Source organism: Emydura macquarii, unplaced genomic scaffold, assembly GCF_026122565.2.
Source record: "Emydura macquarii macquarii isolate MOO-44397 ecotype Brisbane River unplaced genomic scaffold, CSIRO-AGI_Emac_v2 contig_3692, whole genome shotgun sequence".
In the NCBI taxonomy this organism is placed as follows: Eukaryota; Metazoa; Chordata; order Testudines; family Chelidae; genus Emydura; species Emydura macquarii.
The window spans coordinates 9,432,058-9,554,818 of NW_027133829.1; the positions used below are offsets into that span (position 1 = coordinate 9,432,058).

Here is a 122,761-nt window from a genome sequence, read left to right on the forward strand (position 1 = left end):
CTTTTCAGCTTCACTAGCAGAGAATGGAGAAGGGCAGAGAGCAGGAAAAATCAGTGTTTGCAAAACAGAAGCACCAGTGACAAAGGGAATTTTACCCCAGCTTTTAAGAGGGTGCTGGAAAAAAGGAAAAAATACTTTAAGCCATTTAAAAAATAAAAAGGCATTTGACAGTGTCCTTTCACCATTCACCACACAGTATATTTCCATCATTGTGTAACATTGTTATCAGGGACCTCACATTTCAACTGTGAATAATGAGGCACGCATGATTATTTAACACTTTTACCACTCCCCATTATCTCATAGAGGGAAGGGAACAGGCACCTTGTGGCAGACTTGAAATGACATTTCTAAGCTAATATGCCACTTATTACGATTTTATGGTCTGTAAGCAATTTTAGAAGAAATAGAATTGTACTAGAAATGAATAAGTGGTGAAGTTTATTACATGACAGGTTAATTGCCTGAGAGATACAGGTCAGTATGGGGCTCAGTTTAAAACACACCACCAAGCTCAGGCTTATTTTCTGTTTGAAATTTTGGACTTGCACTGAATGAAAGCTTTAAAAAAAGAAAAGCAGCAGCATATATCATTATAATATGGAAGTGTTACACAAATAATAGGATGCTACAGACCTTGATGCAAATTGCAATAGTATCGGAGACCTAAATTACGGCCATGACGCCTCAGAGCAAAAATGTTCTGTGCAGATGCATTGCTGGTGAAACCTTTACTCCCCCACCTGTCCCCTCCTTCCCTTGCTTTTATTAATCAGGAAAGAGAGCTTTGCTGCTTAACAATTAATCTGCTCCTGTAGCGTCTTCCATTCATGCCTAGATGCCTTTCTACCAGACGCTTTAGACAAACCCAAGTTATTGGGCTCAGCACATGGTGCCTGGGTGGAATTCTCTGGGCCACATTAGACAGAAACTCAGACTAAATGATTTAATGGCCATGCTGACTTTAAAAATCTATGAAACTATTTCCCATCCCCTGATGTTACAGTCCCCACCTCATTTGTGACAGCAATCCTTGCTAGCAGCTAGTCACAAGGCCACAAAGTGGGAGTTATGACTTTGGATATGAACATGTGGGGAGGGAACAAACAGCAGGTGCAATAAGCAGCAGGTGCAAGATGAACTGTTAAGCAACAAAGATCCCTTTTCCATACAGGCCTTTCCTAGTAATAAAAAGGCCAGAGAAAGTAAAAGACATCCCTCCTGTCCACCATCTGAGAAAAACGTGAGCTGCAGCAACGTTTCTAAATGGAGTGTCTTAAAAGTTTTCCTTGGGAGGAGCTGTTGACCAGCTTGATGTGATAAATGTACATAGTACGTGAGTAATGATAATGAAGCTCATTCAATTAATGAGCCTGCAGAGTCACATGAGGGGATCAGGAGAAAAGCAGAAGTATCTTCTATAAACTGTTAATGATTAAAACAGAATAAGAAGCAGCCACATCATAATTGCACCTTCTATTTGCTAATGTGAGAACAATTGGTGGACAATGCATGGAAAATAAATACGACAACTTGCTCTGTATATCATCAATGACACTACTGGAGATTTTTTAAAATTCTTAATTTGCTTTTTATGGCAAGTGGTTGTTCTTTGCATTTCTCTGCATTCACAATCAACACAGGCTGACGGAGGACATGTAGCAGGACCCACATAAGCTGATCCGTATGCCTCACGAATGTCAGTGGGACTCAGCATTGGAATAAGGATTTGCTCATACGGATCCCTTTGCAGAAGTGGGTCCTTAGTCAGATTCACTTTGGTTTTAGTTAATTTCATTTCCAGGTTTGCTTGCAATAGCCCGATTTGCAACACTGTGGTCACAGACACTGTGAGGCAATGTTTTATCTGACAAACTATGCATCAATTAATTGCTATTTTTAAATTCCGTCCTGTAAGCGTTTCTACTGGTCTCAAGTTTTATAAACAAATGTTTATTTCCTCAAAGATGATCTTGTGACCTGAGTGTCGTTTTAAAAACCATTCAAGAACTACAGAATATTTAAAACGTTGGGCTTTAGAATGTGGTTTTAAATCATTCTTGGCAAACCTGCGTACAATAAAACCAATCTACCACCGTCCTCAAAGCCATTACACATAGCAGATATTCTATATCTAAGCCACAGAAAATATTGCTATAGGTCATGCCAACTGCAACACTAAGGGCTCTCTCTGGTCTGCTGAGAGCCGAGTTTCTTTAATACTGAAACTAATTCCGTTTTTTAAACCAAGCGTGTGAGGGGAAAGATGTTTACGGTTCTTGGGATTTCCTTTGTTTTAAGGTTGCTGTCCCCCAGGCTAGATTTTCAAGGCATTACAGACCTGCCATAAGGTTCTTACCTTTGGAAGTATTCCTATCTATCTGCATTGGAAGATTTCGCTCTTTTTTTAAAATGTTTTTGGGAGGGGATGGAGCGGGAAGAGAAATCTCTAACTCTTATTTTAAAATGCGATTTACATCCAGATCCCTGCTTGTAGCCAACACAAACTGCATGGCTTTTGTTTTTGGATAACGCCTGTTTCAAATCTCCGCCAGCCTGAACAAATCTAAAAGCAGCATGAGAAGAGCTGCCATTCTCAGCAAGGCTGACCTGGAAAACCACCTTGGAATTAACACTTATAGTATTTCCCTTTTCAAACCATTTACTCATTTAAAATATATATTTATAATGTCTCTTTCTCCATTTCACCAAGACAGGTAGCCTTTCCTCCCCATGCCCTCCCCCCACTGCCCAAGACAAAAACAACTAGAAAAATATCAAAACTCAAGATCTAGTTTAGTTGTCAATTGAATAGTCTTTGGCATGACTGCAAACTTCAACCGCACAAGAGGAAAATGTTATGGGTGACAAATTCTCCAACTATTGATTAATGTGCAACTTTCTTGTCTAAAATGATTGAGACAGGAGTGCGACATTAGAGTCAAATGGCTTCCTTTCACCAGAGAATCCCTTTGAGAGAGGCTGGCAGTAGGCTGCAGATTGCTATTTTAGCAATGATTTGTTTACCTTTTTTTTTTTTTTTGCTAAACTAATTAGGAAGACCCCATTTCCTTCCCTTGAAACAAAATGCAATCTGGCAGCCAGCTAGGCTTTAAGAATAAGGTTTGTGAGAAATAAAAGGTACCTATCTTGCCAACTGGTCATAACTCAGATACTGATGACTATATATAAATACATGATATATAAACAAAAATACATGTGTGGATATAGCTGGGATTTCCAATGCACTCAGGCCATGTCTACACTACAAAATTACATCAACCTAATTTATGCTGGCATACAGCCATTGCAATTATTAAATCGCTTGTGTGTTTGCACACTTGGCTTGTTGTGTTGGCAGTGCACGTCCTCATGAAGAGCACTGGTATAGAATGTACCGCCAGTGTGAGGCATTGTGGGACAGCTCCTGAAAGCCAGTAACAGTTGACATAAGCAATGCAGTGTCTATGCTAACAATGCCTCAACCTAATTACATCGACCGTGACTCGTTATGGTGACGGTGAGTCATCTGAACCATTCCCAGTCACCAGTGGAGTCAAACAGTGTGTTGGCCCCAACTCTATTCGGTATCATGTTTTCTGCCATGCTTACAGATACCTTTTGTGACTGTGACACCAGGATTGGCATCAAATACCAGACTGATGGCAAATTTTTCAATCTGTGGAGACTGCAGGCAAAGACGAAGGTTCAGGAAGTAGCTGTTCATGATCTTCTGTTTGCTGATGTCTGTTCCCTGAATGCCAAATCTGAGTCAGACATGCAGTGCAGTATGGATTATTTCTCTTCAGCTCATGATAATTTTGGTCTCACAATCAACATCAGGAAGACAGAAGTGATGTACCAGCCTGCACCAGGGAAGCCGTATGTAGAGCCTACTATCATAGTGAATGGCCAAACCCTCCAGGCAGTGGACAAGTTCATCTACCTCGGCGGTACACTGTCACGTGCAGTTCACATTGATGATCAAACCAATGCCAAATGTGTGGGAGCACAGAGGCATTTAGTCAATAAACAAAACTGAAGCCATTGTGTTGCCAACTTCGATGTATGCATGCGAAACCTGGACTGTGTACAGACGCCATGTTATGAAGCTGAATTACTTTCCCATGGACTGTCTGAAGAAACTGATGAGGATCAGATAGCAAGACAAGATTTCAGATACTGAGATTCTCAGACAGGCAGGTATTCCAAGCACCCATACTCTGTTGATGAAATCACAGATGAGATGGGCAGGCCATGTCACCAGAATGTCAGATGAACAACTGCCGAAGAAGATCTTTTATGGTGAACTAAAGGAGGGAAAGAGCTCTCAGAGAGGCCAGAAGAAACCTTTCAAAGACTCCCCCAAGTTATCCTTGAGGCGTTTCAACACTGACCCAGAGTTTTGGTAAGATCTTGTTCGGGATTATTCTACCTGGTGAAGTCTCATCCATACTGGAGCCACAGTCTATGAGCAAAGGAGAACTACTGAGGCAGAGCAGAAGCGCCAGCAGCGTAAATCTCATAGCAGCACATCTGCAGTTAATCAAGTAACCTATAGTGGCATCTCTTGTTCAGTGTGCTATAGAACAAAGTTCTAGTTCAGCATTCAAAGCTCAAACTGGCCTAATCAGCCACACATGTTCGTGTGGTCACAGAACCCAAACCAATCAGTGATGTCACGGTCATCTTTGAACTCGAAGGACGAACACCACAACTATGCCGCTTGGGGATGTAGTGTTACTAAATCGGCACAGAGAGGCACTTACATCAGTGGGAGCCAAATTTAAGTAAAGACACTTCCACAGCTAGGTCACCACAAGGCAGCGTACATTGAACTAACTGTGTAGTGTAGACCAGGTCTCAGTGTCGTTCCTTCTCAGCCCCTCTGAAGCCAACCAACATCCAACTCATAGTTGGAAACAGGAGTGACTACAGAATGGAAGAACAAACATACGGGAGAGGCAGATCTGGAGAAAAAGCCTGCAGAGATGAGGTGTTTTACATACAGTACGGCACTCACTCATTTGTCTTGTGGAAAGGTTTCAAAGAATCTCAGCTTGAGTTAGGGCACAGGGACAGAATTCAGAGATGGCTTCCTGGTCTCTGCCCCTTTGTGACTTCTGTGGGAACAGCAGCAATTGCTGACATGGACAAATAACAGTAGGAAAGTCCTGTTCTTTTAGTGTCTCTTAATGAGACTTAGCAGCTGGAAACAAGGAAGAGGAGCCAGCGCCATGGCAATCAGCCAGCTCTCCAGACACCGCTCACAAGTGTTTGCCATTCTACAATGGTTCATGGGCTGCAGTTTGAAATCTGTGGTTTTAGGGCAAAGTTCTCATTGCCCACTTTCCTCTTTTTCTGAGGGACATGTAAATGACCACTCACTTGTTCTCTATTTCTTCATGCTAAGGTGGGAAGGGAGTTGATTTTGTGCCTGTGTTGGTAGATCTGCATGCCAATTTTCAGTCTCTCTCTAGTCCATTGGCCCCTGCATATGCATCTCCAACTCCCACCAACGTTAAGGAACACAACAGACCTGCACTGTGTACACATTTAATACTAAATGGGACAGTGAAAGCCAGCCAAAGGTTCCCTTGGACAAATACAGTCTGCCACTACACAAAAATCACTCCAGCTGGCACAGAGATTTGAAACTCTGCTCGTTTAAAAGTATGATTTCAAGATGATCCTTTGAGTTCAGACAAAATTACAGACTCATTTACATCTAAATTGCTTTCATAGGTTTGTAAAAATGAAACTGTTAAGCAGCATAGGACCTGTATTTGGCTTGCCTTAAATAATAATAATAATAATAATAGTACTTGTACCTCCCTCTGAGAATCCTGCCGCACTTCACAGATGCTAATGAACTAGGCCTCCCAACCCCCCTGGGAATATTATCCCTGTTTGCACAGGAGGAAGTGAAGTGATTTGCCTACAGTCACACAGGAAATCCAGAGCAGAGCCAAATCTCTCCGCTCCTAGATACATGCCTCAATCACAGGACTATCCATCCAACATTAACCAGCCCCAAAATAGATTTTTTTAAATTTGACAAAATCCCACTTTGTTGGGAAGAAATTAAGACAACAAACAGCAACTAAGACAACGGAACAGCTTCTGTGAGGCTAGGGCCAGTTTTAGGCATTGCTGTTTGATCAAAGAGAGTCAGTGTTAAAAGCCGTGTTAAGACCACCAACAGGTACCGTGTACATCCATGGATGGCGAAACGGCCACATTAGCTTGTGAGTGGAAAAGGGTGGGGGAGAAATCTGCAGCCATGTAACAAGAAGTGACAGATTCGCATTGCCGTACAACACTAGAAAGCACTGGGGAATATGCTTTAGAGAACAACCCTGGATTGGCAGGGGGAGGACTAGAGCATGGGGTGGCCTAGAGCCCATTTGCAATGCACCCACAAATGATCCACTCTTCCATACCAGGATGCAACCTGCAGAGACAAAAGCTCTCAGCATGCATGCTTCATCTTGGTCTAAGGGAGGCCATTGGGATCAAGAGGCAGTTGCACATTGGAAGCAGAGCCTGAAGCTTACACTACAATGCAATCCGGGGGACCCAGTTACAACAAGGCCATCCCCCAATTGTTAAAGCAAGGTTCAAGCCTTAGCACATGGCTATGGTCCTATGTACACAAAGAAAATGGAGTGGGTTGTCGAGCACAGAGTCTGGTAAGATGGAAATGGGCCAAGGGATAACTGTGTTGTAAGAGGGTCCCCGGCAGGGTTTGTTCTGTACCGCCAGTCGGGCTTTCTTTTTGGACTCTGCTGGCGGCTACACTCTGTTGACGGGGAGAGTGGATACGATCTCCATTTTAAGCAATTTACAGCAGCCCTCTGGCTCCTGGAGAGAGGCTAAAGTGGCCCCTCTGAACAGATGGGCCCTTCCCAACTTCCAGGATTCTAAGGGATTCTGTACAATAGCAAGGAAAAAGGATTTGACAGTGTCCCTTTAAAGATAAACGTTCTGTAAACAGGAGATCGCCTCCTCTGCCCCGGTAGTCTCTCTTCCTCCTGCTTGTGCAAAAGCAGAGGTCACAACCTTCTCCAGGGCTCATTCATACGACAGGACAGGATGTGCGAGAAGAAAGTTGCCTCTGTTTGCAGTGATACCAGAGCTAATCAGACTGAGCTCAGTGCCCAGACCTTTCCTAATTCTAGTGCCAGGGAGGGTTTGGGTTTGCTTTTCGACTAAACTGGAGGGTTCAACTTTAAATCAAGCGTTCGAGCGTCTGGCCTTCGTTAACACCATTGTTTCCGAGAAGACAAAACAGCACATGGAGAAATAGTTCTGCAGTCAGTAAAAGTTTGGCTAACAAAAGGGATTCTAGAGTCACGTACAGAACATTTAATCCACGGCACCTGGCAGAAGTGCATGAGTAAATATAGGCATACAAGAGATCTCCACCCTGGGCTAAGACAGCAGGGAAATTTGTAGCCAACTGGAATAGGGAAAGAATTCTTACCACTACTTTTCATAGTTAAAAGTTTCTCACTTGCACTCAGACATATGCAGGCCGTTTCCAGAGAGTTCAGCCCAAGAAAGGATGGGGAAAGGGCTCCACATTGTCCAGTTCTGTCTGGATTGGTGTTGTGTAACTCCTCTTCTGTTTGCAGTGGTTGTGCAGCAATCTCTTTTATTCTTTCTGCATTAATTATCCTGTGTGTCACTGGGCAATGTACAGTAACTTGGCTCTCCCAGATGTCAGAAGGGTGTAATTCAGCTCTAAGGGAGCGGGTTGTCAAACACAGCGTCTGGTAAGATCGAGACTTTCAATTTCTTTTCAGGCCAGCTGTACTCTTTTGGAAGTTTAAACTACAAGGCAATAAAGGGAGTCAGTTAATGTATGTCACTGCAGCCTAACCCACATTAAAACAAAGCTATTCTGAAAGCAGGCCGCCCTCCATTTAAGAGCTAAGGTTTTTTTTGTTGTTTTTTTTAAAGCCAAGGACCACTAAGAAAACACCCCCTCGCTCCCATCAGTATGTTTTGGACAGCAGTGGACATTAGATGATGTGGTTTGTGTCTCCATTGCCAAAGTAAAGTTATGAGATTGCAGCCCAAGCGTTGTTCATTTCAGTAGGTGGATTCTGCCAGGGTTACTGTTCCCACCACCATTTTCCCTCCCCTCCCATGTCTCAGTGAAAGTTTGCAACATGCGGGAATCTCTCTCTACTTCACTGTGTTTCCTCCAGCTGCACACAGGCCCCATGAGCCCCCTTTGTTTGCTTTAAAGGAAGAATCAGACAGCGGCTTTAAGATTCTCTAGGTTGTATGATGTGTGTGAGGCTGTATTGTTCTGTAGGTAGCAAGCAGAAAGTGGCACGAGGATTCAGCTAGTCACGTTGTCCTGGTGGAAGAGAGCTAGTGTTTCTGAATACTGTCCTTGGGCCCACTTCATTCATGACAAAAAAGCTCTGCAACGAACCGCTTGACTCTGCAGTGCCTGTATGATACCCCATGTCCACTCACATTCAGCTGCCCTGATTATTTAGTAAGTGTTGGTTGCAACACCCGGCACAGGAACTTTAGCTCAAGTCTGGTTTGCACAACACTGCCTCCAACTGCTACTTCTTGGAGGGGAAGCCACCAATATTACAGCTGCACTGGTTCATCCAATCCTAGCTCCCTTCCACAACGCAGAGCCTGACGTTAGGAAGTTAGTCCAAAACCCCTGCTCCCAGAACTAGTGGTGGGCACTCTGGGATAGATGCCTGAAGAGTCCTTGCAATGTACTGGTCTGACCCTGGCTTTAACGTGCATTGCGTGTGGACGTGCCAGAACAGCACTGTCAAAAACAGTTTTGCCGTGGGATGCTCTGAAACAAGATGGCTGGCCATCCCAAGAAGTCTGTCCCTGCAACAGTTAGTTTGGGCAGGAAGCACATGGAAGGGTGTGTCTACACTAAGGGTAAGCCCAGGCAGAGCAGCTGTAAAGCCATGCTGTGGGGCAATCATGGGGTTAGTGAGTAAGTGTTTCAGAGGAGGAAAAAGACACCAACTCCATTTCATTTTTGCCTCCCACTGCTGATTGAGCAGAGAGAAACCAGAATGGAAAAATGCTGTCAAGGGGGGGGGTGGTGGAGAGGCAGGGTTGATTAGCACTGCAAATTCTTAAGTGGTACAATGCAGCCTATTTATTTACAGCTGCCTCTTGTGTTTTAGGGTTTGTCTAGGCTACACATTTGCTCCATCCATAAATGGGCAATGAACGGATCTTGAAAGCTGTTTCAGAGAACATGACTGTCCCAGTCACTGCCAGCCCGTGCGGACAAAGCATAGGAAAACTTCTGGAAAAGGGTTTTGGAAAACTGATCTAAGAATTATTTCATTTTTAAAATTTTGCTCCATCCACAGCCTCACCCTAGCTGATACAAGGATTTTACCTCATATTTGAACAGGGGCATCTAGCTGGGATCCTGCACTAGCTAGGGAGGATAGTCTAAACTAGAGGGTTAAATTCATAGCTAGTGCAATGTGTTCCTTTCCCATGACAGGTCGTGTGTCACCACTACATTTGGCCCATGTGAACACTGCAGCCAGGGGTGAGAATGGCATCTCATGAAGACATACCCACCATAGCTGCACTCTAGCTAGCTGGCTAATACTAGAAGCAAGGACGCCATGGAATGTGCTTCACCATTGACTGCACAAGCAGTCACTTATCTACGAAAACTCGAGCTGCTGTTCAGACCCCCTGGCAGTGTAGACTTACCTATGTTTGGTACAAGTGTGTTGGATAGTGGGCTTAAGTGGTAAAGGACCCATACATTAACCTTTCACTATTCCAGTAATTGCATCTCTTTTGGCTACATCTGCCCCCTCAGTTTCTAATCTGACTCTCAGTTTTACTCCTCTAGTGAATAAAAACTGTTGCAAGCTACTCTACTTTGCCAACTGTTTTATGAACTCAGTATAACCTGCACCCTTATTTTTGGTCACTGTCTGATTTAGCCTATGGGCCCTTTCCATCTCTAATGTCTCATGCATATAAAAGACTATCACTCTAATGTTAGTGAAGAGACACAATGAAGCCATAGCATAAGTTTTTGAGATGCTCAGCCAGACTTATGTGATGTTGTAGTTGGTATTTATTTCACCTTCCACGGTTAGCTCATTACACCACGAAGGAGGGGTTCTATTCCTGAAATCCAAAATTTGGTTTTCATTCTATGTAGCTGGATACTGGCAACAACCAAAGGAAGTCTCTGGGGAATATATAAAGTCGACCCAAAACTCTTTACAAACCAGGATCCTGTAACTTACGAAGTCCTGCAGGACTTGGCATGATGAAAGATCATAACCATGTAAAGTATCCCCCACCTGTTATTCTTTTAAACTGGTTTCAAAATGGTCACATCCGAGAAAAATATGTCAAGATTTTTTTTTTTTTAAACGAGTCATGTCAAAGCAATGAGGAAGCCAGTGCTTCATCCTTTGTCTGGCACTACAGAATTACCCCACTTACGGTACTTGCTTTCCAGTAAAGCTACGGAACACTAGCCTAAGTAAAGCCATGGCAAAAGGGGCTCCTAAATGGTTTCTTCTGTGCTAGCATGTCACTGGCTCAAATGATCTTTGGATTAGGTTTACACGGATAAGAGCTGGCCTGATATTCACGACATTGTCAGCAAGGTGCTTGATTCACGGCTGCGCTTGTTCACACAGCATATACAACCCTGGCATTAAGTCAGCTCAGGGTTAAACCGTAAGAGCACTGAGATTTTTCTGGGAGGCGAAGCAGGGAGGGACAGGGGAAGGAAAGTTTCTTTAGAGTCTGCAGGGAACTGTAAAAAATAGGATTAAAAATATTACATGTCATTGCTGCCACTGCTCTTTGAAGTCAGGCAGGATATTTACATGGAGTGCATGGGAGAGCTCATGTTAAATGCTCCTGGCGACGGGATCACACGATGGGGAAAATCTGTCACTGTGGTGCAAAGCTTCACAAAGCATCCACTGCTGCTGTGGCTCAACACTGCCAGGCTGGTCATGTGTGTCTGTGTGCCAGGCCTGAGTTTAATAGAGGTTGGGAGGGAAGGGAGATAACTAGGCACAAGCAGCAGCTATTAAATAACCCCTCTGGCCCCCCGGCTCACCTGAAAGAGATCCTAAAATGCAATATGAAGTGGCAGCAAATATGCTGTCTGTTCAGCAGTGCTCTGCAGGCCCCAGCACGAAGTGTACAGCTAGCACCACAGCTGAAGAGAGAACATACAAAGGCGCCATTCATCCATGCTGCTGCAGGGGGCACAAGCTGCTCCCCAATGCACCGCCAAGGGCTGCTGCACAGCTGCCCTCCACTGGGGCTTGGGTTGGCGGCATACGAATTACTGTCGGGAGCCCCGCCAGTGGAAGTGGCCTGAATCAGTGCATTCCACAGCAACACTCCAAGGCCTCCTCACGGCCAACACCCCCCCACTTTGGGGATTGTGCTGGATGAGCTGCAGGTCCCCAATTGCCTCTGCAATCCCTTCTCTTCCAGGTGGCCTGGTTTATGCCAGCAGGTTCGAAAGGTGGACGCGCCCTGAAACTGTGGGAAGGGCTGCAGGCTGCCAAACTCAGAAACTAACAAAACAACGAACTGTGCCGCTTCTCTCTCGGCCAGTAGATGCCAGATATGGGAGCAATGCAGCCTTACTTCCTCTGGAGAAGTCAGATCTTCTAAGTCTTCCAGCATTCGTTCGACAAACTCTTCAGTCAACAGGATCTGCAAGGGGGAGACAGTAATTTACTCTTTTACACGCCAAGCTTTATGTAATTGCCAAGCAACAGACTCCTTTCTTCTACACAGAAGGGAGACTGTACACACTTTTCTTTGGCGACACAAAGGTTTGAGGCCTCTAGTTCCTGGCTTTATTCCCCTCACAACCCCAACCACTGCAAAAAATGCTAAGATTACAAGGCAATCTTTTGCTACCATCAATTATCTTCCTAAGTCTAAAATTAGAGGCTCAGCTTCAGAGAGGAAGAGGGGGAGGGAGGCAGAGGAGGGCGAAAAGGGGTCAAGAGAACAACTGCAAAGGAAGGCAGTGGGAAACAGAGACACTTTAATTTGGCAAAGTGAAGTTAAGTCTGGAGTATAAGTGGGCTACAGCTGGTGCAGGGGGACAGGGCGGGACAGGCTGGAACCTGCACCGAGTTTGCGTTTTGGACACCTCCAGGTCTCTGACCTGGAGAACTGGCTTGTTGAATGGTGTATCGTTTAGAAGAACCAAAGAGTCAGTAGGGGACGCATTCAGAGAGGTGCCCAAGCCAGCAGTGGGAGGGCCTGGGATACAGAACATGGTTCTCAGACTCGGCTCAGGAAACCAGTCACTGGTCATTCCCAAATGTGCAATTCCCCTCACTCCCTGCACCCTGTCAGCCTTGTTAGTCAGGTGTGAGAGTTTTGAGGTGTGGTGGAAGGGGGAAGGCTCAGGTTTTTTTCAGGGTTGAACTAACAAACAGGAAGTCCCTGGGACAGTAACTTCTGACTACCCCTCAAAACAAACAAACCAGAAGGCCAGACCCCCAGCAGGCTAAGTCAACACAGCTCCGCTGAAGTCAAAGATATGCCCATTGACACCAGCTGGGGATCTGTCCTGAGTATTAAGGAAAGAACCAGTCCTTCACAGGATCCGCTCACCCCCCTTTTCTTAAAAATAAATATGTGATGTCAGAAGGTGCAGGCACCCAGTTTCTCTTCTGAATGGTTTTTAAAGGGCCAGAGAGAAGCACAAGCCCTGCTGAGGTGAGGTACACGATGGAAACAAGCAGAGGAAGCAGTCAGGGTTAAGGAAATCATTTACACACATGGATACAGTGAGGGGGCTTTGGGTGTAATGTCTGGGTATCCAGCAAGCTAGTAACTGCACATTTCAGCTTACAGCTCTGTTCTTTCTCTGCTTCTACTCTTGTTCCTTTTTCCTCCCTTCACTCCACTTTTTCCTCCTGCAGTCTGCCTCCAGCATCTCTCCATCCTGTAGTGACTGGCATGCCCGCTTCTCTGCCTGCATTGCATTCTCCCTCCTCCTCTGCTCACTCTTCACGCATCCTCTCCAAATCCATTGAATGTTCCCCCACTTCCTCCCCTCTGGCCCCCCAGCTCTGCATTCCCCAGCTGACAGCTCAGGCAACTTTCCTCAGCTCCCAATGCTGAAAGGATGCTAGGCCAATTCCCAGTTCCACCCCTTTTCTGGTCCCCTCCGGATCCAAACTGGAGCTCACCTCAGTGCTGCTTGTTGACAGCCTCCATGGCAGCATTGCTTTGAAGTGATCACTGCGAGAAGCACGTAACAGGATGGATGCTGCAGACTCCCTAGTAAGTTATATTGCTATACTGGGAACCCACAATCTGAGAACCCCTGAATCAGCGAGGTGGACAGAAAAGGCACTGGCCATTCAAGCTACTTTCATACGTGTCATCAAGTGATTTTGGCACTGTACAAAAAGGACGGCACCGAGCGGTCAGTCTAAATTAGAGTTTAGCTACACCACAAACTGGGCACTGAGACCATGGAGCAACCCCTGAAGCCCAGCGGAAGCAGTGGTAGTAGGGTGGGCCTTTCAGAGGCATCACATCACAGACTCACATGCTCCATGAGGCTTTTTAGCTACACTCAGATGATCGTGTGCCTGTTACTGTGTATGCTGGGCCTCAGGATTGTCATCTCTTTGGCTGGCACACTAACCCAAATATCTATGAGCACTATAGCATGACTAGTTTATACTAAGGTGGGCAAAATCCTTGAAGGAGATGGTAGCCCTCGTGCACATTGAACTGGAAATACTTGTTTGTTGATGGAAAGTTTGAAGAACCTAAAGGGTTGCTTTCTCAGAAATACAACCAAAGCCGTCCATATTCGAAAGCAGAACAGTCACCTGAATAGTTAGCTCAGAAGATGGTGCAGCTGGCAAAGGTTTTCTGGGCAGGGCACTGGGGCTCTGTATGTAGCAGATCAGCTTCTGTTCAGGTGCAGCCTGGCAGCGAGTGACTCAGCAATGGGTAGAGACAGAGAAGGATATGGCAGATGTAGCAAGCCACACAGCAGCAAATAAGAGGAAGGAACCAGCAACCAAAGCAATCAGATGGGTGGGCAATGAGGAAACACATATTCAGCAGTGAAACAGATGAGCAAAAACTGAAAAGGTCAGAGGGGGCAGGGATAGCAAGAATGATAAAAATGAGATGTGGCAATAGGAATAAAATCCATGCTTAAATAGGAAAGAGAGAAGGAGAAAATATATGCACAAATGAACAATCTGATTGCAGGCTAGAGAAGAACAAGGTGGGGTGTGAAAAAATGCAATGGGATGAACAAGGAAGAATGTTCACATTCTAAGGAGAGAATAAAGGGTGAAAGATGAAGCCCTAGGGTCAATCACCACCATTTGGATCCTGGAACAAATGTATGTGAAGTATCTAGACTAGCATTTACAATTGTGTTTGTTAACTTCAGTTAACTTGCCATCAACTAACGCCAGTTGAAACAAGTGCACAAGCCCTCTTAGCCAGCACAGTTCTGCTCCTGGGGATAACAGGGCCTCCTTTCCTGTGAAGGAAGCTTTGGAAATCTGGAGTAACCAAATGTATAGTGCCCTGTGTCTTGGGAATGCTTTTAAGACATTTTAAAAAAAATGGTTTGCTAGACCATGCAGGCAGGGAAAATCTTTGCCACTATACTCTCTGGAGGATGCTGGGGAAAGGTACCCATTACCATAATATTTGGGCACATCTAACTGCTGAAGAGATTTAGAGGTTAAAGACACAGCTATACTGGACACAAGCTGAAACCAGGTTCCTTCCAGTAGAATTAGCCCAGCCAAAATGTAACAAAGGCATTAAAGCAGGAGTGTACAGACCACGCTGATCCTACCCTTGTGATCAGCAGATAGATCTTCATATAGAAGAGAGTTCTTTTTATTCTGATACTTACAGAGTGCAAAAATAAATTAAAATCAGTACCAACTCCCCTCACATACTCAATACTTGCCAAAATTTTAGTCCTGTTAGCATGCCCAGTCCTGCAAAGTACACTACCACTTTACATTAACAGACACACACTCGATGCGCATGGTATTAATGGTGACATTCCAGCAAATAAACAGGACAGACTGTCATAGCTCTAGGCACATAATTTAATTTCCTTTGGGATGTAAACCTTAGAAGCTTGAATTGAACAAATAGGCCCTGTTCTTTGTGTATTTCAGACCTGAACCCAGAGTCTTCCTTTGAAAACATTAGCAGATCTTATCAACAGGATACTGCAGGGAGATCATAATGATGGAGCAGCTTATTCACTCTCCAAAGAATAACACAGACTCTCTGTTGTGATGCAACTATGGGAAAGTCTGTGCAATCTGGAGGCCAAATTAAATGGTTTTCTGCACACTCAAAGCTGGATGTGCCTCTCCTCTGAGCAGACCTTTCCTACTGTGAAATCTTTTGGCCATGACTGAGGAAGAAAACAAGCTCTGGGTACTTGTTAGAGGTTGTGTCCGAGAAGCCCCAGAGATTCACAACACAGCATTTTCATAGTTCAGCAGCTGTGCGCAAACATTTCACCTGCTGCAACCAGTTTCACACACTGGAGTGAAGTTCTGCCTTCGTAATGGTTGTTTGCAATATTCATAAGCAACAGCTTAAGAGTCCAGCTGGGGTATCCAAAACATTACCTTCAACACTGCACAGCCATGGACATGCCAGCATCTTTCTGGGTCAGATCCACAACTCCCAGCTAGGAGGGCCAGACTCCATTTTATACATGTTCTGTTGCTCTGTGAATCCCTTGCTACACTGGTACGCCTATTGCTTGAAAAAACATAGCAGAGAAAGTCCTCAATTTTATCACTAAACTAGAGAGTGTCTAAAGTGCAACTGAAGGTCCAAAGTTTGGCAACTCCTACTGAAACTTGTGTGTGACCACACGTTAAAAATGCTATACTATGCAACCCGATTAAAATCACTATGATTATGTAATACAGTGGCTTTGTGTGTGATGTCTCCCTCTAGTGGTTGGCTTCAGCAACTATAACAATCTACTACTACTTCTAAACTCTCAGAATTATTTCCATAGCTCCGGTGGGAGCGGGGTTGTACTTTTGATATGAAAGGTCCGAGGTTTGAGCCCCACTGATGACTGAGGCACCTACATGACTATCACAATTTTTTTTTTTTTTTAATACTTAAACAGTGATGGTGTGAATGAAACTCTGCAGGATCCAAAAATGCCTGAAAAACCACTGGGAGCTAGATGAGTGTGTTACTTATGCCCAATATCAAGATTCAGGCTATCACCACATCTGGCTTGTTGTAGATCAACCTACATACTATGATGACTGGCACTCAAAAAAAAACTTAAGACTAATTTAAGGGTATGACTAAGTCTACAGGTGCAACTGCATGACTAATCTCTCACTTCTGGGGTTCAAATCCATTGCAAGGGCTTGAAATTCTTAATTTGAAACAGGCTGGCTCTGACCCCTGGCTGCAATGGTACATTTCACACCACTGTTTATAGCCTGCCACAGTTGGTAAATCTCTGATCAGGGGAGACCCCCCCCCAAATTCAGCTGGTAAGCAGACCACAGCGCCTTTCATCTTCAGAATGCCTGGCTTGTAAAATGCTGTAATATACCCTAAAGTAAGTTATATAATAAGCTCCTAAGAAACCCTCCATCCATAAAACTGCAGCTTCGAGACTGGATGAGCCAGCCGGTCTAAAGTTTGTGGCTTACTTCCTTTCACCAGCAACATAACTAATTTCCTGCAACTCCTGGAAGCAGACAGCACTGAAAGTGTTTCTGTTTAATTCCTGCCACTAGTACTTTACAGAAGCAGGAGTTCCTTTAAGTCAAAATCCAACTAATCAAATTCCTTGTAAATAGTGCTCAGTGCCATAAGCAGCCCCTCTGCTCTCTCATCCAGCTCTGCCCCTTGCTTGTCTTTCATTGTGTGCTCTCTCATTTAGATTGCAAGCAGCTCAGGGCAGAAGCCTTGTCTTCTTATTTTCTGTAATGCAACCTGACCAACAAGGACACTGGGTCATCAGTTCTAAACAGACACCCTGCTGTACGATTTCCCTATAGTCTTCCCCACAGTCTCACACGTACCAGTATTGTGGACAAACAAGGGGGGTTCCTCTGTGAGGTGGAATCCCATTGCTAGACTCCCAGGAAACTAATGGATCTTCTCTGTAAAGGAAAAACTAATTACACATGCCCCAGGCACCATATTGCTCTATTCAGGGACCTTACAATTCTGGTGGAAGAAGTACATGAGGATTCTAAATGTTGTCTACCTGGAGGGTTTCTGGGTGCACTAAGGATCCTCAGGGACTCCTCAGCTCTGTTTCATCTGCTTTAAAACTCGACCTGGACTGGCCATAAAGGGTACACTTTGGAGCCGGTCAGCATTGTTCCATTGATCCCCTGGATAGTGAGTGACTATGCACAGCTTGGCTCAGCAAAGACAGGGGAACGAAGGAAGACAAAAGTGCATGCGTTTTAAGGGTGTGACTGCTAAGGAGAGAGAGCACTTCTCTAGGGTGCTACAAGTGGGGGAAAAGCTTCCTGACAGTGAGATGCATTATGTTGAGGGACAGTCAGTTTCCCTAGGAAGTGACGGAAGCATTTGAGTCATCCAAAATAAGAATGGATGAAGCATAGCAAAGGTACTGCAGGAACAATCCTGCATTGGCCTCTGGGGGAGAATCTAGATAACCTAATAAGGTCTTCCATCTTTAATGTATGATTTTCATAGGGTCTCCTTAAACAATGGGAGGTGATAATACAATGTGCTTCATGGTTTGCTTGTACAATTTTATCACTTCTACAGTACTAGCATGATGGATGATCTACACACGTTATATTACAGATAGAGCTGGTAGTCATGCCTAGAGTTAAGGCTTCCTAATATTTAAAAAGGCCATGTTTTTACCTGCTTATAACTTTTCCACTCTAACCATTCAAGCTGAAATTTCCCATGCCGGTATCTGTGTTTCTTTCGAAAGGTTCCAGCAAAAATAATGCAGTCATTTCAGAGAACAAGTTTAGGACAAATACTTTCTGACAATGTTAAAAATTCTTATCCTCATCATATTGACTTCAGACTTTAGAGGAAGGACTAGCAATTTGGCAGGAGGTCCCGTTGGGGTTGAGGAAGTGCCTTTGCTGACCCCGTGAAGATCTACCCAAATTTGGTGGAGTTATAAGCCTCTGACAATTGCCATTTGTATGTCTCAAAGAAGTTTATTAGAGGCTAGTAGCGAAATTCTCTGAAGATTCCATCTTCATTGATTATGCTCCAACCCCACAGAGCATACTCCAGCCCAAGGATGCAGGGACTGAGCAGTGCTTTTCTGCAATTATTCCTCCCTGCTGCTGGGGGCCTGACAGTGGCACCAGAGCTGCCCATACAATATTCATTCGGACCTCTTGTGTGTACACATTATGATACAATCTTCAATTACATGATCGCATACTATTTTTTCCACAGGACCCCTGCGTCATTCAGTGCACTGGATGGTCAGTGCTCAGTTAATGGATAGCTACTGAATATATCTTTGTAGCCTCATCCTTCAGTGTGTTGCCTGGCCCTTAATTTTTTACTGCACACCATTCTAAACCCCGCACTGAATCTCTCTCTTAGATTCTCAGATAGCCCCTAGCACCATAGCATGTGAGCATCTCACAATCTGATGTATTTATCCTGTGAAGTAGGGCAGTGTTGTTATCCCCATTTTACAGATGGGAAACTGAAGGAGAGAGAGATTAAGGCCAAAATTGTCAGAAGTGTCCACTAGTTTTGGGTGCCCAACTTGAGATTCTCTTAGGACCCAATTTTCCAAAGTACTTAGCATTATGTAGCCCTTTATATATTCAGAGCACAGTTCCCATGGACCTCAGATGCAGTTGAGGACGCTCAGTGCTTTTGCAAACCAGATCTTAAGATGTTTGAAGATGGATGGCCAGAATATGAGGAACATAAATTAAAACCTTCAAATGTGACCACTAATTGTAAGTGACTCGCCCAGCACCACACAGGACGTCTTTGGCAGAAGCAGCAATAGAATCTAATTCTCCAGGAGAGTATTCAACTGCTTTCACCATGAGACCATCCCCTCTCTCTACCTGTAATCCCCTGTTTCATTCACTACACACCTTCCAATTTCTGTAAACAAATGCCTACGTTCACTACACAGCCCTAATTAATTCCCGCAGCATGGTACACAGGGCCGGATTTAGGGGCATGAAACAGGCTACAAATGCAATAAAAAATAAGGAATTCAAAAGTTTAATAGATGGTGGGGGGAAGCGGGGGGGGGGGAAGAGAGGCGCCACTTGGCCTAGAGCCGGCCTGGATGGTCCACCGTGTGCAGTGAGTGGGCCAGGGATTCAGCAGAGAAAATCTGATCATGTAATTAGAGATTTATCATAATGCATATGCATAAGGGAGCCAAAGTAAGGTTGTACAGGCAGCTTTACCTCAGGCATTTCCTAACTTCTGAGTGCTTGACTGTGCAACCTAATGAACATTCTTTTGCCATAGTGGGTTTTTTTTTTTTTTTAAATGTGCTACGTAGATTGGCTTGTATGTTCGACAGTTACTGCAGCAAACTCTGATGTGTAACATTTACATTGCACATGATCAAAGGCTTCCACCTCTCCTTTCCTAGAACAATGACTGCCCAGGGCAGCAGGAGCAGAAATTCTCAGAAGGTAATGTTAAATAAACCTCCCTCCAAGTAAGCGAGGTCCGAGTGAGGAGGGGCACGCTTTGTGCTAGGCAGGCAAGAAACGCCACATAAAAGCTGAAATGTTTTGCATAAGCAAGTCCTGATTCCCATCATTTGAAAGTTAAAGATGGTGATTCCCAGGGGCTGATGCATGCATGTTGACAGGCTCTGACACAAGCTATCTCAGGATAAGAGAGGGTTACTCACCTTGGGCAGTAACTGAGGTTCTTCGAGATGTGTGTCCCTGTGGGTGCTCCACTCCAGGTGTTGGCACGTCCTCATGTCCTTGATTGGAGATTTTGCCAGCAGTGCCCGTCCAGGTTGGCATTGTGCCATCCCCGTCTCGCGGTGCTGTTGTCGCCCTTTTCAGCATGCATGATCCGGGTTCCTCTGTTCCTTCTCTATTGTAGAGCCATAACATTCAACTCCGAAGTAGAGGGGAGGAGGGGAGGTGGAGCACCCACAGTGACACACATCTTGAAGAACCTCAGTTACTGCACAAGGTGAATAACCTCCTCTTCTTCTTCTTCGAGTAGTGTCCCTGTCAGTGCTCTACTCCAGTTGACTCTCAAAGCAGTGCCCTCAGTTGGAGGACGGAACTTTGGAGTTGTTAGACTGAACGGAAGAGAGAACAGAGTCCAATTGCTGCATCATGTCGTGATGCCTGATCGATGGCATAATGTTTTGTGAAAGTGTGGGTGAAAGCCCAGGTAGCTGCTTTGCATATTTCAGTAATTGGTACATTATGCAAAAAGGCTGTGGATGTTGCAATTGATTTGGTTGAATGCGTCCTGACCATTTGGGGTGGTGATATCCCTGACTGTGTGTAGCATGTGTTGATTCAGCTGGAAATCCACTTTGAAAGTCTTTGGGTGGATAGAGCGTTGCCTTTGGAATGTTCTGTAATTGACACAAAAAGTTTGGGAGATTTCCTGAAAGGTTTTGTTCTTTCTAGGTAAAACGCGATGGTTCGTATGACGGCCAGCATATGGAGGGCTGCATTCTGTGCATTAGTATGTGATTTAGGATAAAATATAGGTAAGGAAATGTTTTGGTTAAGGTGGAATGTTGATACTACTTTGGGGAGAAATTTAGGATGAGGTCATAGCATCACCTTATCTTTATGAAATACTGTATTTGGTGGATGGACTATAAGCGCTCCAAGCTCACTCACGTGACATGCTGATGTGATTGCCACTAGAAATTATACTTTCATGGACATGTGCATTAATGAACAAGTCAGTAAAGGCTTGAATGGTAGCTTGATGATGGTCCTTAGGACTAATTTGAGGTCCCAAAGTATTGTGGGAGGACGTATGTCTGGGTACATGTTTCGTATGCCAGTCATGAAACATTTGACAGTTGGGTGCACAAAAATTGTGGTATCATCTATGAGATCATGGAAGGTGGTAAGAACTGCTAGGTGTACTTTAAGTGAGCTAATGGATAATCCTGCTTTTTTTATTTCCAGGAGATAGTCTATTATGGTGGGGATTGACGCTGCTAGTGCATTGATTCGCCTCTGTTGACACCATAAGGAGAATCTATGCCATTTCTGAAGTTAAGTTTTTCTTGTGGCAGATTTTCTGCTATTCAGTAAAATGTGTCTTACTGGTTCCGAACATTGTAGTTCAGTTTGTTGGAACCAGTTAGGAACCATGCTGTGAGATACAATTTTTTCAGGTGCGGGTGGAGTATGCGTCCGTTGTCCTGGGAGAGGAGATCCTCGACTAGTGGGAGAGCGATTGGTGCACGAATCGACATTTGTTTCAGCTAAGTAAACCATGGTTGCCTGGGCCATACTGATGCCATCATCACCTTCGCATTGTCTTTGCGTATTTTGTGTATGGTTTTGGTTATCATGGGGATAGATGGGAACGCATAGAGGTGACCTGTATTCCAGTTGATGAGGAATGCATCCCCCCTCGAGTCTCTGCCTAGACCTGCTCTTGAGCAGACGAAATGGCACTTGCGATTCCTTGCTGTCGCAAACAGATCAATTGTGGGATAATCCCACTGGCAAAATACATTCTCCAGGACTTTGTTGTGTAATTCTCACTCGTGATTGTTGCCGAATTTTCTGCTCAGGTTGTCTGCGGTGGTGTTCTGGGTACCAGGTAAGTAGGCTGCTGAAATGTGGATATGCACTAATTCCATAGTCTTATTGCCTCTGAACATAGGGAGTTGGATCTTGCCCCTCCTTGATGATTGATGTAAAACATACATGTGATGTTGTCCGTCATTATCTTTATAGTTTTCCCTGCTATCAGAGGCAGGAAATGTAGATAGGCATTGCAGACAGCACGCAACTCCAGTAGGTTTATGTGCAATTTCATTTCCTGTGGTGACCATTTCCCTTGAACAGTATGTTCTTGCCAGTGCACTCCCCATCCAATTAGGGATGCGTCCATTGTGATCATGATCGAGGGTGTTTTGCTTATGAATGGAGTTCCTGTTTGAAGGTTGTTGGGCTGTGTCCAGCATTTTAGTGATTGTTTGATTTTTTTAGCATTACCACAGTTTTGTATAAGATTGTGTGTGTGGTTGTAAACTGTCGTGAGCCACATTTGAAGGAGTCACATGTGTAATGGTGCATGTTGCACTATGAAGGTGGTAGCTGCCATATGACCGAACATTTGGAGGCATGTGTGTACATTCAGAGTTGGACTGTTTTGTATAAGAGATTCCAGATTCACAATTGTCTCAAATCTGGTCTTTGGTAGGAACGCCGTGACAGTGAGGGAATCCAGGTGTGGACCTATAAACTCCAGTTGTTGCACAGGCCATAGGGTGGATATTTTGTCATTTATCATAATGTATGAAATAATGTCCTTGTAGTGTGAATTGCTTGGACAATTTCCATGTAGGTGTGTGCCCTTATCAGGCAATCGTCCAGATATGGGAATATGGTGATCCCTAGTCTGTGAAGGGAAGCTGCTATGACAGCAAATATCTTGGAGAAGGCCCTTGGAGCAGTGCAAAGGCCGAAGGGTAGCGCCGTGTATTGATAGTGGTTGTTGCCCAGTGTGAATCTTAGGAATTTTCAGTGAGCTGGATGAATAGTAACGTGGAAATATGCATCCTGAAGGTCAAGGGCTGCAAACCAGTCCCCCTGTTCCAGCACAGGCAAGTAAGAGTAACCATCCTGAAGTTTTGTATCCTTATAAATGTATTAACTTTTCTTAAGCCTAAAATGGGTATCCAACCTCCTATCTTCTTTTGGGTGAGAAAGTAATGGGAATAGAAGCCTCTGCGCTGGGAGGGGATATGCTCTATGGCACCTATCTGGAGTAAATGCTGGACCTCCTGTTGTAATAGGTGTTCATGAGATGGGTCACTGAAGAGGGACGGAGAAGGAGTTTGGGTTGTAGGTATGGAGGTAAAGGGAATAGTATACTCCGATCGGATAATTTCTGGTACCCATTTGTCTGTTGTTATGTTTGCCCAGTGTTGGTAAAAGGGCCGTAGTTGATGTTTGAACAAAATGGACTCTGGCTGCGGAAGGTGGGGGAGGTCCTACAGACCCTCGACCAAGACCTCAAAATTGTTGCTTTAGAGGGGAAGCCTGGGACGTTCACAGCTGCTGGTCTGTCTGTCATCGTTGCTGTGGCCTTTGTCAGGAGTGTGATTGGTCATGTCGTCTGTTTTGTGAATTATGTTGATATCTGGAATTATACGGCTGATACCTGAAGGGTCTTCTTGTTGCCGGTATATAGATTCCAAGGGTGCGGAGCGTAGCCCTGGAATCTTTCATGGTATGCATGACTTCATCGTTTTTTCTGTGAAGAGCTTCGCTTTGTCAAAGGGAAGATCCTCGATCATTGCCTGTAGTTGTTTAAGAAAGGCTGCAGAGGGAAGCTATGATGACCTATGTATAACGACAGCAGTTGTCATGGTTCTAGCCACGGTGTCAGCCACGTCAAGGGAAGCCTGCAATGCTGTTCTTGTGACTAATTGCCCTTCTTTAATCAATGACTGAAATTGCTGTTTTCTGTCCTCTGGGACAAATTTAATAAATTCTGATATCTTTGATTAATTATCATGGTTGTAATTTGACAATAAGGTGGCATAATTTGCTACTCTTAATTGGAGAGTAGCTGACGTGTAAACTTTTCTGCCCAGTAAATCCAGCCTTTTGTCATCTTTATTGTGTGGTGTTGACCTATGATGATGCTGCTTGTTCCTTCAGTTAGCAGCTTCTATAACTAATGAGTTAGGAGCAGGATGGATGAAGAGGAACTCGGTATCTTTGGCAGGGACAATTTTTGTCAGCTCTTTTACAAGTGGGGAGAATGGTGGCGGGCGTCTGACAGATGTTATTTGCTGGCTCCATAAGGGCATCAACCATTGGAAGGGTGATTTTGGTAGAAGCTGAAGTCTGCAATATTTTTAGCAATGTATGTTGTGACCCTACCACTTCCTGGAGAAGGATGTCCAATCTGTCTGCCACCCTCTTAAACAGTTCCTGGAACTTCTTAAAATTGTCTGCAGTTGTCGGAGGTGGGGGAACTATGGTCTCCTCGGGTGAAGAGGACAAATTGTGTATGGAGGTATTTCTTGCTCCGCACGCTCACCCTTTTCCTCAGCAGGACCAGTTGTTTCGAGTCCTGTTAGAGTAGATCTAATAGGTGACCCTTCTCTGTATCTATAGGAGGTTGATGGTCTACTGTGCAATGTTGAATAAGTAGACCAGGTGTCCCATCCAGGCCAGTGCATGCAATATGGTGGAGCAAATCATAGAGGTCCAAACCATGGATATGTTGGCTGTCTGGGATGTGGTCGATGTCTAGATGGGTGGCTCCTAGGTGATGATTATTGGGGAGAAAAATAAGCCTGTTCACCATCATACTCCCCATCACTGGAGAAGGAGATGGGAGAGATGGGCTGCTCCTGAGCGAAGTGTACTGGAGAGGTGTAAATTCCATAGAGTGGTGATAGCAGGGAAGATGTTACAAATTCTTCTTCATTGTCAAGATGTTTGCACTTTTCAGTATGTTTTCATGGAGCCAGCACTATTGTTAATGATGGCGCCAAGGTCTGGTCCGTAGCATTTCTCCGTGCGGGCATATCCGTCAGTGCCTTTGGTACCGTGGATGCCCTCGAGGCTGTCAGGCCCTTGGTCATTATTGGTGCTGTTGGCACCAGGCATCATCGGTGCTGATGTAGTCTGCTCAGCATGTACCAGTGCCATGCCGGTTATCAGCACCGAGGTCCATGTAGGTGTTGTGGTGGTTACCGCTGTTTTGCGGACCATTACTTTTGATGGTGCCGTCTCAAAACGGGGTTGTTTCATTTTGTCTCTCAGCTCTTTAGAAGAGCGGTGAGAATCTCTCATTGTCATGGAGGTCAATGTACCAGAGGAACCCAGAGCCTCTTTAGTACCGGATCCTTTGCCCGTTTCTGGTGACCTCCTTTTCTTGGCATGCTCTGTTGTCGGTGGAGTACAGTGCCTTTTTCTGATCTTTTCGTGTGAGGAGCTGTTACCCTGCTCAGGGTCTGAGGCAGATCTCAGAAACCCCTCCATGAGTATTAGCTTCAGGTGGAGGTCCCTGTCATGCCCAGCTCTGGCTTTCAAGTTCTTGAAGTGAACGCATTACTGGGCAATATGCCCTTCACTGAGGCATCTGATGCACTCCGAATGTCTGTCCGAAGCCGCCCCTGCATGAGGTACAGCATTTGAAGCTGGGAGAACCCGGCATGATATTTCTATTAAGTATGAGGGGAAAAAGATTTTTTTTTTTAAATGTGGAAAGATTCAGGTAAACTAAACTACAAGTGAATTAAACTTAACTAAGTTTAAGTTAACTACAAATAAACTGACTAACTTTATAGGGAAAAAAGACTTATTGAAGATTTCTAGAACAGGCTGTCGAAGAAGTGCTGGGAGCTCCGTCTTGGACTGTGGATGGTTGAGAAGGGCCCAGCTTGCATATGCCGAAAAGGGTGCCAATGGCACCAGCACATGCGCAACCCGGACGGGCAATGCCGGCAAAATCTCCAATCAAGGATGCGAGGACACACCAACACCTGGAGTAGAGCATCCATAGGGACACTACTTGAGGAAGAACATTAGTATGTATTAAAGGGTTAGGAAAAGTTGATTGGGACAGATTAATTTCAACAGCGAATCTCCATATATACAGTCTAAACACACTCAAATAAAGAGAGGGGGAGCATGTGTCACCCTGACTCACCTTGAGCAGGTCTAAAGACAGACCAGCAAGATTTCCAATGAGAGGTTCAGCACATCCAGTCTGTCCGTCCCAAGAATCTTTAATACATATTAATGTCATCCCATATTAATTGCATTGAAGCCTGTCAGCGTGCATCAACCTTTGGGAATTACCACCCGTAACTCTAACACTGGGAGTCAGGATGGGCACCTCCTTCCTTACCTTTTCTTTACTCACCTGAAGCATTTACTCTCTAGGGGGAGGGGCGGAGAGGTGAGGGGAAGAGGTTTCGCTCAGCATTGTGGTCAGGGTGTTGTTGCTGTTGCCTTGGATGGCCATTGTCCTGGGGAAAGGGCAAGGGGTAAAAGCCTCATGGAAGTCTTTGATCATGTGCGGTGTTAGAGTGAGTGTTACACATCAGAACACAGTAGCTAACATATAGCAGAAATCTATAATGTTAACAAGTAGAACTTCATGAATACGTCTGTACCTTTGGGAACCAAAGTGACATTTTTATTCAATAATGCAAGAAAATGGAAGAAGCTAAGAAATAAACCAGACTGACACGATAGACCTTTACTAGAATTTAGCTTTTTTATAACTAATTAAAAATTACTTCCAGGAAAAATATTACAAGTACTTGGGAAAGATTCCAGTTTGACTGCTCCGGAGAATGGAATAATCTCATCATCCCCATAGCCTGGATAGCAGCAGGGCAAGCTTCCCTCGCACTTCTCTACTAATCTGCCTTAAATCTGAACTCAAATGACTGTTTATAGGAATGGGGTGTTCTGTCTCCATGGTCTATATTCAGTCTGTGGAGATTGCCAAAAACGATATTGAATGGTGCCAGCTGTGGTGGTGTTTTGATGGTATGGACACCTGTCCATTAGGAATGGAACTGGGACTAGACCTACAAAACTCCCATTATATAATCTAAGCAGCCATCAGATGCTAGTGACTTTCAGTCTGCTGTGGAGGTAGCCACGCCAGAGCTGAAAGGCTGTTCAGTATACTCCTTTGCCAATCCTACCTTTGACACATGAAGCCAGAGCACTCCACTCTGGCTCATATCTGTAAACCATGGATGTTGTGTTTAGTCTGCAGGTTTGGGTCTTCACTGCATCAATAGCAGCTAGTAGTCCATGGCTACTGCACAGACACACAACCATGGCTTCTCAGACCCTCTTCAATTGTTCTCTCCCCAAGTTATGGAAAAAGTCTACATCAGGAGAGGCTTGACATTTTCTTTCCTCTGTGCAGCCCCCCAGGCTTATATTCCTTCACAACAAGCCCTCACACCACAATGATCTGCTTTCAGCCACAGACTGACTCCCTCCGGAGTCCATCAATGCCTTTGTGTGTGAGAGTCTCAGCAGAGTGATGAGAGGCCTTACTTTGATGGCTTCAGTACTTTCGGGCCCTGCCACTCCAACAGCTAGGAGAAGAAACCAGACCTGGGATCAATGTAGTCTCTTGCGCATCACAACTTCTCTTGCCCCTTAGGCTGAAGCCAGTGGACCTGTATTTAGGACCTCGCACCTTACTCCCAGCACCGCAGCTACTGCTCATTCAAAAATTATTCCTCCTTCCCTACATTCAGTCAAGAGTCTCAGCACCCCATCAGCTCTACACAATGTCAGCGCACCTCCCAGTGTTCCATGCTGGGCCCTGCCTATCTGCAGTCTGACCTCCTTACCCCTGCTGGCACTAATCTAAGAGACAGGGCAGGGGCCCGCAGCAAGGAGAGCAGGCCTCATCAAAGAAGTTCCCCAGTGTAGGTGGCAGGTGGGGACTTGCTCCTGCCTCCCTGCAACCAGGAACCTTCCTTCCTTCCCAGTAAATCTTCCGTTTCCAGTAACAGACATTTGGGAATTAGCTAGTTCCATAAGGGTTAATATTAGTTATATGCCTGAATGATGGCCTAATTATTGCCGTTCTCCATCCTTTAGAAGCTACCTGACTGCTCCACACATTAATACATTTCAGGAGCGGGTGTAAACTCAAACAAACACTGTTATGTTTGGAGTGAACAATCACAAGATCTTGCGTGTCATGTGTTAGTGAGCACAAGAACCAAACAGTGAACGACCCACCCCTTAACCCGACCATTCACTGTTAATCATTGTAAGAGTGCTGGGCTCGCCAATCTACAAAACAAAGCAAGCCACTTCAGAGAGAACCCCAATCAGTTCCTTTTGGAGTTAAAGATTTGCATATCTGGTTTCCTGCAATTTGTGAACATATACATTGTAATGCTTTGACTACTAGCCATAGCCAGTTTAGTTGGGACACTGGAACAGTAGGATCCAAAACAGTGTTTAAACAGAAGTGCACCTCGGAGGGACAGTGTACAATAAAGGGAGAGAGAGAGCACCATGCATCCCGTTCTTTAGAAATGGGGCTTTTCTGAACAAAGATTCTCCCAGAGCTATTTTATTTTTGCAAAGTGTATATTTGCTTGGCTGTAAACAAGATTAGGAAATGGCTGTGACATCCCACCACTGATGGTCTCAAGCTAATCAGGGTTGTCCTTTGTTAATATGTGGATGGGGAACCTCCAAGGAAAACCCAGGGTGCTGGTGCAGGAAGCCGTGTGGTGTTTTGAGGCGGTGGTGTGCTTTTCACAGAGTTGGTATGAAAGCGAAGGGGCTACAGGATGATGTGCTGCCACAAGGGCCCTATTTTGGGGACAGTGTAAGGCAGAGTTCCTGAACACTTCCAATCATTAAAGAGCACATAACTTTTTCCAACGATGATTAAGCTGTTCGCCTTGATTGCCCTGGCTACATACTAGTTTAAGTAACTCCATTCTGCCTCCCTGAATTCCCCCGTTTTATTTCACCCCTCAGGTATTTGCACTGTAGTGGCAGGAAGGAGGAATTGGAATATATAGTATTTGTAAAGTGTTCTGGGGCTCTGAGAGATGAAAATCACTGTATTAATTTAAGATATTAGAAATTGCCAGCCACGGTTTTATATTTTAAATTCCATTCACATAACTAGGAATAGTTCTAACATTTTAATCACTTCTGGAGCTACTGAAAGTACCATATAATAATCAGGTGTATATCATCAGAGAAGCTGCAGCAGGATGTATAGCTTTGTTGTAAGATTTTTAGGCCAGAGAAACCTTTGCACAGGAATTATTTTTTGAAGGAACTGAAAAGGAAGGTGAAAGATGAAGAAAAAAAGAGAGGTTCTTACTTGTAACCAAGGCCCATGTGCTGCATAAGGATGCTCCTCTGTAGCAAAGGCTCCTTCTACTCCTGTTGATACAAACGTGATTGCTGTATCCCCTGTAATACTTTTATATGTAAAGTGCCGTCCATGTAACAGCCTGCCCCTGGAGAACAGAACACACACCCGTAAATGAAGGGTCATAAGCAGGTCAGTACAGACTCACCACAAGATATACACTGGAACCTCTGTGAAAGGAATACTTCATACCCCAGTAATCACTAATCTCAGTGAATGTATGAATGATTTTCACAGCCTTGTCCCTTAAGTGTAGGTCACAAGTCTCTTCTGGAGCTCTGGAAGTGCACATGTGCGCTCAAACCCATCAATCCCAAAGCCCCGCTTGCACACTACGATGCCTCTAGACAAAGGAAGACTGAATGGGACTTTATTAGCATCCCATTTGCACCAGTCCCCAACCACCACCATGGGCCACTGGTACATAAGGCACAGTACTCCCAACTTCTACCAGTACTCCGAGAACACCAGCAAGAGTGAGCCCAGAATTCACATCTCTTAGGTGGTAGTGCAAAGCAGTCCCGCTAGAATAATGAGCTGGCCTTAACTTCTCCACATGAATAACTTATGTTATATATTAATCCATTCCCTAGTAACTCATTACATTTAGTCTGTGTCAGTGGACTCATGTTAAACAAAAGGTTTAGAAGAAGAGATACATGGCTGTTCATTTATAATAAATAATACTTTATTGCAACAATGCTCTCCATGTGGGAATCTCAGGTCACACCAAAAGCATTAAAATTCACAGCCTCAGTGAGATGTGAATGTTATCCCCATTTTACAGATTGGGCTAATTAAGGCTCAGAGACGTTAAGTGACTTCCTGTGTGACCCTGTATAATAACCAGGGATAAAATCCAGATCCTATTCCCAGCCCTGTGCATTAGTCACAAGTCTATCTTTCCTCATTAATTTAGGTTTTGTCTACCTGGGACACCCAGGAAAAATAATCTGAATTAACTAAAGGTGTGAATTTGAAGTGGATTACTTAAACCAAATTAAATCCCTGTGTGGATACTATTAATCAGAATTAAAGTGGCCTTAATTCTGAATGAGGGTGTTCACACAGATTATTAATGCGATTTAACTAATCTACTGCACATTTACACCTTTTTAAATTTGGATTAACCAACCTGGATGTCCCCATGTAGACAAGCACTTATTTTATGATGTTGCACAATTCAAATAATAAATATCTAGTGATATCAGCCACACCAGTACATCTGAGGGGAAACAGTTTAGAGCAGTGGTTCTTAACCTTTCCAAACTACTGTACCCCTGAAGCCTGAGTCCCACCCCCACGGGGCTGAGGCATGTAACTTAGTTTCATGGCGCCCCTGTGGCTCCAGGCAATTGCCTTTCTTGCCACCCCCAATACCAGCTCTGCACTTGCGACCCCTCTAATACCCGAGGTTGAGAAACACTGGTTTAGAGGCTTGCTAGGCAAGTTGCTGCATCCTTTATTGCATTTTTTTATTTTAAATTAGTCAACAAAAGTGATTATTGTTAACTCAATAAAAATTAACACCTTTCAGTTTACTGTTACTTCGAAGACCAGAACTCTCCTACAATTTCTGTCAAAACATTTTAAAAAAATAATTAGCTGAATTTTCTGGAGATGTAGACAGGTCACTAGCTGGTCAAAACCCTTATCCCCTCTGCAGGTGCAACTTCTCGAGATACAACCTTTACAGCAGGGATAATCAATTATTTTCTGTTAAGGTCCAAATTTCTTGGTCAAAGTATAGTCTAGGTCCAGACTCCTGAGAAGATAATACAAAAATAATAACAATAATAATAAAAAGTAAATAAAAAGATGCCAGGGCGTGTTCAAAAGCATCTGGCGGTCTGGATTTGACCCACAATCTACCTATTGACTACCCCATGTGTGTGTGCAACATTTTGTGCACTCAGGTGTACAAGTGATGGTATCTGCATATAGAAAACAGTGTGCACAACTGATGGCAAACGTTAGCATACAACGGCACAAATTAAAGGTAATGCTTATGGGATTTCTATGACAGGACCTTAGGAACCATCCCTTAGTTTGACAAGATATTTAACAGCATTAGTCTCATAAAAAAACCTCTGCTGTTTCAATCCCCAACATAAAACATGGGAAACAAAAGGAGTAAGAAACAATTTTGGCACGATGAACATATGTGCACAGTAGAAAGACGAGATGGATGAAGTAATATCTTTTATTGGAACAATTTCTGTGGGTGAAAGAGAAAAGCTTTTGAGCTACACAGAGCTCTTCTTCAGAGGTCTATGGATAGTGTTATCTGTTTCTAATGTTTTTGGCAAAGTGTCTCAGCTCTGGTCTTTTAAAATCTATACAGGATCATTTGTCTGAAGAAACAACACCAGAAGGCAGAATTGCAGCCATTGAAGCAGAGCTAAGAAAGAAACCAGCCGCTCTTACCTTAGACAAAGTGGAATCAGTGCTCCAGACTCCTGGTTGAATTTCAGGTGTACGCTCTCAAGCTGTCTCGTGCGGATTAACTCATGAGGAATGATAGCTGCTGAGCTTTCACTCTCTAAACTATCCTTACGGCTTCTAAGAGAAAAAACAGAATGTACCTATTTAGAACCTGAGATCCACATTCCAATTATCAGCCTTGTGAAAAGACAGCAGAAAAATTCAATGATGATTTAGAGCAGTTACATGAAAGCTGTCTAATGGAAGGACACAATAACAGCTTGCCAAAAGGACATAACTACTTTGCTGTCGCCCTTGTTTCTATTTTGCGAGTCTTGCCCACAGACTACAGATCTTAGCATGCAATGCTTCATCTTGATCCAGTGACTTTAAAGGTTCGGGAAATAAAGTTTAATAAAGAATGGGAGTAAAATTATACTCTGAAGCCAGAAGCACCACAAAATGTTCTATAAGGTACAACCCTGCATGGGCAGAGGCCTGGTCTATGTGACCTGGCAGGTCACCCCAGTTCTAGGATTCTTTAAGAAAGAGGGCTGTCTGGAAAGCTCTGTGCTGTCCTGACTGATTTGCTATAGAAGCTTAGCCTTAGAGACCTATAGCATAGACGTAACCTGAATGAACCCAACTCTTTTCCGTCACCAGACCAACCAAAGGCTTTAGATGTTGCATACCAGTTCTTAAACATTCTAACTTCTGCTAGCATTAAGTACAATATTCAAAATACAAAATCTACACACAATTCACAGAATATTTGTAGACTGTTTTCCCTTTGAAGTAGAGCTGCTTTAAAACAATGCAGTCTTTATACTATATTTTACAAAGGCAGTGCATTACACGTGGTGATGTTGTTTAACTTAGGAGGTTACGTTCTGCAATTATGAACTTCACAAGACAGAATCCTCAGTATAATCAGGTAGGTATCTCAAAATACCGGACCATAAACTAAAATACTGTATACGTTCAAAGAGTGGCATTATAATTCTTTATCTGTTTGTAGAGAACACAGGAAAAGATGGTGCCTGACCCAAGGAGCTTACACTGAATAGGACTTCCCCCACCCTGAAAACATTTCAAACACAAAGCATTGGGTGATAAGGGGATGGAAGGTCTGGGATCAAGAACAGGGAGAAGTGGAGACAGTAAAAAAGCCATCAGGCTGGAAAGGGAGGGACATACAGAGTGCTAGCAACTTACGTGAAGTCAGAAGAGACAGGACTTATGTTTCTCTTATCTGTCAATCCTGATTTAATAGAGGCAACACATTGCTAAGGTCCCATCTATACTACAGAATCACTGTATTTGGTTAGGGAAGGGGAAGAGGAGGGAAGAGAAGAGAGGAAGGAGAGTAGCTGACAATCATTTGTGCCCTGACAGTTCAAACATGGTTCCATCCTGCAGGGCAGACTAAACAAACGTTACCAAGTTACCGCGCAGCTCAGGAACGTCATTAAAATATGGCTTGATCCTTTCTACGCTGCAAGATGTAGCCATGTTCCAGATGCAGAATGAGAGAATTGTGATGTAATAGCTTGTCTGCCAGTGATGTTGATTTTGGGTCTGTCTTCACTGCAGAGTTAACCAGGGCTCTTACTTGGATGTTGCCCCTAACTCCCCTCCCATCCACAGGTATAACCCTCTCACCTGAGTTTGGTGGCATTTTAGCTGGCTTGTCTAGGGCTATAGGCTAAAACCCCAGTGAGGCTTTCATTAGGGCTGGTCACCTGCCCCACTTTGCAGTGAGGAAATGGGCTAAACAATTTGGGTGCTGACTCCTCTAATGCCTTCCCAAAATTCCAACCCTGCCGCCCCCTCGAGCCTGAAAGGACAGACATGTTCTCTCAGTTTATTGGGAAAGAATTAGAGCAGCACAAAGGACCATTGTATGTGTTCCCTGAGTCCTAGTGACACACACGGCAAGCGCAGCACCAGAGAGGACACAGTAACTCGGGCACAGCTTTGCAGTGTGTCTGCTCACACCTGGGCTAGGCTAACCCAGGTTCTGATCACCTGAGTGCCAGTCACCGGATAAATTCTGCAGTGAAGACACATCCCTTTGTAGTCTAGCTGGCTTCTAAACCGGTGAGTTTAAACTGGTTCATCAAACACATTTTACAGCTCCATGTAGGTGGGGCCTTAAAAGAGTGGAATGGGCCAGACACTGAAGAAAACATTTTGCAGTTTGATTACTCAAGAAGTGCATGTTTGATTAATGATCAATTGACCTTAACCTAAGGTTTACCTGAACTTCCTTATCAGATCTTATATACACATTAAGCTGTGGGAAAGTTAGCCTGTCATCTAGAGTTTCCAATTATTCATTACCAATCCCCCAACAGGATGTCGGCCACCAGAAACGTGAGAGATTTTAGCGCCAACTTTACGCTTACCAACTTGTAAGTTCAATTACAGAATGTGTGCGCACTGGAACATATCCAGAGTTATTCAGCAATTTTGTCAGTAAAGATGAGAGCTGGGGTATTGGTATTTTTCTACCCAGACTGGTTAATGCTTTGAGCAGCTTTCTCTGGCAGTGGATTTAAGTTTAGAATGGATAAGCATTTACAGAATATAATTCCACAGAGTTTTCCACAAACCTAAAGTGTGTAAGCTCTCTGGGGTTGGGGTTGGGGCTGGATTTGTTTTGTTTTTAATTCACTAGTTTGTACAGTGCCTACCACAACGGAGCTCTGATTCCTGATTAGCCCCCAGAGACTCCAACGTAATCATGATAACACTGTGAAGGCAAGGGCTGGGCTTTGTAGGTCATATTAAAAACTCTTGTTTTTAAATGGCAAATGCTGCTTGTGTCTTATGTGCTCACTAGAGGGCATTGACTAATGTATAACTTTGAAATACAGCTAACAGGTTTTTTCAGACCCTAAATAACTAAGACTTTACATTAATCAGTAACCAGCCATTCTGTTAAAAAGGTGAAGGTGTGAAGCAATGTGGCGGTTAACACTTTAAGTAACATCAAATTATTAGCAATCCCTTAGCTAAAAGCCCTTCTAAAACAGTAACAATCACTGTGTTTCTTGTTTCTTTGAAACTGGGGTTGTTCCTATGACTGTGCTCTGGGATGGAATCTGCTTATGTTAACAGGAGTAATACTGGGGTAGTCGAATCCAGGCTTAGGCCCTGTCTACACTATAACTTTCTGAGCAGCATGAGTGACATGGGTCAAACTAGACACGTTGTGTGTCCACAAGTCAGTAGCCACAGTAGCTATGTGGTCTACATCAATGTATTCTTATAATCAGGTTGTAACAAGTCTTTTGCTGTATTGATATAAACTCACAACTATACACGTGTAGCAGAGCTGGCCAATCCTCCTCCTTGCACAAGAAGGCACCCCCGAGTGCATTGTCCCCCCATGTGAATGCTCCTGTTGCTCTGTGTGCACATCCCAGGGCACGTGCTCCTCTGATGAGGTAGCAGGGGATAGCTACCCAGATTTTCTCAAAATGCACTGATACAAACAAGGGTGCATGATAGGTGCAGACACGTTGTGGGGGCTGGGCAAGAAGACGCTATTCTGAGGACTCAACTCCACCACTGTTTAGTGTAGCTGGGTTAGATGAACGTTACAACCTGTTTACAACACATTGGGGCTATGTCTACACTGCAGTGCAGGATCGATTTTACGGGTTCGACTGAGCGGCAGTGAAGACTCGCTCAATCGAACCCGGAAGTCGGCTCTGTAAATCCACGCCGGCGATTAGTGTAGCGCTACGTTGACGGGAGGGCATTTCCCGTTGGCGCAGTGCAGTGGAGACACCGTGATGAGTAGATGTTAGGAAGTCGACGGGAGATATGCAAGTTACTGTACGTAGCTTGCTTATCTCCTGTCGATTGCCACCGAAATCCACAGCCTGGGTAGACCAGGCCTGGGTCTCTATACTAGGAATTCCATATGCATTATTACAATGGTGCAGCTGCACTATTACCAACGGCAAAAGTGCTAGCGTATGCATTCCAATACCTGAGGTTTGTTAACAACAACACTTGCACTGCTAGCAGAAATAGCGCAATGGCAATGTCGCAGAAAGGATAGCATTCCTAGGGTAAAGGACATCTTCATTATTTGTGGTTTAGCCAGTTCTAGAGACCAGTTGCTTAGAAGGATGTCCAATCAGATCTTTAGTGTACGATCCATGAGAAGAAAGAATCTAGTTGCTACAGCACAGGATTAGGCATTAGAACACTTGCATTCTACTCCCAGCTCTGCCAAGAACTGTGTCTTCCCTGCAAAAAAAAGCATTTTTTTTACATCAACTTTGTTATCTTAGTTTAAAAACCTAGTGGGCACACAGGTAGCTTTTACCTAGAGGTAGCTAATAGAGGCAAAAAAACTACCTCTGTCATCTCCGCTAGGATTTTACCTCAACATAGATAACAATGTACAAAACAAAACCTCACTTTTTTTTGCAGTGAAAACAAAGCCTTGGATTTTTCTTTTTTTAAATTCTGTCTTGGTTTTCCCATCTGTGAAATGGAGATATTTCCCTAGATTGCAATAATTAATAGAGTGGTGTTTGTAAAGTGCTTTGAGATGCTCAGATGGAAGGCGCTATAGAAAGGCCAAGAAATAGATCTGACTTTCAGATTATAGAGTGTGTAATAGGACACAGAACTCTGCAAGAGACATTAACATTCTTTCAGCAGAAATGGAAATCCTTGTTCTGGCCCTTAGAAAGGGTGACGGTCCAGATGAGGGGTGATGGAACTGCTGGGGTGTTATTAATGAGAAGCTCATGGTGTAGCTTTCCCTGCCATGCATAGCTTGTAGTTTCAAATTTTAAAGGAGAGTTTAGAAACACTTTGTTTTCTAGCACTAACATCTCCAATTTTATTATTGTTGGTTATCCATAACCTTTCACTTCCCCACCCCATCACCAAATAAATCAGGAGCAAAGGCTGGTGTAATTTTTATTGTTATGACTAAGATCAAGTTGACTACCACATATATTGTTGCAAACTTTGTCTATTCCAGATTTAATACTTCATCCAACCCACATAAATAATTCTTGTTTCTCTCTGTCCAGAAAAAACAAGTCAGCAAAAGCCAGGGCTGCAGCATTTGGAAAGTCAGTACATTTAAATGTACGCAGTACACCGGAAACGCCCCAGTTTGAAGACTGCACATCTAGCATTTTATGAAACTGGAGGGGAGTTGGAGGAGATTAAAGCACATTTCGAAGTGATTGAAGACTTGTGGGAGGTGTAAGTGTGGGCAGTTGTCAGATTAATTCTTTAGATGATTAAATTCTTTGTGTTTCTTTAAAGCTGTTTGTAGTTGGGTTTGATGTCTCCTCATTCCGCGCGAGTGTGTTGCAGCAGTTACCAAGGTGACTTTCGCTGACTTTTATCTATTTTTTTTTTCCAGCTTCAGTTTCTACCAATAGCCTGAATCTGTGGGGGTTTTTTTTGGGTTCTTTTTAAATCTTGTGAATGAAGATTAACAGCAATAGGTAGCCAAAGCCACATCAGATTTCTAAAGCTGGGCTCCTGTAGCACAGGGTGGCCAAACACAGACTGCAGCTTCCTCTAGCTTTAAGTAGGGAGAAGAGACCTAGGAGAGACTACAGGTTCCAACATGCGATACTCCATCCTGAGTGGCCACACGCTGGACATGTAGCCTCCCTAGGTCCTTCCTCTCTGCATATTAAAAGATGAGGGTGACTGCACTCTGCTTCCTTCATTTTATGCCAATTAGCAGCAGCCCTTGGGCTCTCGGAAAATTGCCAGTACAATCATTGGTTGCACAAGTTTGGACGTACCTGCCTTATGAGACAAGTCATGTTTATAGCAATCTCTTCACAAACTGTCCTGATGACAGTTATTTTATAGGTTTCAAGACTAACCGGCTTGGTTGGGGTAAGGACAAAACTCTGTAGTTTAAACCAGCTCTGAGACTAGTACAATGGGGCCCGGAGGACATCACCTGAATGCAGTGCAAAGCAGCAACAACCCACCCCCACTGCCAAATCCATTTTGAAAGTTGTGAGATAATTTTGCTAATACGTTGAGGGATACTGATTCTCCTGTCGCTAAAACTAGACTGGAAGCAGGAGATTAGAGTTGTATTTATTCCTGGTTCTGCCACTGACTCCCTAAAACAGTGATCTTCACTATTTTTCAAGCAGGAGCCACTCTGGCAAAAAACCTTCAATGTGAGAGCCACATCAACTACTAAATTAACACGTTGGTTGCTATGGTAGTATTACAGTTATCATAAAACGGATGTACTTATTGGTGCACATCGTACCATGTGGTCAATGTGACATGTAAAGAAGGCAGACTTTGATAGGTTCAGCACATATGCTAATGTTAAAAATAAAATAAACTGGAATATAAACAATTAGTCAGGGAGCTGCACTTGGGTCAACGGGAGCCGCCACTGGCTCCTGGGCCTTGCAATGAAGAACACTGCCCAAAGAGATCTTGAGCACATCACACAACTTCTTTATGCTTCCCATCTGTAAAACTGAGCCAGTTCTTCCTTCCCACACAGGAGTGTCCTAAGGATTAACCCATTCATGCCTATCAAGCACTTTTTAGTTCTCAGACGGCGTGAGCTGTAGAAGTACAAGCTATTATATCAGTGACTGCAATATACTGCAACAGGCATACTGCTACACGATGTTGCTCACTAGTCACTCAATCTTCAGGCCCATGCCTGATGATACCCCTGAAATGTATTAACATCCCAAAATGTACCTGCTTCTGCTCTGTGCTACATTTGTTACTCTGGCAAGACTCCTGCTGAAATTGATGGGAGTTGGCTTAAGTAAGAATAGTAGATTGAGAAAAAAAGCTGAGTGATCATGGGGGACTTCAATTTGAGTGACATGCTCGAGGACTCACGCTGCTAGTAGTAAAACATCCTTGGAGTTGCTAAATATTAGAGATGATCATTTCTTAACTCAAAACGTGTTGCAGCCAACCTGGGGGAATCCTGTATTGGACCTCATCTTGACAGCCAAAGAGGAACCGATCACAGCACTAACAATTAATGGTAGCTTAAGTACAAGCAATTATGACGATCACATTTATAATGTGCAAACAGAACAGAGTTCAGACCAGTAATATATATACTTGGGGCTGTAAAAAATTCACAAAGCTGAAAACAATTATGAGCCAAATCAGCTGGAAGAACAATTTAATCAGAAAATTGTGAATGATAATTGGGAATCATTTAAGAACACGTTACTAAAAGCCCAAAACAAGAAAAAAGGCCATAGTAGTAATAAAAAAAGTGCAGGTTACTTGCTGTAACTGGAGGTTCTTCAAGCTGTATGGTCCTGATCTATATTCCACACATGGGTATGCATGCACACCAGGCACCAAAGTCCAGAAATTCTTCATGGAAGTGTCTGTTGACCTGTACATGCATAGTAGCTCTCTTCATACCCTCGATTGGGAGCACAAGCAGCAGTGAGCGTCGAAACCTCTCCAGATCCTTCTCTTACCACAAATCCAACAGGATCTGAAGCAGAGGGGATAGAGGGCAGGTAGTGGAATACAGATAGGGACCACACATCTCAAAGAACCTCCAGTTATGCCAAATAACCACCACTTCTTTGAGTGCTGGTCCCTAGATGTATACCACACATGGGTGATTGGCAAGCAGTGTTTAGACTGGACAAGGGTATAAGAAAGCTGGCAGTAAAGATGTCTGCAATATTGCCATTCCTACCGCTGCATCCACAGCCAATGCATGAACTGAGAATTACTTAATGTAATGATTAGTAAGTGAATTACAAACTGTTTTTCAAAGTCAAAGATAGACGAACAGAGTACTTTTCCTGCTGCAGTAAGTATTGCTGCTCTAATTCTTGATGCTATTTGAGGTCTATGGATGAAGAGAGCTAAACACAATACTAACGAGTAGTATGGTCAGTCAATATTGCATTTTGCCAAAGTCAGTCAGTCTCTGTAACAGGAGGCCTCACTCACTTGCTTAAATCTTTGTTGAGAAACGGGGTCAGATCACTGGAGATTTGGGTGAAAGGTATCACAGCACTGGCACAGTGAATAGTAGTGATTAGTCATTTTAACCTAGTTTGCATAGTACCTCACTTCACTAGCTGTAGATTTATATTCTGTCCTTTGGTTGACTTCAACAGTTTTACTGACACCATGTTTACAAAAATGATTGCCCTCTGCAATGGGATGTTCACCCCCACATTACCACTAGAGGAGTCAATATACGCAAGAGAAGCCAATTAGCCATAGGCTGCCCCTGGAGTGGAGTTAGGACACAATGAGGCTTAATTGGTGAGGACACTCACCTGGGCAGAAACAGGTGAGGGCTTCTATCAAGCCAGGGAGTCGGTGACAGAGGAGAAGGGCTGCAGTGAAGGAGCCTGAGTCGCACTCCCTGATACACAGAGGAGAATAGGAAGCAGTCCACGGAAGGAGCAGAAGGGCTGGGAAAACAGACCTGAACCACTGGTTCAAGTGTCCCTGGATTGGAACCCGGAGCAGAGGGAGGGCTCAGTTTCCCCTACAAGTCACTGTAGGAGTGGCTCAATCAGCATAGTGAATTGTGAGACTGCCTGAGACTGTGGGGAGAGTGACTCCAGTGACACCTTGGAAGGGGAGGATGATTGTGATTTGGCTGGAGAGCTAAGCCATGAAGGAGGGGCGCTGCAGCTCCTGATTGGCAAGAGCGGGGCTGCAGAGCAGAGCAACGGAGACAATAGGCTGAGTGACTGCTGGACAGTGCATAGACAGTGGTGAGCTAATTCCCCAGATGTGCCACAAGAAGGCGCTGCCAAGTGGTGAGAAGCACAACCCCGTTACACCCTCACAGAGGGAGTGTGATCTAGAGGATTCAGGAAGGAGGCTAGGAATTAACAACTCACAGGTTCCAATTTTGGCTCTTCTTAGAGCTTGTGACCTTGGGCAAGTTAGTTATCTTCTACTTCCTCATCTGTAAAGTGGAGATAATACTTACCTATCTCACAGTGATGTTGTGCGGATTAATTGCCAGGGCTATTAAGGTCCCTGTCCCAGGATCTATGATGTTAAGAAGTTAGATAGAGAACAAAGCAGGACTGTACAAGTGCCACTGATCTTTGACATCAAGAGCCAGAGCGCTCCCCTCAGCCCATTAGGATGTGAATAGCCATAGTGTGCAGTCTGAACATTGGGACTCTCACGGGCAGCCACACTGTACCAACAGAGGTTAGCAGTATCTGGCTCCTACATAGATTCCTTTCATCTTAGATTGTGAGCTTCATTGGGAAGGGACCATGCCTTCTTGTCTGTCTGGAAAGCAGCTATCATATTTGGGGTCCTAACAAACAAACAATGCACACCTATTAGTAAGTATATTGATGCATGTAAGTTCCATTTTCCCCAAGCAGTGATGCAGAGTATTACGTTATCTATGGTCCAAAGGACAAATCGTTTCCAAAGATTACTAGACATGTTTTCATTTAGTTTCTATGAACTGATTCATAGGTGCTTATGAACTGAACTAATAGTCATTTTGAGAAACAATAGCTGTTTTGAAAACAGCTGTCCAATACACATTCAAACATCAGGAGTGCTTTCATTCATATCTTTAGAAGAGAAACTACACTGTTACTGTAATTACAAAAGAGAACTCCAGACTTGTGATTGATGCTGTCCTGAAGAGGTTAGACAGAAACCAACTTTTTCCTGAAGAAACTTTTCTTAGGACTTTGGGACAAACTGAACTGGTTCTAAAAGCAGTGGGATTACTCACATACTAATAGTTAAGCACATACCGTGCTGGATTGAGGCCGAAGTGCAGAGCAATCTGTAGGATTAAACCCACTCAGCAACCAAAAAATGTGTGGCTTAGAATACATATGAATGATACCAGGCTAGCAAATTACATCAAGGATCCACACAGTTTTATGCATAGAACTATTAGAAAGCTAGAAAGTTTTGCTGACTTCAATATTGGTGGATTATTGTAAGGAGGAGTAGGAAGGGAAAACAGTGGTCAGTAACTGCAAGTCTTTGGAAAAAACTACATACTTTCTACTGCATAAAGCTATTTGAGTTTGCACATGTCAGATTTTAATATTCTACTGTCAACTGGGTGCAAATTTTATGATCTGAAATTCTGTGGACTTCAGCACGCAAAGTGGATGCAACACACTTTGCTCTTCCTGAGAGAATACTTTTGTCATTCTCCTGAAGATCCCCAAGAGCATCAGACTTATTCACATGGCTTTCAAAAAAGCCACAATTTTATATTTTACAGTCTGTAAACACAGTGCAATACATGATCACACACTAGTCCCATCAGTGTAGTATCTGAGGAGTCTCACAGTATTTAATATATCTATCCCCACAATACCCTTGTGATGGAGGGCAGTGCTACAATCCCATTTTACAGATGGGAAACTGAGGCACAGAGAGGCTAAGGGTATGTCTACACAACAACAACAAAAAAAGCACCGCAGCAGGCCCATGCCAGTTGACTCGGGCTGCAGGGTTGTTGCATTGCTGTGTAGAGATCTGGGCTCAGGCTGGAGCCTGGGCTCTAGGACCCTGTGGGGTGGGAGGACCAGAGCACCCAGACCACAGCAATGAAACAGCCCCACAGCCTGAGCTCCACAAGCCCGAGTCATCTAGCACTGGCCAGCCGGAGGTGTCTAGTTGCTGTACAGACATACCCTAAGTGACCTGCCTACCGTAACACAGGAAGTCTGCAGAGAACTGAACCTAGGTCTCAAGTCCTAGACTAGTACCCTACAAAACGAACCATCCTCCACCCTGGTCTACACTTGGAGATTCGGCAGCAGTCGACAGGAGTTATGCAAGCTACGCGGAGTAGCTTGCGTAACTCCCGTCAACTGCTGTGCTTCCCTTCTGCGCGCTGTCTTCACTGCACTGCAGCGCTACGCCATTTGAGGGGTTGGTTTACAAGTATCGACTTCCTGATCGATTGAGCGGGTCTACACTGACCACTCAATTGATCCAGAAAGATCGCTCTGATGGTGGCAAAGATAGACATATCCTCCCTTTCAGAATATCGAGTGCTTCCATAGCATCCTAGGTCTAAGCCAGCAGTAACCACCAGCTGAACTGAACGCTAGTCCTAGGATATAACCATACCTGAACCATACAGCCTGCCTTTCAGTCTTGCTCTTTATCACACATAAGATACTTGCATTAAGACTGGGTATTTGATCTGGTCTACAGATGCAAAAATATGGAACCACCACCAGTTATAGCAGTTTTAGTATCAATGGTGCTGATGCTCTAACCACCACGTGGTCTAACCCTGCTCAGAGTCCAGGGATAATCTATGGTGGTCTCTGACAGCAGAAAGTTGTCTAATAAGGTTGATTTCTTCAGCCTTGTATATACTGGGAAAATGTGTTAACTAGTACACTTTAAGTAGCACAATGGTAAACACGACTGCCAAGTGTCTTAAATATGATTTGTGTACCAACGTACTAGTTAAAACGTGCTCGTTAACATGTTTTCCCAACATAAGGCATTTTCTCAGAATAGACAAGGCCTAGAAAGATAGCACTGTACTTTCTTCCATGAATGTAGTTATTTTGGGAAAAAGCAGCAGCAGCATGAAGTGAAAAGCTCCTCTTTATAAACCAATCTCTACGGATGCAGCAAGAACGGAAGACATGAGCGGCGCATATGGCTGTTTTATGCGGGGGAGACCTCCTTTAGCACTTAGGGTACTAGCTATCACCAAAGTGACTCCAGGGAAGACGCACAGCATTCTAGAAGCTGTCTTCCCCTAATCAGATTCACTATTATGGAGAAACAGGGTAGCTATCTGCTTGCAGAGTGGTAACTATAGACTGCAAAACAACTTATTGATCTTCTAGCAAGCAAATACTAGGAAGCAGTCATTCCCTATCCTTTTAGCTTCAGGGAACTACTGATAAGATAAGGAAATGAGATATGTTCATTACAATGGGCACTGTCAAGGTCAGGCGGTTCATATTTGATTCACCTTCCTTCTTGCCTTGAACTGTTAAAAAACATGTAAATATTTATGCATGCGTTCCACCCCTCACCCTTGCAAAAGTTCCCCTCCAATGCTCTGTCTTCAGTAGAGCCCTGTTTATCTGATGCCTGAATGCTTGTCTTGTCTGAATTATAGCTGCCGTATAACATTACTGCTTGTATATCAGACACTGACAATGACCCCAAATGTTTTGATGTCCCTGAAACGTTGTGAACACAGGGGTTATACTGCTATTTAATTCCATACCAGTAGCACAGTACTCATGAGCAATCCTATAACAGATCAGCACACTTGCATAACGAGAGAAGATTTTTGGTAAATTTCAACCTTCCAAGGAGCAGATGTGAGCCAAAAAAAATCTCAGCACACAAGTAGTAAAAAAAAAAAAATTTTTCCCCCTCTTCATGGAGCAAGATGTTACTCAACATAAGTAAGGATATCAGAATGTGGCCTCATATGATTATTATACTGAATCTAAGAATGATTTTGAAAATGATGAAACATTTCATGTATCTTTTTAAAAAACAGCCAAGCCACATCTATTGCATGTTACTTAATAATTATATAACATCATGAATTGGCACAGAATTTCAAAGCGCTGACTTGGCACAGCGCTTCACAGAGACACTGTGACCCACAAAAGATTACAGTCTAAATCAGGCAAACAGAGAAAAGAGGAAGAAACAGGAAAAGGACGAGAGGGTTACACAAGGTATTAAGAACGGTATTACACTGGCTATGATGCTTCAGTTAAGAATGTAATAGCACAGCAATGGCAGCAGATAATGGGATGTGAAGGGGAAAGGAGCCATTTGAAGGAGAATTTCTGACATTTATGGAAAAAAGATTTCATGCTGATCTCTACACTTTGGACAAAAGCTGAAGTGGGAGAAGGAAACAAAAGGTAGCAAAGAGATGAGAACAAAGCGTGAGCAAAGATACATTTAGATGAAAATCCACTCCCACTATTTATTGTTTTTACTGCCTGCTTTAGAAATCCACCCCAGCCCAGCCACCCTCTCCCTCCTCAGAGAAAACATGCACTGAGTGCAGAAAGTGAGACCCTCCAGATACCACCATTCCAAGTAGGTAAACTGTGGTGCTAATGGCTTGACAGCATTGCTAAACTGTCTTCCTCCATTGCTCTCTCAGGGCAAACAGTACCAATAATAACTGAAAATGGTGTCTGAGGTTCAGTGGGCGGGGAAGCCCTCAAAAGGTGAAAATGCACATGCTGCAGATGTTTGAGCATGTAGACCATTTGCCATGCACTCACCAAGTCAGAAGTTACAGAGGAAAAAGATCTACAGTGTCATCTAGTCCAGTTAACTCACTGAATGATACTGCAGCTTTGTTCCCTACAATATATTCTCCAGTGCCTTTTCCAGTCCTGCTTCAAACAACTCAAGTAAAGGGGTTTCTTTTGGGACACTACCTTCCAGTCTAAGATCTTCCTTTAATTACTATGCCTGAACAATTCGTCTCTCTCTGCATTTCTAGGCTGCAAGTACTCACTATTCCCTTTCCTCTGTTCCCCATGTAATGATCCTACTGAGCTGTAATCTTATTTTCACTCTGAACACTTGTACTCTTCCCTTTCTCCACATCTGAAGAGTGCAGGATCATACTTACGGGGCTCGGTCATAGTTCAACCCATTCTGTCTTTGTGCATTTATTGGAGGTAGAACAGGTTTGCTGTTAATCTCAAGCCCTCTCCGCAAAGTCTCCCTGATTTGCTCTGTATCTGCAAATAAAGTTTGTTTGAATATGATTTAATATATAGAAACATCACAGAACACCTGCTAAAGAGAACCTGATGGAGTCAGCTTCTTTTATATCCATTTCTATAACAGGTATTCAACTGAGCTCACCCCCTTTGGGTGGGTGCAAAAAAGGGTGCTCTCCATGACACCTCATGGGGTTACGAAGTTATTTCACTGCTCAGTCTCTTTCAATTCTCCCATTTTGGTGCCCCCTAGGTATACCCAGCAAGGAAGGATGGACCCTCTGATAATAAGTCACCCAGAGGGGGCGTTGTTGAGCAATTAGGAATTTCATCCACCTCTTTTCGTAGCAAAAGAGGGGGCTGCTTCTATAGTTCTCCAAGCAGAGACAGTTACTCATTCTGTGCAGTAACTGAGATTTTTCAAGATGTGTCCCGCTGGGGGTGCTCCACTGTAGGTGCAGCAGCGCCCCCTGCGCCTGGGATTGGAAATCTTCACCAGCTGTGCCCATCAGTCCACACAGTGCGCCTCCCCACTCTCACGCTGTGTGCGGGACGTACACATGGTGCTGTGCAGTCCGACCACTATGTGTCAGCTCTGAAGCAGAGGGGAAGGGGGCGGGTAGTGGAGCACCAACGGGAAGACACATGTTGAAGAACCACAGCTGCCGCACAGGGTGAGTAACCTTCTCTTCTTCGAGTGATGTCCCTATGGGTGCTCCATTGTAGGGGACTATAAAGCAGTGTCCCTATTTGGATGTTGGGGCTTTGGAGCGGCATTTACTGCAGATGATAGGACGGTATGTCCTAGAGAGTATCTGCTGCGTCGTCACACGCGATAACGTAGTGAAAGGCAGAAGGGTCCGCTGGTGCTCATGTGGTTGCTTTGCAGATGTCATCAATGGTGACATTATTGAGAAAAGCAACTGAGGTGGAAAGTGAGTGTGCAGAGTGTGCTCTAATTCCAGTAGGAGGTTGCCAATTGTGTGTATTGGTAGGACAGGGGTATACACTGTGAGATCCACTTGAAAAGGTGCTGTTTAGAGATGGCTGGGCTTTTGGATCTTTCTGTCATTGAAAGAAATAGACGTGATAATTTTCTAAAAGGATTAGTTATGTTCAGGAAGACAGCTAACGCTCGCCTGACATCGAGGGTGTGTAGTGTTGCCTCCTGCTGGCTACGGTGAGGCTTCGGAAAGAAGCAAGGAAGGTGGACAGGCTGATTAAGGTGGAAAGATGATGGTACCTTGGGTAAAAATTTGGGATGTGGACATAACATGACTTTGTCTATATGAAAAAGTGTGTACAGGGGATTTGCCATAAGGGCACCAATTTCGCCGACCCATTGGGCAGAGGTGATAGTGATGAGAAACACCATTTCATCGATAAGCGAATATACAAACACGTTGCCATTGGTTCGAACGGAGGTTATTAATGATCTGGATGATGGGATGGATTGCACCCTCAGCAAGTTTGGATGACACTAAACTGGGGGGGAACGGTAGATATACTGGAGTGTAGGGACAGGAGACAGAGTAACCGATACAAATTGGAGGATAAGCCCAAAAGAAATCTGATGAGGTTCAACAAGGACAAGTGCAGAGTCCTGCACTTAGGATGGAAGATCCCATGCACTGCTACAGACTGGAGACCAATGGGTTAAGCAACAGTTCTGCACAAAAGGACCTGGGGGTTACAGTGGAAACAAGATGGATATGAGTCAGCAGTGTGCCCTGGTTGCCAAGAAGGCTAACGGCATATTGGGCTACATTAGTAGGGGCACTGCCAGCAGACTGAGGGAAGTGATTATTCCCCTCTATTCGGCATTGGTGAGGCTACATTTGGAGTATTGTGTCCAGTTTTGAGTCCCCAGCTACAGAAAGGATGTGGACAAATTGGAGAGAGTCCAGCGGAGGGCAATGGAAATGATTAGGGGGCTGGAGCACAAGACTTATGAGGAGAGGCTGAGGGAACTAGGTTTATTTAGTCTGCAGAAAAGAAGAGTGAGGAGGGATTTGATAGCGGCCTTTTAACTACCTGAACGGGGGTTCCAGGGAGGATGGAGCTAGGCTGTTCTCGGTGGTGACAGATGACAGAACAAGGAACTATGGTCTCAAGTTGCAGTGGGGGAGGTCTAGGTTGGATATTTGGAAAACTTTTTTCACTAGGAGGGTGGTGAAGCACTGCAATGGGTTACCTAGGGAGGTGGTGGAATCTCCATCCTTAGAGGTTTTTAAGGCCTGGCTTGACCTGGCTCTGGGATGATTTAGTTGGGGTTGGTCCTACTCTGAGCAGGGGTTTGAACTATATGACCATTACGGGGAAGGTGTACCTCTTAAACCCAGGAGATCCGCGCATAAGGGTGAAAGAAAAAAATTCCCAGTTAGGTAGGCTGGGAAGCAGGGAAACAAAATCCTAAACTATGGAATAAGGCTAAAGGTAAAGGTGGAGTGAACAACAACAACAAATATTGACAGGAAAGGAGAAAAAAAAAAGTACTAAACTACAGTAAAACTAACAGGTAAGTCACTATCTGATAAGGTAAAGGGAGAAGCAGCTTTGCTGTGGATTCTGTCCCAGACCAAAGGCAGTACAGAAGGAACTGGGGGGGTGGTCGGACCACACAGCGCTATATATACACATCTTGCTCACAGTGAGAGGGGAGAGGTGCACATGTGTGGTCCGATAGGCACTGCTGATGTAGATCTCCAACCTCAGGCGCAGGGTGTGCTGCTGCACTTACAGTGGAGCAACCATAGGGACAAAACTCAAAGAAGAACCTCCTGAATTCAAGACACATCTAAGCTTTGATGATGAGAGTTTTCCAAACCAAATGACACAATGAAAATGTATCCCTTTATTAGATCAGTTCAGAAAGACTCCCTGAACTTCTACATTTGACTTTGCAAACCTGTCAGTTAATTTAAATACTCATGTGAGTGGGCTCCAAGAAAAAAGGAACTGAACAGAATTTTAACAGGACAAAAATTCATCCTAAAACTTATTTTTCACACTTCAAATATACATTCAATGCAGTCCTTAACCTTTACTTTTTTTCAATAATGTCTGATAGACAAATATATTAAACGGATATTTGCATGCAAGCTTTCCTAAGAAGCTCCCCCTCCTTTGTGAAAGGTTGGAAATCAGTTATAGAGTGAAATACTCTAAATATAGTATTTTAGAATGATCTGAAGGGGCATAACATAAATGTGACTTTGTATAGATGTCCCAGATTTTTCATTTGGGGGCCCGAGAAGATGGGGGGGAATTGGCGTCTCATATATTGTGACTTATGCACCCCCCAATCGAAGAATGGATGCATTTTAAAAGTTTAAAAAAATGGAAGACATTAAAATATTAGTTGATTATGTCTACAGAAACCATCACTTCCTTCTAACTTCAACTCCTCCTATAAATCACACTTCCACACATTTTATTTTAATAAATTTATGTGGATTTGAAAGAGCTCATTTAAATAGGATTTAAATTACACACATTAATGTGTATAACACACACCTACCCCCACATGTAATCCAAGATGCCATCTTGCTATACGGAGGAATCGCCAATGATCTCAATCTGTCTTCCAGAGCCCCTGATTTATAGGTATCATTTGAGTTATTGTTGTGACATGCAATGTCAGTCCAAGTTGACAGCCAATACTTGGAAACATTATATTAGAATTAGAGCCATGTGGTACGCCCAACTATTTTTAAAGGTGTCTGATGAACTCTTTTGGTTTCAGCTCACAAAGTTTTTTCTCAAACTTCTTGAGTTTTACTCTGGAGTTTCAGATTCAAATTAACCCCAAAACAAAGCTAAACTCAGACAAAGTCACCTGAAACTATAAATTCCTTCTTTCCCTGAAGAGGGCTCACCAAGGGTTATCCAGGCTTATCTGGGACTTCAGCCTCCCTGTGATTTTGAGCAGGGCTGGGGTTTGCAAATGAACCCCAAGATTGGGCAAAGCTCTAATGTGAACTTTCAAACTCTGTAGGAGAATAGTCCTAAGGCGGTGCAAACAAAATGTTTCAAGTACATGGGGAAGGTCTTGGGTATGGGGGGGAAAGGGGACTGACTCAGTTAAGTCTGTCTTACCTTTCCCAGACAACCGTCGTGGCTGCGTTCCAATGCAAATGCTTCTACTATCTTCGTCGTCCTCTGGGGGCCGGCTCAGATCATCCCAGGCACATTTGGCACTCACTCCACTCAGGTTCGAGCCATCTGTCTCAATCCCTTTATCGACTCTCTCCTGCTTGAAAAGATCCAAAGAGCCAAGACTTTTTTGGGTGTGGTTTGGATCTAAGCAGCTGTCAGAAGCAGAGTCTTGCAGCCCACCTGTTACCATCTGAATGCAGAACAGCTTCTTTCCAAATCAGCTCTCGGGTGACTACAGCTATGACCCCCCCTACAGGCTTCTGAAGGACCCAAAGCACGAGAAGAGTGAATATATTATCTCTCTGCAAACTGACCAAACTTCTACCCCCCTTCATTCAAACTCTTACCCTTGTATCAATATGTTAAACCACAGATAAACTCAATGAATGTGCCCAACTGGAAGTTCTTAGACACCACAAGTTTTCTAGGATACACACAGTTGTTGCTCGTAACGTTTAGCCCTTGGGCTGCAGCTAAAAATTCAAGTGTAGATTTACCTAGCGAAGGAACTACTTTGTCTGAACTTCCAGCTTTTCACCACTAGGGGATGCTGTTAAGCTAACCCTCTTTAGGGTTGAAATACAGAGGTGAACTCAGCTTCTATTAGTTGTATGTATTTGAATGCAAGGCTGGAGCTTTCTTCCTGGTTTCAGTTTGTACACAGTAAAAGTGACAATTAAGTCTGCTCCAGCCATGTTTCAAATAGAGTTCTTGCTTCAGTGTACTGACTCAAGCATGCTTGGATATTAGATGCTCTGAACTTTGTTTTCAGGTATCAGATTTTAATGGAAACTTGCACGCAGCATTTGTATCCACTGCAGTTTCCAGATTATCAGTGCAAGCCTCTTTGTCGTTGCAGTGGTTTAAAGGGCTGACTCCAAGCTAAAGTAAACATCATTTCTGTTCAGTTTTGCATTTCATTACCTACATACCCCGTCCTCACCTTCAACAGGTACCTCACGTTCGGTGTCAGTTTAGTTAACTGTCTAGTTACCAAATTCCTGCTCGTGCTATGGGGTCCCAGTATGCTCTGGACTCATGACACAAGGATCAGGGGTAGGAGTCAGCTCCAGAGGGTGGTCATGCCATTTATAGGTACAACTGATGCCATCTCTAAGGTTCCAGTAAACTACTGCAAATTTCTCACCACTGAATAAAGTCTAGCTCACATCCTTCAGTGATGCTACCAACATCTCTGCTTCGATGCATACCTCAGGGACATCTCAATATGAGTGAGAACCTAGCAAACGGTGAAGCAGGAACTTCATGCATTCAGTGAAAGAACGGCTCTTCGAGTGGTATATACACACTCCAGTAGCAGCAATGAAGACTCCTCATCTCTACCTTAGAGCTCGACCCTGCTAGGTGCTGAGTGCATTCAACTTCCATTGACTTCCGAGGGAGACTTGTGAGCATGCAGCGTTTTGCAAGATCAGTCCCATAACAAGAAGTGTCTGTGCTAAGCTCTGATGTGCCTCTGTTGTCCGTGCTCACCTGCATATGCTGTAACCTACAAAGCAGTGTGTGCTGCTCTTGTGATTTTGAGATGTATTCAGAGCAGTCCAAGATCCACACAACTCAGCTAGAGGCACCCAACACTGCTGCATATACAGCTGTCATACAGCTGAACAAGTTCAGCCCTTGGACACAATTCTCATGGACTTCAAATAGGAAGCATGCCTGCTTATGCCAGGGCTGCATTTGGTCCAAAGCTTGGTTAGCTGATACAGCTGTCTTGAAGAGGTTGGGAACCACTGTGCTAAAAGACCAACTTCCTCCCACAAAAGATAATGCAATCAAACCACACGCTGGTTACAGGGCAGCTGGGCATTACCAGTTCTTAGGAATGTCAGGAGGTTTTTCCCCTGAGAAACATTTTCAATCACTGTCACCACAAAATGCAACTACTAAAGAAATCTCCTAGGTAAGTAGTTCTTCAGCCTTCACGTACCAGCTCTGAGCACGCAGCTCATTGAGGCCCTACCACTTGCCCTGCGTGTCCTTGTGCCACACACTTAACATGGGGCTGGCACGGTACTCAATACTGCAGCAGCAGCTTATGCCTGTGCAGCCCTCTGCAGAACCTCTGTTCTGCAGCACAGTAGAAAACATACATGCATCTCCTTCTATGTGCACCTGGATAGGACAGAGGCAGGAGACGCACAGAACATGGACTGTTTGTACCCAAATAGATCAATGAAGATCTACAATAGGGAAAGCATAGTCAGAGCTTGAGATGGCACGATGGGGAAAAAAGAAGTTCTTCTACACCTCAGATTGCCACGGCTGACTTGCATGTTAGGAAGTTTGGCCCCCCCTTTGACTTAGAATCTCTATTAAACATGTGGGCACTAGGGGGAGCCATTGTGCAAAGAATAGTCAAGTGCGGTCTAGGAGTGAAGAGCTCTGACATAAAAATTAAATATCACAGCAAGCTTTTAAAAGTCAGAATCAAATCTTGCTAGCTGGGGTGGAAGACCAAAAACAATACCAAAGTAGAACCATACTCCCATACCACAGATGGTGATCTTTAGAGATCTCAGGCTAAGCAAGGGGTTCAGCCCTGGTCAACACTTCATGAGAGGCCAGGATAAAAGGATGCTAGAAGTGGAGTTGGTGACTCAGTAAGTAGCATTCTACCTTTCACCCTACCAAGTTAATACTGTGATCTACATAAGATGTAAAACTGAAATCCACTTGGATTCATTCAACATCCCATGGCGTTCCCTGTAAGAGTAGGGGTCTTAATCTATGTCCTGGCCCGATTCCTGTTTTGTTCATTTGATCCTGCCTCTCGCTATACTCTGTAGATTCAAATGAAAAAGGATTCTTTAAAATCTGCCATAACCTTCTGTGTACTGTTATATTCACTGTTTAACATCTCTGTTTCAGCTATGCATTTCCATGGTAGGAGATTATGCATTTTTCAGAGTTTTGTACTAGTGCCCACCATTGTAGAATCTGAGCACCAAGAAACACAAGTTTGTTAGATATAGGGAACTATGTTTCTGCCAGATTTTTATCAGGATTTTAAATGTACATACCCCTGGGGAAAAAAATGAAAATAATTTGGTTGTAATAAACAAGATGTCACATTAGAGAGACTGAATAGTTATTTAAGACAGTTAGACATAGATGTATGGATCATAAGACAAATGGAATAACCAACGTAAAACCTGTTATATTGGGCCAAATTTTGAATTCTTTACTAAGGCAAAACAGAATTGTAAAGCAAAACACACCGATTTGTTACACTCAATTGCATCTATGGCCCAACATCATGTCTCTGATAGTGGCCAGTACTAGATGCTTCAGAGGAAGATGTAAGAATCACACAGTAGGTAGTTTTGTGGATAATCTGTCCCCAGATCAAGATCGTTTCCTGATCTCTAGTAGTTCGGTTGGCTTAAACTCTGAATCTTGAGATTTAATATCCCTTCCAAATTTTGTTTTATAACAACTTTCAAGTCTTGAAATCCATATCCCATTTTGTTTTGAATCTTATTAAAATTTTGGCTTCAATGACTTTCTGTAGCAGTGAGTTCCACAGTCAGTCATGTATGAGAATGTTTCCTTTTATTGGTTTTGATTTTCTTACATTGAAATGTAATTGCATGTCCTCTTGTACGTGTGTTACAAAACAAGGATAAAAGTTCCTGATCCATGTTCTCTATACTATGTGGCTTGTTATAGACTTATATCCCCTCTTATTCATCCCCTTACTAAGATTTAAAAAATCCCCAATTTTTCAATTTCTCTACATACAAGTTTTTCCAAGCCCTTGACCACTCATTACCTTTCTTTGAACCCCTTCAATTTCTGCAGTATCCTTTTGGAGATGGGGTACTGTACTGCCAACACCATTTCAGACAAGCCCGCATCATTGATTCACATCAAGGCATTGTAATATTCTCCACTCCTTTCCTTAGGCAACCTAACATCTTGTTAGCTTTTTTCCCCACAGATGCACATTAAGCAGTGATCTCCAATGAGCTGTCTATAATGAAACCCAGGTCCCTTTCCTGAGCTGACAATTTAATTTGGAAACCTATAAGGTGAGAGAAGTTTTTACCAAGACAGTACTTGGATAAACTGAGTAAGGACTTCAGGATTTGGCCCTTCATCAATTGTAGCACCTTTTATCTTAAAAGATCCTAGAGCACTTTACTGCAACATTTAAAGGAATCAGTTCATTCATTGCTGAAATGCAGCCATCTCTAGGGTGGAATGCAGACATTCAGCCAAGCACAGCAACACCAAACAGATATATTCAGTTATGTGCCTAACAACAGTTGATCATGAGAACTACTTTTACTGAGAGAGAGAATGTTAATGAGGACAGGAATTATCCCTAACTAAGAAGTGCTATGGGATCCACTTGAACAAGTAGTTCAACTTCACAGAAAATGGGAGGCGCTACCAACAAAAGGGCTGACATATATACTAACTAAAGACATACTTGCAGATGTGGATCGATCTCAAATATGGTCTCTCCTCTTCGCATATCTGTTATCAGCCATGGGCCTCCAGCTCTACAAAGAAAGACAGGCAGTGAACCAAATAAGAAAGTTACTCACTCCCACCAGGAGCTCCCTCCATTACTGACGGTGCTTAATCAGTACAGGTGCCTATGTGGAGCAGGAAATGAAGGGTTTGTCTTTAAAAAAACAAAAACAAAAAAACAAAAAACAGCTAGAAGCACCTCCTCCACATGGATTGCTTGTAAATCTTGCAGTGTCCTGTTATCCTTTAAATCTTCAGTTCCATAATGAAAGTTCATTACACTGCATAATCTGGTCACTGCATGGTTATGCTCGACCCTGCTCAGACTCTCTCTTATTCCTGAATCCTGTTAAGTTTTCCAAAGTTCCAAGCTGCTGCACAGTTCAGGAAGACAGGTAATATGGTTTGATCCCATTTACACTGCAAGACTGAACTATGTTTTACCTTTGCTAGGCACCGAGTTGTAATCGAATAACATCTCAGTGTTTACACAGAGGCTAAATTTGAAGGTAGACAAGGTCAGTGGCCAAACTGACAAAATATTTAGGTGCCCATTTGCATCCTTATATGCCTAAATACCTTTGTCAATCCAGTCCTAGATCAGCAAAGAACCAAATTCCTAGCTTCCTGCCATGCTAATGTTCCTACAGTAAACATTCTGCCTGGTTAATGTCCAGTGCTTTTTCACTTAAATGGTTCAGAATAGTTTTAGCTTTTATTGGCAATGGCGGCTGAAAGGGTCAACACCTCTCCTAGCAGAGGTGATGGGAGACAGTTTATTGCAAAAAGAGGCATCCTGAATTTCACTTTGGCTGACAGTCAGCACAGATGGTCTAAAGTCAGTTTAGAGCTCTATTTCTCATTTTAAATAAAAACAGGTTTAATTTACTAGAATTGCTGTAGAAACTCACTTGCTCATTGGATATGTTATTGCAATCAGCCATCCCCTCGTCTGGCCTTAGATGTTCATGTTATACTTTCCTTATACATCAGATGTTAAAATGGTAAAAATGAGTATTTTACATTTTCTGACATTAACTGACGATCACTGGTTTATCTTATCACTTTGGGATTGGCAATTGTGAACTGCAAAGATGCTATTCACCACAATCCCTCAAAACTGGGATACTACAGATATCTAATGCAATTCCTGATTACCTAAAGTCAATGCAGCTTTTGGCTTCAAAACACATGTACTTCTTGCTTTTTGTCCTACCCTTGCAGATGTAGTTGAAAGAAATACCTATTCTAGTACAGCTGGCCAAAGGATTGCACTCTTTTTTGTGTGTGTCTTTTGGAGTATTTAACCAGGAGAAAGAAGCAGTTCCACACAGACTTTGAGCAGTCAGGGGTCAGACACTGCTTAGAGTCTTGGGGTCACAGGAAAGAGACTTGCATTCACGCTAAAATATTCCTCCCTGGGGCATCCTCAAGGACTGTCTGCACCTGTGCTGAGAGGAAGGGGTCTGAGCGAAACAACATCAGCCTAATTCTGGATTGTCCCAGAAATCTAGACTGGACTTTCGAAAATAAGCATTTTGTTGAGGCTAGAAAAGCCTGAGGAGTTTAAGCCCTGAGTGTGTGCATGCAAAAATATGTAATATAAAATCTTCTGATCTATTACTACACTGCAATACACTCCCGGCCTTTAAAGACACGAGAAAAACATTTGAATAGAACACCCAGTGATGTGTATCCTAGCAAGCAAATGGTTTAACAGATTTGTGCTGCTAATTCTTAGAGAATTATTATATCACACAACCTTTAAAACCACATCTTTCTTTGTCCAACCCTAACTTCGTTTTTGGCAAGAGGGAAATTACACATAACCAGCTTTACTAGGAAAAGTACCACCATTCCTAGTGTGAATTAGGCCACCTGATCTGACTCAATAGGTCATTTATAGAGATGCTGTCCAAATTTTGCTAGTAACTGTAAACTAGGCTCCTTCCTTCTTTTATCATGAGCTGTACTGAAAGGTCATCTCAGTAAATTATTCTGGCTTAGTAGCCTGTTCTTTAAGAAGAACTAATAAGAAAATGCTGCAGGCATAAGAGGAAGGAAATTAAAAGTTTAAGATCTCATTCTACTCTGTTCTGAACAAATGGATTCTCAAGTGTGTTAAGATGCCATCTAAGTCTCTGCTCATGAGAAAAGAGCTGCACTGAGTTCCCATCGCCCACAAAAACATGTTTAAATAAGCATAAGCCACAAGTTACAAATAAAAAAACAAGTGACAGCGTTGCCTCCAGTGAGGGTCCAGTTCTGCACGGCTGCTTGGGGTGATAAGCATTTATGGTCACCAGCCTCAGAAGTCAGTTGGGGGTGCTGTACTCACATAGGCACAGTCCGAAGCAGTTCCAAGATCCCCTGTCCGTTCCATTGCTGTGCTGCATGCAGCTCCTCAGTGCAAACCCCGACAATCTATAGCAAGAACAAATGGATTAATCACAATGCAACAGGTGCAAGAGTACCAAGCGCCAATGGAGAGAGTTTTGGCTTGGTTAGGATACAGACCTCTTCCTTGAATCTCTTTGGAGTTAATAAAACAAGAATGGGCTCGTGCAGCAAAACTACCATGCAGCCCTTTAGGTTGCCATCTACATGATTCTTACTGGCCCCATCAATACCTTTTACTGTGCTGTGCACTGGCCACATTATTACATACTTGGATTTTGCCCATGTAGAGGGGATCAAACTATGCAAGAGCCCAATGAAAACCAAGGTTCAGTTAGGTTCCACAACACGGTTATAGCAATTTGGTCTAGGCCACGTAGGGAAGACCAAGTTGTGTGAAAACATATGCATTAGGGCCCCAATGTGGTAAGCTGACAAACAGGCAATAATTCAGTTACCCAAGACGCTCTCCTCCTTCTCACTTGTTTTAGCAACTTCAGCTAGGTTAAAGGAACAGCTGCCGTGAAGGAATATTCAGGCACTTGTAAATCCTGGGCAGAATCAATCTGCTGACCAGCTAAATCTCAGTGGGCATTATAAAATGTAGCTAGTTATCCACTGCGTGATGTACTCCTCACGGCAGGGGAGATGGAAGACTTCCTCCCCCACCCTCCCGTCGAATAAAGTGTTTGCCTTTTAACATAGGAATCATCACACTGCCTCTGACCAGAGGTCCCTCTGACAGTGGCTGTATCACTCACCTCAGAGGAAGAAGCAGGAAACCTTTCAGTAGATAGTAATGGAACAGCAATCTGTGATGAGGTTTACAGACCCTACACAAAAGACTAAGGGAGTGATGGAGCAGGACTGGCCCAAGGTAGCCCTGCTGCTCAGCAGCTGCGGAGCATGCTCCAAATGGAGGCCCTGCTTAAAAGGGGACTCTGACAGTCCAGCAGGTGGAGAGTGAAGGGGAGGCTGTCTGAAGGAAGGAAGCCAGTTCACATCTTCTGGTATAAAGCAATCCACAAGACAAGGTCTGGACTGTGGGTAAGGCCCAACCAGGAAGGTAATGGCCTGTTCCTCTTCAAAGACACCATAATGGAAGCTCAATTTAAATGTAAACCCTCTATCTACCCCAGACATCCCCACATCTGGCTGGGAGAAACCAGGGAATACTGGGGAATGACCAACTAACTCGGCTGCCTAGCCTGTAGACTGCCCGGCAAGGCCATCCAAGGACTTTGGGTACTGCCAAGCCATAGCCTGCGGGCGCCCATGTGAAGCCTGCTACACCACCTCACAGGGGAAGTTTCTTCCTGACCCGTCATGTAGTGGTTGGCTTATGCCTTGAAACAAAGGTTTATATCCCCTCAGATAAGTAATATCAACACTGATAGAGATCCATGTGAATAACTATCAGTGCTGGTATGTGTTATCCTCCACCTGCCTCCCTGTAGAACTCTGCTTTCCGTGACTGGCCTATACATAGCCACACTCCACCCGTGTCCCCCGAGAGCCCCATTTCCCCTACCCATGCGCAACCTGAACTGCCCTCATGGCCCCTGTCCCTCTATTTCAACATTCCCCTCCTACATGCCTTACGATAGTCAAGCTTTAAAATAGAAAAAAGTGTCTAATTTCTTCATTTTCATGATCTTCTTTCTCATGGATCAAAAAAAAAAAAAAAACCATAACAATAAACCATCAGACAAACGAAGGGGAAAAATAAATGTTTTTATTGGGAAAGGGGTTGAAGGACTAGGATCCATGAATTTAGGGCTGTCCACTGGAACAAAAAAAGCCGGGTACTACAGAAGGGATGGGGAAAACAGGTCAGTGAAGAGCACAGAGTCGGCCAGGAACTTCATTTCTTAACCTTGCTCCCCTCCCCCATATCTCCAATGTACTTCTTATTGATTCCCCCATTATCTATCCCTTTCCCAGCCAGGCCTCCTCTTATATTGTGAAGCCCAAAAGTGGACAGACTTCCTCAGGGCCATCAGATGGGGACTCCCTTCTGACAACCTTCAGAGAGAGCCACTGCTTTCGCAGCAGAGTTGCTACGTGTGGGTCTCTGATTAAATGGGGCTTCAATTCTAGGCCACTCTTGGTCCCTTCTGTGACCTCGTTACTAGTAGGGGCTAAGAGAGAAGGGAAGAGAGCTCTTCCCACAAGAGAAGCTGCTCCCACAGGAGAAGCAGAAGTGTGGGAAAAATCAAAGCAGCTGGCGGATCTGAGCAGCAGCTAGTTTTACTGGCATAACTCAGTTAGGATTGCCTGAATAAGTGGAATAACTGTTTAATTTAAAAAAAAATTCATAAGTGATCTATGTCTAAGATGTGAGTGAGAGAGAATTGTGGGGGAGGGGGAAGATTGTTGTCCATTGGCTAAAACCCAAAGAAATGAGATTCAGGGCTATGTTTGAAGGAGGCTTCTTTAAAAAAATGTTTCTTGTGCAAATAAATACTTTTCTTAAACATTAGCTTGTTAGATGGAAAATTTAACTGGCCTCTGAAGCATGTTTTGTATCAAATTTGCAGACTAAAATTTAACCATTAAGTATGCAACCACAGCACTGTCTCCCACGGTCTAAGTGCAAATCTCAATACAACCTTAATTATGGTGCCACCTTCTGATGCCCCCATAATATTTTAGATATTATTTAGGTCACCAGCATAAGCAAAGCATACTTTGTGGAAGCATACTTTGTGGAATGTGTTTTATTTTCCCATTAGTTTTCCAAGTTTTATTTGACCAGATACATATTACAGTTTGTTCAACACCTGGCTGCATTTCAGTGAGTCAAATTACTTTTCTATCAGCCCCAGGAAGGAAACAATTCCACTCCTGATCTGAGAACTAGAATGAAGGGGATGACACCTCCTGGTTATAAGCAAAAGAAGAATGAAATCCCAGGTAAGTCCCCATCTAAAAACCTGGTGTAACTCCTCAGTGACAAAAGCTCTTGATCATCAAAGCTGCAGAAAGAAAGGTGGAAATCAGAAAATAATCATTAAGCAAAAAATGCTGCAGAACTGTGCTATTTATCAGGGAAGAATGTGATGTCAGCTCCATTTTGTACGCATTAGTTCCCAGAAAATGATGGCCAGAACAGCCATTACTTTTCTATACCTGTAAGAAAGTAACAACCCCAAATGGGGTCTGTACTGGTTGCATCTGAGGATCTTCAGTCAGCAACATATGCTGGATTCTAGATTCGCTGTTGTCCAAAGGACTGTGCCACGATACATGGTCGCCACTACAGAAGGTATTTTCTGTGGAGGGGGGAAAAAAACAAAGATATTTAGTAATAAAACTGCTGCCAGTATTCACCCATGCTGGGTCTTTGAATTTTCTGCAGGCACCCATCCCTAGAGCAGGAAGGTTATCTAACTAACATTAAAGCATTTGAATTCACACTTAACTGATCTGTTTTTGATCATAGGTGCTGCAAGCACAGTGCTCTGGACTGACCACCACCACCAGAGGAAGACAGACTAAGAGCATTTGTCTTGCTTCTATCTATTATTATAACCCATTTAATTTCTCTTGGGGGAGAGGGGGCATAGTAATGAGAATATAATACACAAAGTCATCTATCTATATTATATGATTACTGAATGGCAAATCATGGCCATAATGCCTGGCTTAGATTTGCCATGAAGAAAAGATGCTTTATAGCAGATGAAGTCCACCTCCTACGGAAGTTCATAGCTAGGCTGTTACAAGTCTGGCAGGAAAGCTGAAATCAATTTTTCCCGCAACTGCATGTTTTAACAACTCTGGTGCTGCAATGTTAATAGCAGAGCGCCCTCTGACGTCACTCCACAATGGTGGGAAAGCCTCTAGATGGCTATAGTCTTCACTCTATGCTGGGATAAACTGCAGCAGAAGCCAGAAATTCCTCCGTATCCCTCCCTTCTATAAGAGAGGGGCAATTTCTCTCCTCTCCTGCTCAGACAGAAGAGGCGGAAGAGAGAAGACAAGCCCCATGCGCTATATCTGGTGCCTGTTAGGTGAGATATTCCGGGGAGTGGCACATTGGAACCTGTTTATACAGGAGAGAAAACTTCACTGTAAAGGTGTGATGGCTTGCTAGAAATGGAGTGAAGTATCCTGAAATGCAATGACATGCACAACTCAGGCAATTTCTGTGAACGACACCAGGGGTAATTCTGTACATTTTGTAAATCTGAACCCTTCATTTGGTTCTCATCCTCATCTCATGCTTGTTGTTCACAGTACTTTGACAGGATGTACCAATTAACATTCCAGAGACCAAATTCTGTCCTCTCATGCAAATCTGGGGTTCCCAGTCAAGTCAGTGGATATGGGCACTGTGTGCATGCATCTGACATCACAGTCTATCACACTGCCTTCCCTTTCTGTAGAAGTGTTTTGTGAAGCCAGCTGTGTCTCAAAAGGTGGGGAGCCTGCTGTCCTCACAATGGAATGTTCTAATGTCGTAGTTATACCAGGGGTGTGAGAGGAAGCATTTTCCATTAAAATAAAAAAATCAGACAAGACACTCATCCTACAGAAAGGAAAATGTGAATAGTTACTTTAAAGTACTGTGCCATCTGGGGTACTTCCTATGGCATCAGAGTGTGAGCCCATTCAGAATGGGGGTGTTATCTGCTTTGGAATTCTCTCACCCCTACTATTACCAGACACACCTTTTTGTACCATTAGTGCTATACCCCTCCCTACTGCACCCTCCAGCTGCATGACTACCACTCCAGAATATTTCCTTTTAAATAAATATCTCTGTGGCTGACTTTTCAATTCTTATTCACTGAGCAGTCCTGCTGACTTCTATGTCACTATTTGAGTGGGTATGAATTAATCCTGTTGAGTAACAGATGTTTGCCAATAATTGTGTCATTATCATCACTAACAGAGATTGAAGAGCTCTGGACTAAATTTACTGTGGCAATTCTTAGTTTCTCCACCAGATGTCCCCACTGTTTATTTGAAATTTAGAAGTCATGTTTTACAGCTGCATTTCTTGGAGAGCTCATTTGATTTTTTTTTTTTTTTTTTTTGGGGGGGGGGGGGGGGGGGGGGGAAGGGGGGGAGACAAATCAAAATAAACTCCAAGGGCAACTTGGCCAGAGAGGTTGGGTGTGGAACAGAAGTGTTGTAATAAGCAAGGGAAAATATTTTATTAGTTAAAATTAGAAAAGAAAAAAAAATACATCAGATAAGAGCTGCTTAAAAACAGTTTAACACTGTATACCAGTGTTCTGTATTGCAAGGCCCAAGAGCCAGTGGCGGATCCCATCGACCCTAATTAACATTGACTAATTGTTAATATTCCAATTTATTTTATTTTTAACATTAGAATATGTACCGAGCCTATCAACGTCCGCCTTTTTTACACGTCACATTGACCACATGGTACGATGTGCACCAATAAGTACACCCAAGTACATCCGTTGTATAATAACCGTAATATTACCATAGCAACCAACGTGTTAATTTAGTAGTTGATGTGGCTCTCACATTGAAGATTTTTTGTCAAACTGGCCCCCGCTTGAAAAATAGTGAAGTTCACGTTGTATACAATAAATTAAATGCCTTGAGCTCTTCAACTGAAGGGAATGAGGGATATACAGTTTAGTGCATGGTTCTCACAACCCTTACTTTTAGGGTCACTGAAACAAGATTTTAAAATAAAAATTAAGTACGATTTCCAAGTATCAAAATTCAATGTGTTTATTTTTAACTATACCTTTCAATAAATAGTGTTTACAATTTCATGAAAAATCTTTCCAATATTTTCCAGTGAGCCAACCTATTAACTGAGATCTGGCTGATTAACAAAATTTGTAATGATAAAAGCCTCTTGGTCACAGTTTTCAGGAATGAAACAAAGCCACAAAAGAACTCATTCTGGGGCCCTGTCTTTATGCCACAACATTTTGCACATCAAATGCTCACTCAATTCTATGCTGATCGATCCCTAAGTTTCACTGCTAGTGCTGCTTCTCCTGGGAAATCCCAGTCCATTTAGAGCAGGTTTTCAAATGCAAATGTCTCTGCTGGAAACCCACCTGTTTATGCCTATTCGAACCCTGAATACTTAGAAAATGTTTCTCTCTCACACACACTTACAAATACCACAAAATTCACATTGACTGCTCAATTAAACCACAAAAAAAAACCAAAAAACCCATGTGCAAATAACATGATCCCCAATTTAAACTCACAAGACCCAGGAAATTCAGAGTTAAGGCTTGAAACTCAGCTCTTAGCTCTCTGCATTATAATTGTAGTCCATGTGAGATCAGCTCTTGTAAAGAAGCCATTGCTATTCCTAAGCAAGTTTGAGTTACAGATGTTTCAGCAGTGTAAGCCAAGAAATTATGGGAACAAAAGAGGACCAGATGTACCACGTAGGTCCACATTCTTGTGTGGAGATAACAGCTGAGACTACCGACCTTCTCCACCCCACACATCAAACTTATCACACTTCTGAAAAAGTGCAAGAACAATGAAAGCCTTTATTTGTGTAAGTTTAAGACAGACAAGATTTTTTTTAAAAAACCTGGAAATCCCCAAGATTGTTTATAAAAGATTTTCCCATCAGAAGTTAAATTATATTAAACAAATTAAGTTTTGGCAAAGTTTCGGTTGCATCAGAAAACTGCCTTCCCACCCAAAACCTGAAAAGCATGGAAAGAAGAAGTTAAGGGAGAAGTCTCCTGCATTGTTTGCCCCCTTCAAATGACGTATAATACTGTTGATGAGCCATGCCAGCACTTCATAAGGCTTCTCTCCCCTCTCCAAATGCATACCAAAAAGCAATTTGTACACCAGCTTCATGAAGTGTGCATACTTACGCAAAACCAAGAAAAAGCAGGAACAGGCCACGGGTACTACTCCAGGTAAATGGGAAGAGATGCATCCATGGCAGAGTGGGAGAAATAAGATTCCTGCCCAAATGTGCCGTGTTGCATGAATTGTGGTGTGTTTGAGGGATGTGCCTCACAGAACCATAGAAACCTTCGGGAAGGGACCTTTGAGAGGTCATCTAGTCCAGTCTCCCATGCTGAGGCAGGACGACGACCATGTGGAAATGTAAGGGAGATGCTATTTGGTCCAAAGAAGCAGTTTTCTGCTACAGTGCACTTCCGTTGTTCCCATACTATGGGAACCAATGTAAAGCTGCAGCAATTTTTCATCTTCACACTCATTTTTAGGATCTTTGGTTTGTACTCAACTTCATTTCCTCTACATCTCTAAGAACATCTTCTCAAGCTGGCTTTCACTATACTCCTATGACCCGTCCGTGCCTACGGTAGCCACTTGAAAATGCCAAGGTCAGGAAAGGCCACATTAACTCTGCCCGTACAGGAAGCTAACAAGAGCTAACAAGAGGAAATAATTTTAATATAGCAGGCAAGGAATTTGATCTGCACACCTGCAGTAAGAATATTTTATTTAACAGATTGTCCTGTCAGTTGGGAAGAAGCCAGCTGGAGTGTTCCCACCTCAGGAGGCATTCAAGGAGGGGGGAGGAGTTTATTTTTTTGTTGGGGGCAGAAAGAGATTAAAGGGAGGAAAGTATCACTGACTGGAGTGACAAAGTGTGAGGTGGGATTGGGTTCAGTGAGCTACGAAACTATAAGCCACAGGGGGAGTCAAAGTAGACCAAGCTTTAAAGCAAGAGGGCTTTTGCTCTCTTGCCAATAATTTAAATTTTACATGCCAGACATTGGAGATTTACTTCAAGTACAAGTAAAGCAGGGTGGGGATGGAGCACTGTTCTAAACCCTCTGTTCTCTGCCCGCACTATATACTTTAAGCATGTTCTACAACTTTGCTGACGCATCAAAACAGCTAATTCACAAAAGAAACTTAGCTTTATTTTTTTTAAATTAAATAAGTAACGAGAAAAAGTTAGAAATCTCTTTTTAAGGATGTATCAAATCTGCGCATTTAGAACAGGCAGAGGAAGGATGCTGAGAGTTAGCTAAATGGAAGACTGGAAAAGACCCAAAATACTTTGCATTGGCAGGTGAATTTGAATAATGACTGGGGACAAGAAAGAAAACATTTGGTTAAAACTGGAAGCCAACATTTAATGTTAGTGTTTTGAGGATCTCAGAAGTTTCTGAGAAAACATTTAACAGAATAATTTAAGCCAGGCTGGAACTCACTCACTTTCTATTAGGTATTTGTATTGACTAGAGCTGGCTGATGCAACATTTATTCTGACAGAAAACATCAATTCTATGAAATCAAAAACACTGTCTATCAATTCCAAAACTTTTTATGGGAAATTATTGAAAAATTTTATTTTAACAAGGTCAAAACATTTCATTTCAACTTTATAATCCAATATAAAAATGAAAACATTTTTACTAGTGTATAATAATTTGAATGTTTCAATTTTTATATTTAAATACTGATAAAGTTTAAAACATTTCAATATGGTAGAAACAAAATATTTCAGAATATTTCATTTCACAAAAAATTTCGTTCCAATTTGAGACAAATCAAAATTTTCTCCAATGTATGTTATTTGAAATTAGCCACTATTTTAAGGCAATTTTAATGCCAGCAGAAACAATTCAAAGTCACAATTGTGACCTGGCAATACTTTGCAAACAGTTTGTTGAACATATTCAACATTTAAGAGGAGGCAGTTCTAATAAGAAACTGGTCATTTCCAGATTGCTTTTCCACATCCATTCTTCAGTATCTGCTTAATAATCTCTCTTTTCCATAAACATTCCTGTTAGTAAATCTTCTTCACTAGAATAGTCACATGAGGAAAGTACAAAAGGAAAGCAAACTCAGCTGGCGCAAAACAAGTGAATATAAAACTTTCCGCCTAACTAACAAAAATTTTTAGAACAACAGAAAAAGTGTGGTGCTTTAGGCAGAGAACATTTCAACCCAGGAAAATAGATTTCTAGCCTGCTGTCTCTCACCATCCCTCTTCCTCCCCAATATCTCTTAGCCACCTTCTCTTAGGAGTTTTAAATTCAGAGCTGCAATACGATTAGCAGCTAGGCGCTAAGGATACACAAGATCTCTCATTGCAATTAGCTGACCTGTCTATACTGCCATTGCATTCAAATCAGTAACTCCCTGCTGCCAAATCAATTGAATAATGCTAGCCTTATAGTACTGCTTGTCGTCAGATGATACTATTGCAAGGAAACTGAAAATTTTTCCTTCCACAAATGTATTGGCAGTTAGACCTTGGAAAAGCTGCTGGGATAGTTTATAATTTAGTCCTTTTAAGAAGCTAGTGCTTCAAAGCAAGTAAAATGTTTGTCCACTGTCAGAATATTTCTCACTGCAATAACTTCTTATGGTCAAAGTTACTGCTTACCAGATACAAAAACCGAAATGTCATATTCTGCATTTTTCGTTCCTCAACTTCTTCTCCCTGTCTCCTCTCCCCCATGACAGCGCCAACACCTGCCTGCCTCTTGGTATCACCACTGCCTAATCCCTTCTGGTCTCCTGCGCTCATAGTCTTCATTCACTTGGGTGTGTTTCACATGAAGACGTGAGAAGAATGGAGAAAGTAAGTTTAACTTAAAAACTACAAAATGTATAAAAACCAGAGACAACAGGATGCAAACCAGTCACCTAACTAACTGCACAATCTTACACTGCCCTTTCCATCTTCCTCTGTTCTATCTCATCATGCTTATTAATTTAGACTAAATTCTGCAGGACAGTGTATATTTCCTTAGTCTATAAAGCCCTGTGCACACTTTTGGTGTTGAATAAGTGTTGCTCAATTAGTCTAGTCACTCTTTGCTTTTGTTCAAAATTGATGGAAGTTGGTTGAAGGGCAAAAACATTCCCACCCCTTTTCTACAGGCATGGAGTCATTTCTCCATGTACTTAACAGGGTCAGGGATTCTCTATTCTCCTTCTACTTCCCATTTTCAAACTCTGTTTAGCGTCTTGGTCACTGTTGTGATGGATGGACTTTTTGAAAATAGTCAAACTGCTCTTAAGAGTCTGAGGAAGACTGCTATTCAGTTGCACGGAACATGCTCTCTCTCTTCAGGCACTGAAAATCTTTGAATTTTCAGCAACATGGTCCAATAATACATTTGTCTACTATATTTTGATCACTAGATCTAATAATATTGCTTAGCTATAGTTCTGCATCCCCCATTTCTTTGTTGTCTTAGTATGGGTACAAGACACTTACAATAAATATGTGACAGTATGGTAGCAATAGTTAATGCGGATAAGATTGCCACATTCCTCCCAGGGGTCAGATAAACACTGTCTATATCACAGGAAAGTCTGGAATCTCATCTCTCCAAAGTGAAAAACATTTGTGTTTCCAGTTCTGAGTTGAGACAATTTCAGTTTAAAATTGTTGGAAGCCAGTCAGGTACCTCAGATCAGGGCAACTTGGGAGAAAGTCCATATGTAGGGAGTATGGAGGAGGAAGTATTGTGGCAAGATTTTAAGTAGTCTGAGGTTAAAACATTGTGGAATGTTACTTAAAAGGACCCCTGCTGCATTAGTGAGCAGAATGCAGGTGACACGGCCAAAACTTTAAATTAAATGCAGTTTATCATATAGTTGCAGAAATAAAGGAATTTTCCACATTGATCTCATCACCACCACCACACAGTATGTGTAATTTATCTCCATATAAATAGCTTTTATTCAGCATAGCTTTAATATTCAGGTTTTTTTTTTGTTGTCTCCCCCGACCCCCAAATCTGGCAATTCACCACATTTAACTTAGATTTAATGTAGATTTTCAGAAGCTATTTGCAGTTTTGAACTACCACCACCATTTGGGAAGCATGAAGCAGATGAAGCACCCAACTCTGCAATGTACTAGCCATAATTAAAAAAAAAAAAATTACTGTATTTCCACGCATGCCCACTAATAGATATTACTGTGCATACAAGGATATATTCTGACCATACCTGATATAAGAACAAGACATTTAAAATTAAGTCTAAAATCACTCCAGCAAACACGGTCACAGCAAATTGTTGCTCAGAAGTGTAGTATAAAGCAGTGTTTCTCAAAGACCACTCTATGGACCAGCACTGGTTCCTGAGATATCTCTGACATGGTATAGAAAGCCAGTCTGGTATCAAAAAGGTTGAGAAACATTGGTATAAAGAATAAAATATCTTTCAAGTCCATCTGCAGGCCACACTAAATTAAAAAATCTAGGGATAATGAAATTAACCCTAACATTGGCATAATGTATACGACAAGCCTATCTAATCTACATAGCAATTAACAGATGGGTTGGCAAGAGGGAAGAAAAGCAACAATGATGTAATTTGCAGGGTGTGTTGGCAGCATTGGTCTATAATTCCATTTTCAGCTTGAGCTGAATGTATTTTGGAAAGAGCTCACACAAGGAATTAATAGAATTTAAAAACCATGACGTATGTGCATTACGTAAAAAATAATTAGCGCTCTCCCTCCAGTGTTTCTCTTCTGCAATTTGGTTTTGCACTCACTTACCTAATCAGTCTGGAAAATGGAAACAGTAGGGAAGTGCCATAGCCTAGGGACTCTAAAGTGGTGCAAAACTGCAGAATATATCACATTGTGCTGCCCGCCACAGACATGCAACGTAGACAAGATGCCTAGGAAGAATTAAATCCCAGGAGCACAATTAAACAAAACCTCCACTGCAGGGATTCAAATTGGGCTCTTAGAAACAAGGAGGCCTAGACAGAAGGTTCTCTACGAAAAATGTGTGACAAAAACGATCAGCAGTACGATAAGTACTGCTGGGCCTTTGTGGTTTGAAAACTGAGTTCCTAAGACAGAACAGTGACTGATCTTGTACTTTCAACCTGCTGGTCAACTAAAAAAAGTTCTTTATTGCACAGCTCAAGCTTAATGACTTCAAAAGTCCAGTCCGTTTTTACATCCAAACTATGTTTAATGAGCCTTTCAATAGAGTCCCACCAATTCATACAAGTTAAAGATTATAAAGACCTCGCTAATCATCCAGTTCACCCCCCTGACAGCAGGCTCAGGGGGGCAAGCAATGGAGCTTGTAATGCTCCACTAGTGGAAACAGGATTCAGGTTTTTCCCCAGCATTAAAAACTCTCATTCAATCTTACTCAGAGCAGGGTTAGGCAACATGGGAAAGGGATCAAGGCTGATTTATATTATAGCTTCCACCGGTGGACAATTAGAGATTCCAGTTTTTCTAGAGCAGAGTAAGCCCTAGAAAATATGACAAATTACACATACCTGGAATAATAGCAATAAGAGCGTAGCTAATATACTGTAGCACTCACATCTATTTTACTTTAAAACTTTAACCGTTATCCAACTATATTAAAAGTAACTGTCTTTGCTTCTGTGCCTCCTTTACTCCTTCTCCTGCCTTTCAGATAAATTATTTCTTCATTATGCATCTTGGTGTTTTTGATGGTTTGTTCATTTCTCCTCCTTCTTCCATCCCTATTCCTTTTTCCCTGTCTTGTGTTTTCTCCCTCCTTTCCATTCTTGGCCTATTGAGGTGCTTCTACAACCTACATTACTGTAGCATCTGAGCACTTCTCATTTATGGATTTATCCTCACAACACCTATGCGAGGGAAGGAAGTATTGCCCCCATTTTACAGATTAGGAAACAGAAGCACTGAGAAGGGTAATGGCTTGCCTAAAGCAGCACAGCAAGTGTGGCAGAGCCAGGAACAGAACCTGTGACTATGCTGCAAACCAGAAACAGGGAGACTATTTCAGGAATACTAAATGTCTGGTGACCTGAACACTGCAACATCTCTACTAGAGCCACGGAATTTAGCATGTCATCAAAGATGGATCAGGACAGTTGAAGCTTTGGACTTCACTAACTCACATACATGTTGGTTATTACTATGACAGCCTGAGGCTGCGAACCCAGTGAAACACTGAAACCATGAAGTCTTAGCTGATACAACTGCAAGAGCCCTTTTTCTGAACGCAAGAGAACTGCATCACTAACTTTCCTTCACCTCCTTCCCTATTCCCAACCTCCACCTCCTTTTTCCCTGCCTTCAGTCTTCTGCCCCCAGCCTCAAAATCCACTCAACTTTACTCTTACAGGCACCTCTGAGTTGGTCTGCTCAAGTGTCCTTTGCTTCCCACCATCTAGAAGAGCCATGGGGATATTGTCTCCCCCCTGACCTCTCTCTAAAATAATCAGTTGGCAGGAGCATTGTTCTATCTCCTTTCCCTGGGCAGACAGTGAGGAGCCCGGCGTGGCAGCAGTTCACAGGAGACCCAATAAAGTCTCCGACTCTGACAGCACTTGGCTGATCACTCTCAGGCAATGCTAGTCACTCGTTTGGCTAGATGTCCCGCAGTGCACCAGCACTATTACAGAGCCATAGGATTTCCCTCAGGCAAGCCTGCAGAAAACAGCTGTGCATTGTACAGTTACCAAGACAATAGAGTGGGGTAATGCTGTCACTTTTTACATACCACTTTACCCAACAGTGGAGCTAGCACCCACTGACCTATTCTGCATCCACATCATTTGGGGGGAAAGAATGAAACATGTTTTATAGATATCCCTAAAAAGAGAGTATTTTAATGTACTCATTAAGTTGTTTCAATGACTAAACAGCCTCAGCTGGGGCAGCGGAAGAAAGGGTAATCTCACATGAATCCCCCTGGGGTGGGCGGGGAGTGGAAGACGAGGATGACGGTTAGAACGCATGTGTGTTTTTTGCTAGTTTAAGTGGATTCCTTTGTATTAAACATGGACCAGTCTCTATGATGTCTATAGCTAAAGTCTGAAGGAACATTCACCTTTTTTCTGATATAGGACATCCAGTGTCTAAAGTTAGAAAGCAATGTGATTCTGCTCCCTTATTGACATTAAGAAAGGTCTGAGACCCACAGGAGCAACACCCAACATGCTCAGACCATTTCTTTTCTCTTTGTACACTCCTGCCCCGTCAGTTTCAGCTTTGCTGCACAGGTATACACTTTCTGCAGAGTCCAGGGAAGAATGCACACAAGCTGAGCATGAGACTGGAAGTATAAGTGACTTAACTAGGGCAGGTTAACAAAACATTTAAGTTTTCAATTAAAATTAAGTATTTTGACCGAAAATCCCAAGTATTTTTATTTGGAAATACTGCCCTGGTGCATCATGGGAGCTGTAGTTTGGTTGCCAAATATCCTTACTCTCCACCATGGGCCAGGCTCCCCAGATGGATAACATCTTCCATGATGCATTATGGCAAGATACTCCCATTATACAACAACTACCCTTTTTGAGAGAGGAAATCAGGGTGCATCATGGGAGATATAGTCCAACCAGGGATTGCAGATGGGAACATGAGCATGACACACCCAAATTACAACTCATATGAAGTATCACAGCAGCCTTTCCAAAAACTAAATATTTTTAATTTTGGCCAAAAAGTTTCTGAGGCCTGGTCTACACTGGCGACTTAGGTCGACTTAAAGTCACTTACGTCGACCTACTTACACCCGTGTCTACACTGGCACCACTGTTAATTCAAATTAAGGTGCCTGAAAAATCAACTTAATAAGACCACCTCTGCAAGTTGCATAGCGCCTAAATTGAATTTGTTAAATCGATTTAGTGTCAGTGTAGACACAATGTCACTTAAATCGAATTTACTGACCTCCGGAATGTATCCCACAATGCCCCATTTTGACCACTCTGGACAGTCGCGCTGTGCTGCTCAGTGGTCACGCTACCAGGAAAAGTCCCCTCCCCTCAAGCGCCAGGAAGATTTGAATGTTCATTTCCTGTGCTGCCAGCGTGGAGAGAGCTTTGTCACTGTTTTCCGCATGGCTACTGCAAAGCCCAAACGCACTCCAGCATGGAGTCAACCAGAGGTCTTAGACCTCATCGGGCTGTGGGATGAAGTGTCCGTTCTGGCTCAGCTCAGAGCCAGCAAAAGGAATCTGGACATTTATGGGAAGATATCCCAGGGCATGCTGGAGAAGGGACACCAGAGGGACGCTCAGCAGTACCATGTGAAGATCAAGGAGCTGCGTCAGTCATATCAGAAAGCCAGGGAAACTAACAGTCGTTCTGGCTCCTCGCCCAAAACATGCCGCTTCTATGATGAGGTGCATGCAATTCTCAGTGGCGATCCCACCACAGTGCCGCCCCGCAGCATCGATGCCTCCGCAAGATCACAGTACATGGTCAATGATGAGGACTCCGTGGCTGAGGAAAAGGAGGAGGCTGAGGAGAGCAGGGTGTCCGTTCTCCCAGAAAGTCAGGACATATTCCTGACCGCCGAGCAGTCCAGCAGCACACAGGACAGCGCTAATGATCCCAGGGAAGGCACATCTGGTGAGGTTTTTTTCTTCTTAGCATTTCTGTTCTTTTACTGTGTGTGTGTGTGTGTGTGTGTGTGTGTGTGTGTGTGTGTGTGTGTGTGTGTGTGTGTGTGTGTGTGTGTGTGTGTGTGTGTGTGTGTGTGTGTGTGTGTGTAGGGGGGGGGCGGCGCACTAAGGGGATTTTAGGCGTTTTGGTGACTTTGGGGTTACCCAAGGAACAGTTAATTTATGTGATGAGAAATGCTACGTTTAGTAGCAGTTGATATCTCACAGAAACTTTAATGTATGTAATCTGTTATCTTTCGCAAAACTTTTCAGGGGAGAGCTGCCTTGTTCCTCCCTGCAAGTAGGATACTTCACTGCAATCAAGGGAGCCTGCATCATGGCGGAACACTGCTGGTACCCCGCTGCATCCAGCGGATCTGTATTTTAAGCATAGACCCACCAACCCAGCCCCCCACGCTCTCCGCAGTTCCTTTCTGTAAGGGTTTAAAATACCAGCACAGCTTACCACCCACCCACCACGCTGTCCTCAGATCCTCTCTGTAATAGCACAGCGAGCAGACCCTTATGGGAGGTCAGGAATGGAATGAGCCTCTGTGTTTGCCCTGTGCACTGCATGGGGATCATTGTCTACATTGTTGCAGTTGTATCATTTTCTTCATTCTGCTAACAATGGCTACCTTGTTGTTGTTGTTATTTTTTTCATTCTGTAGCACCTCAGCACTGGACCGACCCTCGAAAAATGCTGCAGAAAGATTATCTCAGATTAGAAAGAGGAAAGAAAAAGAAGAGATGACATGTTTGGCGAGCTCATGAACGCCTCAGCTGCCATAGAGACAGAGCAAAGAGTGTGGAGGCTGACCTTGTCCCAGAATATGGACATGGACAGGGAGCGTCGCAGAGAAATGATGGAGCATGATTGCAGTACCACGAAGGAAATGCTGCGAATCATGCGAGACCAGGCTGACATGCTGCGGCGGCTTGTGGAAATTCAGGAGGAGCAAAGGCAGGACAGAGTCCCACTCCATAATGCTCCTCAACTGAGGGCTTTGCCACCCTCCCCCTCGAGGTCTCAGAGGAGATTGTCCAGGCTACAGTACATGCTCTCCTCGAGCAGAAAGCAGTGGTGGCCCCGCTAACAGCAGGCCAGCAAGCTACCATCCTAGTCCTTGAGACAGTGAATGAACACTCCCTCCCTTCCCCCATGACTTGAATGTTCAGAAATAAAATTTTGCATCATTTCAACACATTTCTTTATTAAATCATATCTTGTTCTGGAGGGATTTGGTGGGCACAGATACTGATGGGGGGAGGGTCACCAAAGGCAAACATCATACATGAACAGAAATCAGTCCTGCATCTCATTGCAGAACCAGGTTTTCAAAGCTTCCCTAATGCAAAGCGCTCCGCGGTTCGCTCTCAGCGTAGTGCAGGCACCTGGCTGCTCATAATTGGCAGCCAGTCATTCTGCCTCCACAGCCCAACCCTGGGGGAACCTCTCACCCTTCGCTTCACACACATCATGAAGAACACAGCACGCAGATATCACAGAAGGGAGGTTCTTCTCAGTCATGTCCAGCCTAGTGAGGAGACTCCTCCATCTACCCTTTTAATGCCCAAAGGCACATTCTACAACCATTCTGCAACTGCTTAACCTCTTATTAAAACACTCCTTGTCACTGTCAAGGTGACCGGCTTCATTAGCCAAGATAGCAAGAGGTAAGCAGGATCCCCCAGGATCACTATTGGCATTTCAACACCCCCGATGTGAGTTTTTTAGTCAGGGAAGAAAGTGCGTGCCTGCATCTAGAGAACAGCCCTGAATTACGAAATACGCGTGCGCCATGCACCTTCCCAGATCAACCCACACAGATGTCAGTGAAACGACCCCTGTGATCCACAAGCCCCTACAGGACCATGGAAAAGTACCCCTTGTGGTTTATGTACTCGGTTGCTAGGTGGGCAGGCATTAAGATAGGGATGTGCGTCCCATCAATGGCCCCCCCCCCCGGTTTGGAACCCCATCATGGCAAACCCCTCCACTATGTCCTGCACATTTCCCAAAGTCACTACCCTTCGTAGCCAAAGTCTATTTATGGCATTGCACACTTGATTCACGGCAGTGCCCACTGTAGATTTACTGACTCTGTATTGATTCCCAACCGAGCAGTAACAGTCAGAGGTTGCCAGCTTCCACAGAGAGATGGCGACTCTCTTCTCCACCATCATAGCTTGTCTCAAGAGAGTATTCATGGGCTTCAGGGACAGGGCCAGCTCCGAGCACAGTTTGAGGAAAGTTGCCTTTCACATACGAAAGTTTTGCGGCCACTGATCATCCCACAGCTGCATAATGATACGGTCCCACCAGTCTGTGCTTGTTTCCCTGCACCAGAACCAGCGCTCCACGGACTGCAGATGACTCGTTACAGCCTGCAGCAACTGGGAATTGTGCTCCTCGATGGCTTGTAGCAGGGCAGACTTGGTGGCATCGGTGTTGTCTGTGCTTCGCCTTCTTGCTCTATTTAGAAAATAATCGATGATAAGCCGTGATGTATTTGTCACGCTCACAATAATAGTGCAGAGTTGAGCTGGCTCCATGTCTCTGCAGCAATGGCGATCGCGAGGAGTAAAAAAACAGCGCGAAAATACTTTTCCTGTTTGTTTGGGAGGGAAATAGAGGGGAGGAAACAGTGTTGCATTATGGGATGATGACACTCGTCCCAACAGCCACCATGGCTAGTTGCACTGTGGGATAGCTACCCACATTGCACTGCTTTGCAATTCGAATTAAGGCTGGTCAGTGTAAATGCAGGAGACCTGCGCAAACAGCATAGTGAATACACGCTGCTGCGATTTCCAAAAATTGGCTGCTGAAAGTCGACTTAAAGTAAGTCGACTTCCCTCGGCAGTATAGACATAGCCTGATTTAAAGTTTCCACAGAAAAATTGAAGTCTTTCAACGGGGGGGAAAAAACATTTTTAAACCAGCTCTACTATCAAACCAGAGGGCAACTGGCTTCACACCAAATTCTGTTAAAAAAAAGTTTTCTAAATATTTGAGATTATAAAACTTCTCAACTTTTAGTAAGAAATATTTTTAAAATGGCACAGGGTGAAGGTTCATCACTGTAGAAATCCAAAGAAATAAATTCTTGAGCCTCACTTGAAGAGGCCTTAAGCAGATTTAGGATTTTCTCATTGTTAAAGTCAATAAAGATGTTTCCATGCAATTATAAAAGTTAAATGAAAACAGATTTAAATCATTCTGTGCAACAGTGTTCCACCTTTAGGCTTGTACATAGGAACCTGAAGTTACCAGGAATGAGACACTATAAATGAAGGTGCACGGGTCGGAGGAAATGCAAAAAGTTAGTAGATGTGTCAGTGAGATCTAATTTTTTCCTGTTAATCTAGTTGATATGTAAACATGATTAACCCGACCATGAAGCATCCTGTAGCATTTCTTAAAAAAATCCACTGGTGGCCACATTTGTGGCCACAACAGCCTGCAAAGCATGGATAGAGATTGGGGGGAGGTGGGGGGTGGGAGAAGAACGAGGCACATAGCAGCGGCCCCTCCCTGAAGCATTTAGCTGTTGCTCCTCCATAGCTGTTACCAAGGACAGTGAAATGCACCCCCTTGGTGTCTGCGCTGGCCCTGCCGGTAGGGATCGGCACCATGCACCCGCCTTGGGGTCTCTGGGCAGTGCCTTTGGAGACACATGGGGCCAATGTATGTGGTGCCGGAGGCTGCTCCTGTCAGAGGAGGTGGCTGCAGCATTCAGTTGCAGGGCACTCCCCTGAGCAGCTCCCCTGGTCCCACCTGGCAGGGCCTGGGGTGCCTAGGACTCCACAGGCAGCCAGTGAGTTCATCAGCCACCTTCCCCGGGGTGGGCCCTCAGGGCCGCAGGAGACCGGGACAGAGAGACAAACAGGTTGGTGCTTCCCCTGCCTGGGGCTGCACTCACTGTTTACAGTTGCTGTAGCTACGGCAGCAGCTCAAGGGCTCCGGGCTGCTGCAGGGCTTGGCATCTCCTCAGCAGGGTGAGGGGAGAGGCTCCTGCTCCCTGACACACTCCGAGCACAAGAACAGGAGCAAAGTCCAGGTACACTTGTTGTACAGACATCCACCTTTTACCAAAAAAGCAAAAGAAAAAACAAAAAAGACAAGAACGTGCAAAACATTTTATTTGCGTTTGTACTGAGTTTAGGTCCAGAAAAGAATGGACAACTGTACGTTTTTCTTTGCAGACTCAGTAATAAAAATAAAAAACACCACATAAATAAATTACAAAGATTTGGTCATATATATGTGCATATTTCCACCCTCCTCAAAGTTAATTAAGTATGTTAGGAAAATTATCATGCAACCCAGGTCCGTCTCCAAAGTAAGGGACAAAGTCTTTATGCAAGGCAGAGTGAGCTTCTGCAATATTCTCTTCATACATTATTTGTATGATCATAGCACCTAGGAGCCCTAGCCTCGGACCAGGGCTCCATTGTGCTAGGCGCTGTACAGACAGAACAAAAAGACAGTCCCTTCACCAAAGGGCTTACAATATAATTATAAGACAAGAGACGACAGACGGATACAAGGAGACGGGGGAATACAAAGAAACAGTGGGATAATACTGATCAGCGTGACAGGCAGTGGTCTCGGCTCACCAGCAGACTAGCCCCATCAAGATTTTTATAGGCATCACAGTAGAGGAGAATCTTAAGGAGGGATTTGAAGGAGAACAATGACGTGGACTTTGTGGATGTTTACAGAGCTCCTCCCAAACCTAAGGGGCAGCATGTTAGTGGAAGGATGCAAGAAGGGTCATGTGAGGCTTCCTACCTTGTTGGGATTTCCCCAAGGAGAGATCCTTCTAAGTCTGGGGGCTGGCATTGCTCCACTGAGCCAGAGCCTGGCAAGCATGGCAAGCACTATGGGGCAGTGCGCAACTGCAGCCAGGACTGAGGCCCCCGCAGATTGTCAGTATATCGTGTGTGCTGCTATTACAGCTGTACACAGGTGTGCCACGGGGCTTCCTTTGGGCCTCCAGGCCTACTTCTTTCTTCTTTCTAGCAGAAGTCTGCTAGGAGCATTGTTCTTCGCCTGTGGAAACAAACTATGGGAGACTGAGATGACTATACCTTTCTACATGTGGCAGTGTATCATCAAAAGTCTTACTACAGTCTTCACCTGATGGCTTGTAGGAACTATACCCCAAGCATCTGAACTGATACAGAAGAGCAAAAAGAAGGTGCTTTTAACACGCCATTTAAATGAACTGTATTAACAGCTGAGAAGCAGTCAGTCAAGCTCAAGTCCCAGGCAGTGATAAAACTATTGGTAGGCAAAGTCAGTAAAAATTTACCTAGTTTGAGGTCGTACGACAGAGTCCCACAGAAAGTTTCTATGGCTTTACAGCCACTTTTTCCCATTTTAAGAAGTGCACAGATTTCTCACTCACTCCCCTGTATTCCCACGGTGGGGGTAAATGCATGGGGAACGGAGTCCTTATGTGCCTCCCTTCTGGGCACAGACAGCCTGCAGCATTCCTTATGCTTCAATGTAGCACCAGCCTATGGAAATGGGGGGGAGGTTCAACAGGGCAACTGGTTTCGGCGGAGGGTATTGATTGAAAGTGCTTAATGTGCTTATTTTCCGAGTAGTACTCTGGCTAGGTACAGTCAGGTGAAGCGGTACTCGACCCGACTGTACCTGACCGGAGTGGTACTCGGGAAAAAAAGGTTGAGAACCGCTGGTTTAAACCCTGTTTTTACACAGCACGCTCTTTAACAATATGAGCTACACCCTTAAGAAGGGTGAGAAGTGCTTGCTTTTTGAGACCTGTGGCTTTTGGAGTTTGCTAGATTAACCCCAAGCAGGCTGTGAGCGGTTCTTGTCTGCCTGGGAACCCTTATGCTCCTAGTCAAGCTTTCCCACAGCTGAGTTGTGGATTTGAGTGGAGGGTGAGGCCTCAATGCACCAGCCCAACTCAAAGCCTCAGCCACTGGCAGAGCAAAGGTCAGTAGCGTGTGACGACAATGCACAGCTCGCTCTCTCCAGCTCCTGAAAAGCTGCCCCTAGTGCCCCTTGGTCTTGGCTCTATGCTTGCAGGGCTTCTCTACTGCTGGGGCAGAGGGAACATGCTAGAGAGGTGCTATGCTGGAGGAACCAGAGGGTTAGAACCTCAATGCTCAGCTGATTCCTGAGCTGAGACGGGGAAGAGCAGCGCCAGAAGATGAAATGAAGTTGCTACTGCACAAAAACAAATAAAAGTTAAAGTTGTAAAATCAAATGGTCAGGAGAAGCTGAGCTGCCAACCAGTTCCACCAGTGGAGACAGAACTTCTGGTGGTCTGAGTTGAGGGTTGGGCTTAGAGACCCGGAACTGCCACAACACTGGACTGCCTCTTAATTCCCCATACTTGTTTGTGATTTCCTAGTTGGCTTATAAATAAAGTCTGAGATTTATGATCAAAATCAACATGATGTTGTGAACTCCATGATGTTGTAGACCATTTATGCTAAGTGAAACAGCCTGGATGGTCCAGCGACTAGGGCACTAACCTAGGATTTGTGAGGCCTGAGTTCTAGTCTCTGCTCCACTACACACTGAAACACTTGGTCAAATCACCTAGGCTATGTCTACACTGGCAGCAGCAGCGCAGGACCGATTTTGCGGGTTCGATTGAGTGACAATAAAGACTCGCTCAACTGAACCCGGCAGTCGACTCCGTAAATCCACCCCGGCAAGTAGCGTAGTGCTGCGTCGACGGGATGGCATTTCCCATGGGCGCAGCACAGTGGAGATGCCACAGTAAGTAGATGTCAGGAGGTCGATGGGAGAAATGCAAGTTACTGTATGTAGCTTGGGTATCTCCTGTCAACTGCCACTGAAATCCGCAGCCAGTGTAGACCAGGCCCTAGTATCTCTGTCTCGATACCCAACCTGCAAAATTGGGGATCAGCACTTCCTTACCTCACAGGGATGTTCTGACGATAATTAAAAGATTGCGAGGTGTTCAGATCTATAGCAATGGGCACCATATAAGTTCCTAAGATAGAAACAGCATCTAACTGAAAAATCAAGTTTTTTTTTTGCAGAGAGTGAATTGTCTTATATGTCATATCTAGAGATAACTCAGAAGCAGTCCCTGATATTATATTTGCTGTTTCTTTCGTGATTGTTACTATTACCCATATCATGACAGAGCCCACAATGTGCTAAGTGCTGTCTGCACAGAGAAACAGTCCTTGCCCTGAAGAGTTTACAAACTAAGAAGAAAATCTGACAATTACATCTTCTTTTCTCCCCTCTCTTCATGGATAGTCAGACCATTTTCAAGCCCGAAAAATGCTAGAAGACAACAATTGAATGGGGAGAGAAAAAAAGAGCAGAGCTATAATAAAAACCTCTTCAGTGTACTGAGCTGGACTAACAGTCAAAACAGTAGAGAAAAATAATTGATATCAAAGACTAAACTGCAACAGTAATAAGGCTTCACAAGAGCTCGATAGTAGTTACATCAGGGAAGCAGATAGGTGTTTAAAACCCTCCCAAACTTGGGCCTATGTTTAAAAAAAACCCAAGTGTGCAGAACTGAATACTGGGACCCGAACAGCCACCCTACAGCTTTAGCGACTCTAGACTTTCTTAGTTTCCTCTCCCCCATTGCTACTGCAGAGCCAGCTTCACTGGTGAAAATATTAACATAGCTAAGCCTCTGGCGTTTTGACCACCATCTCATCTAGACCTACTTTGAGCAGAGTTAGATGACGGGTTGAAATGCCAGCAGGCAGTCTACAGTAATGCTTTCATCCCCAGAGCATCACGGAAGCCCCAGGGGGAAACTAAAAGAAAAGCTTAGCACAGACAGAGTTTAAAGTGTGTTGCTTGTGTAACTCTTGGAATCATTTATTTCAAGAGAATGCACCAATCCAGCCCTACAAAATTTAGACTCCTAGAATCATTCTACAAATATCCAAATAGTATTTCTTTAGTTTTTTTAACATTGGCTGTCTGACTCAACTCTGGAGACAGAAATGCTGTTCTAGATCACTGGCAATGGAAGCACAAGCTTCCCTGTACACTGCCACATAAGCCTTATCTCATATATGCAGGGAGTGAGAGGGTACTTCCATCTGTATACAGTCAGCGTTCAGCCATTTCTGCTGTGAATGTTAACAATGATGTTAATACAAGGAGTGGGGCAGGGGGATTGGGCAAATGATCAGTCTAACAGGAACTGTACTGAGACCCAAATGATTTCACATGGGCCACCACACAGCTATCAGACAGTGACCGGGGGGGGGGGGGGGGGAAGCAGGGGCATGGGCCCCCTCAATAATCAGCAAGGGCACAAAACTCCTCTGGCCCCAGGGCTGGAGAAGCGAGCTCACTGTCTCTCTCTCTCTCTCCCCCCACCACAGCCAAGAACTTGTGGATACATTTAATCAGACAGCTCCACAGCACATGGATTTTCATTGAAATGATCCGCGTACTGCTGTTTTTTATGTGTATTATATGATGTATGTGCATGTTGAGTTATGGTATAATGTGTGTGTGTTTAATGTGCTCCTCCAAAAGCAGTCGAATTTAAATTCCTGTGCATACCCTTGGACAGTGATAGTTTTTGGCCATGAACAACTTGAGCTAAACTAGAAACAGTGACTAACTTAAGTTTCCACACCCCTTCCTAGAACTGAGCCTTGCAGTCTATTTACATGGCTGAACTCTACTCACCTAAGGGAAACAACTGGGCCATAGTGTATTTTATAAGAACTTCACTGTGCAGAAGTTCCAGTGTTTATGTGCAGAAAAGTTAACTGCATAACTGGTTTGTTAAAACAAATTCATAAATTGATTTATTTTTTTGTGGAGCTGAAACACAGCTAATCCCCTCCATTTCTAATCTAAAATTCTGAAATACTATAGGGAATCCAGGGCCAGTTCTACACTGGAAACTGCATATATTTTTCAGAGCCATAGCAACCAGTAAAAAATGATAAATGAGTCTGGGGTAAAAAAAGCATAGAGAGTAAAAAAATGATATGAATAACTAGGCAATTATTTGGTTTTATTCATCCCACTGGGAGGAAATAAGCAGCATTTTATAAAAGCTAGACAAATCTCATTTGTTTTCAGAGAAGCACCATTTTACAGAAGAATGTACTTGAATAAAAGCATTCAAAAACATGTATGTGCGGGCAGAGTCATTTGAACAGAGCATAGACTTGTAGATACTACTGACTTTGAGGTGAAGTGATTCTCAACCTGTGGCCCCTGGGCCACTTGCAGCCCAATCAGCACACAGCTGCGGCCCAGGTGACATTCTGAGAGCCATATGGGTAGTATATATATATTGTATGGATGCACACAGAGAGCTGCATATGGGGCCCACAATGGTAAATGGGTTGAGAACTGTCTAGTGGTTACAGCGGGACTCTAGGAGCCAAGATCATATGAAAGCTGACCACTTCAGGTTGTATGACCTTAGTCAAATTCATTTAAATTAAGTAGTCTTCTCTTTCAACAGTAAAAATGAACATGCCTGGCACCTTCACAGGGCCATTATGACTAAGACCTAATCAATTAATGCTCATAAAGCTGGTTGAGATAGTCAGATGACGTTACTATAAACTGTAATTGGGATGAAGATGAATTTGGACAATCCTCATTTTTGTTGTTTTTAAATAGATACTGAGACAACTCCCATTGACTTTAACTGAGTTGTAGGAGCTCCATACCTCTGAAAAGAACGAGATCCTTACATTATGCGTAAGTAATCACTATATTCAGATCCACGTAACAGTGATAACGTCTTAAATCAGTTACATGCACAGAAGCAAAATTCTCCACCTTGGTATAAAACAAGTTCTGCCAGGCAAGTAAATGCCATGGAAGCTCCGTTAGTCTCTCCCACGTTGCAACATTTGTTACTTGTAGCTCAGAGCCACTCAAAGCTGTGAAATATTTTCCTATAGTAACTTTGGAAAAGGAGAACCACCCAGTAAGTTATTTCTTAATCCTTAAAAAAAGAAAAAAAAAACAAAAGAAGACAAAGGAAATTCTCACTGATCACTGAACAAGGGCCAAGAGATGCCAGTAGGGTTTTCTGAAGCCTGAATTCCTTTGCATTAATTTTTGTAGTAGTCCAGATGACATTGTTATTGACGTGTGACTGGTATTGTTAGAATCAATTCTACTGTATATAGTAAACTTTTAAGAAGTTTAACAGTTTAATACAGTGACAACAATAATCTAAGATTTGCGCTCTACTTTACAAAAGTAACTTCCCTCCATGAGGTAAAGTAACTACCAAAATCCACATTAAGCTTTAGCACAGGAACAGAATCTGTCCTATTTAATCAAAATCTTCCTTTATCACCATTTGTATTACCCACAGTGCATTTGACGTCCCATACATGGACCAGGATTGCACAGAGTTAGGTGTTGTAAAAACACAAAAAAGACAGTCCTTGTCCCAAAGAGCTTACAATCTAGTGTTTGTTCAAACTCTTTATTGCAATAAGGATATACACTGTGTCAGTCATGTGAATGACAGACACACCATACGGATTAAATACTAGTGTTCAATATTTAAAATAATTGTTACCTTAAAACTGTCATTTACAGATATCAACTTTCAAACAATTTGAAAGTAGGAAAACCACAGAGAACGTTTAAATGTGCTTATTCCACAGAGGTCTTACTTTTAAAAACCGGATCTGTTAATATTTTTCAAGTCATTCAGACTTAAGCAATTGACAAACATTCATTGATACAAGCTTCACAAACAACTAATATGATGCAAGCTCTCCCTTGCTGTTTTATGCACCATTTACAGCATGCATGCTGTAGGAATATAACTGCTTTGTCTCTGACTAAGAAACATGGAAACTCTACAAGTTCTCAGGTACCCAACAGGTTAATCTTTGTGCTACATGAATACAGTACTGCTTTCATGTAGCAATTAGGTAGATTATTGAAAACAATTAGACTTGAGAATGAAGGCATTGCATAGTTTCATTTAAAAAACAAACACTTTCAAAACTGGTAAACTATTTTATTATTGCTGCATACACAGTTAACCACAAACCTAAAAAGCCTTGAAAATGTTTTCCATTGGAGCAGTATTTTTCCTCCTCGCCTCCTGAGTTTGGACTGAGGCATAAATCTGTTCTACCATGAGATATTCCCAATGTATCCATGAACCATGACGAGTTGAGGTCACTGTATTGTGAACAGTTTCATTTTCAAGATTTCTAGGATTTATTTATTTTTTTAAATCAAAACAGAGTTGGAATTTGTGGTCATGGTCAAACAGTGATAAAATCAAGAACAGATAAAGCCACAAATGTAATGGAGATTTGGAAACTTGGTTTGTTGAAGTAGGGAAGTCAGTGCCATTTAATCAAAAGCACAAAGCATCAAGTGTTTGTTACAGTGAACAGAAAAGCCAAGTCTTGAAGAATTCTAAAATTCAGTGCAGAAGACGAATTGTCTGAAGTTAAGCAGCAATGCAGGAAAAGTAAAAAGAAAGAGGAGTGCGACACTTGTGTGCTTAAAAGTGTTCATCACAAAATATAGTGTGGCTGAGTGACGGCACAGGTACCACCAGTGAAAGGTGTTCTAGAATCACGGGTAATGTGGAAATGCTATTTTGAACAGTTGGTTGAATTTTGCCCTTTTATTTCCTTCATATGAAACTATTCAGTAACAGTGGGGGTATAACTTGATCCCAGGCTCCCACACCCTACAGGATGTAGTAAAGCACACCAACAAAAAAACTGGTTTTTACTCACAGGCATGATTTTAGCTCCAATGTAGCTTTTAAAGAAAGTAAGCGCTTGTCTACATGGTGCATAGTTTGCACGAGAGGGGAGTAAATTCTAGAGCATGCTAGTGTGTTGTGCACTAACTGGCCTCTGTGGACCCTACGGATGCGCACTCAAAGTTCCCTCAAAGTGTGCATTTGAAACGTGAGTACATCCATATGGGCCAATTAGTGCGTGCTAAATTTACACCCTTCTAGTGCAGACTAATACACGGTGTAGAGGAGCCTAACTCACTGATTGGCCCTACAGCTTTGGAGCCCATTCCCAGATGTGACTTTGATACCACCACTCACACACTGGGCCAGTTTTTAATCTTTTTTACTTGTTCAGAGAGTGAAGTGTGGAGCATTACTCAAGTTGTTTTGGTTCAGCAAATGCTTTAGAGACCATTTGTAAATATTAAAACCTCCATGGGTTTTATAAGTACTATTGATTTGATATCCTTACCCATGCTGATCAAGTGGCATTTGACAGCCACACCACACAACTGAGTGGGCAAAGGGTTCTGAGCAGGAAATGTTTGAGCATAAAAGAAAATGCTGTTAGTGCCATAATGTGCCTCAGGCAGATTGTGTTTCAAGGAAAAAGAACCTACTCTGAAACATGCGTGTTTTAATATTTCAGTGTATAGCACTGAAGTTTTTCCCAAGACCAAGAAAAGGAGAAAAGCAGTACAACACAGAATTATCATTTCAACTTTGCAAAGTGGTCTAGGAAAGCTGAAAATCTTCTCATTAACCAGAAAAAAAAGTACTATTAGTGTCAGCTTCCCTGCTCCCCCACAAGCACGACAAAGGAGGCTGAAGGTAGGCTAAATGCATCTGGAGGCACCCCCTTCCCCTCTCAGCTCAGTCTGTGGCTCAGAACCACCTGTTATTATTATTTGTATTATCATAGCGACTTGGATTCCAAGAGAGGAGGTGGCTGATGGGTCTGAGTGGGAGCAGAGCAAACAAGTGTAGGGGTAGGGGCTGAGCAGAGCAACAGACTGAGCTGAGAGGGGAAGGAGGTCACAAGATGTCACAAGTAATGCTTTGGGAGACTGGTGGGAACAAGAAATCCACCATGCCCTATGCCAAATCCATTTCAAATGTGTGCCTGTCAGTCAGTGCTCTGACCTGATGTATATGCTTGGGAGAAAGGGGGCCTGAGATCTGCAGGTACAGTAAGGTAATTCAGAGAGTTATTCCTCCAGAAAAGCAAGTGATAGAGTTTGCCAAACAAGCTTTGTACCAAAATAAACTCTAGTTTGTTTACTAGCTGCAGCAGCACACAATTTCCTTCTATTTTGGGAAAGAGATGGCCTCTCTAATGCAAGTTTAGAGGCTACTGCAAGGGATAGACAGTTTAATTTGCAAGTTAATCCCTGATTTACACACTATTTTTTAAAAAATTGTCTAAGAACCACAAACACAGTCTATTAAAAAACATTTGAAAAGTGTCTGGAACACAAGTCATGATGGATATAAAGACAGCATCAGCCTGAATCAGTTGAGGAGAACAGGGAAGATCATGCTTCTGTTTGCCAGAAGCTGGGAAAGAGTGATAGGGGATGGACCACCTGATGATCACCTGTTCTGTCCTTTCCCTCTGAAGCATATAGCATTGGCCACTGTTGGAAGGCAGAATACTGGGCTAGATGGACCACTGGTCTGACCCAGTATGGCTGTTCTTATGTTCATGGACCAATTAAATGTGAAGTACACATGGCAAAGATGAAAAACAGAAATTTATGAGGACATACATGCTCTTTCCAGAAAATACTGAAAGCTGGTTTTATGGTTTCAGGTCTGAAAGATGGAGTTGTGTATTTTACAGAAAGCATGAAAAGTCCTCTTGTAGGGAATCTGTTCCAAATGGCTCACCCCCGAGTACAACTTGTCTGCTGCTCGTGCAAAACACATAAAAACAGAAAATGTCACTTTGTCCATAAGAAATTCTAATGACTGGATCACTCCAAGAAATGCAACATGAAGAGATTCAGAAGCTTGCTTCTTTGATTAACATGGCTTACATGGCCACTAAATTTTTTTTAAATCCTGTCAAAACACTACTATGCACACTTCTCCTGGGGAGAGATGAGAACAAACAAGGGATGGATATTAGTCACATGGCTTAATGCACAATTGGAAGGTGCTCAGACACTACAGTGATGAGCACAGTATAAGAATGTATACAGAATTTTAGGGATTTTGAAATGCTGTGAAAATGGCCTTAAATCTTGGACCAAATTATATTAACATCTAGGAGTGAGACTTTACAGTCACTTGCAAAGTCAGAGGCAAACATCTCAGAAATGCATTTAAAAAGCTAGTTCAATTAATGCATCCTCTGACAGGTCTGTAGCTAAATAAGAATTGTGTGTATCAGATTGAGGTGGGAAATCTTGTACTCTGACACAGACTCTGAATCTGGGACAGCTGATGGAAACCACATGAAATAAAAGAGCTTTAGGAATTGGGAGGAACCAAGGCAGAAAAACCTCAAAGAACAAATGGACCTGAATTTCAATGGTGCAAGAGTGAAAATGTGCCTGCACACCTCTTAAATAGCCAAATTTAGACAAGATGTCTTAATTCCGCTCTGCATCAAGGGACATTCCTAAGATCAAGACAAGTGATTTGTAGGTAGATTATTCTGCTGAGTCAGCATTTGAAAGAAAGTGACCTTGTCAGTGCTGCTACTGAGTGCAGAGGGGAGGCATTTATGATCAGCAGCAATGGAGCTGACAGTGTCCATGTTTTTTCTGGGCCCCTCCAATTTAAAAGTCAGTCATCTGACTGAAAAAACAGCACAGAATCAGAGAAGTTACTGAGCAATTTTTTAACTGGCAGAAAAACTGTTACAAATCTGTGCATGCTTAGCTGCTTGGTAATCATTGATTTAGGAACCTTCTTTAACTATAAAGAACCCAAAAACTGGATTAAAAGGCATTCAAATATTTTCATTCAGATCTTGTAATTTGTGACAATTAAGGTCAGCTTTCAAGTACACTGTATGCACAATCACTCCACAGAATCGCATGTATAAACACAATATGAACTGGTACTCCACCCTGTAGGCCATTTTCTGAAATTCTGTTATTTTGTACAACACAGGAAAGTTGACGTTTCCCAGAGGTCTTCTATATCACTGACACAGTCCTGAGGATTTCCATTTGTCTCAGATTTAATCCCCACCTCATTAAGACCCCATATCACATCCATCTTCTTCCACCATTAAGCAGCACCTCATTTCTCTTGAGGGGTCACTGCCACATAAGCCCAAAGACTACCTTTCCTATCAAGACCTAACCATTCTGTACCTCCAAGCATCTTATGGCAGGGGGATCTAGATCACCTATACAATAGTGCAGAGATCTACCAATCAGAAAGTTGGGCTGGTGAAAGCAATACATTTATTTTGACCAAATAGCACTTTCATACAAGACAGATCAAGACTAAAAGGGTTGAGATTTAAATGAATACATACAAGATTCAAATCTACCACCATAACGTTCACATAATCCATCAGATTTAGAGTGATAGAAAACAAGGAAACAATTGTTTAATGTCACGGTACCTGACTGGAAGACATATCTGGCTAAGCCTTGCATTAACTCTGCCGGCCATGTAGGTGGTGCTGACTCGCCCGTTTCTCTCTTTAATCGAAACGTCAACTCGAATCCAAAACCACTTGGCCCATCCGTTCCTGTAAATCTGGAGGGAAAGAAAAGTAAAAGGGTCACACACTTCACCTTTACAAGGGTAGATCTAAGGGTTAGGTAGATATGAGAATCAGATGATTTATGGTGCACTGGTTTTCAAGAGATTGTGCCATTTTTTTCCATCCTAGGAAGAATGAGGAGTTTAAATGCTTCTCCAGTTGTGTTTCAATCTATATGCATCAAAATAGCACAGAATCATTAGATTAGCTGGCTAGTTTCTGAATAAAATAATTCAAAAATAAAAAAATATAAACAATATTTTGGTACATGGCAGGGAGTATTCTGTACTGGGTGAAGTCAGCAGAAAAAGTGGAAAAAGATTAAAAATGTCTTACTAGAAACACTGATTTAATCCCTTCAACTACTTCAATGTGTGTTGTGGATGTCAGCGTTCTACTGGAACTAGCACAAGAGGTACATTTTGTCCAGAGTATCCAGATAAGGTAGGCAGCACTGAAAATGTTATATAGGAAACTGATTACGGAAGAAACAGTGTGAATGCTTGGCCATTTACTTCTGTAGGAGTTAGATGTCAGCCTTATTTGGCAAGCTCTACTCAGGAGAGTAAGGCCACATTGGCAGAGGTAGGGAGGTCAAGTCTGAGGAGTAAGCAAGACTGTCCAGGGCTATTTCTGGCTTTAATGCCACTAGTCCCTCCACTTTGAGTTCTACATTCATACAGAAAGGAAAATATCTGCTCTCCCAGACTCTGAAGACCGACAAAACATCAGACTTGTCTGTGAAATTTGTAAGCCATGTGTACAAATATTTAAGTCGACAAAGTTTGAGAGCAGTTAGTGACATTTGTCTCCTTTATACTAATGCCATCACATCCCTTGCTTGTTATGGCTATGCCATGAAGTTCAAACCAGGCTTAAGAAAAATGGATTTATAGATAGAATAGAGGCTTCCTACAGAAACCACATTTCATAAGCCAGTACCATTTTGTAAGTTGCATAAATTTGCAAGAACCTTTATGGTAACTGGCAAAATCCACGGAAAACCATTTCATAGACATCAGCAAGTGATCTGGATCCAGGAAAGATATAATACAGAAAGTGTTAACATTCTATTTATACTACAGATAATCAAACAGGGCAGTCAAAAGTTCACTAGAACATTTCCCAGTTGTGATGCACGGACCACCAGTAGTGCACAGGGCACTTCCAGGTGCCAGAAGAGCTGCCATAATGGCAAAGAATTTGTGTCTTCACATAGAGATGCTTCCTAGAAATTCTGGCCTGGACAACAGCTTGCAGGGTTTTGAGACTGACCAAACAAAAACCCAAGTACTACTGGGTATTCTTCATAGATGCATCATAATTAGGCTTGGCAGAATTCTATATTTATTTTTTTGTAATTGCAACAGACAATACTGATTTTTATTTTTAAGCACTTTTTTTCTATTACAGGAAATTACAGGGGAGTCAAACAATAGGGGGACCAGGCAATTATTTAATGACAGTAGATGTTGAGATTTAAAAAGTCAGCTTTATAACCATTAAAAACACAAATTGTTAACATCACAGCAAAATATACAAGTTAAATATCCTTAAATTAAACTCCAATAAGTTCTCAAACAGTCTTAAGTTTCTTTCTTTGCCTATCTGTAAATTTCAATTATCGATGGAAATATTTTTTCATGGGTTTGTTGTATGGTGAAATTGACATTTATTCACATTTAGAGATAAAAATCAAATCCTTCCAAGTGTAATCATAACTATCTTTGTTGGGGTTTCTTTGATGCAAGTTTGATCCAATTTGCAGATGATGAAACTGGAGAAGCGGCAAATAACCTAAAGAGATTAGAGTACCTGTGATTGCAGACAATGGAAGAAGGTATTGAAAGACTAAGCACAGGGGAGAAAAGAAACATAGAAAAGATAAAAAATTAGATACCTAACTAAGGGTCTCAACCCAACACAATCAAACACATTCATTTGCATCTTGATTTCTTAACACACTCCACAATATGAAGAATTTGAGAATCACTGGCCTAGAGAAAAAGCGTATCTGCTACAAATAGGAGAGACCTAGTATCCAAGAAAGGCTAGTCAAGGGGTGTAAATACATAACTCCAAGAAGCTAATGTATCTTGTAGTAACAAGCCACAATAAATGCATAATTACAGACTGTAGATAAGCCATGGAAGTGCTTATTGGTTAACCAGACCGTTTGGGATGATGAAGTGGAATTCTGATTAGTGAAGCATATCTTAAGTGACCACTTATGAGGACCAACCAAAAAGGCTGCTTTAGGGAGGAAAAGCGGATAGGGTAATATCTTTTATTAGACAGACCAACTTTTGTTGGTGAGATGGACAAGCTTTCGAGCCAGAGAGAGCTCTTCTTCAGGTCTGGGAAGGAACTCACGGTGTCACAGCAAAACATAAGGTATGCTTAGCATAAGTAGTTAGCAGGTATCCTAAGAGACCATACAAGGCAGAGTGGCCCATTAACACCTCTGCAGTCATAGGACAAAAAGAGTTGTTAGTGGGTTACAGACTGTTGTTCCCTAAATCCAGTCTCTGTTCAGTCTATGATTTTTGGTGCCTAGCAGAGTAATGAATTTAAGCACCCAGGGTCTCCTTTAGAAAGTGTTGGGCAGGTTTCCTTTGAGGAGGAGGCACCATTTGGAAGCAAGAAATCTGTGAACACTGTGAGTGTCCAGTGGACCAGTGGCTGGACATTCCAGGGAGATGCTCGGAGGGCTCGGGTGTGCTAATTGCTAACTTGTAGAATGTCAGCGGGGCCTCTGAGGCCTAGAGGGGAAGGTTTGTGTTGCCCATGGCTAGTGCAGTTGGGGGTCTGATGCACAGCAGGCATAGACAAAGCTTCCTCACACTAGGGCAGGTGGAAGTGAGGTGCCTCGCAACCCTGAGTATCCCCAAGAAGCATCACACTGTCCTAGCTATGAAGAACATTCTCTTCGAGGCCACTTCCAGGCCTTACATCAACTGTCACATTCAATCACTTGAAGCTACCATATAATGTGATCATCTGAATGACCATATTTATTGTTTTAGGGCTAGATGCAGAACCCTCTCTCAAGCCGGTGACCACTTACATAAAGAGTTCCACAGGAGGCATTGGACTACTTGTGTGAGTGCTCACCAACCTGTGTAAGGTTTCATAACTGGGTTCTTCGCTCATTTGTTCTCGCTCTAGTTCTAGACAACTGGAAACTTAAAATACATCTATACATTCCTAGCAAGCACTGGAACCTGATGACCCGATTGGAATAGAGTAATCTTATGATCTGTTATCATGACTACTGAAACAAGCATATTTTATCATGATGAATGTTTGCTACTTGTGTATTCAAGGAAGCTCCCTGGCAAGCAAAGAGATGACTTTGCATGTTAGAGCATGAAATGGGAGTAGTGCAAAGCTCTTAAGAGATAATCAGCTGGAAAGTCTAATTTTTGCCTGAAAATTTGGTTTCTTCTATGATTAGATGTAGCACCCACAGTTATACAAATGCTCACACTTTTTTTTACCAGTTTACTTTTGCACATTTGACAGCACTTGTGTTTTAAAACACTTCAATGCTTCCATGTATCAGTTAGCAAAGGAGAAATTTACAGAAGAAACCCTTATAAGAGGAAAGAGTAGAAAAATTACTATAATTTTTTTAAAGGATTTTTTTTTAATTCCAGGATACAGTACCTTTTAAAAGTAATATATCAGCAACTGAAGATTACTTTAAAATGTATTTAAAAAAATCAAGTTGGTGCTGAAATTTCAAACTGATCTTACAGTCAAAATTCTCAAAGCAAGATGGATCATTGCAGGATTATCTTCCCAGTACATGATATCTAAATATATACTTTGAAGTATGTGAGTCAGTTGCTTATCTTTAAAAAGCTGCTATAAAGTGAAGTGCATCATTCTATCTACAAATAATTGTTTATCAAAAGTTCAGACGTGCCGTAAAATAATATGTGAACAAGTTATTCAGTAATTAAAGTGTTCAGATGTGTGGCTATAAAGTCTATACAAAGGGGACTGTTTGGGAGACTAGTGTAGGCTACCAACCCAACTGTTACCTTCCAGTGGTAATACTGGCAATCAATTTTACTACTAGGTAATTTTACAGGATAATTATCAACCTTACTAAAAGTTATTCAAGGCTAGTTACTAGAAAACATGAATAATCAATCAACATTATTCATTTGACTAGGAGAACAAATCCTCCTTCCTCCCCAAATTTTATTCTGAGAGGTAGATTATCCCTATTTTAGGTCTTTTAAAAAACCTAAACTTTAGATGAAAGTTCAGTCATACACATTCAACAGTTATGAGTTATTTACTTTAGGAAACACTCTCTTTTTGCAAAAATTGACAGCTCATAAGACTTAACATGGATGGTTCTCAAGTTCTCATTTCTTAACTCTGAGCATTCAATTCTTTAAATAAAGCATTCGATTACTAAGAAAGATGACTATTTGCATATATCTTTATTCCATTAAATAAACTGTGTCAGCTGTAACAGAGATAGCATTTGAAGGTCTGATTCAAATTGTTATATACTTGACAAGTGGCCACTGAAGAGACATATTATACTGAAATGGAACAGATGTGTTCTATTAACATCCACTGGCAATAACAATTTATGAAGAGCAACTCTTTAATCTCAAACTTTCTACTTTTAGCTCTGTAATTTGTTTAAAAAATTAATCCTGATCAATGTGTAATTTCAGAAGCCAATCTATGATTTTGATAAAACCCATTCATATTTACTGAGCATACTACAGACTTATTAACAATTTTGTGTAAGTGAAATCTCAGTTTATTTTACAGAAATAAGCCAATCTTGTTTAACTGACAAAATATAAATTAGGAAAAACATCCATGTATTTTGAACAGCAAACCACTTTGATAAAATGGCTGATAATCCTAAATAAAGTCAAAACTGCTACTTTTACTCTCCTATGAATCACATTCCCAAATAAAATTCTAAATAAACCTGGTGTAGTCACAGTAGTTGCTATAAATGCCCATAATAAGCAAAAGTGCTTAAATACTGTAGACACTGAGATCCAGCTACACTACTTAAGAAGTTAATTTTCTCCTCAACCAGTGACTGTCCCATTACCATGACTAACAGGAGTCCAATTCAACCAGAAAGCAACCAGGGATAAATTCTGAATTCAGTGAGAATCGGAGACAACATTAGAGGGGGAGATCAACAGCCTCATTTGTTTTCTACTGGTTTATTTTCTCCAACTCCTCTATCATTTTCATAACCTATTCCTCCCCCCAGTTTCTCTCTCCATGGGTATGTCTTGACAGGCAAACACTACATTTCTCAATTGAATTACAGTACAACCAGCTAACACGGCTTCAAACATGTCAGTCTGAACCTTTCCAGGGTTTTTCAACAACATTAAGCTAACGACTGAGCTAACACATTTGAAGAATTCACCATTTTTGCCCCTCAAACAAAGTTCATGTGTGTGAGACAGCAAGATGAAATTGACAGGACATTATTCCTTTACTACAGAAGATTTGAAACTCAGCTCACTGTACCAACACTGTAGTTCTATTAATTTCTTTATACTCCATCATTAGGGGAATCCCTACACATTGGTTTGAAAGCATATTTCAGATTTACTGTAACATTAAAGTTCTAGTCTGAGCAACATTTAGAAATTAAACACTGCAGATGTGTGTGTGGAATGGTGTAGGAACACAGAACCAACATTTTGTACCTATCAATAGCCCCCAGATACATAAATTGAGAGTTGCAATACAGCATTAAGTTTCTATACTAACAGACCTGAATACCTCACATAGTTTGGTTTATTCCTTGTTAGTGCTGAACTATGCACTACTGAGTGAAAGATATTTTACCGAAAAATTTATACTTGTCCCAAATTCCAGAGATATTGGATAGGAAAAAAACCCTCTAGGTACATCCCGTTATTTTTGCCTCTTCCAATAAAAGAAGCCTATTACTGTTACAACTGTCCTGATTCGTAAGCATTCAGCTCGTCATATTTTCACAAAAACAGACATTGACGGGGGAATTCTTGGCTTGCTACATTGTCCACTGGCTAGCACCACTGGCATACATCAGACAGTTTCATATTTTAACAACAACAGTAATGGAAGGTTCTGGAATCTGCCAAGTCAAATCCAACCCCATATTTAATAGTAAAACCTTATTTTGTCATATGAATAAAACTAAATCTTTTTAAAGCCAGGATCATACGCTATATGCCATTCTTTGGTTAAGAACTCCCTTTATCTGTTCAGCAAATCAGACCAATGGAACAGACTACATTTTTCACATACGCTGCAAAAGTTTGGCTTGCTCTTTTAATGAGGTAAGAGTTTCACTGATCATGACATTTAGTTCCAGCAAAGGAATCCAAAGAAATAGAGGCCCCTTTATTTATAGATCAGCATAGCCAGCTTCCCTGAGCCCCCCGCCACTCACTGCTCTGCCAGGACCTCTCCAGAAGCCACACACAGAGAACTGAAAAGCTGCTTCCCTCCTCAACGGAGTACCCAGGGTGTTTTTCACATTAAATAACCCAGCTTTAAGAGGATCAAAAGCCAAACTAGCCCTCTGCATTAAATCAGCTCTGAAAACTGGAGGCTTTTTAGTTTAAATCAAAGCTGCTTGCCAAAGTGCTTATGTTCTCACTTTAGCAAGAAACAAGAAAAGCTTTTTTTCATTCCAGTGCAAGATGGCAGCATTTCGAAGAGTCTTCTTTTAAAAGCTACGTGAGAAAGATACACACTCTTGGACATGTAGCAGAGTGTACTGGGTGTTTACTTTTGAGAGTGAGTGTATAAACATATTAGGTGTATGAATCCCTGAAAACAGGAGTTTACAAGTGGAAATGCTGACTACAGCCACAACAGAGTGTAAATGAAAAAATTTTTTAGTTTAACTATAACTTCACTTTCAGAAGTTACAGAACAGTTCTAAATAACCATTTATGGCCTCAACAATAGGATGAGAGTCTTTCCCAAAAAAGCTGAGCTAGCAGATAGGGCACTAGCTGTTGACTCAGAAGCCCTGGGTTCAATTTCCAGCTTCGCCATGGACTTCCTGTCTGACCTTGGGCAAGTCATTTCAGCTATCCTGTGCCTCAGTTTTCCTCTGTAAAATGGCAACAGTACTTCCCTACCTCACAGAAATGTTGCAAGGATTAAATCTTACTTATAATTGTGAAAAACTCAGATACTATGGCATTGAGGACTATACAAATACCTAGGCAGAGCCCCCATGAGTCTGACATAAGCAACAGCTTCTATTACTTCCTGTGCAGAGCCAAAAGTGTTCCAAACTCAGCCCTAGAAGCGAACAGTAATTGCCTACCTACCCTGTTGCCTCTGTAAGTATTAATTACTATTAGTCTGTAATTTTCAAAGGATTTTAGTTATTCATTCAAGAAGTTAGCTAAATTACAAGGCTATTGACAAGGGGTTCAGTTCAGCTCCCAGTTAAGTCAACAAAAGCAGAATCGGACCAAAGTATTTTAAACTCCAAATTCTTATTATGTTAATACATTTTACAAAAGATAAATCTGACATTAAAATGAAGATTTTTCTGATGTGCCAGTGTAAGTCTTACTTTTGTTAAACAGTTTTTAAAAAAAACAAAAAACAAAAAACCAAAATCAAAGGAAGTGTTGTGCTAGTAAATGTGAACCAGAAAGTGACATTAACCTGTCTTGATCCACAGTCCCAAGCTGTGTGAAATCCAAAGTTTTAGACCTCTTATTTGCATTTAACCATTTATGCCAAGTTAATAGTAATAATAAAAGGCTATTTTTTAAAAAAAAAATTTAAGGACCCATGTTGGCTATGTAGCTGTATAGCAGAACCTCAACGATACGAACACCTCAGGAATGGAGGTTGTTTGTAACTCTGAAACGTTCGTAACGCTGAACAAAACATGATGGTACAGCACCCTGCAGTCAGTGTCTTCCAGCTGAGGCTGGGAGAGATCTCCGCAAAGGTGGCACCTGGCAGCACTGCCTGGTTTGCAAGCAGCTCCCTGCCCTATTCCTGTTTCTTGCCTTTGGGCTGAACTGGGGGGGAGCCTCAGCCGCCTCTCGCCAGGGTTTGCTCTGCTCTGTGCACTGTTCGCCAGACTCCAGTGAGGCAGCAGGTGGCAAGGGGTTGGTGCCAGCCCACTGCCAGTGCCCCTCGCTCCCCTGCCCCTTGCACTCTGAGAGGTGCTGGCAGGATCCAGAAGTGCAGCCATGGGAAAACTTGGGCCACATCAGTGCATAGGCTGTGGTCCTTTAAAACTCCTCCAGAGTGCAGCTCCTCCACTCTAGCTCCTGGCCAGATTTTGGCTGCAACAGCAGCAGCTCAGTAGTCCCTGTGGCAGCTAGCTTTTGAGCTTGTCCCCCTCCTGACAGGAAGTGGTGGTGAAAACAGCTTCCTCCTCCCAGTGGGGTGCAGTGGGGGGGGAGAGGGAAAGAAGAAGAGAGGAGGTGTATGAAACAGCACCCTTGGCTTACAGGAAACAGCACAGACCCCAGGCTGCTTCTGTTCTGCATGCCAACCTTTAAGATGCAATACAGGCACAGTACAGAATTTGCTTTCTTCCCCCCCACCCCCATTCTGCTGCTGCCTGATTGCTTACTTCTGGTTTCACAGAGCGTTCAGTTGACCAGTCAGTCTGTAATTCTGATGTTCGTATCATTGAGGTTCTACTGTATCTCAGTTAAAGACCATCTGACAGTCTTCATTCTCAGTAAAATATTGGGCAAGAGCGGATTTGCTAACACAATTGCTCTTATTCAGAGGGTGACCCTCCTTAAATAAAACCACGGAGGCACGCTGTATGATGCTCTTCCACAGGAAGTGATATACACTAAAATAAATACACATTCCAAAGGTAAAAAGCTACCCCAGCCCATCTTGCCTAAATCAGGAAGTGAGATTTTGTTTTGAAAATGCAGCTGTAGAATAGCTCAGAAAACTGATTTGAAAAACTTGTCAAGATTCTGAGAAGCAAAGCCCTGCCCTTCTGAACAGATTTCCTATGAACACATACAACAACCCCATCTCAAAGACTTAAGCATCAAGAGTCACTAACATGGCCAAACTACTTATTTGAACGCAATTCTCGTATTGCCCCTAAATGCAGTATTTTTATAAAGCAGAAAAATTACCATTTATTTTATGAATACACAACTGACTGCACTGAAATATGAAATTTATCTGGACATCAGAAGGGAATCTTTCCATAACCTTCAATGGGAAATTCCACAAACTCATACAACCAAAAATCTATGCTTCTGAATTTTTACTGGACTTACTACCCTAATATCAACAGAAACGTCACAGCTAATCCGAGGGAAAAGAGTGCTAAAATTCACTCATAAGGATTTGGTTTAACCTAAACCATACTGTTGCAAAGATCAGATGACAAACAATGCCTTGCATTTAGACTTTTCCTACTACCCCAGTCTGTGCTTAAGAAACCATTTCAAAGAGTAAGGGCACGTTTAAAGTCGCTAAAATGCTCTTCAATTTGCAATAAATGTCAGGGAAGCCTTTTATAAACAGCCTTGCTGCAAGTTAAATGGTTTTCATAAAATTATTCCAAGTGCAAAACATGCAAAAGCATTCAAAAAGCATTTTTTAAAGACTGACTGAAATATTTGAGTAGAATCTGCTTAGTGAATTGACAGCTAACCCGTTCATTCAGACAGCACTAGAACAAGATTCATAAATTGTTTCAGTGCAGAGCCACATACAAAGGGTACTTCTGGTAACAACAAACCACCATTTAGAAAGTGAAGTTATTCTATGGAAAAAAGACTTCAGTGCAAGTTCCACTCTGTCATCTATTTTCTATTAATTACACACATTTCGCTGCTGATTTTTTCCTCAAAACTCAGCTGCTAGCAATCTTGCACAGAAGGTTGCAGATGCATTTTTTCTGCTAACAACCAGAAATAGGATACTAAACGTTGATACAATGGGTAAAAGCAACTTTCTTTTTAAAAAGCATTCAGGCTACACATTTAAAACATGAAGTTAATTGCACGCATAACTTTCTCTGTCCATGAATTTTGATATTATTTACACAGTCATAATGTATCAATTTTTTCCAACAACCATAGGCACATGAAGCATATTGGATATTTTTAAGTGTCAATGGAAGTGCTGGGTGCCCACCTTTGAGAGGCTGGCCACCTTTTTGGTGCCCAAATTAGGCATTTAGATGTCCAATTTTAGGCACCCAAATTTGTAAGTGCTTTCCTTACCATACTAAGTAATTAAATGGCAAAAACCTTTGATAGTGCAGGGTTAAAGAGTCCTAGTGATAGCTCGTGTTCTTCCATGACATCAAGTTCAACACAATTCAAAAACCAGGAAATAGAGCATTAAGGTACAGCCCATGTAACCTTGACTCTGTCCCTCTGGAGCTGGGAATTATCCACATACACTGCAGCTGCATTCAGTGAGTTGTAGTTGCATTGAATGGTTTGAATGGTAGACGCATCAGAGGCAGGGGGTGTCCACCAATAAGTTTACATGGCTGCGTACATAGGTTCCCAATTGGACCAGACCTTGGAATTCAAGTTTCCCTCTATGGATGATGAGAGAACCCAAAGACTCTTTTAAGAGCCATCACAATCTCTGAAAAAGAACTGAATTCTGTGTACTGCTTGGCCAATCCACGAGTGTGTCTAAACTATCACCGCTACACCTGTGCAGTTACAGTGCTGGACTCACTGGGTTGCCCTATTGCCACACTGCAGACACTTCCGACAGTGACAGAAGGGGTTTTTCTGTGGATGCAGGTAATCCACCTCTCTGAGAGGCAGTAGCTACGTCAACTGAAGAATCACTCCATCAACTTTGCAGCAACTACATCAGGGTCAGGTCGACCTAGCTACAGTGCTCACAGCCTGAAATCTTCACAGCCCTGAGTGACACAGATAATATAGTCCAGGCCTTAGCTCGACCTGCAAAGTTAGGTTGATGTAAGCTGCCTTGGGTCAACCTAGTTGTGCATATGTCTACATTTAAATTTGTGTCACATTGAGACAACTGCAGGGATGCATTACAGCAATGCAATAACACCATCTCCTTGAGCAGCACTGAGCCATGGTCAATGTACTGAGGTTGATACAAGCTACAGACCTGATGTAGAAACTTGGACATCAATGAGCAGATTGCATGGGGGGTGCAGGAGAAGGGGTATGACAGGGACCAGCAGCAGCAACACATGAAAGCCATAGAACTGCAGCAGGCATACCAGAAGGCCAGGGAGGCCAATGCTCGATCCAGTGCAGAGCCGCAGACCTGCCACTTTAGCAAAGAGCTGCATGCCAGACTTGGCGGAGACCCCACCACACCCGACAGACCACTGGAAATACCTCCCAGGAGCATGAGACACAGATCCCTGGCATTGAACAGTGATGACAAAGAAGAGGAGGAGAATGGGGGAGATGAGCCCAGGGAGGGTCCAGCTATGCCAAGAGCCAGGACCTGTTTGACACTCTGCTGCAGTCCAGTCAGTCCTGGTCGTCGAGTAGGGGCAAACCCAATGCAGGGGAAGGTAAGTGTGTAAGCGTACTTCCCATCACACTGATGGACTGATCATGGCCCCAGCTTTACAGGACACAGCTACTGACTTGTCATTAATTGGCTCATACTAGAAGCGGCAGCGGTATTACAAAGAGAAGTAGAGCTATTGGCTTTTCATTCCCCTATATAGTTATGGGGGGAGGGGCATGCGGAGCAGTTTGTTTAAGTATGAATCCTAAGAGATCTCAACAAAACTTTCCTGGAGATATTCTGCAGTCCTCTCCCAAAGGTTTCTAGGGACGGCAGCCTTATTTCTTCCTCCATGGCAGGACTCTTCCCCTCGCCAGTCGCTGATAACTTCAACAGGCACCATTGCAGGAAACAGGTTGACTGCATACGGGCCTGGGCAGTTTCAGGTCACCAGCCGCAGCTGTGATCTCTGTGCCTGTGTTACCCTGCAGTGAAATAGCAGCTGAAATCACCATCGCTGGGGAAAACGGTGCCCGTATTCAGTGCCATTGCCCTACATTCAGTTTCTTGCAACTGAGCAATTCTCTCCTCATTTCTCTGGCCTCGGGTGGACCATACTCACCGTGGCTGGTACCGTGATTGTGCCGTGCACAAACCCTCTGAAGCAGAAGTATCAATAAACAAGTCTGGTTTAAAACTTTAGGGAAGCAAGGGAAAACCGTTCTAAATCCTAACTTTCGCTTTCTATTGTGACTATAGTGACAATAGTACCTCTGTGTGTTTTAGCTGTAGCTGCTGCCATTGAGGCCTTGAAGGGTTCCCTCTCCACACCCGTGAAACACCTGAGCCTGACAGGAGCAGAAAGAAGAGGATTTGAGATGACACGTTCAGTGAAATCCTACAAGCAAGTGCTGTCTCAGACCATGAGCAAAGAGCCCAGAGGGTAAATGTTGCAGACAGCCTGGAGAAGAATGAGCAGACAGAAGAAATGGCCAGGAGCCCCAGCAGGATAAGGAGAGGGAAATGCACCAGGACATAATGGGGCTTCTCTGCCAGCAAACACAGATGTTGCAAACTCTTGGGACCTCCATGTTCAAACAATCCCAGGCTCGACTCCCACTGACGTCTGTAGCGAACTGTTGGATTGTACATGGTACCATAGTGTGTGAAGTTATAAAATATTGTTGTAAATGTGACTAGAACATGTTATGAGGTGGGAAACACCTAAATCAGCTATTCAGGTACAACAATGTAATGGCCAGACATGTTAACGAACCACCAAGGAGGATCCGCTCTCTCAACCCCCACTCCTGAAGACTTCACCAAGAAAGCACATACACAATGGGATACTAATTGACCAGTGGGGAACAGCCCCCACATCACATGCATGGACTATTTCAGCAAGTTAGAATGGACTACAAAAGAAGGGGAAAGACATCATAGCTTGGCTCCATTCCCATTCAACTGAACACCTGAAGGGTCATCTGGAAGACAAAAAGGACTTTTTTTTTTTTTTTTGGGGGGGGGGGGGGGAGAGGAGGAGAGGAGTCCCAGGCAGGGAAGATTGCTCAGCCTGTGTTTAAGAAAGTGCTTGTAACAGTTAACAAGGGTGAGACATTGCTAATACAAGAGCTTGTTAGTGTGTAGAATTTAGACTGCAATCTTACGTTTATTTCATTTGGTAACTTCTTTTAATCTCTTTACACTTGCCACTTCTAATCACTTAAAATTTATTTTTCTGTAGTTAATAAACTTGCTTAATAGTTTTATCCTAACCAGTAGGTTTTTGAGTGAAGCGTTTAGACAAACTGCTCAGTAACAAAAACAATGAGAGTTCTGTGGCACTTTAAAGACCTAACAAATTTAATTTTGTAGGCATAAGCTTTCGTGAGACTCAGCTCATTTCGTCAGATGCAGAGGTAGAATGATACAATAAATAGGAAACAGATATACAAGCGCATAGAGAACAATGGGGGAGGTGGATGAAAGCCGGGTACTTGAGGGCTAATGACAGTCATTGAATAGGAGGTGAGAATAGGTGAGCAAAGCAATTTACCTCTTGTAATGAGAGAGCTCAGTAACAAAAGCTGGTGCACATTCCTTCCACTTTGAGGGAAGGGCAGACTGGACAATGATCTCCACTAGTCAGGCTTTTTGACTGGGTAGACAGTGTGGTCCTGAGCTAAGGAGCCAGCTGGAGTTTCTCTATTGTTGGTTCATGAGTGGGTGGAAAGCATTCATTGAACTAAGCTGGGTATGGTCCCTGCCCATGGAGGGCTATGTAAATGCAGTACCTATCAAAGGTTTGTGGTTTTTCACAGCATCACAGTGTGAGAGGGAGCCCAAGCTGGTCAGACAGAGGGCTCAGTGGTATCCTAGCTACCACGCAGACCACCCCAGGGGTTCTGCATACCATCACACCTGGATTCAATCTAAATCCTTAATTATCATCAAGAAAAATTACTTCAAAGCAAAAAAAGTTAGTCTTGTTAAGGCACTGACTTGGATTCAATTATAGACTTTATTCTCAACCATACCATCTATTTCCTGAACCCTGAGCGACTGTGGTCAAGTCACTTAATGTGAGCTTCAGTTTCCCCATCTGTAAAGATTGGGATAACAACACTTTACCAGCCAGGATAGTGGCAAGCTTTGCTCAGAAAATGTAACCATGAGCACCAGAGAAGAGTCTATACACTGAACAAGGAAAGAACCGCCTGCCTTAGCCTTGATCTCATTAGAGCAGGAAAAGAGAAATCATTAGACCAATGATGACAGTAGAATGCCAGATGGGAAATTCAGACAGCTGTGACAGATTAACTTGATTTTTATCCTTAAATTTTAGACTTCTCATGAAAATGTATCCTTCTTGTGACTCTTAAGCTTTCAGGGGCCATGGATTCTGCAGTGTACTTACTGCTTTGGAAAAGCTGTCCCCAGTGCATTATTTGTGCCCCAACCTTAGGAGAGAGTTTTCATACAAAGGGTAAAATCCTGGCCTCTAGAAGTCAATGGAAACATTTCTAATGGAGTCAGGACTTCATCCAAAGATTGTAGTCAAGACAAAATAGCCTTGTCTCTTTGCCAAGCACTATTAGTTTTGGAGAGAGTCAGTTGCTTGCTGAAAGAGAAATAGAGAAGTTTCATAGAGATGCACTAACCTTTGTCATAAAACTATAATCATGACTGGATTACAGAGTGTGTTTACCTCGTGGAGGAATAATCTACGTAGAAAACATCAATTTAGGGCTTGTCCACATGGGGCAATTTACTGGCATCATTATAAGTATGTTGACAAACTAAACCAAAGAAAGTCCACTGTTATTCCAAATAAGAGTTCCTACACAGGCAGTAACATCAAAACAGCTATGACAGTATAGTTACCCTGGTACAGTAGTGCCAGTAGGATTCCCTGCATAGATAAGCATTTAGTCACTGCAAAAAAAAAAAAGTGTAACTGGAAAATTAAACTGAAGTACAATATAGATCTCTTTCAAATCAAGCTATAAGCCAGGCGTATGACACAGAATAAGCAGTAATGGAACATCTATTCTAGCATGGGATTTAGCTGGAAAATTGTGTTTCTACCATACTTCTGAGAAGGAAAGAAAACAAAAAATTAAGTGTGAATCAATATTGCAATATTTACTTTGTTAGCATCATTATTTAGGCTGCTAGATAGATACAGCAAAATATATTTCCCCTTTGATACTGGAGCAAGACTGCCCACACAACTAGAAAAGCTTAAGTATTAGCAAGATCTGGATCTTATTAAAGATGACCTAGACAAATTGGAGGATTGGGCCAAAAGAAATCTGATGAGGTTCAACAAGGACAAGTGCAGAGTCCTGCACTTAGGACAGAAGAATCCCATGCACAGCTACATACTGGGGACTGACAAGCTAGGCAGCAGTTCTGCAGAAAACGATCTGGGAGTTACAGTGGATAAGAAGCTGGATATGAGTCAGCAGTGTGCCCTGGTTGCCAAGAAGGCTAATAGCATATTGGGCTGCATTAGTAGGAGCATTGCCAGCAGATCGAGGGAAGTGATTATTCCCCTCTATTCGGCATTGGTGAGGCCGCATTTGGAGTTGTGTCCATTTTTGGGCCCCCCACTACAAAAAGGATGTGGACAAGTTGGAGAGAGTCCAGCGGAGGGCAACAAAAATGATTAGGGGGCTGGAGCACAAGACTTATGAGGAGAGGCTGAGGGAACAAGGCTTGTTTAGTCTGCAGAAGAGAAGAATGAGGGGGAATTTGACAGCAGCCTTTAACTACCTGAAAGGGGGTTCCAGGGAGGATGGAGCTAGGCTGTTCTCAATGATAGTAGATGACAGAACAAGGAGCAATGGTCTCAAGTTGCAGTGGGGGAGGTCTAGGTTGGATACTAGGAAAACCTTTTTCACTAGGAGGGTGGTGAAGCACTGGAATGGGTTACCTAGGGAGGTGTTGGAATCTCCATCTTTAGACATTTTTAAGCTGCAGCTTGACAAAGCCCTGGCTGGGATGATTTAGCTGAGGTTAGTCCTGCTTTGAGCAGGGGTTTGGACTAGATGACCTCCTGAGGTCCCTTTGAACTCTAATATTCTATGATTCTATGACATGGTTTACTTTAGAGGAGAGAACACATTAAAATGAGGCCTTACATTACATGGACAGTGCCTGTAGTCTATTCATCAGAATGTATCCTTTTGAGGGGGTTCGTAGAGCGCTTGTGATCAGAGAATCAGACACTGGATGTGTCTGTTACCATACACTTTGTTTAGTCATTTTTACCAGGGCAAAGTGAGTGCAACACAACTAATGGTGTATGGCAAATTGCACCTTCACGTTACACAGATATAAATAACTTAAAGGCGCAGGGTAACAGAAAATCAGGCCTTGAATGTCTAATAGAAAATTATCTGCCTGCACCAGAGTAAGTGCAAAATTTTTTGACAGAGATTCTGTGATTCTTATAGTAATGCTCAGCAAATATACTGTTGGGAGCAGCAAGTTTCCAAGCCGCCAAGCCATCTCAGGCTTATTTAGGATGGATTACAAAGAAAGCATTTGAATAGAGAAGCTGCTGTCACAAAAATAAAGTCATATTTTGAGGAGCTAGAAGAGAAAACTACCCCCACCTACAACAAATGTCCTTCCCTTATGAGCAATGGTGGATATTTTCACAAGATCACTGTGTTTTAAAAACGTGAACTACAAAGAAAAAATAAGCAGCAGACACCATCTCAGAATCTTGTGCAGTTTATTGCCACTAACCAGACAGAGGCATTTAGAAGAGATGTGAGGTTAAGGCAGTCTGTTTTTCCTTTGCACTTTAATAAAAATTTCTTACTTCCTCCTCCATATGTAAGGAGCCTTTCCTTCCTGTCTGGCATTTGTATATATCAAATCAAGCCCATCCACACAACTGGAGAGTTAATATTAACCACTGTCCAGCAATGGAAGCTGAGTAACTTGTTAGGTCCACTTTACCTTTTAAACTCCTATAAACCTAATTTATTTATTTTATTCTTGTTCCTCTGTCAACATCCAAGAGAATCCAGCTTCACAACTCATGAGTATGACTGGATCTCATCTTTGGAGATTACTCATTAATGTGTTCCACCTATTGTGTTATTTGTCTCCCGGAATGCCTAGTTCTCCCTCCCTCTCCCTTCCTTGCCCCAAAAATTTTCCCTTCACATCTTTGATGGAAATCGACACATCCTCTAAGCATTGTCTTCTTGAACACGTTCCAAATCCACTGAACTTTTTCTAGTTGACATGCAACTGGACCTAAAACTCAAAGCTGTCATTTGAAGAAGTTTGATTCCGAATCTCTTCCCATGGGCTGAGGGACAGAGCATGCTGTAGAGACAGAGCACTAAGGCTGTCCCACCTCATTCACCAGTGACTTATCAGACAAAGGAGAAGCACTGATAGGCTCTGAAGGAAGCCTTGTCCCTCAAAAGTATTTTGAATGAGCACACACAGGCAGAGGATCTGCTGACAAACATTCAAGTTAAATTTTAAGGTGGGGAAGGGAGGGGAACCAAACAAACAAACAAACACTTGAGGCAGTTTGCCATCTTTCTTCAGCTCCCTTCATTGTGTGTCAGGAAAATGTTTTCCACTTGAGAGAAGATGCTTGTCCTACCGAGATGCACATGCAGATGTGCAGCTGATTGGGGAGATGGCTTTGCCTCCAGAAATGCACAGCTATGAACCTAGTTACATTCATTTTATTGAACACAGACCACCTTATAAATTCAACTACTGTGCTATAATTGTTATATTTTCCCTCAACACTTCAAAAAAGTTCACCAAATCCACATTATAAGTACGTGCTTTAGTTCCACAGACTCTGTGCACGCACATACAACAGCACAAGGCAGACTTCTCTGTAGGTGGCCCAAGCCGTCTGCATTATTAACAGTGCTAGCTACCTCAAACAAATGACATTTTGAAACCAAATACACTGGGGGGGAGGGGAGTTTCCATATGGTGACCATAGCTTCAAGGGAGGTCTACCTCCAAAACAGAATGGGAAGTCGAACAGCTCTCGTGCATTACCTCAGTGAGGTATTTGAAGGAGTTATCTATGAGTGTGTGATGGCAGGCGTAATGCTTGGTTTAATTATTTTTTCAGATGTATCAGATTTGCTTAACTAAGCAAACACTGCAAAGAATAAAAATGACAATTGATTAGGTACATGGATTCTACCTTCCCTCTGCTCCCTTGCCTTCAGCCCATCCTTCAGGCAAAATCCTGAATGAAAGAAGGAGCCTTACTTTGAGGATCAATACATTTTTATCTGACAGACAAACAGGCCGAAGGCAGAGAGGGGTAGTTCCAAAGTAAAATGCCCTCCTCCACAAACTCAGATGCCTTGCCTTCACCCCCATTAACATGAAACTAGGATAGCTGGCTCAAGCTCTTTCCTTTCAGCTGACCTTAATACTCAGCTCTACGTTTTCCCCTCATTTGTAGCAGATGCTCTCTCAGATGACAATGCCCAGAAGAAATACATTTTTGCATGTACTGGGTAAAGCTCAGTTCAGGACCAGAATGGGCAGAAATCTGGCAGAGCAATATTGAGTCTTTAGAATTTTACTAGGCCTTGCTGCTGCTCTTCGACACACACATCTCAACACATTGGTCAGAGACACCTTCCATTTTTTGCCACCCAAGAAACTGCAGCTTCCTCAAATATGCACCAAGCAGTAATGGCTAATACTTTACTCATCTCAAGGCTGACTACTGCAGAGTGGGCCTATCTTGGCCTCTCTGTTGATCACCACAGCGTAACTGGAGTCTTGATAATCTAAGCATAATGAAAGAACTCTCTTTCTCAAGGGCATGCTATAATAATGGAGGCCACCAACTAGCGCAAAAATGTTTTTATTCCTGCTATTAATAGGAAGGAGCAGAGAATTTGGTTCCACAATGGATAGGAAAGCTGCTGTTCTTTTAATTGGTGCCCAGAAATTCCAGTGGAGAGAACATTATGAAGCCACAGATCAGGAGTGTCAAATTCATTAATTGGGGAGGGCAGAATTTAATTTTTTTATTATGGGGTGAGCTGGAGTATAAATTCAGGACTCCATGCCACCTTCAGTCCCCCATGGGTTTCCCAGTGATGTCAACAGCACATTTGCACAAAGACCAAGGACAGAATATGGAATGGACGTTTTTTAGTAACTACAATTTTTATTTGTCCAGTGAGGTGTGTTACTGTTCTGGGCAACTGCATGTGTATATCCCCTCCATAGGCACTCAAGGGCACCCATTCTAGGCTCTGAGCTATTCAGTCACCATCCCTCTTGAGCAGAGACCTGCATGTCTCTCTCTCTCTCTCCTGACTGAGGGGTGGGGTTTCCAGACTGCACAGCTCCCCACCTACACTGTAATATCCCCAGCAAGCCAGACTGCCTAAAAGGCCAGCCAGCATCTGTACTTTGCTTTCTCTCCAAAAGTTATGAACAATATACTGCCTGCAGTTACAAGTTATCACAGCTCTTCATCAGCAAGCACATTTATTCTTAAGCATTACAGAGAAAACAACAAAAACCACACAAAAACCTACACACATGCTAAAAAGCTTACCAGAGATCACACAAACTCCAGCTTCAGACTCTGGTAGGTGTCAGCCCTACAAAACCCACAACTGGGTTTTCCCTGTGGTTTCAGGTTCATAACTATCTCCGACTCAGGACAACCCTGAATAGTTCAGTCTTTCCTTCATACGGCTTGAGCCTTTGATCTTGACCTCATGCAGCAGGTGATCAGCAAACAATGGCTCATTCCTGAAGGCACAGCTTCAAAAGGCTGGGATTTTACATAACCAGAGGTGGCACATTTGCAGTCACCTACCCATAGTTATTCCCTAAGAAAACCACTCAACATTTTTTGTTCCAAAAGTCCATTCTTGGTTGACGTTGTTCAATCTAGTCTTTGGAACCTCAAGGTCTCACAGTTATCATATCTCTCTGTCACGCTAGCTGGACTGCGGGGCGGGAGCATTTATGATATTGTTTGACATCAGTATGTCAAAATCATAATAATTCATGTAAGATATGCCATGTCAGGTACTGTTAGAAAGGCTATAATGTGCTAAGTAAGATGATAATGTTTATGTTCATGTGTTATGTGTGTAATGGAAGTTACGGATATGTTTGAAATATCTATATTTCAAATTGTGCTGTCTGGAACACACCCTAGACAGGGTGGCAACAGAACAACAGCCTGTTTAATGGCCCATTGAGACATTCACAGATGCAAGGGGCCCAGGGGGAAAAGCCAGAGGGATACCTGATGAGTCACCAGGATTTGCTCATGTGACTCTGAACTTCATTTTGGTTCCTGTAAAATTCCAAAAACAGCATGGAGGGGCCAGAGGATATATAAGGCATTTTGTCTTCAGTCGGGATTCAGCTTCAGCTACCAACCTACCTCTGGACCAATTCATCTACAACTGAACTGAAGCTGTGAAACAAAGGATTGAGACCCATCCAAGTACTGGATGTATAACAGAGAGACTATACAAATCTGCAAACTCCATAATTCTTCCAGAAACCTAAGGTATATGGACTTTCAAATCATTTGTATGTATTTGATTGCTTTAATCCTTTAACATTTCTCTTATGGTTTCTTTCTTTTTATAATAAACCTTTAGTTTTAGTTACTAAAGGATTGGCTGGCAGCATAGTGTTTTGGGTAAAGATCCAAACTTATATTGATCTGGTACTGTGGCTGACCCTTTGGGGTCAGGGGGAACCTTTTTAGTAAAGAGCATGGAGTTTAAATAACTGGTCTCTTTACTGGACCTAGTGGCTGATTGGGGGCCGAAGACTGAAATGCAGTAAAGGGGGCTGTGTGTATTTGTATTTTGGGCTTCTTGATAACCAGTGTGGGAAATCAGAAGCACTGTTTGCGGTTGGTTGGGAAGTCTGACTTCAGTGTCACCCACCCGTATTGGGAGAATCTGGTCTCCTTTTGCAGCCTGCCCTGACCTTGGCATTTTCTGGTGGCTACTCTAGGCACGGAAGGGTTACACTCTCCCCTCGAAAAGTTACATATAATCCCAGCCCACAATAATACATAAGTCATTCACTTAATACAACGGACCCTAAAGATCATTAAAATTAATTCAATACCATGGGTATTGCTGACAATTGACATATCCGTCTCACTTTATTATTGCATTTGGCAACACTCACTGGGAAGTGTGCCTACCTTTAGAATCATCAACATTTCTGTGCTCTCCCCACCCCGCTTTCTGTCTCTCCCCCTCTTCCAGACAGTCTGCATTTCCTTCCCTAACACCTGGCTCTTAACTCATACCACCTTCCCTGATCCATCCACTAAAATGGTTACCAAAGAGTCAGTGCATACATTTAAAGTGTCTTTTGACTTGAGAGCTAACACCCTAGTGGGATGAGTGGGAGGCAGAAGGGAGGTTGCACATCTGAACTGTTTTTTAAAGGCTGACTGCAGACTCAGGCCAATGGGTCTGCATTGGTTAAACTCCGTTCACATATTTGGAATGTTATCTTTGCAGCCACAGAAGCTAAAAATTTTACTGTTTATACAAGTTTTCCTGGAATCACAGGCTTGAATCCCAATCAGACTGACTTGATTTTTCATGATTTCAAGGCAGATACAATAAATTCCATAGAGTTTGTGTGCGGATCTTCCAAATGAGAACTAAAAAAAATCCTAGTGTCCTGTCTGCTCTAAACATTTATCTAACAATGCTTTTCATGGAATAAAGAAGGTCCAGGGTCCTTATCTACACTACATTTCAGTATGCTAACTGTCAGATTCTGAGTGGCATAGTGGAGCCGGACGATACCAGAACATTGTTCTGGTTCCATTACCCTACCTTCTGAAGCATGCCTGAATGCCAGGTTGGTGGGGTGACACTGAAGTTTAGAACTACAGCTCTGCACATTCTCACTTCACAGTTTGTTATATTTCAGTGATGCTTTATGCATGTAGTTTGTAAAGCACCTGGGGATCCTTTAGTATCCAAATTTCAGATTCTGTGCTGCCAAATTGAGGGCAGTGGGCTTTAAAATGTATATGAGGGATTACAAAACTAAGAGTGCCACTGAAGTGACATCTGTCAGCACTACCATACTCTGCATTCATGCAAATTCACAAAGGGAAGACAGTTCTCACTGACAGAAGACTTTCAAAATACCAACTTTTTAAGATACCAAAACCAAAAACTCATCAAATTAAATAAGAGCTTTAAAGAAAAATTCTACTCCTCCTCAATCCCTTATTGTTACCCCTTTCAGTTTTTGCACTTTTAATAGCCATAACAAACACCCTTTCAATTCACACAGTCTGTATAAGCAACTAGAGTGCAGGCCATGGAGTTCGTACAAGGTTTGCACATACCCTTACCTTTAATAGGGAGGTGCCACCTTCAGAGACAACATGTCCTAGCATGCAATGCTCCCTTTTTGATAAGAGTGGAGAGTAACTCAAATTGAAAGAAGCATTGCAAACTAGGACCTGTTGTCTTGGTGGGTGGTGACATGCATCTGTATTACAGCCCATTGCAGCTGCCTCCACCTCTGTTTTACGCAAATTTGCTGCAGCAATTGTCTCCCACACACCGCCTGTAGATCAGGACAAAAATGTCATACTTTTAGGAACTTGTATTTAAACACCTGAACATGAGAGCAGTATTGGAGTTTTCTCCTCTGGAAACAGCAGCCATTAAATAAAAAAAAAATCTTAACAATTCAGTCTGGATATAAATTGCGTTTTGTGCTGTGGCTTGATATTATTTCTTTGCAGATTTCATACCAGTGAAGTTATTCAACCCCCTCAAGGTTTTTATAGCAGGGCATAGCATCATACCCCCAATCGTTAAAAGGCACCTGAAAGGAGGGTAAGGGTGATCTTGAGCTGGGCTGTAGGACTGGGAAATGGAAGATATGACTCCACAACAGACTCACTGTGTAACCTGGGGCAAGCCACCTCTCTGCTTGTAAAACAATGATAATCTTTTCTTTCTTCCACCCTTTGTCTGTCGTGTCTATTTAGATTATAAGATCTTTGGGGCATGGCCTCTCTCTTACTGTGTATATACACAGCACCTGGCACCAACAGGGCCCTAAACTTAGCTGGGTCTTTAGGTGCTACTATAATGCAAATAAAAGAGAGAAAGATGGCAGTGTATTACAAAAATGTAGAAGAATTCTTGGAATGGTGATTATTCCTCTGAGTAAGATGTAGATTTTTAGTGACCTTGAGATAGATTTGGCAGAACTATTTCTTTTTTTAAAAAATGTACAGATAATAATGTTTATTTTTAATCATTTTTATTTTTTAAGTTTTCATAGTTGCAGGAAATTATGGAGGGAATCAGACAATGGGGAAGGGTTAGACAATTTAATGACAGATATTGAGATTAAAAAAGTTAAAGCTTTATAACTGTTAAAATACAAGAGTCAACATCACGTCGTTATACAAAATAAATATCCTTAAATCAAAATCTACTCAGTCCCCCAGCAGCATTTTTCTTACTTTGCCTTTGTAAATTTCAATTATTATTGATGAGGAAATGTGTTTTCATCAGTTTGTGCATGTACGGTGCAATGGACGTTTACCAGCATTTACCAATACAAATCTCATCCTTCCAAGGCTATCTTTAAGAGAGTTGCAGATACCTTTGACAGGTTGAATCTTATACATTTATAAATACACCAGCCACTACCACTATGGCATTTTAATGCCATATACAGACTTCACAAAATAACACAGCCACAAAGAACTGCACTCTCCAACACTCCATGAATTTGCCTCTTCCTACAGCAGTGGGGTCCTCTCCTGAAATAAGCTACAAACAAGTCTCAATTTTAAATACAGGGGGAAAGTTAAAGAAGTGGGAGAAACCTTTTCAAAAGGCAAGGAAGGGGATTTCTGCTGCCGCTCAGGTAGTGCTGCACAGCCATTTAGAAATACAATTTCCATAAATATAGTTTTGCCTGAAGTCCCAATGAAAGACCTCTGGTTCCATAACACTGTCACAATGTAACAATTTAGGATTTTGAGGGCAATCAAGCCACCAAAGCCGGTGTCATGGTTACCATTATACCATGAAACACTGAGTGCCTTTTAAATGAAAAAAGTTCTCCCACATGAAATCCTTCAATTTCTTCCATGTTATTTTGTGGCTCTTAAAAACAGACCTGTTTTCTAAGCAGAGCATAACCGATATTTAAGCAGTGCAGGAAATAATGCTATTTTAACTGAAAATAAATCTGTCAGCAAGGAGGCACAGGGAGAACTACACTTCAGGCTTTTCAGGTTCTTATTAAAAAATATAAATTAAAGTCAACATGTTCACTTTATTTGCAACATGTGTTTGCTATTCCATTATTAATACACGTATAGCAGGCCCCCAATTCAGGCTAGGTTCACTCCTAAAAACCTTTCAGCTATATTGCATTATAATTGGTCTAAATTGTACAGAATAACATGGAAGTATTTAAAAAAAAAAAGTCTGTTAGAGAGATAGGTTGTGTGCTACACTAGGTCACAAGCAGACAGATTTAAAGGCTTGCATGGCTTTTGGTTTAGGTTTCGTTTAGGAAAAAGACAGCATGTTTTGTAACAGATTAAGCAGGGAGTTGTTATGAAAATGCACACTTATTTTAAAAACCTTAGACTGCTGCGATAAGGTCAGATCCAATACTCTCTGCAGTCTGTGGAAAATTCCATTCGATTTCACTGGGTTTGGATTTGGTCTATAGTGTATTATTCCAAGGCTCACCTTAAAAAAGGGTCTAGAAGGTTGTATGGCAACAGCGAAAGTCATCCAAACAACTTTACTTCTGCCCTATACTGGCAATCTCTCCCACGTGACCATTTTATCCTCTTGAAGGACTCTGACTGGAATTCTGTTTAAGATATTTTCATAAGAACTTCAGTAAGTCCACTTCCAAAGAATGAGAGGCTCTTTAAGGCAGGGACGCCACTATATTTGTACAGATTGCATATAGAGTGAACTACAGCATACCAGGTTTATATGTTTGCCCAGACACCAAAAGAGATTTTCAACACCCAGCAGCAGCCACTGAAAGCTACTTGATGCTGACCTCTCTGACTATCACCTTTCATCGGGCCCACAGGAGCTGAATATCTCAATAATTCCCTTGCACCACAACCAGCAAAAGACATCTCTCCACTGAGATCAACAAATTTGGAATTTGTAGGCCAACTAATTTGACAAGATAAAAAGTTAGAAGGTTTCACTTTTGGGAAATCCTACTTCAAATTCTGAATGCTATCTATTAGGTTGCTTCTGGAAAGTTTAGGACAAACTATCTACTGGGGGCTAAAAATGGCATTTGACATTTCAGGAACATCAGCTTGGTTTAAATGAAGATAGGGTGTGTGTTAAAGTCAGGTTTAAGGCTGAAGAGAGTAATGTCTTTACATAATTTACTTTTTGATGGATAAATGCATTTATCCATTAGAGATCTTCAGGAGGGACCCCAACTCCATACCCTAATCACTGCTACCCCTTGCAGACAGGAGTTTGAGCAAACAGATGTGCTCTGAAGGTCAGACTTGGGCTCTGACAAAACAACAAGCAGCAACAAGACAAAGTCCAAGGCATTTAAATCTAGGGACCGTTAGTTCAAGCACCTCAGATCTGAAATAGTTGCTAGAAGGTTGAGATTTCACCCACCTCTCTGCAGAACATGTTAAGGTTTGTGTGTCCAGTATATGGTCCCTTCTGCACCTGAGCAAAACAAGTCTCTACCTCACCTTCCCTTTCTCCTAATTTGCCCTTGCCTTCTTCTTAGCCTACATTGTTATTGAGTAGCTAGTAGAGTAAGGTCAATTGGGCCAGTATCAGGCTAGTCAAGGTTTCCTGCCAGGTCTCAGTGATGCAGATACTTTGTCTAAATTCAGATTGTGAAAGATATTAGTTTTGCTGACAACCAACATTACATTCATCAGCAAGATCTTAAAATGTCTGGCTGTGAACACCTCCTCTCTTGGCCTGCTGCCTTGTGGATATGGGTGAAGTTAAAGGAATTGACTATGTGCCTGCTTTTGCGAGACAAAGCATCTGGGTGAAAAACAGCTGTCTGAAGATTAAGCTGGGCAAGAAAGAGGAGGTAAAATTTAGATGAGCTAGTTTAGACTCCAACCATACCAATCAACTGCCCTTCAACTGTGAAGCACTACTATTCAGTTTCACTACATCAACTGTCTCTGCTCCATAAAAGCCAGCTGGCAACAACAACAACAACAAGAAGCTCTTACCACCCCTGGCTAATAAGACGACTAGATACACCACTCAGAGAAGACCTAGCAACCACTTCCCATATATTTAGCAGCTACTGTTGCTTGATCTAGCTGTAGTTAATAGTCAATGCCTGTAGGAAAAGACCAGAATAAGATCTAGCCTGACTTTTCTTAGCCCGATGCAACATTCCTGACAGAAGCCAATCCAACATATCAGAAGCTAAAAAGAAGAAGGAAGAGGAAAAATGTTTCTATGTGTAAGCAGCCCAACACTAGGAGAGTGGGACCAAAGACCAAATGATTATATTTGTATGCTTCTATTACTGTATCTCGGCACTTTTATAGTGATTGGGATGAGGGCCCAGTGTCTACAAATGTTTCCTATGCACACACACTGACATTAACGTTGCCTTCCAAGCTCAAGGAAAGGTACTCCAACAGCAGTTTTAAAGAGATTCTTAAAAGGCAATTGGTGAGGGTTGAAGAGGATCACAGCAGAACACAAAGTTTGAATGTCAAGTATCAAGAAAAAAAATTAAGAATTTTCTCACAAATGAAAATCAAACATATAAGTTAACCAATGACATTCTAAAGTAGGCCCAGGTCCTGCAAGGAGAACTGCATGGTAGACTCCTGCACTCATGAGGAGCTGCACAATTCCCTTTGCAGGACCTTACTCCTAAAGCAAAAAATATGTATGTTTGAGCCACAAACAAAGATGCTATTTTACTGTCTCCTGCTTGTTATTATCCACAACATATACAAAGCACAACATGCAGCAATAGAATCCATAAGGCACTCACTCGTGAACTCTGTTGTCTCCATATAAGTCGCTTAACCCAAAGCTGACATAATGCCAGTGCTCAGGTACATTCAACACTGGGTTTCCCAAGTTCCTGTACATGCTAACGTAGTCCAAAGGATCTGGTCCCCCCAACCTGTAAAAAACAAAAGGAAGCTCCAGTATAATATTACAGAAAGACAGTTTTTAGCTGTTTTACATGCTGATACTGGGTTTATTCCCTTTATATCATGAGTCCTATTTAAAAAAAAAAAAAAGCTATGCAGATAAATGTGACCTTTTCCATGTATCATCACAACTGTTTTGTTATGAACTTTCAGCTGTACTTTTTATTTTGGTAGGAGTCTTGAAAGACTGTATCTTGTGTTAATTACAGTTTATTCTACATGAATATAAAGTCTGCACAGATGCTGGAATAGGCCTTTTAGACAAAGGCCTCCTTCAAATCACTGCAAGTGACAAAAAATGAAATTAGCATATTCAAATTACCTCTAGCAAAAGTAAAGAATAAATCCAAGTTAAATCCAGTGTTTTAAGCACAGGAAGACAGGGTGCATGTGTCTCCCATGCTGAGTGTTTTTAAAGTTAAAGCATGAAATTGTCCAGAGGACCATATTGAAATTTCCACATAAAAAAACCTCAAAGATTGAAAAATTATACTAGAAAAATGGTGCAAGCAATATCACACTATAAAACACTTAACACAGTTCATAAATGTATACTCCCACTTTTTCTAAGTCATTCTATTTCTTAAAGTAGAATAAGAAAAGATTGAGTTTTAAGAGAATACTGTCTATTTCTGAAAGCAAACAAAATGTGACTATTGGAGACAAAAGTCATTCTCTCTGCAAAGGTATGTTATTAACTTCCGCTAAGTAGACTAAGAAGGTCAACTTAGAATGACTTAAAAACATATCCTACAATATCAAGTTAAATATTAGAATTGGTTGCATAGTGGAACACCACTTACAGTCAGGATATAGCAATTAGCAGACTACTTAATGGAGTAATCCATTTTATACAAAAACTGAATTTGCAGAAATTTTTACTGCTGTAAAACAAAAAAACCTGGCTGACATTCTAACAAGGTTAGTGGACTCATTAGCAATTTGTAGTTACATCAGGATGTGCAGAGAAAGGTAAATCCCCATCAATATGAGAAAACACGCTGAAGTGTTTTCTTTGCTATTTGTACTGTCTATCATAAAATAGAAAGGACAGATAAAACAAGAAGAGACAAGATGTCAACAGTATACCACAAGCGTTTTTGGAACATAGCAAACAGTTGTTTAACTATTTATTGTCTGACTGGCTTTCCGGTCAAAACAAAAATAGTCTGTTATCCAAAACAAATGTAAAAAGATTCAAACAATCATACCTCAACATACAATCATACTCTACTGCCCCATCCCTTTGCATGTTGTCTAGTCAGGCCCCGATCCTATAATTTGTTGCCCACAGGCATATCAGAGCCCTAGATTGTAACTTCATCAGGGCACAGGCCCGTCTGTAAGACACATAAATACACTTTTCATGCTATACAAATAATCCACCAGAACAATCCATATGTTGCACAAATATCTGAATCGTCATTACTTTCAGCCTTCTAAACACCTCTTTAAATAGCATCCTCTGCAGGAGTTTGTTATAATGCACACTTTGTAATTGATCTGTAATCTTCATTTTTCTGTACAAAGATTCACACACTAAACTGTGATAAATGAAAGTGTTTTAATTTTTCCAAAGAAAATTCTAAACTACATAAAATTAAAGTTTTAGCACAGGAAATAAATGTGTAACACATCATTCTGTTGGATAGAGGATGTGAGCAATAAGGTTAGCCTCAGGACAAACTGCATTTACATGAAGAATTCCCTACTGACCACTGTAACTTCTTGGGCTTCTGTCATGGAGAGAGACCTGCCCAAGTGTTCAGCCTGAACGGGGGATTAGGCAAAGGAGGTAACATGATGCATTCATCAGAAAAAGAACTATGGCACTAGACAAATGCCTAGAAACTATAAAATATGGCAAGAACAAACTGGTGAAAGAGTGAAGATGAAAGTCACCCTCAATTCTACACATTTTGAACACTTTTGTCAAAGCAAGGAATACAACTAACAATGCTGCTCTATGGCTTGCAATTGTATATACTGAAGGAATTTTACTTCGGAAGCATTTAATCACTTTTCTTAATATGAACAATCATCTGAAGATTATGAGTGGAAATTTCATCTTTGTAAAGGCACAGTTAGGAGTGCTAATCTCCAAAAATATGCAAATGGAACATGTTAAAAGGGCATACCTGTTGCAGGTAGTTTTCATAGCTAAGTTTTTTCCCTCAACAGGTATGCATTTCAACTGGTTTTGCTGCATGTTTACATAGATAATTGCCTTGCTTTGCAAGCTGGAGAATACAACTTGAACCCTTTAAACACTGCAATACTCTTTAAAGTCATTCACAACTTTGGTTTTGTTGTTTGTTTGCTAAAAGAGACTGGTTATGTATAATTAAAAACTGATCAGCTTTGCAATATTATTCCTGAGGCACTGAGCTCTGTTAAGCTATTTCCTCTTTTAACCATCTAACAGCTTACAGCCCAGAGGGATGAGGGCAGAAGAAAACAACATAGGCCAGAGTGATGAGGTGTGGGGTAGGGAATTCCACTAAGCTCCAACAACAGTGAATTGAGCAATGTTTTCACAAATGTTTAAAGACTCTGACATGCAGGTAGGTCATCTCCCCTTAATTACACTATGTCTAAACTAGTCCTTTTGCTAAAACTTCCTCTGGTGGCAGATGTGATGTATACATCGCACCACTGGTGCTCTCTGTGCTACAGGAGCTCCCACTGTTATGACCACCGAGAAGGCCACCTAGGACCTGACCACAGAAAAGCAACAGTATCATCCCTGCCATTAGCTCCTTTTCCAGAGTCTAACATGAGTGCACACAGACCTCAATCAATCAGCCTCTTAAGAAATGTTCAGTACTATTTATTCCTAAAAACGATGATGATAAAGCCCTCTTTAAGACCCAAATCTATCTTCGTCTCACACAAACCTTGTGTCATTCCAGTTGACACCGTTGTAAATTGTTGACAGAAGAGAGATGCTGAATCCTAAACAGAGGTGACCGGAAATTCTTGTCACACTTGAATGCCTAACACTAGGCATCTAAATCTACACCGCTATAACTAAGTAGTGACCTGATCAGCCCCCTTATTTAGGTACCCAACTTGGAAAGGGTTGGCCTGCACGCATCCTGAAAAAATTCAACCATTTTTATCCCAAGCTTCCTCAGATATCCAGCAACAATTTATTTTAGATCTAGGTCCCGGATTCGGACGAGCAGCCAACGAACCCAGGAGAATCAGACTTCTCCTCCTCTGAGGAGCACTGGTCTAGATCCTGGCAGGAGCGTCTTTGGCAAGGATCCCTGGCAGTGTGGGGCTGCGTCCGTCAAAGGCGGGCACAGGAAGACCAGTTCTCTAGGTCTGCTGGGGATCAAGCTCCGCAGAGGCAGGTCTGCTCCAACGAAGAGGGCGAAGACCCACACGCGGAGCCTTCCCTAAAAACTTCTTCCAAGCCCCAGGAGAAGTCCTGTAGGGAACGCTCCTGAACTGGCCGGATTAACCCCCCCACCCAGAACAAGGCCCTACCCCAGGACCCCCCCCATCCCTTCCCACTCACGGGGCGCCCTTCCTCCAGGCTACGCACGGCCAAGCGCCCCTCAGGGGGAGGCCCCCTGCCCCACGCCCCCCCCCCCCCGCCGCGTGCTCCCCCTCGCGTGCCCCCCCCCCCCCACGGCGCGCCTCCACCTCTCGCCCCCCCCTCACGGCGAGAACCCCCCTCACGGCGCGCGCGCCCCCCCCTCACGGCGAGAACCCCCCGGCCGGGTGCCCCCCCCCCACAGCCCCCTCACGGCGCACGGCCCCCCCCCGCGCGCCCCGCCCCCGTCTCACCAGTACTTGAGGATGGCGGTGACCTGCAGCGGGTTGGGCTGCTCGGGGTAGAGGCGGCGGCACTCGCCGTAGATGCCGTGCAGCCCCGGGGGGAAGAGCGGGGGGAAGGAGCCGGAGCCGGGCCCGGCCCCGGGCGGTGGGGGGCCCCCGCCAGGCCGCGCGCCCTCCATGGGGCCGCCCCCTCCGAGCGGGACGGGCGCGCGGGGGGGGGGGGTCTCTGCGCCGCGCTCCGGGATACGGCGGGAACCGGCCGGTTCAAGCGGCTGCTCCCGGCTCCGGCTCGCCACAGACCCGGCCCAGGCAGCTCTGGGGCAGGAGGCGCCGGCCGGCCGGGCGCGCGCCTCGCTCGTTGCCCGGAGCGTGACAGGCGGGAGGCTCCGCCAATCGCAGCGCAGGGGGGGGGCGGAACCTCCTCTCCCAGCCCGGCCCCACCCCCTGCTGAGGCGGAGGAGAGAGGCGCGGGCGAGCGCGACCCCTAGCGGCGGCGGCCTGGGGCTGCAGCAGCAGGAAGGCGAGAGTGGGGCCCTATGGGGGCGACTAGGGGAGGAGGGGCTCTATAGGGGCCTTATGGAGAGGAAAGACTAGGGAGATTGGAAGTTATGGGGGGAGGAGAATGGGCCCTGTAGAGGAGAATAGGGCAGGAGGGAAAGCTATAAGGGCCACATGGAAGAAAGCAGCGCTATGGGGCGGGAGGAGGGGGAGATATAAAGTAGGAGGACTGGCCCCTAGGATTGGAGAAGACCCTATGGGAGGATGCAAGGGATAAGAGGGCCTTCTGGCTAGTAATAGGGCCCTCTGGAGCCTAATGAGGTCTAGGCAAAAATGGTGGCTGCTAGAGTCTGAGCACACCTAAGAGGCTGTATTAAGGCTAACGGAGACCAACTAATAGTTTTCAGGGGCAGCCCACTCTTTCTCACAGGGTGGCCTACACTAGCTACAGCTGGGCAGTTTGTGACACACACCCTCTTCTTTTACCATGGAGTGGGAGGAAGACACCCTCTGATCCCTTTAGTGCTCAGGTGTTAATCTGGGTGTCTGCTGCAGAGTAGCATGGTCAAAGGCTTCATCTCTGCTACCATAGCCCAGAGGTCCTAAGTGAAGCTACATGGCATCCAACATATCTTTCTCCTCCCTGTCTCTCCCCCCTAGGGCCCCATTGCATGTTGAAATCAGAAACTCTGTATTAAGGTTGAGGGCAGTTACAAACTGCTCGTGGACTGTTGCCCAGTGTGTAACAAGTTGGTAACTCTCACCATAGAGGACCTTAAGCAGGGTCACTCAGAACCTCCCTCACTACTGTTAGAACTCAATTGCTAATTGACACACTCATAGATATTACTGCCTCTCCTCAGAGAAGTTATAAGATCGGTTCAGTCAGGGTTGATAGTATTAGAACATCACCAACCTTGGCAGCAGAGGATTTTTTTCTTAAACTCTTGCATGCACACACAGCTTTTCTCATGTCTCACTCTTATCTGAAGCAAATACAAACAAGGTGAAGGAGGTATTCGAGTTTGGGAACAGAACACAGGGACATGATTATTACTTAGCAACCTTAACTGTTTTTGTTTCCTTTGCATAAATAAATCAGACACTTTTGATACAGTGATTTATAGACAGTCTACCCACGGCTTTAGCCTTCATACAACCCAGTGAAGGACCAGTCTATACTAGAAATTGGAACCAGGCCCCCACTTCTGCAGTGTCTTGTGCATGTGCTTAAGTTAATATACTGTGAATAGTCCCATAAAGTTTTGCAAGACCAAGGCACAGATATATAATTGGGGAAATTGAGCTGCAGTGTTTAGGTAGTGTAGATAGGGCCGTAGAATCAATGTTTGTTTCTGTGGTTTTTAAAAACTGTTTATTAAAAAAATAATGTACACAAAATAGTTGTCAGGGGTTCACATATTAAGAAACTGGCAGGCGAACAAACATATCATTAGCAAATAAAAACAATTGCTAAGAAGTTAGACGCTGATACTATGAAGCTGACACTGAAATGATTCAGTGTTTCACCTGTTCTGATACTGAACCCACTTTTGTCTCATCCACCTCAAAAGTCAACTATTGTGACTAGAGAAAATATTGCACAGAATCATTACCAAGTATTTTGTTGGCTTAATATACACAAAATAAGTCTCTCTGATCACTTATCTGAGTTAGCATAACACTGTCTTTGAATATTTAACACTTTCCATCCCGTCATGTTAAATAAAGGTGTATTGTAAAGATATAAAACTCAGTAACTTTGTTAAGATAGACAAGGTGGGTGAGGACCAACTTCTATTGGTGAGAGAGACAAGCTTTCAAGCTACAAAGAGCTCTGCTTCAGGTCTGGGAAAGGTAATCAGAACGTCACAGCTAAATGCAAGGTGGAACGCCGTTAAACATAAGGAGTTAACACATATTGCAAGAGACCATGCAAGATGAAGTGGGCAACAAACACCTCTGCAGTCACCGGAGAAAAGAGGATTAGATTGTTGAAATGAGACATAAAACCAGTTTCTTTGCTGAGTCCATGATTTTTAGCGTCTAGAAAAGTTATGAATTTAAGCTTCCAGTTTTGAAGCTTTTGAAGGTGTTGTGCAGCTTTCCTTTGAAGATGAGGACTGAGAGGTCACCTATGGAGTGATTGCTTTGTGGAAGGTGTTTGCTCACAGATGAGAATGTTTTTGTCTTTTATCATTTTTCTGGGTGAGTTCATTTAAGAGGGTAGTGATCGTCTGGTTTCACCCACATAGTTGTTGGAGAATTTGATGCACTGGATGAAGTACACTACATGTTGTGATAGGCATGTGTGGGACCCATGGATCTTGAAAGGGATGTGGGGGGGTGTTGATCATTATAGCGATAGAGCTATGTCTGCAGGTTTTGCATCTGTTGTTCCGGCCAGGTCCAGTGCCACTTTGAGTTGGTGCGTCCTGGTCTGGCGGGAGCTTGCTTCTGATGATGAGCTTGGCCAGGTTAAGGGGTTGTTTGAAGGCCAGAAGAGGAGGTTCAGGAAAGATTTATTTCAGGATATGGTTCCCATCACATATGGGTTATAACTGTTTGATGATACCCCACATGGGTTCCAGTGTGGGGTCATAGGTGACAACTAGGGGTGATTTATTTTATTCAGTGGGGATTATTTTGCCATATTATAGAATCAGAGGATTAGAAGGAACCACAAGGGTCATTTAGTCTAACATCCTGCCAAGATGCAAGATGTGTTGTATCTAAACCATCCAAGACAGGTGGCTATCAAGCCTCCTTTTGAAAACCTCCAGCGAAGGAAGTTTTTCCTGAGATTTAATCTAAATCTTCTATGCTGTAGTTCAAACCCATTGCCTCTGGTCCTGTCCTCCATGGCAAGAGAGAACTTTTCTTCATCCTTTTTAACGGCAGCCTTTCAAGTATTTGAAGACAGCTATCATGTCTCTCCTTAATCTCCTCATTTCGAAACTAAATATACCCAGTTCCTTCAGTCTTTGCTCATATATCTTGCATTCCATCCCTTTGATAATCTTTGTCTCTTGCCTCTGGGTTCTTTCCAATTTCTCTACATCCTTTCTATACATCGGCGACCAAAATTGGTCACAGTACTCCAGTTGAGGCCTAACTAGTGCTGGTAGTACTAAAGCACATTTCCTTAGGGTATTTAGGTGGTCAATTCCATTACAATATCTACTTCTCTGGTGGAGCGTCCCTGTTTGAGAAAAGTGGTTCTAAGTGTGTTAAGGTATGTACCCCAAACTTTCTCTTAGGAACATATTCTGTGGTATCTGAGTGCCTAGCTGTGGATAACAGGTTTTTTGGTGTGTTTGTGGTGGTTACTGGATCTGTGAACGTAGGTGTGGTGATCCGTGGATTTCTTGTATCTAGTTGTCTGTAGTATTCCATTACTGAAGCTGATTGTGGTGTCCAGGCTGTTGAGGCTGGTACAGGAGTGTTCTAGAGAGAACATGAGGGACAGGTGCTGATTGTTGAAGTTGTGGTGGAAATCTATAAGGGACTTTAGGTCATCTGTCCAGAGGATGAAAATACCATTTATGTATCTCATGTATATCATTGGTTTTGTGGTACATTCCTCAAGGTCGCCCATGAAGAAGTTGGCTGTACCTATGGTTTGGGCAAAGCGTTTGTTGATGAATGTAAAGTTGTTATGGGTGAGGCGGAAGTGAATGAGTTTGGCAATGTGTTTGGGGTGGAGATCTGAGTGTTGCCCAGTGTCTTGTAGATATTTGAGGCAGGCAGCAATGCCATCATGGTGAGGGATGTTGATATATAGGAAAATGACATCCCTGGTGGCAAGGGTGATGTTCGAAAGGAGGTTGTTAATGTTGCAGAGTTTCTGGAGGAAGTCAGCTGTGTCCTTGAGGAAATGGGCCCTTTGTGTGATGAGTGGTTTAAGGATGGTTTCAATGAGTCCTGATATTCCTTCTGTAAGAATCACTCCATATCTGACCTCTCAGTCTTCTTCCTCAAAGAAAATCTGCACACCACCTTAAAAAAAAGGGGGGAGCCTGAAACTTTACATT

At 42.9% G+C, this 122,761-nt stretch overlaps 1 protein-coding gene across 5 annotated transcripts; it reads right to left on the reverse strand.

The window, feature by feature from the left end:
- Window positions 1-7,345: 7,345 nt before the first annotated feature.
- Window positions 7,346-118,578, reverse strand: SUFU (SUFU negative regulator of hedgehog signaling). Of its 5 annotated transcripts, none has more exons than XM_067537199.1 (12): window positions 118,239-118,578; window positions 114,275-114,409; window positions 87,077-87,213; window positions 59,517-59,659; window positions 56,326-56,411; window positions 53,944-54,016; window positions 49,425-49,578; window positions 45,233-45,344; window positions 31,597-31,731; window positions 29,119-29,257; window positions 11,662-11,730; window positions 7,346-7,836 (listed from the first exon to the last, which is right to left on the reverse strand). In XM_067537199.1, the coding sequence occupies exons 1-12, from the start codon at window positions 118,406-118,408 to the stop codon at window positions 7,747-7,749; spliced, it is 1,443 nt and encodes a 480-aa protein (XP_067393300.1). In that variant the 5' UTR covers window positions 118,409-118,578; the 3' UTR covers window positions 7,346-7,746. The 5 variants fall into 5 exon arrangements, with proteins under 5 accessions (XP_067393300.1, XP_067393299.1, XP_067393297.1 ...); XM_067537198.1 differs by having other exon boundaries at window positions 49,425-49,581; XM_067537196.1 differs by lacking the exons at window positions 7,346-7,836; window positions 11,662-11,730 and adding an exon at window positions 26,483-27,368.
- Between the last annotated feature and the right edge of the window lie 4,183 nt (window positions 118,579-122,761).

Excerpts from the sequence above, each read along its gene's own strand:
- SUFU (XM_067537195.1), bottom strand. The coding sequence starts at position 118,408 with ATGGAGGGCGCGCGGCCTGGCGGGGGCCCCCCACCGCCCGGGGCCGGG. Across the intron at positions 56,412-59,516 it reads GGGTTGTTACTTTCTTACAG|ATTGTCGGGGTTTGCACTGA; the intron begins GTATAGAAAAGT and ends TTCTTGCTATAG. Across the intron at positions 49,582-53,943 it reads AGATCGATCCACATCTGCAA|CAGGAGAGAGTCGATAAAGG; the intron begins GTATGTCTTTAG and ends GATCTTTTCAAG.